Genomic DNA, 128,803 nt, shown 5'->3' with positions numbered 1-128,803 from the left:
TAGTTACTTTAGCTCCTAAAATAACTTTTAAAGGAGAAAAATAACCAAACCATATCTAATTACTTAAGGGAGACCATGAAACCATAAATTGTCCCAATGCCACTTGCATATCATTACTCATAACAACGCCTCCTCTAAGTGAATGCATTGATAAAGATTGTAAGGGACGATTCATAACATGGCATCCCCATGAAAGAACATTACATGCAACTGATGCATCCAAAGCAGCCCAATTTAGCCTGGGGCGGCTACCAAGCAAAAAACCTCTCGCATCAGAGAAGAGAAAATTCCAGGTCAAAGGCTGTCTCAACAAATCATCCATTGTCAAAGGCATTTTTCAGACCAAAAATTTCTTAACAGCAGCCCAACTTGTGAGAATTCCATTAAAAAATCTATCATCTGGTAAGGATGTTTTAAAGAAATGAAAATTTTGAATAAATGCCCACCTTAAGGAGGGTTGCCAAACTCCGTCTATTGTCGGATAGATTGTAGACAACCTATGCATCATTAGCTGACTCCAAATACCTTGCATTGGCAACATGGCTCTACACACAAATTTAGAGAGCAAGGCCTTACATTGCGATTCCGGATCCACCAACCCCAACCCACCATTTTGTATTGGAGCAATCAATATTGCCCAAGCTACTTTAGGCCTTTTATTCTGACTTATTTTTCCTCCCCAAATGTAATTGCGAATAAGACGTTGGACCTGCAAAATACATGACCTAGCAAAAAACGTAGTAGAAGCAATATACCAAATAGTTGCCAGAAGAACTTGATTAGCTACGAGTACACGGCCTGCAAATGATAAATCAACCGAATCCCAAAGCAACAATTTTCTTCTTAACTTTAAAAGTAGAGGAGCAACTAACACATCAGCATTAACGTGAAGTCCCACTTGGCAACCCAAGTAACGAATAGTGGTTCCATCAGGAACCCATTTGAATTCTTGCGAAGGCATCCAAGTAGGCAACGGATTTGGCGATACCCAAAAACCATGATATTTATGCCAATTTATCTTTGCCCTCGAGGCCAAGTAGAATTCCTCCACCGCTACTTGTAAATTGAGATACAATACCCACATATCCTCCACGATCCCAAAAAAAGGAATCAACATAGAACCTATCTATTTTGGACAAATTGAGAGCAACACTTCTTCGATTTGAACGTGAATATAACAAGGAATCATGCATGTGAGAGAAAGCAGGAATATGCCACAAATCAGTAACTTCATATTTGAACATTAGTTTCTCCCACTCACGCAATTCTGAACCCGAGAAAGTAATGGAAGAACCACCTAATCTATCAGTAGGGCTTTCAATCATGTTCCAATCACCACACATACACCAATGTTGGGCTATAGGAAGATCTTGCAATAACATATTCTAGAAACGAATTCTTCCACTAGCTGAATTCGGAGCATAGATATTCAAAAAACCAATTAACTTTCCAGAAATAAGAATAAGCATATATTGAGCTCTACCACCATTCAAAACTCCTTTAGCCTGCACATAAGACTGCCACTGCATTCTGAGTGCAATACAAAGACCACCTTGAGTACCAGAGGGTCCAAAAGCTGGGACCCATTCATAAATCCAACTACCATGTAATAAATTTCGAATCACTGCCAGCCTTCTCGAATTAGGATGATGTTCTTGAAAACATAACATATCGAGCCTACCGATAGAAGATAAAGATAATTCTTGATTCAAGTAACATTTTACTCTATTACAATGACTCACACCTAATCCTTGAAGGTTCCAATATACAATGTTAAAATAATCCATATTAAGAGTGAGCGGGAGAAGACCTTTTATCAGTCAAAACTCCTTGTCTCTCTTTTGAGAAGATGTTACTGCTCTTGTTATTCTTTTTTCCATACGGGAATCTTTGTATAAAACACGGTGATCTTTATGCACCCTATTTTTACTATTCCCAAATGCTTCTATACTATCCTTCGAAGAGGAAAAAACATAAGGCGATTTCCCAACTTCTGTCTGCAAAACAACTGAATATGATCGAGCATCTACCTTTGGACCCTTATGTTCAAAAGAGGTTATCATTTTTTGAACTGACGTTTTAACTTTTGTAATAATTTGTTCTGGCACTAGGACAATTTCAAGAGAGGAGGAGGGAACCAACATTCCCACATCTTTATGCAAAACATCCATACTACATTCATGCAATGCGGAGTGAGGGGAATTGACTGGAATAATATCCATAAATGGAACGGAAACCGACATTCCTATATCTGACTACAAAGCATCCTTAGTACATTCAGGCAATGCAATTTAAGGGGGATTTGAGGAAAGCCTGTGAACACTTTTCCCTTTCCACACATAATTCAAAGATGTATCAAAAACCTTCTCCGGTTGAATTGCTTGAGGCAACAAAGTATTGACAACACTATTACTTTGATTATTCGCAGGAGCAATAGGCTTGACATGGGCAGACGAACAATCTTTTGCCAAATGGCCGATTTTTTTACACGAAAAACATTGGTTGGGCAAACCAAAATAAATCACTTTCTGAATTTTTTGAAACATATTACCTTGCAACTTTGGAAGACGAATCCAATTAGGTAAAACAACATTCTTTTGACAGAGTAGCTTGACAGATGGAGCTCCTCCTTTTTCGACAATGTCCCTAAATGTGGATGGATTAACATGCAACATTCTTCCAATTGCGGCCCCAATTTTCGCAAGAACCTCCCTCCATTCCTTATCTAGGCCTGGGAAGATAGCAGTACACGTAAAGTAGCCTGTTGCATCGGCCTCTAACATTGTCGTATCAAAACCGTGGGTCCATGGGAAAAAAAGAACCCATGCACCTAAGATATCTACTGAGTGAATAGTAATGAAATTATGAACAGAGGAATGGTTTGTAAACTCCAATTGATAGCAACCTCGGCCCATCATATGTATATCACTAATTTTATCGAGTTTGTCCTGTAACGCTGCCTGAAGAAGATGACGAAGATCACCTCTACTCGGTCATTTACCCAAGACCTGGGCAACCACTGAGCATTGCTCCAAGCACTTAACCTCCTTGAGAACAACAAGCTCATCCTCCGGTGCCAACTGAACATCGATAGTACCGTCAATCGTAGGAGAAGCAGGAGCCGATTCGTTGGATTGCTCCCTAGGCGTTGACGACGACGGTGTAGGCGTAAAATCTCTTCTCGTCATATATATGTTATTTTCTTTGAAATGGCCAACATTATTGATGTCTCGCGCATCTGTTTGCCTTTTCGATATCATGTGTTTTTTTATATTGAGACGTAGGATGCCTGATTTGGCCAATAAGGGTTATGTCGTCGGACATTAGGCCTTCCCAAGGATCAATGATGAGTGATGGACTCGACTCATTGCCTTTCAATATAGTTCACTAGATGTGTGTTGCACTTTGTTTGTTTAGAATCTTGTGATTTCAAATACTATGAGGAAATATTGAATATAAGGGGGAGTTCTTCTCTTGTTGGCGGAATTTATCAAGACATATTGTTACCGGCCCGGCCGACAAAGGAGTCCAGAGTGTGAAACGGGGAGTTATTTAATTATTAGGAATGGTTGTAAGTAAGCTATGAGTGTGGACGGACGGACCAAAATCGGTATGCCGTTCCGGATCCGGACCAATCCCGAACAGGTGCGGATGGCACCGTTTTGTACTACAAACCGGAAACCTATTTAAAGGCCTAGATACAATGTAATGAGCAGTGGTTAATTAATAAAGCTTAGTGTTTTTATCTCTCGGTGTTAATTGCCGTTCTGCATTCATTGTTATATCTTACGTGTGTGATTATTAAGGACGATCTTACTAAGTAGCCTAATTAAGTCGGATTAATCGTTGAGTCTAATCTTATTGCCGTAACACCCCTTTGGTGAAGTGTCTTCCGTAGACACCCTGTGTTAGGCCATTGTCCGGCCCTAAGAGTTAACACATATTGTGTTACAACTTACGCTTATACGATTGAGCAATAAGCAATGCTCCCAAAACTACTTGACTCTCCAACATTCAATTATCGTCTAGTTAATGTTATCGACATGCTTACATTTTCTTTATATTTTATCCTTAGCTTGTCACAACAAACTACCCTATTGTTTACTATTTTCTCGTCCCCAACAAATTACAATATTACCACTGCTTACAAATAGGACAATACATAAATCCCTCTTAGTGATCAACTATGATGATATTTTACACATTCAAGGAGTATCACTCTTTCTTTCTTTTCTGAAAAGAGATACGCCTTGGTATTATAAAATCACAAAAAATACAAAGTTGTGTTGGATAAAGGAGTATACCAACCAACTCCATTGTGCTCACATCATAGCCGATTTGATGTGTATATACAAGAACTACACATATTTGTACACCATATCTCCAAGATTTTTATGGTCTACTCCTCCTAAACTGCAACCGAGCATGCAATGTAACCTATACCACCAAAATTTGTAGCAACAGAGTGACCATAAACAAAATTATTAGACATTGTTTCCCAAAATGACAGGAACAATATACATCCATATTATGTGATCTCAATCTTCCCTAAAAATAAGCATCAAATCCCATAACCTTTTAAAATGCATTTGCTTCCTAAAAATGGCATTTGCATTGCATGTAAAACTTTCATACTGACCACGTAATATATGAATAAGTAACAACCAGAATTCAACAATTATAACAAAAATATCCTAAGTGGCATTGCCAAATACTAGTGTGCATCGCGCCTTCCAAATTACCCACATCAAAATAGATGAAATTGTCTTCTAAATAATATCATCCCTAAATTGCAAACTATCACTTATAAAAGGTTGAACCATTTGTATATGTGGATGAACTATGTGAAAGGCTTCCACTATATCCTCCTTTTCATATAACAACAGTTGTCCCTCTAGAATGCCCCACCTAACCGCACCCCAAGTGATCACACAGTTAGCATGTATCAATATCGACAACCTTAATACTCTCTTGCATAAATTTAGGACAAGACCACAATACGTGCTTAATTTATTCCATCATACATCCACACCCAAATCCACATGATTTACTATTTAGTTGTCATAACCAAGCCTGAACCGGTAGTGCATACTATATCAATAACTAACGAAAAAGGACGATCTTCCTAGGGATATGCATACTCCATAACCACTTCCAACATTTAGAGGCATCCATTAAAGAGGTCCCATTCACCAACCACACATTCATAACGGATGGCAGATGCTCTCACATTCTAGACTTGAACCTCTGACTTTTAACACACACAGTACATTGTTGTGAACTTGTATATATTGTAGAGTACATTCAAGAATATTCTAGTCGTTAGTACATTCTAGAATTATTTTGTGGTATATTCTAAACGGGTATATTCTCGAGATATTTCTTGAGTATATTTTAGAGATATTCAATCTCAAAACATGTATAAATACTTGTAACCTCCTTGATCCCTTTCAAGGGATTCAACACCAGTCTTTGACACATCAATCTAGTATTCTCATTTCGCCTCATATTTGTCTCCTTGATATTTATTTCTGTCTTCATGCCCTCGTGTCGTTCACAACATCTAGAGTTCCTAGCCTCATCACATCTAGCTCCAAGTTCATTCGTTGCTTGTAGCCCCATCATCTACGATCCGTCCTAGTTCGCGCTTGGTGTGTCTGTCACAATTTGTTCATCCCTTTCAACTGGGAGCACCACCTGTCTTTGTCATCACCTTTGCTTCTAGAGTTACCATCATCACCATCCTTGCTTCCGAAGTTACCATCATCAACATCCTTGTCTTCTAAGTCATCATTTTTAGCACCTCTTTGACCAACCATTATCGTCATCAACACTACTTGTCATCATTTTTAGGTATCATTTTGCATCGTGGTTTTGGTGAGGAGTGCTTTCGATTGCTCACATTCCTAGTTCCAGTGGGGGTCACAACTGCTCACTTTCATGGTGGGGATCGGATCATTGTTCGCTTGCACTGCATTTTCGTTATAGTTTGTGCCACTTTCTATTGGCGAGGACTGATTTCGATCGCTCACTTTCCTAGTGGAAACCGCGTGGGTTTCTTGCTAGCGCTACCGTTTGTGACGTGTCTTGGGTCAACCTCAACTATTTGCCCTCTCATAATAGAAGAAGTCGAGTCAACCGCTTCACTTGCACTCCTTCACCCGTTGTTGTTCCAGTTCTCGGTGAAGGCTGCATGGTCAATCACGCTCGTTTGTGTTTTCGATGAGGACCGCACATGATCGCTCACGTTCCAGTTTCCGATGAGGGCCACACATGGTCACTCACGTCCGTTCGTGTTCCAATTCTTGGTGAGGGTCGCAAGGTCACTCACGCCCGTTCGTGTTCAGTTCTCGGTGAGGGCCGCATGGTCTCTCATGCCTGTTGCTGTTCGTGTTCCTTGTGAGGGTTGTTGAGAGACAAGCTCAACATCGGCCGGATCGGCTGAAGAAGCCGGGGACTGAATCGGTTGGGACCGATCGGTTAGGCCGACTGCATAAACCGGTACGCAGATCGGTGCGTAGGTAGGGTCGGATCGATGCGTAAACCGGGAGGCCGTTAGGAAAGATATTCCGTGAGGAATATATTTGGGAGTTAGTGTAGGAGCTCTTAATGAGCATTGAAGTACTGTTAGTACTTCGGTCAATCCTTCTAGGACTTGTATAAAAGTGTTCATTGAACACACATATGTATAGAGTTGTGAATAGAGATTGAGTTGCCTTCTTGTTGAATATAGTTCTTTTGTTTTCTCTCTCTCACTCCCTCTGTCTTTCCCGCGTATACTGCGTAAGCTCAAGCTCTCCATTAAACCTGAGTTTTCTTCCTTCTGTTCGGTCTTCATACTTGCTTCCGCACGCTACTTTCTACATGGTATCAGAGCGCAAGGGTTGAGAACCTCTCTGCAGCCAACACAGTTTGACGAAGAAGAACAAGAAGAACGATGGATAGAGGCATGGCGAGCTCGCTTCCAACAGAGAAGCTCGACAGAACCAACTACGAGTCTTGGTCCTACAAGATGCACCAGTACCTGCTCGGGCATGGCTACTGGAGTTATGTCGAAGGAGCTAATGACGTGGCACCCAAATCGACACACAGAGACTTCCCGTCGTGGGAGCAATCCGCGAGCAGGGTATTATACTGCTTCGCGTCGTGTGTGGGGGAACAACTATTGAGCTATGTTCGGGATGCAAAGACGTTGAAGGGTGCGTGGGAAAATCTGAAGAAGATTTTCGCCGCGAGCACCACAGCCAGGAAGCTTCAGCTCTGACAGGAGTTGAGCAACCTACGACAACGCGACTTGTCGGTGGTAGACTACACCTCGAAGATCAAGGATATCTACGACTCCCTCGCCTCCATAGAGGTGAACATCGAGGAGAGTGAGATGGTCCAGATCTGTCTCGGAGGTTTGGCGTGGAAGTTCGGAGCGTTCCGAACGGCTGTGTGTACCCGGGAGAATACGCCGTCCTTTTTCGACTTACAGTCAATGCTCTTGGTAGAGGAGAACCACGCGGGTGCGTCTACAAGCACGCACACCGACAACAGAATGTTGTACACGAAGGGAGATAGGCTTCGTGGACGTGGAGGACGAGGCGAGTCGGTGCGCAATGGAGGCGGCCAACGAGATCAAGGAAGAAGGCACCGAAGTGATGCCGATAGCAACTCCGGACCCTCCGGAAACAGGGGGAGTCGAAGCGATGAGAACCGGCAAGGGAAGGCCATCGCGGAGTGCTAGTACTGTGGCAAGAAAGGCCACAGGGAAAGTGAGTGCTAGAAGAAGCGCGTCGATTCGGAGAGAACCGGTTCCGGAAACGGCTCTGGACATACCGACAAGGGAAATCGACAACGATCGCACTACGTCGAAGACTCTGGGAGAGCCGGAGAAGGGTTTGCCTTCGTGATGAGACACGAAGCAAACTCAATGAAACTGACCACCCCGAGATCGGACGAGGTGTGGTACGTAGACTCTGGCGCGTCAAACCACATGACAAGCCATAAGGAGTGGTTCTCGTACCTTGAAAAACTGATACAACCTGGAGTAGTCGCAACTGGAGACGACACTCCGCATCCGATTGCGAATGTTGGAGAAGTTCCCCTTAGCCATGTCGGGCAGAAAGGGAAACTCATGAACGTGTTGCACGTTCCGACAATTACGAAGAACTTGGTCTCGGTCGGACAGATCGTCGACCAAGGGATGGAGGTTCGGTTTACACACCTCGGGTGCTTCATTGAGGAAGAAGGCCGTGTGATTGCGCAAGGGCGCAGAGACGGGAGGATGTTCATCCTCGACTCCACTGACGGCGGCACCGCAATGTTCGCGAAGGGACAAAAATCCAAGTCGGACATCGACTTGTGGCACAAGCGGATAGGCCACGTCAACTACCAGCGGCTTCAAGATCTGCAATCTTAACAAGTAGTGTTCGGATTGCCCAAATTTAGTGGCCTAAAGGCACAAATTTGTGAAGCATGCCAGCTCAGGAAGCAACACCGACTTCCTTTCCCCAACGAGCGAAACCGGAGCCGGAACAAGCTCGACCTTATACACTCCGATGTATGGGGGCCGGCACAAAACGTTAGTCTTGGTGGGAGCCGATATTTCGTCTCCTTCATCGACGATCACACGGGGCACACGTGGATCTACCTCATTGAGAGGAAGAGCGAAGTCTTCGACTGTTTCCGGGACCTCAAAGGGTTTGTGGAAACGGAAACGGGACGAAAGATCAAGTGCCTGCAGTCAGATGGCGGGAAAGAGTACTTTTCTGGTCAATTCAACAGTTATCTACAACAAATGGGAATTCGGCGCGAATTCAGTTGTAGATACACGCCGGAGCAGAACAACGTGGCCAAGAGGAAGAATCAGTCAGTTGTGGAAGCGGCACTGGCAATGCTGGAGGAGAAGACCTTGCCCAAGTTCTACTGGGCCGAGGCGATAAGGACCGCGGTATACATCCAGAACCGAATCGGAGACAAAGTGTCGGCGCATGAGCTATACTTCGGAACGAAGCCGAACTTGTGACACTTGAGGGTGTTCGGTAGCATTGCGTATGTGCATGTACCGAAGGAGAAAAGGAGGAAGCTGGACGCAAAGGCCGAGAAATGCATCTTGGTAGGTTACTCGGACGCGTAGAAGGGTTATAAGTGCTATAACCCTCGTACCAAACAAGCACGTGTTAGCCGCGACGTTGTGTTTGACGAGTCCGCGTCCTGGTACTAGCCCCCGACTCCGAACCCCGACTCCAATCCGAGTTCTGACGATGAGGTCAGCGAGGCCGAGATGCCTCCGGATGAGCCCGAAATCGAGACCCGCGAAGAGAGTCCGATTTCACTCCGTTTAAGTGAACCGATTGGACGACTAAGTCGGTACGATCAGTCCGATGAAGAGCCGGCGAGTAGTGGAGACTCGGTCGTGCATTCCCCACGCAGGAAGCCGAGGAGACGGCTTACGCGCAAAGAGAAAGGGAAGAAGAAGGTGTCGGATTCCGGCACGGGTAGGAACGAGTCAGACCAACGCGAGTCCGACTCCGAGGGAACCGGTGACGGGTCTTTAAAGGTGAAGTCCACGTCGAACGAGAAGGCCTCGACGTCGGCTAATGTGAGATTACGCCGATCTACCCGCCAGAAGAACCCTGTTTTGCAGTTCGGATACAACGAGTACATGGAGCATCATTATGCGTACATGACCCGTATAGCGGAAGTGCGTGAGCCGGAGAGCTATGCAGAAGCGGCGAAGGACGCGAATTGGCATGCCGCGATGGAGGAAGAGATGCACGCATTGGCGGAGAACGATGTCGTGAAGATTTTCGGCAATAGTGTGAAAATCCCATAAAACGTACAAAATCGAGTATGAATCATGTAATACAATAATTGTGAAGATAACATTTTTAATATCTAAGTACAAAATGATGGAGGTTTCGAATGCACTTTATTACACGAGAAATGGACAACTAAATGTCAAGATATGAGGGTATAAAGTTTGTGAAAAGAAAAGAGAAAATTGTGAGATATCCCACATAGGCACGACAAATACGGCTCTCATCATATATAAGGAGGAGCAAAAGATGTTATCTTTGTGTCTATGTGTGGAGCATAGAGAGTTCAAGGTAACTTGAACTTAGAGTGGAGGTGGCTAGCTACTCGTAAAGGGTTTTGGCCAACCAAAACCGGACCGGCGATGGAGCCGGTGATCCGACGGCATGTGGCGTCGGCATCCAGCGGCGGCACCGGTATCCGGCGGCGGCGGCGGCATCCGGCGGCGGCACCGGTATCCGGCGTCGGCATCCGGCGAACCGACGACTAGATAAAATAAATATATAAAAATATATACATATACAAGGAGGGCAAGTATGGATTCGAACCTTGCACCTCCAAGTTAGGAGTCAAATGGCTTACCATTAAGCCATAATATTTAGTTGAAATTATATTTCTATCATTGTACTTTTACATGTAAATTCTTATCCATGAGTGCTAAAATGAGTGACATGGTTAGCATGCACCACATGTAATACTTAAGCGCCAAATGGCAAACATGCAATTTACGCATGTCTTGTACCCTCACATGCATCATATGCATGAGAGCATCTATAAAAGAGGGAAGGGGGAGGAGAAAAACACGGTTTTTTTTTATGAAAATTAAGAAGAAGAAATTCGTTATCAAATCAATCGTGTAATCTCATCTTCTCTCTTTCCCAATCTTTCTTAAGTACTTTCTCGCCAAACGACTCTAAATCCTTCTGGTCCAGAACCCCGGCGGTTCCGCCTCACGATCCGCGCGTAGTGACGGATCTTCACGACATAATAAAGTGGTGAACCCGACGTGAAAGAGGCGGTAGGAAGGATCAAGTCGAGATTAATACTTGGAGATGGCGTCCTCAAGCAACCAAGCAGGAGAGCTCGAAAGGATGATGCTAATCGTCGAGCAAATGATGAGATCTCGGGACAACGGCGCGAGCGTGAAGAAGGCTATCGATCGTGTCGTAGAGCTCGAGGGCCAATTCGATGGAAGGAACGTTACGAAGTTCCTTGATGCATATAAGAGGGAGATGAATCAAAGGGACGTGTCCGAGGCACGTCAAATCGCAAGCTTCAAGAGAGTTGTCGCCAACAACATCCAAAGACGCGTCATCGAGATTCAAGAAGGAAAGACAACATGGTCCGAGTTCGAGAAAACGATACTAGCGGAGTTCGTGACTGAAGACTCAACGAGGATGACTCGACATGCCCTAATGAAGTGGATAGAGAAGAAGAATAAGAAGATGAGCGTCTCGAGGGTGTATGACGAATTCGACCAGATGTTTAGTCGTCTCCCCAATATGGACCAAGTGTTGCTTGAAGAGGACAAGACTTTGTACTTCTTGAAGGCCGTGGACATAAAGGATAGACGGGAGTTGGGGACTCTTCTCGAAGATGATACCCAAGCAAATGGGCTCGTAGCGGACTGGATCGCGGTGAAGCGGGCATGCAATAGGCTCGACAAGCGTCGCCAATGGGTTGATGACACCGACTTGACGGGACCGACTACCACGGAGAAAGCAAGACCGCCGAAAGTAGCTGAGCCGCCGAGACAAAGTAACGTGGAAGAAAAGAAGATTGATGACGACATCATTGAAGAGCTAGCGAAGAAGTTCGAGAAGGTCACGCTAGCCAACATGAATCGTCGGGGCCCTAAAGGAAAAGAACCCTTTAGATGCGTGTGGTGCGATAGCATGGACCACATGAGAAGGGATTGTGCGAGCCTTCGAGAGGCAATTCGACAAAATATCGTTTACATAGAGGACAACATGATCTGCTCAAGCGAGACTAGAAGACCCCTACGGGTGAATTTCGGAAGAGGAGGAATGAAGAGATCTATGGAGGATGCCGATGCGACTCATGTGGATGCGATGCACTATGCTGCGTCGGCCGGAATAAGAGTCGGGAAAGACAAGACTGAAGCTACTAGAGCGGGAGCAAAGTTTTGGACTTCCGTTCTTGAATATGAGAAGAAGGGAAAAATCACATTGAACGAGGTAGAGCTTGCGGACCGAAGCGTGCAAAGCATAACCGAGTGGTCGGATCCGGTGGACGACAACACCATACTTGCAGAGGTGATGTGCGACAACCACGAGGTGTTCGTCGAAGAAAAGAGAAAGAGAATAGAAGAGCAAGGCCCATCAAAAAGACATGAAACAAGGAACGTGAAAAAGAAGGACGATGCGGAGACGAGTCGACCTTTACAAACGGAGGAACGAGAGTCAAGCCGAAAAGGGGAGCCGAGCATACGAGTTGAAGAAACGGTTCGGCCCATGAAGGTTGGTGTCGAAGACCCCACTCGGAGGACAAGGACTATACCTACTTATAAGCTAAGGTCGGACATAGAGCAGACGACGGACCTAAAGAAGATTCTCGAAGAACGAGTTCTTGATAGCCATGTAACTTTGTCCTTGAGGGAATTGCTTGGCATTACGAAGAAGGAGTTCCATGACACAATAGTGGACCTTGTAAAGAGAAAGAGACAACAATCGGACGAGGAAGAAGAGAAGCCGCAGAAAGCAAAAACGAATGCCATAACGATGGCAAGAGACGAAATCGATGAAGATATGGTGGACAGCCACTACACTCGACCTCATTGGGCACGAGCGACAACGGAGACGCCGGTGAAGATCGGGGAGAAGAAAGAGACCGTCGTAGCCTTGATCGACCACGGCTCGGAGATCAACCTCATCTCAACCGACTTCTACAAAAAGGGAAGATGGCCAATCAATACAAACCACGGATGGAAGATTCGCGCGGCAACAAAGTCTACGGAGGACTTGTACGGAGCTTGTCCCAATGTCAAAGTCACGATCGGGGATGTGGAGATGGATCAACACTTCTTCGTACAAGAATCGGCGTCGCATCCTGTCATCCTAGGGCAACCTTATATCACATCATCTCAGATGGAGACCAAAGTGTTCGATAATGGAGCAGCCTTCGCACGAATAAAGAGTCTTGACAACCAAAGATCGGTCCAATTCCTAACAGTGCGAGCCAATCATGAAAGGAATCGAGATAGTCTCGGAGGCGAATCCTCGGATTTTTAGAGCGGACTATTGAACCATGGGGCACAAATAGTCCGAGCAATCACAAGACCCCACAAGAAAGAAGAGCGCGTGGATTGCAAGCAGAAGCAACATGTGTCACACCTAGTGGCGCATGTAAACTAGTACTACCCGACAAGAAGCACAAGCGCCGGATACAAGAATTCGAGAAGATGCTGAAAGAAGAGAACATAATAGAAGAAGGAGAGTTCGTGACTCATATTATGGAAGAAGCCTCATTTAACGACACCATCGGCGAAATCGAGGACGTCGTGGACTTGAGCTATCTTCACAACCAATGCGTGATTTCGGTTAACTCCGTCAACATGTACGCTATCATCGATGAATACCGTCGTGACATCTCGATGAAGGAAGCTGACATCAACACGAAATATAAAACAGTGGATAAGAAGATCAAGCCAGTTGCGGTTCCGCTACCGGAAGATAGCTGGCAAAAGATGAAGGAAGTCGCTAACGATCCAAGCTTAAGAGATCCGAAGAAGATAGGTCATGACTTCACCAAAGAGACGAAGGGGAAGCTACGAGTTGGAAAGGAGGATTTCCTTCTCCATGAAGAGGAGCGAATGTTTCGCGATATGCTTGAGAGACATGGGAAGGCTTTCGCATTCTTCCCACGAGAAATCGGATGCGCCGACCCAAAGGTTATAGAGCCAATGGTGATCTTCACGGTGCCTCATGTGCCTTGGAATTTGAAACCGATACCGGTTCCGAGAGCACACCTTCCGAAGCTGATCAAGCTCTTAAAGGAGAAGGTGAGTATGGGAATTCTAGAACCGTCGAATGCTCCTTATTCCAATAGGTGGTTCACGGTGCCGAAGAAGAATGGATCATTGCGATTCATCCAAGATCTTCAACCCGTCAACAAGGTGACAATTCGAAATGCCGGAATCGGTCCGAGCGTGGACGAATTTGCCGAAGCGTTTGCGGGCCGGTCCATCTACTCCATTGGCGATCTCTACTCCGAATATGACCAATTCCAGTTGGCGATCGACAGTCGGGACATTACAACCATGAGGACTCCGATCGGGCTTGTGCGGATGTGTACCTTACCCCAAGGCGCAACGAACTCGGTGGCTCATATGGTGAATGCCATGAATAAAGTCTTGAAGGATTGCATTCCGGACATCACGATGCCATTCTTGGATGATATTCCGATAAAAGGATGTTCGGATGAGGAGAAAGATGAATCGAAAGATAAGGAAGGTTGTAGAAAGTTCGTTGCGGATCATATGAAAGATTGCGAGAAGGTGCTTCAAAGGCTCGAAGATGCGAATTTGACATTTTCGGGAGAAAAATCCGCATTCGGGCAACCGGAGATCTTGGTGGTAGGTCACTTGTGTGGAGCATATGGCCGAAAGCCCTCGCCATCCAAAGTGAATGCAATCCAAGACATGAAAGAAGAATGCGAAAACCAAACGGAGGTTCGAAGGTTCCTTGGAGCGTGCGCGTTTTATCATATATGGATTCCTCATTACGCTCATGTCGCTGAACCGTTATATGGACTACTAAAGAAAAGAATAAAGTTCGAATGTTCGAGACGAGCACACAGAGGCGATGCGAAGATTAAAGAAACTGCTTCTTGAAGCTCCGGCACTAAGGAAGGCCGACTATGCTGAAGGGAAACCAATTTACGTGACCGTAGATACGAGCCCAACCGGAATCGGGTGGGTCATCAATCAAGAAGGTGAAGATAATGCGCGATATGCCGTCCGGTTCGGAGCAAAGGTTCTCAGCGAACGGCAACAAAGATATGCCCAAGTCAAGCGGGAACTTTGGGGTATTGTGTCGGCAGTGAAGACGGACAAAGATTACTTGATCGGGTCAGAAGTAATAATAGAGACAGATTGTCTCCCAATTCTCGGAATGGTCTCGGGATGTGCGACCCCAGATCTTGCTATGCTAAGGTGGATCGCCTACATCAAGTCTTTAAACCCAGAGATCCGTCACATCGCAGGGAAGAAGAACGCCATGGCTGACATGCTGTCAAGGGCAAGATTTTCAAATGGAAGTAACATGGTTTCGGAAGATGAAGATGTCGCCCTCGACTTCTTCAAGATGGCTCGATTGTCGGCGGAAGACCAGGACACGCAAACCCTCCACGCCTTCAACGAGAACGAGTACGAAGGAGAATGGTTACTCATCAGCAGATTCCTAAGAACATTGAAGACCGATGCTTCGTTGACAAAGGAGGAGGCCCTACGAATCCGGAAGAAAGCTTATTGGTACTTCTTGAAGGGAGGATTCCTTTGGCGACATCCAAAAAGAAGGACAGGAATACCACGTCGAGTGGTGGTAAAGAAAGAAGAGCAAGAGACGCTGATGACCGAATTCCATGAGAGTGCTTGGGCAGGTCATAGAGGAACATGGGCGACGTTCGAAAAATTGAAGGAGAAGTATTGGTGGCCAAGCATGTACAAAGATGTACTCCATTTCGTGTCCACATGTGAAACTTGCCAAATATATTCAAATATACGTCATCGTGATGAGTTAAAGCCGACATACCCACTCACCATTCACTTCAAATGGATGGTGGATCTGGTCTCGATGCCAATGGGAGTGGGACAAATGAAGTACTTAGCGCTCGCAAGGGAAGACTTGACAAATCAAGTGGAAGGACGAGCCTTGACAAATAAGACGACTTCAGCCGTTTGCAAATTTCTACTTGAAGATGTTGTTTGCCGATATGGATGTGTAGGGAAGATAGTGGCCGACCGAGGGGAGTTGGACGCACACGAAGCGACGGAGCTCTTCGAAAGACTAGGCGTGAAGCTCTCCCTCACGACTGCCTACAATCCAGAAGCAAATGGGAAGATCGAGCGAGGGCATGGACCTATCGTTAAAGCCATCATACGGGCATGCAACGGTCGAGTCGGGAATTGGCCACGACTATTACCCTATGCCTTGTGGGCCGATAGAACGACACATAGCTCGGTGACAGGGTATATGCCGACGGAGCTTATGTATGGACAAAAGCCGATTATGCCCATCGAAAGGACGATCGCCTCATGGGTAGCGATACCGTGGGGGAACGAGATGAGCCGAGAAGAGTTATTAGCAGCGCGGATAAGGCAACTTGAAAGAAGACCTGAAGATTTAGAAAAAGCGCGAAAGATGATGAAGGCAGCCCGAGTAAAGAACAAAGTTCGGTTCGACAACACGCATCGACTTCGTCCCAAGAAGATTGAAGAAGGGGATTGGGTTTTGGTTTACGACAGCACCCTTGACAATCAACATAGTACAACAAGGAAGTTCGCAAGAAGATGGTTCGGGCCGTATGTAGTGACAAGTGCCAACGATAATGCCACATACCACATTGCGGAACTAGACGGATCAAGGTTGGCCGTACCCATTGCGGGAAAAAGAGTAAAGCTTTTCAAGAAAAGACAAGACAAGGATCCTGACCTCGATTACCTCGACGATGAACATAATAGGCCGGATGAAAATGAAGACATGGAGGAATCTAATTGATCATCGTAGCCGAAATCTCACTTCTTCTCTTCTTGGCACGTATCGGAGGACGTGCGGTTTGGTGGGGGTGGATGTCGTGAAGATTTTCGGCAATAGTGTGAAAATCCCATAAAACGTACAAAATCGAGTATGAATCATGTAATACAATAATTGTGAAGATAACATTTTTAATATCTAAGTACAAAATGATGGAGGTTTCGAATGCACTTTATTACACGAGAAATGGACAACTAAATGTCAAGATATGAGGGTATAAAGTTTGTGAAAAGAAAAGAGAAAATTGTGAGATATCCCACATAGGCACGACAAATACGGCTCTCATCATATATAAGGAGGAGCAAAAGATGTTATCTTTGTGTCTATGTGTGGAGCATAGAGAGTTCAAGGTAACTTGAACTTAGAGTGGAGGTGGCTAGCTACTCGTAAAGGGTTTTGGCCAACCAAAACCGGACCGGCGATGGAGCCGGTGATCCGACGGCATGCGGCGTCGGCATGCGGCGGCGGCACCGGTACTCGGCGGCGGCACCGGTACTCGGCGTCGGCATCGGCATCCGGCGACGGTATCCGGCAAACCGACGACTAGATAAAATAAATATATGGGCAAGTATGGATTCGAACCTTGCACCTCCAAGTTAGGAGTCAAATGGCTTACCATTAAGCCATAATATTTAGTTGAAATTATATTTCTATCATTGTACTTTTACATGTAAATTCTCATCCATGAGTGCTAAAATGAGTGACATGGTTAGCATGCACCACATGTAATACTTAAGCGCCAAATGGCAAACATGCAATTTTACGCATGTCTTGTACCCTCACATGCATCATATGCATGAGAGCATCTATAAAAGAGGGAAGGGGGAGGAGAAAAACACGGTTTTTTTTTATGAAAATTAAGAAGAAGAAATTCGTTATCAAATCAATCGTGTAATCTCATCTTCTCTCTTTCCCAATCTTTCTTAAGTACTTTCTCGCCAAACGACTCTAAATCCTTCTGGTCCAGAACCCCGGCGGTTCCGCCTCACGATCCGCGCGTAGTGACGGATCTTCACGACAACGAGACCTGGGACCTGGTTGATGCACTGAGGGGTGTGAAGCCGATCGGGTGTAGGTGGGTGTACAAAGTCAAGTACAACACCGATGGCTCGGTCAACCGGTACAAGGCTCGGCTAGTGGCAAAGGGCTACGCGCAAAAACATGGCATCGACTACGATGAGACGTTTGGGCCGGTCGCGAAAATGACGACCGTCTGTGTTTTGCTTGCAGTAGCTGCGGTGAAGGGGTGGCACTTACATCAGATGGATGTAAAGAATGCATTCCTGCAAGGTGACCTTGAGGAACAGGTGTACATGGTACAACCCCCCGGATTTCACTCTGGAACGAACTCCTCGACAGTATGCCGACTGAAGAAGTCCCTTTACGGACTGAAGCAAGCCCCGCGTGCCTGGAACGCGAAGATCACGCAACAACTGCGTCGGATGGGCTTCGTCACGTCAAAATCGGACTCTTCCCTGTTCATCCGGAAAGGTCGATTCAGACCGGTTAGTATTTTACCATACGTTGATGACTTGGTCATCACCGGCACCGACCTAGGTGAAATCGACTGCGTGAAGCTCCAGCTTGCGGCATCGTTCGACATGAAGGACCTGGGGGACCTTCATTACTTCCTCGGGATCGAAGTGATCCGTACCCTCGAAGGCATATTGATCAGCCAACGTCATTACGTGCTGAGTATGCTCTTCAAATTCGGGATGGCTGACTTTAAGTCCGTCTCGACTCCTCTCGACAGAACCGTCAAGCTTCGTCTCGATACGGGAAAGGTATGCGACCCGACGAGGTTCCGACAAATTGTCGGAAGCCTCATATACTTGACCATCACCCGACCCGACCTCAATTATTCGGTCGGAGTGATCAGTCAGTTCATGGCGCGACCTACCGAGGAGCACCTTCAGTGTGCGCAACGCATACTTTGGTATGTCAACGGCACTAAGGACCGGGGACTGCTATATCGGACCGGTGCAACCGCGCAGTTAGTCGGCTACACCGATGTTGATTGGCCTGGCAACGCTGCCGATCGTCGATCCACGTCTGGATACGCGTTCTCCCTCGGGAGTGCCGCGATCGCGTGGAGCAGTAAGAAGCAGCCGACAGTTGCGCTGTCAAGCACCGAAGCTGAGTACCGAGGAGCGGTTGTCGCGACATGCAAAGCCATATGGTTGAAGCGGCTACTTAAGGACCTGCAAGAGGAGGTGTAAGATCCGACGACGATCTACTGCGACAACCTCAACAGCATCCAGCTCGCGAAAAACCTCGTTTTCCATGCACAGACAAAGCACATTGAGGTGCACTACCATTTCGTCCGTGAGCGTGTCCTTTCTGGTGAAGTTGAACTTCAATACGTTCCGACGGATCGACAGACTGCCGACATCTTCACTAAGCCTCTTGGTCTGGACAAGTTACGGCAATTCTCAGGTGCGCTCGGATTGCGTCACCTCGACGTGCCAAACTTGAGGGGGAGAACAGTACCGAACGACCAAACAAGGCAGCAGGAAAGGAGTGGAGACCGCGACACCGAGTCGGTTGACTCGGTTGTCGAGTTCGACTTCGGATCGGCTGAAGAAGCCGAGGGCGGACCCGCGGAAAAATCCGGAAGCGGACAGAAGGGAAGCAGCTGAAGGAGAGAGCCTAAGCCAACCACGCATTGGGAAGATGACGCCATAGAGGGCGAGAAGACCAAAGACAAGTTGGAGACAACCAACTCGGACGAGAGCGAAAACCGATCGGAGGTAGCCGAGTCGATTCGGATGTTTGATTCAGATACGCTGAATCAACCGAGGCCCAAGAGGAAGAAAAGGCAGCAGGAGAAGCGTCAACACCGCAACAACAGAAGAGCTGATAAGGGTCACATGAGCAGACAAGCCGACCGGAAGGGTCGAAGCGCGCGGAGTCGAACAGGTCGTGGAGCGCGAGCGAGGCGTGAAGCTAGGAGGAACCGGAGCTGTGAGCCCGAAGATCCCGAAGAGCCTCAAGTTGAGCTTGAGGGGGAGTGTTGAGAGACAAGCTCAACATCGGCCGGATCGGCTGAAGAAGCCGGGGACCGGATCGGTTGGGACCGATCGGTTAGGCCGAATGCGTAAACCGGTACGCAGACCGGTGCGTAGGTAGGGCCGAATCGGTGCGTAAACCGGGAGGCCGTTAGGAAAGATATTCCGTGAGGAATATATTTGGGAGTTAGTGTAGGAGCTCTTAATGAGCATTGAAGTATTGTTAGTACTTCGGTCAATCCTTCTAGGACCTGTATAAAAGTGTTCATTGAACACACATATGTATAGAGTTGTGAATAGAGATTGAGTACCTTCTTGTTGAATATAGTTCTTGAGTTTTCTCTCTCTCACTCCCTCTGTCTCTCCCGCGTATACTGCGTAAGCTCAAGCTCTCCATTAAACCTGAGTTTTCTTCCTTCTGTTCGGTCTTCATACTTGCTTCCGCACGCTACTTTCTACAAGGGTCACACATGGTCACTCACGCCTGTTGGTATTTGTGTTCCAGTCTCCGGTGAGGACCGCACATGGTCGCTCACTCCAACTATTGTTCGTGTTCCAGATCCCGGTGAGGATCGACATGGTCACTCATGCTTATTGTTGTTCATGTTCCAGTTCTTGGTGAGGACCACAGATGGTCACTCACGCCCGTTGGTGGTCGTGTTCCAACTCTTGGCGAGAACCAACATGGTCTCTCGTGCCCGTTGGTGTTCCCCGTGAGGACCACACATGGTCCCTCACGCCCGTTGGTATTCGTGTTCCAATTCCCAACGAGGACCACACATGGTTGCTCATGCTCGTTGGTGTTCATGCTCCCCATGAGGACCGCACATGGTCGCTCGTGCCCATTGGTGCTCAATACCTCGTCTTCTGGAAGGATTACTCCTTTGTCTAGGATTTACAAAATGCTTTGGAGATGGTCTAAGATTTTCATCAACAGTATCCCCTTAAGCCAAGGACCGGTTTGGGAAGGTGGCGTAAGAGGGAGGATAATGTCACATTCTAGACTCAAACCTTTGACTTTTAACACATATAACACATTGTGTTGTGTTAACCATATAGAAACTCTTGTGAACTGTCCACATTTGATTGTGAACTTGTATATATTGTAGAGTACATTTGAGAATATTCTAGTCATTAGTATATTCTAGAATTATTCTATGGTATATTCTAAACGGGTATATTCTCGAGTATATTCTCGAGATATTCAATCTTAAAACATGTATAAATACTTGTAACCTCCTTGGTCCCTTTCAAGGGAGTCAACACTAGTCATTGCCATATCAATCTAGTATTTTCGTTTCGCCTCATATTTGTCTCCTTGATCTTTATTTTTGTCTTCATGCCCTCGTGTCGCTCATAACATCTACAGTTCCTAGCCTCGTCACATCTAGCTCCAAGTTCATCCGTTGCTTGTAGCCCCATCATCTGCGCTCCGTCCAAGTCCGCACTTGGTGTATCCGTGACAGATGCTATTTCCTACTTAAGAACTCAAGGAGTATCACTCTTGCATTGGATTCTGGAACTATTGCGCTCGATTTGGATTGAAGCTACATTGATGCAACCAACACCATAACTATGTTTTCCAATTAAAATACGTCATGTTTTAATCAATATGTTCGCCCACTATTTAATGGTTTAGTTTTAAAGAACACTTATGTGTGTATGAATAGATGAATTAGGAGTGAATAGGTAAGATAAACATTGGAAGATTTAGGATTTAGTTTTAAAGAAATTGCATGTGAGTGGATGGACTTCTTGTTCACTTAGACATTTATATGAGAAGAACACTTATGTGTGTATGTATAGATGAATTAGGAGTGAATACGTAAGATAAACATTGGAAGATTTAGTATTTAGTTTTAAAGAATCATGACTTGAGTTCGGAAAACAATTCCACGATTTTTCGCAAACGATAAAGCTAAAAGCAAAAATTCATGTACATCACATGGAATTCTTTCGACCAAACTCCAAATTGAGAAATATATACACTAATTCTTTTAAAAACATAAGCTATTTTCATAGTGGCACTCTTAAACTATATAGTACAACGCCCTCGCTATAGCGTGGCATGGCTAAATGATATGAAAACAGATACATAAGAGATGAGAAGCATGGTCAAACTTTATTGTTGTGCATGTGTTGTGACCCATGATAGAATACATATTTCCACCTTCTTTGTAGCAACACCTGTCAGTATGCACCTTCTCATAAACTCGAGGGATGATGTGGATCATTCACACACACAATGTCTTGAGTACATATTAACAATATTGTGTGAGGTTGAAAAGACAATCCTTAAATACCCATATATGTGAACTATAAAATTGAAGTTTTTTAAACACCTAGTAGTACACATGCATGTCACAAACTAGTGGATAACGTGGATGATTTACATACACAATCTAATCATATATGTATGCATCCACAATATCGCATTAGGTTGAAAAGACAATTGTAAATGCCCTAGCCTTGAATTGTAAAATCAAATTTTTTTTGCTCTATAATATATATATATCAAAGACTTCTTGTTACATTTAATTGATAGTTTAATAATCAAATGTAGTTGCTTGAATGGAACACTCATCAAAATATATATAAATACATACATACATCAAATATTTTTGTTACATTTTCTTGAGTACTTTAATTGGCAAATCTAGAATCTTTGAACGGCGCACTCATCCATGTATATGTATCTATACATATACACATATCCACATGCATATACATATACAATTTGAGGACGTATTACTATCCTCAAAGGTCAATAAATATCTCCAAGAGATATTTATTGACCTTTATTGTATATGTATACACATATCCACATGCATATACATATACAATTTGAGGACGTATTACTATCCTCAAAGGTCAATAAATATCTCCAAAAGAGATAAAAAGGGAATGAGAGAATCCAATATGTATACCACATATGGTAGGGAGAATGAATAATGTGGTGTGTTGTGATAAAGAATTGTATAACAAAGCTTTGAATGCACCATGATGTATACTTTTGTAAAAAACGATCCTAACTAATTGGAAAGCAGACTTTTTTTGGAGGGGGAAAAACGTTTCAATGATTTTTCCCAATTAGAAGAAATATAAGTTTATAACATGTTTATATGGTGGTATAAATTCCTAGTCATGACAATCAAATAAGAAATACTTCATTTACTATCTCTAATGATACTACATGTTATGTGTTTGCTTCAGTTTTTGTTGAGTTTAACAATAACAAAACATGTACAATTGCAATTTGAAAATGTTTTCATTGAGATGGAAAAGCAATGTAAAAATATGTACAATGTTGTTGCTTGGTACGAAGAGTTGGTTTGAAAAAGAAACCATAGGAGTAAGTTGGTTCACTTATCAACAACAAAAAAGAAATTTTAAAATAAACAAACACATAATTCTCGTTGTGCAAATATGAGAGCCAAATTCACTTGAAAACTCTCTCTGCAATATTTTTGTGTGAAAAAGGAGCGTGTGTATATACATTTTGGTTGGCTTCCCAATCTCTCCAATGTCAAAGGACAAGCTTTGGGCCTTGCTTTTGGGAAAGAGCTAACGATCTCCTCAACATATCCTCCATATCCTTTTTGTTGAAAGATGGTGTATTGTTCATACAGTCAGAAGATAATTTGTAGTTAGTGCATACTAGGTCGAGGAGGAAAGAGGTCGGCAATGGGGTGATTTGGGCTTTTGAATTATTTGGGTAGAGAAGGGCACCAGCTGTCAAGCTTTGGTTGGTCATCCCTAATCCATGTGAACCCTTATTGGCTATTGCTCTCATCATTCTCACGTACCCATTTCTTAATATTCTCAACACTTTACATGGTGTTGTGATTAGAAGTTTCAATACCTTTACTTTCTTTCTCACCTTCATCATCCATTGAACTCGCCTCTGAGACTTCAACCCTAACACCTTCGTGTGAGTTTTCTTTTGATTCTTAATCTTGGAATTTTGTAATCTATCTATGTTGCTGTTAGACACCTTTCTCGTGTGAATAATGTTGTTACGTACCTTACCTCTCTTCCCACAACAGTCAATGTTGTTGATGTCAATATCTTTGCCAACACCAACATTGCTCGTCTCTTCTTTGTCTTGGTGAAGGTTAGCCCTTTTCTCTTCCTTTTGTCTCTCATCAAACCCCACTTTAGTCACATTATCACCATTGTTCCTCATGGCCCCTTTGCCTCTTTGGATAATGCTTGTAAGCCCCATGTCGTTACATTGTTCACCTTCGTTGTTATTGACATCAATATCCTTGATGTCTACGAGATAACTGCTAGTAATTTCTTCATTGACTTGAAACTCCTCTTTCTCCATATCATTGAGCATTTTGTAAGTACACTCTTCTTGGCCCATTACACTCAATCCATTATCTTTCTTATCTTTGCCCTTCCTTCTCACTAGTAGGGAGGTCAAATGCCTCACTTTGAGGTTGATTTTCATGCGGCTATCTGTGTTATGTATCCAAGGCTTAATTATCAAGGCTTGGTGTGCTTCCATAGTATTGAATACACTGTAATTAGGACTATACAAATGGAAACTTATGAACAATAAATCTTTGGTCTCTCTAGCCAAGAAGAAGCTTCAAGACATGGAAACTTTGATATAGCTGAACGATTGAACTCAAGAGCAATGATCCTTGCAAAGCAAGCAATGATACATAGTTGTTAAGAAAGAAAAGAGGTTACTCAAGTAGGTAAGTAGTTACCTCTTGAGTATACTAGATCAAAAACCTTAATATTTAGTGAGAAAGAGTTGTCTTGTATGAATCATAGGGAGCATGAATGAACTCAATAAAAATGATGTGTGTGATATGAAGATAAGTAGTTTTTATAGGATTTGGGGTGGCAATAGACATTGGAATGGTGGATATTTCACACACATACCCATGTGATGAATAATATTTTATAAGGTATGATGATAAGGCCAAATGACAAAGACATGTACCCTTGGATCACACACATCGAGAAAACAAGTAAGAAATCCATTGTACGAAACAAAACACTATCCTTCGATTTTCTTACCAATTAGTATATATCACTATGGAAACGTGGAAGCGATCTCAACTCCATGATTGTGCAAAGAATAAAAGTTTATTTTGAGAAAAGAAATGCAATGCCTAGAAAGCACTAAAGTGGTAGGCAAATAACACACGATGGCGTGTCCCATAAGACTTAGATACTAGATCATTATCTTTATGGGTTGAGTGAAAGAAAATGATCCGACAAAACTACATCTGGGTTCCGCACAAGGTTTGTGATGTCACTTGCACACAAATAGGTATTAGTAATTACAAACCACATAATTTTCTGATACTAGATTGTTAAATTGTTATCCTAAAGTAATCTTAATAGAAGAATTGTATATCATTTCGATTTTTACAAAGGGTCATTTGGATTATATCCCTATTATTTTCCATTATATAGAAAAATATCCTTGATCAAATAGTACCTAGAATAAGGAATACTTTTCTTGAACTTAAAACTTAATGAAATTGAAACAAATAAAGTTGACACGTACAAGCTATTAATGTTGGATATGTTAGTTTAATCTAAGTGGGTAACTCTAATTAGATTGTATTATAATCTAATTAGATTTAAAATCTAGTTTGATCATGGACAATTATTTTATTTAAGCTTATAAGAGTTAATTGATAGGACTAATTCTAATATTAATTATATGGATGTCCTAGGAATACGTGGACTCAATAGAGTTGGGTGTTGGGTACTTGTAAAAAATATAAGCAACAAAACATGTGATCAACATAGGACATCATTCAAACACTCGTGATGATTTCTCCCGAATAATAATATAATTGTAAAAAGTTTGCTAAGTAGGTTACATGGTAATCTAATTAGGTTGCATAAAAATCTCAAGTTAAATGTTCACACGCGTCACCATTGCCTTCTCCCATTTATCAAGGTCAAGGATTAAGGGGAACCATCCCTTAGCCTTGCTTTTGTGTGACCATGGGTATTTTTTATATCCTAAAACTTACGAGGGTTATAATTGAGAAGCAATAGGAGGGGTATTTGAGATATTTTCCCATGACAAATGCTCGTTCGGAGAAAAGAAAAGCAATGTTGAGATGAGATTATTTGATGTGGTATGTGAATAACACACTTAGTAGCAAGCCATGTATGGTTTAAAATACATATGGTGGTTCATACTCTTTCATATGTACAACAGTACAAGTCCGGAAGAAGAGAAACCCCATTTAAAAAACCATTTTCGACGGGAAGGTCCATGGATGTTGCTTATGTAGCACACACATGAATGCCATTGTTTTTTCTTTGTGCGTAATTGCAAGCGCCCATTGTTCTTGGTAAAACCACAACCACAAAGTATCCTTAAAACATATAAAAGGAATGTAGGTAAATCAAAAGAGTAAAAAGAAGTGACTGTAGATGAAAAATTGTAATAAAATTAAAGCACTAATAAAGCTAACCCATGGGTTAACAATGAAAAAAGAAAGAAAACAAGTTTTTTAATCAAAGAAAAACATATTTTCGACTCTAAAAAGCAATCGAGTCCTAGGAGCGTCTGACTCTACAAAAAGCGTTCAACTCTAGAGAGCGTTCGAGTCCTAGCAGCCATTTTGTTTTTTTTTTCTTTTTGGTAAAAGCACACAATTACATTAACAATATGTAAAATCCACTTGTTACAACTTCTTAGTCCTCTACCTACCCATGGAGGGAGAGGGCCATCTTGTAAAGCCATGAGAAAACTTGAATATGCACTCGAGAAAATGATCCCCATATGCAACATCCAAAAAATGCCTTTCTTCACATAACATGAAAGCATTACACATAATCCAATTGTGTTGCAGTTCCCAATGTCTTAAAAATTGGAAGAATATCTCTTGCTCGTCACTTGGACCATTTTTCGAACATATTGAGCAAAGGGTTAAAACTTGTCAAATATCCGATAAGTACTTCTAAATTATTTGCACTATAGGACATTTAATGAACCTATGTGTACTATCCTCCAATGGAATGGTGCAAAAGAAGCACATACTTGACCCTAGTCCTCGTTTCTTTAAGGCCAAACCTAATGGTAGCTCACCAATCATGACTATCCATATGAATGAAGACCTTTACAGGAGATGGCATTTTGTATTCTCCTCCATAATATTTCTTGTTCATGTATATTGTACATTGTATTAATGCATACACGTCAAAGCATTCAACGCAAGGTATGTAGTGCAATACATTTTCCATTCTCAAGACATGGTTACCTATGTATACTTTATCATGTAATGTTAATTATAACTTGAAAATTCCTCAACTCTAGGCCTTCTAGATGCAAGGTATTATAATGCATAATTAATCAAGCAATCATATATGGCACATAACTGAACCTCATGGTGCCTTTGTAAAGGTTTCCCTTCCATTCTACAATGCAAGGCATGAGTATGAGACTATGAGTCATGACACACACTCACTTCCATGGTTTTTTAGATGCATAGAAATACATCTTGCTAGAATTTTCAAGTAAAATGCATCTATGACCCATAAAGACTTCTTGGACTTCTTCACATCTTCGTTCTACAATGCTTGAAGATAAGAATCAAGGTCCTACTTAGGAAGCAATGATTATAGTGAAAGCAAGCCTTCCTCAATGCTGCTCTAGTTCGTAGTTTTGTGTTAGTTTCTAGTAAGAATCAAGCTTCTATTGATGAGAAGAGATTGAGCACTTCAAAAGACATGGCCACGGCGAGAGAGCTTCTTTGGTTTCTTGCTTTTTATTTGTTAGTCTTTAAAGTCTGCTATTTGTTATTAAGTTTGACGAGGCCCACTCTTTAATTTTATTATACAAACAAAAATGGTAGCATTAAATGCCCCCCTTAAGTTTAATGATTTTTAAAAGAAACTTATAGCTTGTCATGTCACAAATCATTACAAATCTATTGTGCATGTGCACATGATCTTCCTCAAAATTATTGCTGAAAAATTTCTATTACTACATGATTGTATGTGATCCTCAAAATGTTAAGGACATCCTTGGCACTTGCTTTCAAGTAAGAAGGCTGTAAAAATTTACACTCCCCAACGAAGCTTTTGCAAGGACATGATTCATTGTTTGTGTAAACTGTAAAGTACTCTATGATTTGAGTGTTGTTTATGTTCTTCCTTAAGAAAAGCAAAATTTCAAAAATTCTTCATTATTAGCTATTTTCTCCTCGTATGTCACGACTCTGAAGTGTATCCTATGTTGCATAATGTGCTATTGAGAAACAACCAACATTATATTTAACATACGAAGACCTATGTTGGATGGAATAAACAAAGTACAATTTCTTAACAATGTGTGGGTTTGGTAAAATCACATGCATTTTTAGGAGAATGGAATAAATATAACCACATTCAATGACACGATATGTTGTTATCCAATTGTTTGTGTCGAAGATAAGTTTTAACAAGGTTATTCATCCTTACACAAACAACACAAAATAAGAGCAAATAGTCAAATGCCACTCATGAGTTTGCCATACGCGTTAATGTTCGACTATAATTCACCAATATTCTAGAATTTACCCAAAGCTTGCGAAATTCTTGAAATGCCACTCACAAAAATTGTAAGGTGGCTTATTTTCAATAATAATTGAATCATCACTATGTTATATTGAGCAACTAATCATTACAATCCTAAAAGGTTGACTGTAGTTTGCCATAGTGATTAGAATGTCACTTTGAGCTTGCTAAATTCTTGAAATGTCCCTCTTGGAATAGTAAGACAACCTATTTTCAATCATCTTAATTGAGCAACTAATCATCCAAATTCTTAAAAATTGATAGGCAAGTTTCTCGAGGAATAAGAAGGCAATTTAATTTCAATAATTACTAGACTGTTCTTGTTTGTTGGTTAATCTAATTATTCACATTACAAAGTATTGTTGACCCCAAAAAAAACACAAGACAATTAATTTCTATTATTAAAATAATTCGGTGCATGAAACATAATTGAAGATAAGGTAATTGTTTCCCAATTAAGCATTGTGATAACTTGGATTTAAAAGTTATGAAAATGATTGTGACAATTTGGTTAGTGCAAGAATTGACAACTTGATCACTTGCATTAAAAAATAAACTTAAATTTTCTATAAATTCGGCTCATTTTAAAATGTTCACTTGGAGAACTTTTGCAAACTTCAAATTCTGAGGCATGAATTTTTATTAGAACGATTCCCACATATCCAAATCTCAAGGGAAACCGTTATGATGCCCAACACATGCAAAGCTATGAAAATATTTTCCTAAGGAAAAGTTTTAATTTCACTTACCAATGCAAGCAATGAATAGTCTTTCCTTTAATCATGTACGACACAAACAAGGTGGGGGATTGCCTTTTATATACATTATGATGATTTGCTACAATACCATGTACATGTGACAAAGGGCTAGTGGAAGAGGAGGTGAAATAAAGTACATATTAAGTTGATAGATAGTATAACTTTTGGATATCTATTCTTTATATTTTAGTTTGATATTTTGTCATATCTTCAAAAAATCAGGGTTCAACATGATAACGTTCAAGCTTAAAAGACAATTAAAAGTTAATGTCTAAAGGGTATTCTAACTTTGAATTGCTCTTAATAAGGAGGTCATAGGAGACTTTTCTTCAATCAAAAGTATTTTCAAGAGTCATCTTACACTTGAAATGGCATCTACTAGGCATACAAAATGTTGAAATCATTGCATAGATTTTGAGAAGGAAAATACAAGTTCCACCTTTTCATTGCGAATAATAACTATGACCTTGTTGATAAGACCCAAAAATACCCGTCATAAACTTGCGAAAAAGACAAACTTAATTTCTTTTTATGTGACAAAAACTCTGTCAACAAGTTGACAGTTGATTAGCACAGATAAAATGTGCAAACACAAGCAAGTATATATATGATGGTAAAACCTTTTTCATTGCTGGCATTTGATCCATTATTTTTAAGAAATATAGTTGATTCTTTAATCAGTTCATAAATTTGGCTCTTGTTACAGCACGTATTCTCTAAGTTCCCAATCTGAAAACAATGAGAGAAAATTTCCATTGATTTTCGAACATTAGATTTGTTGAATAATTGGTATTTTAAGGCATAAATGAAAGAATTTCAAGTGTTACAGAGATTCAAAGTTGAAGGGGCTAAGCCAGATTATACGATCTAAATCTTGCAATTGAAATTTGATGTCTGCTGCCTTTCTAAACTTTTTTAAAATTTCATACATTGAAGAAATTAAAAAAATCCTTTTATACCCAACTAATATGTACTGCATTTTTGCGAGAAAAAACAATCATGTGTGTTGAAATTTCAAAGTTTGTATTCACTATCCCTTGAATTCACATAACTACATTATTCCTTATTGGAAAAAATATTGAGAAAAGTGAAGGGTTCAGCTCCCAATCACATTTAAATGTATCCGTAGGATATCTCACAACATAGTTACAGTTCTTTTAAAAGTAAGTATCTTGAAACATTCTCTAAAGTGTAGCTAAATGATTTCTCTCTTAACAGCCAGTCTCAGACCATGAAGAGGAAGCAATTGAAGTGGTCCATATTTTCAAATACTTCGATTATTAAATACTTGGAACATGTATCCCAACTTGGAGGATAGAAACTTGCATAGCTCAACAATACAGTGAATCTGAAAATATGAGCCACATAAGCAAATTCCAAAATGGGAACTAGGTTTGGGGAGGAAGTATTTGGGCAAGCTCATAGAATAAAATAGGACCTCCAGAAAAAATGTCTACACTGTCAATTAGGAGATGACATATCTAGTCAGCACACAAGGAACAAATAACCAGGAGAATAGAAGCTGAAAACAGACGATGATGTTTCATGCCTTCTAAAATATACACAAGGACATATCTGAAGTAAAATGTTTACAATTTGCCTCCCCAAGACATCAAAAAGCAAATTTCTTTCAATCAGCTGGGTCCAAGAAATCCAGAAATGGTTTGCAAGATGGAATGCAGAAAAATATTTGGATGGGCACATCAAGGTAAAGGAAGGGACAGAAGAACATGGGTTCATGTTTTACTCATTCACATTGGTTGGCCTCCACACGAATCGACGAATGATCCAACAAAGATGTAAGTTCGAGTACAATTGCAGCTGCATTAATACTTAATACCGGAAATATCAGTGAGGGTGGCTGGCCATTGCCCAATCCACATCTGGATACCCATGCCAAAGGATCGTGACATCACACTGATGCATGCACAAACACGTCAAAATAGAAATAGGTGTTGGGGTTGGCTGAATATTGGGTAGAAAAGAGAATATATGACCTACATGCCAGAATAGAAGAACATGTCACTTTGGAATGCCTCATATATGAGGACATTACGCTTGAATTACAGGAATTCCTACAAACTTGTACTAGCTTTTAAGAGCTTCTAAAGAAGACAAAACCATTGCCAACAACACTATGAATATTCTTTGCTCATCTACTCAATCTAAGAACCAGATTTGTGGAAGATCCAAACTGTGAATTAGAAACAGTCTTAGTTTTTCATTTAGTTGTTTTTTTATTCTACCATCTAAAATTTTAAAATCTCCCACCTGCACACCTGGGGATAGTGCTTTGCAACAAATAATATTGGTTTCATGGGTCATGATTGCCCCCCCATTGACGTTAATATATAATCATCTTTTCTATTCATTTGCAAAAGACGAAGTATTATGTGTTTTAAACATTCTATGAAATGTTTGTCACAAAATCAGTGGTGATATTTCCTTTTTACATAGCAAAACATGACTCATATCTCTAATCTTCTGAAGTCTTTGCCGCAGGAAGTGGACGCTCCGTCACATTAACAGTATGATTCTGGGTAAACAAATTCAAAAGAATATTTGAGTCACGCATAGGAAAACATAAAAAGCTCATCAACAAGTGCATGATAATATCGTTAAATATGTGGAAAATAGATAATGCACAATCGACCCCACAACAGGGCAGGCAGAGATCATATCAATGGCAGAGTGTTGAAGCATGATTACAACAGAGTAATGATACAACATAAACTATTCTCATGTGCTCCTAAACAAGCACATACAAATCAGTGGCTTTGTATTGAAGAACTAACGTTAGTGGTCTCATCAACGTTACTATAACACATTACATTGTTAACCCTAATGGCTAACCCATCTACTGCACTAACTCGGCCACACTCATTTGTGCACGTTCAGGAGAGTAGTTTTTCACACCAATAAATACACCCCTCCCACACCAAATTGAAATACAAAAAAAAAGCAATATGCAAAGATTGATAATGAAAATATAAGTTAAAACACTGCAATTTCTGCTCGTCCACCAATCAATAGGATATTCTCAGCTCATAGTATTAAGAATGACATAATATATCCATCTTTCTTGATGTAAACAGTAGAAATCCTCTTATAAATAATACATCTTTCTTGACATAATAATACATCCTTCTTTAGGGCATAGAAATCCTCTTGTAAAATGGTGAAGTCTTCTTGATCTTTCTAAACAAACTAAATGGCTGCGCATGTTTACCATACCCTTGCTTTAATATCAAATTGATGCATATCCATCCATGCTATGCAGCCAAACCAATGTATGAATATCATATAATAAGGTTGCAGCCTAATCAGCTATTAACTCACTTAATTTTTTGGTTAAAAGGGTCTCCTGCATCTCTAGGGATCAGCTTCTGGTAACCTTGTGACTATTTCTTTAAGTTTGCAAAACCCCCTTTTGCCCTTTTATGGTCTCTATTCTGCTTTGAGTTATTACCTTCTCTCAGGTGTGTCCTTAGGATGAAGTTTACTTACAGATGTATATGTATCTTCTAATTTTGGTGACGTGTTAGAAGTAGAGAGCTGTGTTCTTGGAGCTTTGTTCAGCAAGTCCTTAACCTGTGTTTTGCTTCGACAAGCAGCTCTCATACTTGCAGAGGCTTCACCGCCTGATCTCCATCTTCTCAACGAGTGGCAGTTCTGTTACCTTTTCTTCTTCCATCATGGCAGGTACATCCACTGACAATTCAATTGAGTTCAAGAAATTTGACAGGTCTGATTTGATTCATGGAAGGTTAAGAATGGAACTCACACTATCTTCAAGGGTGTGCAAAGGCACTAGAAAAAGTTGCAACAACTGGTGTGAATGAGATTGCATGGAAGACTCTCAGCCACACTGCCAGGATCTTTTCTGGAAAACATCTCTACCTCAGTGGTGTACTAAATCAGTTTATAGATGCAGGATTGGAGACCTTCAACGATGAAATGAAGGTTATTCTAGCTCACGGCAGTGCCGAAGCCATGGGACGCACTGGTGGTCACACAATTTAGCAGTTCAAATCTCACATTTGCTGGTGTGACAGAGGAGCAATCCTCAACAAAGTTATTGACAGGAAACCAATGGGGAGTCTTCTAGATATACTAATGTGGCAAGAGGTGCTACAATAGAAAATACTCAACAAAAGGGTCTAGAAGCAAAAATAAGGGGAAATATGTTACTTGTTTTTAATGCTGTTGCAAAGGGCATAAGAAGCCATATTACAGGTTCTGCAGACAAGAGCTGGAAAGGAGGAAGAAGAACCAAAGAGATACATTTGAGAAAGAAGAATGACACCCTAGACAAGGGAAGGAGGTCAATATGACCTCTGAAATCATCATCAGAAAATTGCCCAACGCAGAAGACATCTTATATGTACCAAATGCCACTGATGTTACAATAGCAAACACAACCCTGGTAGATGCTGTGCACACAGTACAAGATTCTCTCATTCAGACCTAGATCATTGATTCAGGTGCCTCGTTCTACTACACTCCTTCAAAGGAGTGATTCCTCTCATTTTGTGTAGGTTACTTTGGGAAAGTCTGTCTGGAAGAATACCACACCAACAAAATCAAGAGATTTGGCACAGATTCATGGAGAATGGCCAAGAGCTGACACAGGAGCAGATTCATTGTGTTTTAGAAAATCAAGAAGAGCTTGCTGACCATGGATCACCTTTATTATTATAAATAGTTTTCCACGGCCTTTACAGGTGGATCATGGAAAATTGAAGGTGGAACAAGGCCCATTGCTTGTGGCAACAAGAGAGGAACACTCTATTGCCTATTGGATGGACTATTTTAAGTAGTTTCATTGTTGGTTCATATTTTTAATTGGTGCCCACGCAATTCACTTAAAAATGACATACTGGAGGAGGTTTGGTTCGGCAGACCTGCCATGACCATCTTGACACATCTTTGGCTATCATTTGTTCACATCCAGCAAGAACTGATGACAAATGGATGCTAAATTCCTCAGGGGTATCTTCCTTTGGGTATGGTGAGATGAGACATAGGGTTTAATGACCACAGTTTAGAAAAGTGGTCAGAAGCCGAGACGTCGTGTTTGATGAAACAAAGCTGCTAAAAGCTATAGATACATCAAAACCAAAGAAAATAACTATATTTCAGCAAGAACAGTGCGTGCTAGTCATTGACCCAAAAATGGCAATTAAGGAGATGGACAATCGTCTATAGACAACCAAATTACTTGCCAAAAGATGGATAGCAAATTGCAGACCCTGAATATGAAGAAAGAATGATATATTAACAAGTTTAAGAGGCCAAAATGGTCTATAACACCAAACAAAAGATTACACGACGAAAAACAACAATCCAAACATGCTGATGTGCCTGCTGAGCAGTGACAAGGTAACTTTCCACTAGATCTGGACAAGAGCTATATATGACGCAACCAAAATAATTTGTAATTCTAGGGAAGACGCATTTGGTATGCAAACTCCATCAGAGCCTTTGCAGGCTGAAACAGGTTAATGACGAAGATTGCAGCACTGTTATACTAGTTTTGTACACTGACGACACGTTAATTGCAGAAAAACATGACATGACTCTAGGAGAAATAAAAGGCAAATTCACAATATTGTATTATGGACTTTTAGACATGCCGAGCATGTTCTTGGCTTGAGGATAAGGTGAGACAAACAAAGAAGTTGTCTCTTACCTCAGGAGAAGTATACTGAGATGGTATTGGATAGATTTCATATGCAATTTCAAAACGTCTTCAGCATCAAGAGAAACTTTCAAAGGCAGATTGTCCTACTATTGATACAACATCAGAAGAGATGAAGACTTATATAACTCAGTTTGCAAATCATTGATTTACGTTATGGTAGCAATAGGTCTAGTCAGAAGATTCATGTCTCGACCACGCATTGTGCCATTGGGCTGCAGTCAAGTTCACACTCTTGTATTTTCACCGCACTAAGGACAAATTCCTACGCTATGACAAATGGGATCTGAATCTCCACGGCTAATGTGATCTGACATGACCAGCAATGTCGATATTTGGAAGTCTTTTAGCAAATACATATTCATTATTCCAAGAGGAACTATTTCATGAGGCTCTCAGCTTTAATGGATAATCACGATTTTTATCAAAGAAACTGAGTGCATCTCAGCTACAGAAGCTTCCAAGGAAGCCTTTCAGTTCAGCTCACCTATGTACCAATTCTGAACTTCCCCAGCAAGTTCCAATCTTACAATGTTACAGTCAAAGTGCCATATGCTTGGCAAAGAACACCATGTTTCATGCATAGAAAAAGTAGTCCGATATCCCTTCATTCATGAGGTGATTGAGGATGGCTTAATCTGGCTAATAAAGATTGATATGAGTCAAGAACTGGCAAACTATCTACAAAGTGTCTCCCCAACACACTTCATCAGCATTGCTTCTTCTATTGGTAGTCATTTGGTTCATGAAGTGAGTGATTGTTGGAGTAAAAAAACCTAGGTGCCTTTAATCTGTATCACCTATTCTGCAATAAAGGTGGAAGCTTTAGCAGGCCCTTATTCTGTGCTACCTGTTTTGCAATGATGTCATATAGATGGCAGCCTAATCAACTGTCAACTCACTTATTTTTCATAATAAAAGAGTCCCTGGCTTTTCAAGGCATCATCCCCTAGCATTGGAGACCCTGTGGAGAGTTAGGTACATTACCCTAACTTGTGTCTCTTTCTCTATCACAATGGCCTGGATCAGATGCTTTGAAATGTTGGAACCCAAAACGAGGTGCAAGCCCACTCAATTATCTAATGGGATCTCCATCTCTTATACCTGAAATAAAAGAGTTCACTATATTGGATAGACCTATTGGCTTGGCAGCAGATCATGCATATCTACGCTTTGAGGTAAAGGATGGATGCACAAGGGATGTATATGCTAAGGAGAGCGGGCTGGCTAAGTATCTATTTACTCGAGAGAAAATTGATGTGTACAGTTGTTGGGTATACAATGGCATGCTAGATTTGGATCCTTTTGCACCCTTGATGAACTTACCCAAGGATTGTCAAAATCATTGCATAAAGCAGCCACAAATGCCTTTCCTCACAGAACGGCCAATCCCCCCAAACTTGGTAGAGTAATACAAAATAGTTGGTATGATGAGGAATGGCGTGATACAAGGAGATGCTTGCAGCGTGAAGTAACTCAGGGCATTTATACACACAAACACGCGAGACCAGCCTTTCAACGCCTCATAAGGAAGAAGAAGAGATTGTATTTGGCTAAATTTGAAGATCATTTGTATTGCTTGTTTTTCTAGGACAAGAAAGTAAAAGAGCATGGAAAATGTTTAATGAGAGGCAACCTACCACACAACTGACCTCACCTCAGGTGTGACATGAATATGCAAAGGTCCTATATGATATCCCAGGGCGACCTCCTCTTTCCCACCAACATTAGGCTCACACCCACATGAATCAACCTTTTTTACTCCACAAAATGTAAGAAATGCCATTGATCGGCTACAATTTGGGAAGGCCCAAGATCATGATGGATTGGTGGGTGAGCACTTTATCTATGTCCATGACACCTTGCTCCCATTGCAAGCACACATCTTTAATAGAGCCATGTGTGAAGGTTTCCCTACATAATGGACTCAACATACCATTGTGCCAATCTTCAAGAGTGGAGACCCCATGATGCCAAGCAACTATAGGACAATCATGATAGGCCATTACTTGGCTAAACTATATGGCTCAATTCTAGAATCAGAATTGAGTATATGGGCAGAGCAGAATGGCTGCCGTTCAGTTGGACAAGCAGGCTTTCGGAAGGGGTTCACAACTTTGGATCACATATTGACCCTCCGGGCCATTATTGAGGAGGGCAGAGCCCATAGTAAGAGGATTTATTGCTGCTTTGTGGATTTCCGAAAAGCCTTTGACATTGTGGCACGTGCTCGGCTTATGCAGCAGCTAGAAGCCCTTGGTGTTTCTACAAATATGCAATGGGGAATCTATGCACTCTATGAATCCGTGTTAGGAAAAGTGTGGTCTTCCAAGGGTTTGTCAGAGTCGGTGGCTAGCACAATTAGAGTGAAGCAAGGATGCCCACTATCACCCACTCTCTTCAGTCTCTATATAGATGAGGTATCACATTACATAGAGAGATTCAGGAGTTCGGGAGCACACCTAGCAGGTATAGCTATACAAATATTACTATATGCTGATGATATTGTGCTGATTTCTGACTCTCCAGAGGGACTACAAAATAGTTTTAAATGCCTTAAAACTATTTTGTATGGACAAAGGTTTGTCAATCAACATGGATAAAACTAAAGTGATGGTGTTTAACACCACTCAAGCATGGGTAACAAGATCAGAACCGGAATTCTTCTTGGGAGGGGAAAAGGTGGAATACACACGCTCCTACACATACCTTGGAGTAACATTTACAGGGCCTCAGTTCTCCTTACAGGAGGCTACTTGTGCCCGACTTTCTCGTGGATAAAAACCCTTGGTGCTCTCGAGAGACAATGTGCACATTTGCAATTCCAAGAGCCACGAACTAAGCTATGGTTATTTGATACACTTGTCACACCAACTCTTCTCTATGGAGTAGAAACATGGGGACCGAGTCTTAACAAGGCAAATAATTAGAAAGATTTTGAGAGACCTTTAGTGTCAATGATTGCCCGCATGATAAGGAGCAAAGCATCAGTGCCCCACGATATAATCCGGGCAGAGATGGGAGCAACACCTATAATCACCGAGGCATTGTTCCAATCAGTAACATTTATCCAACGTCTTTGGGAGCTCCCTAAACGAAGGTACCCAAGGTTGGCACTTATGTCATCAAGACAACTGGCTGAAAATGGAGACATTCATTGTTGGTATGCTGAAATGCAGCAATGGTTCGAGTCACATGGCATGAGGACAGATGTACTACCCCCGTTCCAATATAGCTTGGATTATCCCCATCTAAATATGACCAAAGTGGAAAAGAATAGAGTGATCCGAACTGATATTATTAACTTGGAAAACAAGGTAACATGGATCAGCCCCAAAATATCACTTGGTACGAAGATGGCCCACTATAAGACACACGTCTTACACACATCGGAGGATGGATTCATCATCAGGCCACCTTATATGGACATACATCTATCCTATGTGATGCGCCATGTGAAAGGGCAGCTACGAACTTCATCGCATCAGTTACAAATTGAGGTAAGCAAATATACATGAATACCTCTAGAAGAAAGAATTTGCCAATTGTGTCATTGAGTGGAATCCGAAGAACACTATGTTTGTCACTATAGTGTCTTTTATGAAATCAGAGGGAGATACCATTGCCTCTTTAAACAAGGATTTGGCCTGCTACGCAAGGTAATAGAATATTAGGACCAACAATGCCTAAGACTTTTCTTGCTAGAGCTGAAGAGACATCAAGAAAAGTTATTGAAGAATACATCCACACAAGCTCATCCACAAAGAACAATCACAACTTTCTTTAGCCCCATCACTCCTACTAATGCTACAAGTCAATCAAGAGATACACAAATGAGCTCCCGACCAGGACATAACAAAGGGGTTACAATTGATCGGGTAATAGCAATTTGTCGTGCACGTCGGCCCCGGCCCCATGGACCACGACCTCAACACCCTTGTCATTGACAAATAAAAGCCATTATCTCCCGCCATCACAGGTGCTTCCCTCGCTTCGGAGACCTTTGCATTCCAGATTGACCTATGCTAGAGATCTTTTGAAGACAAAAGTTACAATACATCTAACTTGAGAATCTCACATGTGCCAAAAACTATTCCCTCGTCTCTTTTTATCTTATTTACTTTTATATTTACGTAGTAATATTTATTTATTTTGATTTGTTTGTTCTCAAAGACGAGACAACACTTACGATGTAATCTCTTGGTTGGTCTTATAGGCCATTTTGGCCTCTTAAAAGACGTTAATATATCTTTCTTTCTTTCTTTCGTTCTTTCTTTCGTTCTATGTTGATAAACCCCCTTTGTTTGTTCTCAAAGACGAGACAACACTTACGATGTAATCTCTTGGTTGGTCTTATAGGCCATTTTGGCCTCTTAAAAGACGTTAATATATCTTTCTTTCTTTCTTTCGTTCTATGTTGATAAACCCCCTTTATGCTATTTTTTGGTTTTCACCCTGCTTTCAGCTTTTCTCAAATGTGTTCTTATTTGCAGCAGCATTCCTATCTTATGAAAACTCCTCAATAACACTAGTTCAAAAATATTTACTAAAAGTTTAATGTATCAAGGCTGTTCACAGGACATATAGCTTATATTTCCTCATTGAACTCATATGATATAAAATTCATGTTAATCAGCTTAGTTTAATGGTCTCAATTTCAGCATTTTGCAGGAACTTTACCTTCTCATTATTATAAATCACATGCATACAAACAATGAGAAGTCTTTTGGGTCTCCCAAGCTACCTTTGGCCCTTTTAGAAGATTCATCATTTTTTTCTCTCTATCAGAGCTCTTATCATCCTCTTCAGTTTTCCATATTATTTTCTCTTTATTACTATTCAGGAGCCCATCTCCTCATAGCCCAATTTTCTACATCTAGTAAATGTTAACATAACTTAGTAATTTACCTTCATTCATTCTTTCCTCCTCAGATCATCAAGTGACAAAGATTCCATTGATTCTATAAACCAGTCGTACTCCTCAATTGTCTAATAGGCAACTTCCACTTTTACAATATATTAATATAATGTTCTTTCTGTTGTACTCTGAATTGTCTCATAAACAAAATTCAGCCTCTACTAGATGTTAATATATCTTTCTTTCTTTCTTTCTTTCTTTCTTTCTTTCTTTCTTTCTTTCTTCCATCAATTTTCTTTCTTCTCAATCATTACTTTACCTAGATTATAGATAACTTCATGATTTGTTTGTACTTCCAAATTGTTGCATAGGTTGACTTCAGCCTACAGTAGAAACTAAAAATGTCTTCCTTTATTTTCATTATATCTCAAACCATTACTTAGACATATAGTGCCCTATAATTAATCAACTACGTGAATTGGTTGTACTCTCAAGTTGTCTCACAACAGGTTCCGATTTAACATAACCATCTTTCTCAGATCATTATGTCACCTAGATTGACGCTTCCAAATTGTTCTGGCTAGCCGAAATTGAAAATGGCATTTTTCTATCTATCTATCTCTGGGATCATTGACATGGACTTTCTTTCTCTCTTCACTTAATCTTTCTTTCTGTGTTCCTTTCTAAGCTCATTGATTGACCTATATTTACTTTGACTACAAGAACCGTCATCGAGGATAACAAACCAAATATATATGCACATATATAAAGAAAAACATCAATATGCTCATAAAATTTTCCAAATGACATGTCACTAAAATCCTAAACCCCGAACCATTTTTTTATTCCTTTCTTGACCCAGATTTACCACAAGATCTATCATCAACGATTACAAATTATACATACACGTGTGTAGGAATAAAAAATATCAATTCACTCACAGAATTTTCCAGATGCCATGCCATCCCTCGACCAGTATTGAAGATCAAATTTGCTCCAAACAATATGGTACAGATACCTAAGAACCCTGTTGTAGTCTTGAACGCGAGGTCTCCAAGTTTCGCCATGGCTAGCGATGAAGAAATCTACAATTAAAGGTGAATAGAGAACGATCAGATTGCCAGGGGTAGCAAGAAAAGCCAGTTAAAGAGACATGCGATGTGAAGGAGAAAACAAATTAGGGTTTTACAGAGGTGTATATGATGTCTTTGTTCTGTTCTGAGAAAGAGAGATCACCCAACTCACATTAAAATGAAAATATGTGGTATCTTCTCAAAATGGAGTGTATAATTTATAAGCAAAAGTATGTTGAATGAATCCCTTTCAGTTTCTATCTCAAAATTTTGAAGCATTTTCATGAGAGAAAACCACTGAGAGGAGCATTGCAATGGGCGAGGTTTGGTTTTGGTTTTGGTTCGGTTCGGTTCCTTTGCCTTGAAACCAAACCGTTTATGAACTCTCAAGCCATTTAAACCAAACCCTTTAAGAAAAGGTAAACCAAACCGTTTAGGGAAAAGTTGAAACCAAACCGAACCATTTAATAAAACATTTAAACCTAATCATTAAACTCAAACTAATTAAAAATCTAAATAAATAAAAATACATCAAAACAAATAGGCATTTTAGTTAAATTTATTAAATCATTAATTAAACCAATCAATTAATAAACTATTAAGGTGAAAAAAAAGTTAACCAATAAACCTTTAAACCTATAAATTGATAAACCCAAGTTTTAGAATCGAACCAAACTTAAATCAAACCATTTATTTAAAATCCAAACCATTAATATTTCTTGAAACCAATCAACCATTAAACCATGGCTTAACGGTTCAGTTCGGCTTAGCGCACAATGGTTTTCCCATTGCCCTAGTTTCTTGGTCTGATTGGACGAATGTCCACATAGATGTGGTGACGGGATGTTTGTGGTTTTTCTCTCATGAAGGACCGCATGTGTTGTGGTCACGAATGGATCGGGCTCCAATGAAAGCATATGCTAATCGAACACAAATCAATTGGTTGCACAAGATGTTGGAGTGAGCAACTTTGTTGTCCGAGCACATATATTGAGGTAAAATATATGCATACTTATGTGTTGGGACAGAAGTCTAAGACAATGTGGCACCAAATCCTCAATTGTAGTAAATCGTGGGGATTGAGCTATCATCATGAGCTTACAGTCAAAGCTTTATGTTACCAATTATATGCCAAGAAGGACGAAGAGTTTAGCATCAATTAGTATGAAAGAGATTATAACACAATCAATCCTTAAGACTCAAGAGATTAATATTAGCGTTGTTGCGAAGTAGTTTACACTTGGTAAAGTTTATTGTGTGTATCAAAAAAACCTTTTCTAGTTGTTTCCAAGATCAAACATAATTGTATTAGATTGAACCCCTATCTATAACTTCCCAACCTATCTATGTGTATGCTTGTATCATACTTCATTGATATAGGTTATAGAAGTCAATGGACCCTACTTGTGTTGCCCTATCTTTCTTTCTAGAGGGAACGTGGACAAGGTGGTACCAAGTATGGATTTCATAATTGTGTGTGACATTGAGCAACCCTAGAAGAGAGCATTGGGAAATAAAAAAACTAATTATGGCTTCGTTAAGGGTATATTGTTAAAAGAAATGAAATAACTGCCCATTGATTTGGCCAACTAATTTCTAGCCAACACCCTTGATAGAATGGATTAAAATAATATGTTTGTCAACGAAGTAAGAATATGCATCACAAAGAAGAAATAACTCCTTTCCCAGAAAAAGTGGTTGTTCCATGTTTGTTGTTTGTCTTTTTTGGATTATTTCACATTGTCACATGGTAAGAATTGTCGACTTTTAAAAAATTTGCAAGATATTACACTTTTTAAGTATAGACATGTCAAGAGATTCATATAAACTTTACAATGATTTGACTCTCTTGTTGTAAGATACAACTACTACATTGATTGTTTAGTGTGGGCAAAATTTGTCAAATTGGCTATCTTACAACTACCACATTGGTTGTTAGATTTATTGACGTGGACAAAATTTATCAATTGTTTATCGTACAAATTTGTCGTTGCATTATCAAGTGCCTTATTTTCCTCTTTGTATCCCCAAGGTGCAAACACATAAAAACACAATCCAAATCAAATGGCAGTTGAGCTCGATCTTTTAGAAGTTTTTTAATAAGAGTTGCACGTACTTCAATCAAATTATGTTTGAATCGCCAAATCATCATCTTATCTTAAATTAATGCAATTTGGCTCTAAGTCTGATAGGACCTCTTTCTTAGTTTAGAATAATGGAACTATAGTTGTATGACTAATCTATTTTAAATCGAATGGGAAATATTCGAGCCCTTGGCCAATTTGATATGATTGATAAATCAAATCCAATTACCCAACATTGTTGCTCTATACACTGAAGTCCATAACACAAGACAATCTCTTTTAAACCTTTTCATCTACCTACACATAGTGTTTCACACATGCATTGCTATCATGAAGGGATTCTAATCTCCTCTTCCCATATATCAATCATATCATTTGTTTATCACTCCAAAGATGTTTCGCTTCAAAATTTCTCCCACGTAATAATACCTACTATATGAGTGGACAAAATATTCTTATTGTGCTTCGACGCCAATACTATACAAGAAGGTGCATTCTTATATCACTTGGCACCAGCAATAAGATGAAAATAAAGGAAAATGGAAGACCCAAACAATCAGTTTCACGTGAATCCTTGAGTGATGAAGGCACCTTGCATACTTCAGAAATATGCCATGATATGATACGACAAAATATGGGATTATCTTCAGTTATTGAAAAATCTTATGCTCAGAGTATTACACAGAAATAAGAAGCTTATATTCACAACAAATAAAACATACCTCCTATTTCAACACTGTACATGTATAGCATATAGCATTCAGTCCTTCATGGTTGGAAATATCTGACAAGCCTTCTGCTCAGACTGTTAACATAGATATAGAAACATAACATTGCTTAGGTACAACTCATTTTTGCTTTATTTTCCCAGCCCTCTATAAGATTTCACATGGATGTAACTTTTGTTCTCATTGGTCACTTTGGCCTTCAAAAGACTTCATGTCATTTCATTAGGCAAGGAGATGATATTGCTTGTCTATAGCAGAGCAAGTAGCCAATAATATTAATTGTTCAACAAGATTAGTGATTGAATTCTTATCCATGATTGATTCAAACAAATAATTTGACACAAATTTGCATCGTCTGCTAAATTATAAGAACCTCAATTTAGCATAAACAGAAGCAAGAACAGATTCTGTAGTAAATGCATCTTATCATGCTGCATGAGTCAAAAAATGCAGCACAATGCAAGACACATGTTATATAGCAAAAGAACCATGGAATAAAAAATAAGTAGTTTTTCATCTTCTTCAAACATTAGTATTCCCTTCTCCGAGCTCTACCAGATTTAAGCTGAAAGCATTCACAATACTAAAAAGTTGAAAGCAGAGTTTACTCTGACCAAACATATCTCCAAAATAAACACAAAAACTGACATGGGGTCTGACGTAGAAAATCTGACAGAATATTATCCACAATCAACTAAGAAGTTTTTGAGAGCACTCACCCGTTACATCCTGGAAAAGAATAAATAATTCTTGTGTATTTTGCAAGGAAATTTTGCTATCTTCTTAAGACTTCTCTTGAAGCCATTTTGTAGCAAAGAAATTTTGACTTCTAACTTTATTCAGAGAAGGGAGAGAATCTCATATTTATTGGGAGCCATTTTTAAAAGCTTCTAACAATGGGGCAATGTTTTTTCAAAGCTAATTTTAGCAAAGAAAAGTTCATTCACTTCACTACCTTCTTCAATGGGAGTGCCATTAATCCTAGAACTTTTTTAGCCCAAACACGAAAATGAAAGAAGAAGGAGGCAAAGAAGATGTGTTTTAAGATCAATTTAGTGACTAAACAAAAAACAAGAAAAAGAATTCATTGCCTTCTAGGTTGCCGACTCTTCTTAGAGGAAGGGAAATCGGGAAGATGAAACTGAGCTCTGAATGAATCATCGGGCATCGACAAGACAGTAGATAAAGGGCATGACCTGAACTTTGTTTCCTTCAATGCATTGATCCGAGGAACAATTCGATTATCAAGATGAAAACAAAGACACGTTGGATAGTGTATGATTTCTTTGATATCTCGATTTCCTTCATTGATCAACCAATCGATTTTCTTTGATATGTTCTCCGGAGATCGAGAGAATATGTCTGGATTCTTCCTCACCATCTCTGTTATGTCGAGATCAGAGATACCATAGCTTTTCAGAGTCTCTAACACAGCCCTAGCTCTCTCACACGAAGGTAAGGTGAGAAAACCGATAGCTTTGTGGCATTCCTCATTGGAGAGACCTAATTGACCGAGCAATTCAAACTTCTTGTCCAGATTGTTACACACAGACATGGCTAGAAGAGAAGGATGTTTCAATATGAGTGTATTTATCTCATCCTTCTCCATACCTTTGCTCTCTAGATACACAAGTGTTGGCTCTATGGATGCTGAGACAGTTAATCGAAGCACTTGCGGAAACCTCGATAAGAGAACATTTATCGATGATGAAGAAAGACCTATACTTTGAAGATAAGAGAGCTTCTGGTGAAGGGATTCACCGGCCATTGTTAATATGGTGTGTTTAGCTGTGCCAATTCTCTGACAAGTTTCTCCTTCTAGTTCAAACTCCTCTAGACATTTCAACTTGAATTCTAGATGATCCAGAGGCCTGGAAAGAATACCTGAATTTTGTGCAAGAACTTTACAGGCCATCTCTCCTGTTCCGAAAAAGCTTTTTAAGAGATTTATGACAGACTTTAGCTTCTCGAAAGAAACTGAAACAAGAGCTCGTTTCTTCAGTAAAATGGCGAGATCTGATGGATGTACTCCTGCTTCTTCAAGAATCTCGACTTTGAGAACCAATCTCTCAGGAACAATAACATTTTCATGAGCATCCCCACGAGATTCCATGGTACTTTCATGTCTTTCGTCAGGAGGCCCCTTCACTGTTCCTGAAACAACAGATACTCTCGAAGCTTCAGTTACATCTGTATACAGGTTTTCACCATCGTTACATTCTGTAAAAAGTATTCCCTTTATGTTATATCCTCTTTCACCGATTGTCTCTGTTTTTGCTTCAGGTTCGGACTCAGAATCCTTTGTATCCGGCTGAGGTGAAACCCTATACTTCTGATCTTTTTTCGATTTTGTTCTTCGGCGAACAAGAAGCAACGGATTTGCATATTCATGACTTTTGGACAAAACAGTAGCTTCCTCTGAAAGCTCTCTCGTCGCAACCAGGCTCTCAGAAGCCCTAACGTTTTGAGAATCCACAAAATTTTCCTGCATTTCAGGAGAAGAGTGTCTTACCGTTCTAGAAGAAATTTCTTTGCTTTTAAATCTTCTGCCACATGTTCTTTCTTCTCCATCTTCATCTTCAGCTCCCAATTCAGACGTTTCCACCCGGGATGATGAAGAAGCCGTAGGTTTCTGACCCTCCTTGATTCTTGCTCGTCTGCGAACAATTAGGGATGGATTCCCAGACTCCTTAGCTTTGGAGGAGACCCTGGCATTCTCGACAGAAGAATTCGAGCAAGGATAAGTGGAAGAAGGATTCTGATCACACTGCGTGGCGAAAGCGCAGATCGTTCGGAAGCTGAGGTTCTCCTGGATTCTGACAGTGGAGGGGAGGTCAGAGGTGCTGCGGACGAGGGCGAGAATAGCTCGAGAAAACATTGCGATCTCTTTCAGAGCAGCGCCGAAAGAGAGAGAGAGAGAGAGAGAGAGAGAGAGAGAGAGGAGGAGGAGGAGGAGGAGGTAGAAGGGAGAAGAAGCTACGGAAGCCTCTGATGAGAGGAAGCTATGTGGACCTCGACAGAGGGAAGAAGAAGAAGAAGAAGAAGAAGAAGAAGGCTATGGCGAGCTCGGAGCAGAAGATGGCTATGGCGAGCTCTGAGCAGAAGAAGGTTATGGCGACATGGAGGAGGATAGACCTGAGACTCGAGAGGTCCCCTTGAGGCTTGGGGGTTTCTCTGGGGCCTTGCTCCGGGCCGGACATCCCGACACGCCCTGTGTCCGGTCCGCTCCGATCTGACCGGACACCCCGACTGGCCTCGTGTCCCGCCCAATCTGACCGGACACTTGGACTGGCCTCGTGTCCCGCCCGATCCCGACCGGACACCTAGACAAGCCTCGTGTCCGGCCCGACCGATCCCAACCGGACAGCCCTCGTGCCCGGGCCCAATCTTGACCAGACACCGAGGTGAGCCTCGTGTCCGACTCGATCCTGACCAGACACCTGGACAAGCCTCGTGCCCAAGCCTAATCCTAACTGGACACCCCTGCGGCCTCGGACCCACCATTTGCAAAAGATACTTCATTAACGAGCCTTTACTCAAAAGGGTCTAATGCTTCTCCGTTATATGTCCTCTCCTTCCTTTGTCACTTTTCGACTCCATGCCGCTAGTGGCTTTGTACTGACTCGAACGCCCAACCCTTTGCCCGTGCTATGGATAGTAAATGTTTGTGTCGGAGCCTTGACATCGCTCCTCCTATCTATGATCTCGAGTTCAAGTTTGACACACCTTTCTTTTGCTTATAATACCCATTTTACAATTGTTTTTTGTTTGCCTCGAACTTCACTGTACCAAAGCATACTAAATGCAACGTCAGAAAAAACACCGCATTTTGCGATGTTCAAATCAACGCATTGCCTTCCCACTAGCTCAAATACTTCTCTTTAACATCCCCCAACACAGATACACTGGACCACTCGTAGTAAAGGGTTGTACTAGTGGCAATATTTACCAAGGGTATTACGAAACAAGGTACTACTTAGAAGTTTCCACGCGATGATATTGCTTCGATACATGATCTAAAGCTCCCAAATGACATTGGTGATTTCTAACTCCATATGTTGCCTTTCTTCAACCCATGTACTTCTTTGTGAAATAATGCCTTCATAATTTATTTGCCAAATAAGTAAAGTAGTGTAAAGGCATAGGGAAGTAAGACATCCTACTCTTATGAAAAATGAATTGTTGGGTCTAAAACCTGCAATGCCATAACTACTTACTTTTATGGGCTAATAACTACCTAATGCTCTAGTACTAACCAAGTCACCAGGAACATGAAAGCCTCACAAGGAGTAAAAAGATATCCAACAAAATGAACCGTGTGCAAGTAAGGCATGCATTAAATGATGCGAAACACATTCGAGGAACAATAAAGGATATTTATTAATTAGGGAACCCAAATCAGTTGCCAATCAATAAACACAACACTTACCTCGTGAAGGTAATGCATGGTAAAACTCAAAAAGTTATAATCACATAAAGTCCAAAAATAAGGAAGTGATCATTTGGTGACGAAGAAAACGTGTTTTCTTCTCCTATACATATGTTTCAACAAGAAGGCTCAACAATAAGAAGATAGTCGATGTAAACTTAGGGTTAATTCGGTGAATAAAAAAACGAATGCAAGTCAAGTTGGCCATGATGCTAGTCGAAGCAAGCAAGCGAATGATGCCAACATATAACAAAAATTCACGATTCATCGATTATTTGATAGATCTGGAATGTGATGAGATGCACTCTAATCATCTCATAGGACCGCCCAGACAAAAACCAGCAGACCTAATCACCTTACGATGGTTAGTGGAATTCTCTCTCAGTAAATTGGGTGAATGAGACCATCAACGTTCGTTTCAGAATCGGAGAGTTACATGTCCCACATCTAGTAGTCGCCGGCCCACCGAACATTGCTTCCTAAACTACAAGGAGGGTTTAAGGGTTAGGGTTTAGGGGTTTATGAAGGGACCTAAACACAAACAGAAGAAGAGAAGAGATTAGAGAAGAAGACTTTGGGGGGCAGGGATGGTAAATTGAGGAAACTTGAGGGCTATATATGGTAAATTTCCAAAACTAGGAGCTCTCTCTTGTACCGTATAGCCCCCTGGCCCTGGCCCTGGCCCTGCCCCTGCTTCTCTCTGTGTCTATGCGCCTTCCTTCTTTCCTCTCTGTCTTGCCTTCGCATCATCCACCATGTCTCTGAGGAAATGCAGCGCGTTCCGGGATCCTCTCTTCTCCTTGTTCCAGAGCCACAACAGAGCTATGAAGCTCTCCACACTTCGTGAAACCAGTGAAGCCAAAGAGAAAGTAGACATCTTTGACAGGTCCTATAAAAAAAAACAGGTAACAGACCTATCATTTCTATCCTATATTTTCTTCTTCAGTCTCTCTCCCTCCCTCCCTCTCCCTCTCCCCCTATATGATGCATTATACAATTGATCTCACAAGAGCTACATTGGTATGTGAATTGTCCATGACTGCTATGGTTTCTTTACCATTTATTTGGTTTTGGACATGCACGATGATTTCCTCTGCCACATTCATCATTTTGATTCATGGTTCTTCATTTACTTACCAATCTTCATTCACTTGTTAGTTTGTTATTCATTTAACATAGATCATGAATGATTTAACTTTTCTGATATCAAAACAGATAATGAATAATTGATTTCCCCACTAGATCTAGTTGTGTACACGACTGCTATTTTCTTATGATTTGAGCATCAATGATGAATGATTTTCCCTTCCTAAAAGGCTTCACTTTGCTAATGAATTCGTGGTTTGCTTGTTATTTTCTTTCATACTCCTGACAAGCTTTGTCTTGGCACATGAATTCCTCATTTGCCATTTATTCTCTTTGACTGGAGCATACATGATGGATGATTTGCATCCACCAGAAGCTTTAGCTGGGTATATGAATTCTTTATTTACTTGTTATGTTCATTGATTATTGTATTCTCTATCTAATCATAGATTATTTTCGTTGTTTGTGTTGAACATAATGATGATTGGTTTACCTCCCTAACAAGCTTCAGTTTGGTACATGAATTTGTCATTTACTTATTCGTTGATACGATCGTAGATGACGATTATTTGCCAAAAGCTTCAGTTTGTATATGATTGTTTCATTTACTGTTTATCTTCTTTGATTTGGGAATAAATAATGAATCATTTACCTCCCGAACAAGTTTCAGTTTGGTACATGAGCTCTTCATCAATTGGTTCTTTGCTTTTGAGCAGAGGGACAGAGCAGCTTGGCTTATGAATCCAGAAGATGGCCTTCTCGATGTTGTCACTGAGAACTTGCTTGACCGCCTTGAGGTGAGTGTGCATTTGCAATTAGGGTTTTCATAGTGAATGGTAATCACTTATTTATTAGTTTTACCAGTTTTGCCACTGTTGCACTAAAGCGGAGCAAAATTTTGATCAAAGGTGGGATCTTTTGATAAGAAGTTGTCTGAGATTGCCGCATTCACTTCAGTTCTAATGTTCAATAGTTCAATTCTGCTAGAGGTGATCAGGTGCTACAAAATGAAGTCTCTTGAGCAAGCAAAGGGGAGTTGTTGACTCATCTAAAAAAAGAAATGCAGGATTGAACTGGTAGGCTAAATGCTGATGAAGGCCATTATTACGGTGAAGCTGTAATACCTTGACAAATTGAAAATTGAAAATCCCCCCCCCCCTCTCCACACACTTAGATTATATAGCTGATCTTCATGAGTGCTGTTGTTCAGTTTCTTTACAAGCAAACAGGAATTAAAATAGTAGACATAATGCCGAAGAAAGCAAAAACATTATGATGGTAAAGACATACCTTTAACATATTGGAATTCACATTGAGTCTTGAATATAGAGCTGAGCTTCAACAACTTGATAAGCAAGTAGGAGTTACCTGATAGGCAAAGTGCTGATGGAAAACGTTGTTATGGTAAAGCTGCCATAGAATTTTTAGGACTTTGAATTGGTGTTATCGAACTTTGAAATTTATTGGGAAATTTTTTGTGAGTGGTATTGCCTGATTTTAGGGCAGTATTATTATTTTTAATTATGGAATTTCTTTGTTCCCATTCACCTTTTACTGAGTGATGCTCCGCATATGCTTTTAATTGAGAGGTGGTATTGATAGATCTTCTAGAGGCACACCTTTGTCCACATCATCATTTGAGCCTTTTGTTTCCATTGTAACACCACCCTGATTTTTTATTCATAGTGTCTAGCATTGTATTTAGGCATATTACACATCATTCCTGTTATTGCAGGATTGCAAGCGAACATTCCCCACAGCATTGAACATGGGAGGGGCAGTTTCACATGTAAAGAAACTGCTTAAAGTACGCGGTAAATTAAATTGCCTTTTTCTTATGTCATATAGTTGTTAAATTTATCTAAATCCTTTCGGTCTTAATTTGCAGGGGGAATAAATCAGCTAGTAACGATGGATCTCTCGCATGAAATGATCAAGAAGTCTATGAATGTGAGACCAGAAAATGTCAACTTTGAGAATCTCTATGTTGTTGGTGATGAAGAATTTCTACCTTTCAAGGAAGGGTGTGTTTGGATCTAAATTTGTTTTCCTGTGTTTGAGTTACTTCACAAATTTAAATTTCTATAATATAAGAATATGGTAAAATTTTTAAAATATCCCATAAAATATAATATAAGAATATGACTTTTCTTAACAATGATATGCAGTATTTGAACATTTATATGTCCAATTCATCCTTGTTTTCTCTCTTCTGGGGTTTGACCAGGGTTATTTAGATAAATATAAAAATAAAATAGGAGAACTAAGGGGAATTCAGGGAAATAAAGAACTCAGTGGTATTTTGGAGTTTTTTCCTTAAGAATATTTACCCTCATTAAGATTGATTAGTTCTTGGAGGTCAAATTGGCCTTAAGACATGGATAACTGCAGCTTATAGCTGATTAATAGCAACTGGTATTATCTAATAAAATGTTTTGGATATATGCTGCAGATCTCTTGACCTTATCATTAGTGCCTTGGGTATGCATTGGGTAAATGACCTCCCTGGTGCTATGGTTCAGGTATGGATTCATACATTTTAAAAGTAGGCTGCCTAAAGGTTTGGTAATAAAATACTAAAGATAGTAAAATAGAAAGGAAGAAAACTTTATTAATGTATGTGAAAGAAAGAAAGAGATAATTTTGATCTTGTATTGTACGGGCAGTGCAGGAATGCATTAAAACCAGATGGATTGTTTTTGGCAGCAATGCTGGGAGGGGAAACATTGAAGTAAGCTTTCCTCTTTGGTATTTGTACAAAAGACAATCAAAAAGTTGGAAATAGAGTTGTTGATATTTTTAGATGTCTGATAATTGAGTGTCTATTTTGTTCTTTTGGTACCTCTTGTTTGTATGTTTTTCTTAAATTGTCTATTGTGTTCTAATTTATTAGGTGTCCTTTTAAGTTAATCAGCCCACAATCAGGTTACCTCACCTTATGATAGTGTCCAAGTTAGGTATTGAAGTTGCATCATGGTATCAAAATGTAACGAATTTGAAGCCATGTAAAGTATGCAATGAAGGCATGGTAGAGGATGAATGTCACTTGCTTTTCACATGCTCGGCATATAGTGCAATTCGTTCAAGATATGCTGACATACTAAGAGGGAGTGATAACGTAAGTGCCATACTTAAGACACCACCTAGAAGGTTGAGCTCATATGTGTATGCTTTATTCACGCATAGAGACTTTGTACTTCAATGTATGAATACCCCTTTTTAGGAAGGAGACACATATCAAGAACACATGTATACTCTGGTCCCATAGCTCAAAATTGGCCTCTCTATGGACGATAAAAATTCTAATTCTAAAGCTCAAGTATGAAGGAGGCCAACAACAGGGTTGTAGTTGAATATGAAGTACAAGCCCTTGATAAAAAATAAATGTGGAGTTTTTAGAAAGTATATAGAAGGTTTGAGAGGGGTCACAAAAACCACTAAACTGTCTGATTGAGAAGTGCGAATAACGCGAGAGGAGACACTGCATCTGATGAGATGCATAATGAGGATGACCTGGTTCATGAGAGAAATGTCAAGGAAATGGTGGGCCTGGAGGAGAGGGTCGTCTTGAAGTCAAACCTGAAGTTGAGCATTGCAAGGGGATTTCGCCAAACTTACGAGCATACCTATGATTATGCATTCGAAGTGAAGTAAGGCAAGATATAGAATTGGGTGGCCATATCTGGATCGCAGACAGATATGTTCTGGACATAAATTACGGTTTTAATATATATATATATATATATATATGGCTGGGCACCCTCATGCACTCCTCCCTCCCTCTTCTCCAATAGCACTCATTCCTTATTTTGCAAAATTACAGTGCAATGTGCATATATTTAGCAATTCATTAGTTCTATGTGAGGTCTCAAATATGCCTAATAGCTTGGATAGCTATGGTTCTGGCATAAGCTGGAGGGGTTCAGTATATAAGTCTAGCTATGCTTGAATACTCCTCTGTCTTCTCTTATCACATGATAGAGAAATCCATTGTAATCGATGGTGACAATGATTGGCTATGACCTATATTGCAGAACCCAATTTCATGGCTTAAACTTGTAGCCTCTGGGAGTCTGCTTAGTATGGGAAGTGTATATGGCACAGGTGGGTTGATTTAATTGCAGCTTGGGAGTATTCAGTTGGTAGGAGTATATAATTATCTAATTACATTGAATTAATTCGAACATTTTATTCAGTTCACTTTTTAAACCTATAGCTACTTCATCACAGCATGGATGGATAATTTTCACAACAGATGAATGTAAATTTCAGGTTGTATTCCCGTCAGTTTGGTCTTGATCCTAAAAATAATATCAAGTTTCAAGATTAGTAGATTTTGTTGTTTGTTTGTCCATGTTTTCTGCTAAGTAGATTCAAAGCTCAGACAAATGTAACTGTGATGGTATATGATAGGAATTGCTTTGGTTTTATTGTTTTGTTAAAAAGACTTGCATACCAATTGTAAGTCATAATTTTGCACTACTGATGAATCATATTTTTTTCTTCACTAGGGAACTGAGGATTTCGTGCACTGCTGCACAACTGGAACGTGAAGGTGGCATAAGTGCTCGGGTGTCACCTTTGGTGCAGGTCTTTATCTCTACAAGATTGACATGAATTTAAGTGTTGATCTCATAGGTCACTTTGTCCTTTTGAAAACGTTGATGTAACATTTCTTTCATTGTTTTTCTTGTACTGCTTTTGATAGCCAACTGGCATACATCTTTGTATGTCTGATTTGTTTTATATGCTGGTTTTGGCCTTTAACAGAAGTTAAGAATTTTTTCATCCTTTCTTATCTCTCTCTCTCTCTCTCTCTCACTCACTCTCTCTGTCAATATTGGCCTCTCTATGGACGCTAAAAAAGATCTAATCTAATCTTCTCTCTCTTTCTTTCTGTCTCTGTAATATTTTTGGTCTCATAGGTCATATTTGACCTCCGAAGACGATAATATAATCTATCTATCTATCTGTCAAAATTGGCTTCTTGATGGACACTAAAAAATATCTAATCTAATCTCTCTCTCTCTCTCTCTCTAAAAATATATCTCTCTATTTCTCTTTCATTCTTTTTGATCTGCCCTGAGGACACCTAGATGCAATCGGTGTACTTAGTCCTTTTCTCCAAACCGACAAACATTGGGTACCATGTCTTCTCACCATTACTTATCCATACATATGGTAGTTATGCACGTCATGCTTGTGAAACCATCTCAAGAGTATTACCAATTGTAAAGCTACCTAATGCATGAAGATCCTTAACATGAATCTTTGGGAAGCTAGAGATTATATTTCTTGTTTCAGTATTGATAGTTGGAAGTCACCCATATTCGTAATGATGAATTGCTGGGCATCTAGTAGATATTAATATTTTTCAATATAGATAGCTTTAAGTAACCCATAATTGTAACAATGATTTTCCGCGCAATACTTTTTCTCTTTCTTCCCTTTTCTCTTAAAAGACGTTAATATATCTTTCTTCCTTTCTAAGGGGTCCTATTTAACCTTCGAGGAGACAATATCAAAGTCTATCTGTCTCATGTTTCAGACATGTCTATTTCTAAAAACAACCTGTTACAGGTCCAAGATGCTGGTAACCTGCTTACAGGGGCAGGGTATGCGCTTCCAACTGTAGATACGGATACCTATACAATGCGGTACCCAAGTGGTATGCTTCATCTGTTGTGGTAAATGCTAGAGAAATATGTGAATTCCTAGCTTGGTCCCTATAATAACTTCATTTCTAAAATGATAGCTTTGGAGTTAATTGAGCATTTGCGTAGCATGGGTGAAAATAATGCAGTCTCACAAAGAGTGAAGGTATGCTCGGAATGTGATCATCTAATAATGATCAGAGAAATACCTCAATTTTTCATTGCTTGGTGCCCCTAAGATTTCTATATTTCCCCATATGTGCTTGGTCAAACCGTTGTTGAGCAATTATATGTGTGATTTGAGAAATTATTGTTTTCTCTTTCATTGATTGACTAGGGGCATTTTGGGAAAAACCTGAAAATCTAGGGACATTTGCAGACATAAAGAAAACCCTAATTATTTACATGGTTTCTCCCCCCTACTTAACAGTCTTTGAGAAGAGAAACAGCTTTGGCAGCGGCAGGGATTTATGATGCAATGTTTGGGGATAGTGAAGGCATTTCTGCCACCTTCCAGGTTTGTTTTCTCGATTAGAGAATTTAAATAATATCAAAACAGGAAAATCCCTCAACGTTAATCCAACAAATCTCCTGGCCTTGTTGAATTAACGCTGATAAGATACAGTCTTATTAATCTCATGTGCTAGAGTTGTGAATGTTGGAGGACATGATTAATCGTAGTTATGGATGGGATTGTTGTTAGGATCAGATTCTCAAACAAAAATGATTATTGAACATAAATTCATGTATGGTCATGGAGTTTTACTAATGCATAGAGGCACGTAGAATATACCTTGGGTTCTGATGTAGATGATTGACAAGATCCCTGGCTAGAAGAGAGAAGAATAATGCATAAAGGCTAGATAGCTGCTGAAGAGAAATGAATGATGCATAAAGGCTAGATCGCCGTTTCTTACATTCAAATCCTTTAGTCTATGTTCATACCATAGCCATTCATGTTGTGGAAAGCCAAGAAACGTAGTCTAGACCTACTCTTAGATCCGAATTATCTCCAATCATTAACGAGCCTAGATTAACCTTCATTAACCCCTTCACTTATGAATATACTCTAAACTCCTAATTACCTTCACTCAGTGCTCACTAATGGGCCTATTACTAACAAAATGGATCCTACTCTAGCCTTCATTAACTGCTAATCACTGATTTCTACAAACTAATGGATTTCAACCTTCATTAATGCGTGATTACCTCCATGCTCTAATAGATCTATTCTAGCCTTCATTATCTCATAATTACCTTGTTATGTGTCATAAAACAGTTTGTACACTTTTGCAATTTTTAGGTAATCTACATGGCTGGATGGCGGCCACATCCATCACAACAAGGTGCAAAGAAGAGAGGCTCAGCAACCGTTTCGTTTGACGATATCCACAAAGTGTTTGGCAACCCAAGCACATAGTGCCTATTTTACCCACTCAAGGTTGAATCACGTATAGGTGATATGTATCAAATAAAGTATACGATTTGTACCAGGGTTTTTTTTGCGACATAAAGGTTTCACTATTCAGATGATAACCAGGATTTCTTTAATAATAGAACAATCCAAGTTAAGATTGTGCACAATGAGGAATGATCAAATGTTACTGTGGTTTACTATTTAATTGACCGCTTGATTTAAGAGTTCAAAATTTTATAGAGCCTAAGTGTTGTTTTCATTTGTGAACAAGCGATGTTGAATGCTTTCAAATAACAGATGGTCAGAAGAGAAACTATATTGCTGCATACAAACTATGATGCTATACATGAAGAGAAGAAAAAGGTGCTTCATAACAAGGGTTAAATCAAATAAACTTGATTAATGTGAAGTAGATCTCTTCATCCATATCATGACCTACTTGTGATCCATACAAACAAACTGTATCCTTGTTAATGAGCCTCACTTGTAAACACTTACTGAAGTGAAATTTGATGAGTTGAGATGCAAAAGCAAACGTTTTTGTGTGTATAGTGCATTTGAATGATTGCCTCACAAAATTTAAAATGAGTTGGACGATTATTACTGAGAGAGTAAAGAACTCCAAACTATAACGCTCTTACAATTTTTTATATGGCTTGTATCATATTATTGTGAGAAGCGTAAAGGATAATGAAGTATAAATATCACTGTCTTGTGCAGTTAGTAGAGTAAATGTGTACATATTAGATAGAAAGAATAGTTGTATAGTGTAATTAGCTAGAAAGAAACTTTGGAAGAATAATGAATGGTGGATCTACATTCATGGTAAAATAGACATTCATTTAGTGCGAAAATGACTTGTATCATGTTTGAAACATTGATGGCGGTGTTCTACAATCATCAAAGGTGGGAAAAAGAAATCCATATTCCTACGGTAATATATTAGTGAGCAAGTTCAATTATAGGTTGTTTCAACCTTGCATGTTTAACGACAAAGCATATTTACAATGTTTTTTAACATTTTCCAAAGTGGGCACACAAATGTGTGAGATGAGAGACCTGTTGCTGAGTGCATACGTGTCTGGAATGTCAAATAAAGACAAAATTAACCGTTCATATAGGATAATTTGAATTTGGCGACTTCATTCCATGGGGTGAACATGGTGTAAAATATATCCACAAATTCATGTTTTTGCAAAAAAGCTCGAGAATCATGCAAGCCCAGAAGTAGAACTGACATGCAGGTTCCCCCCTGTGAGGAGAAGCCCAATGAATTAACCCTAAAAAGTAACATTGATTACTCCTATACCTTAAACCTATGATTATATATTGCCTTAATACATATATCATCATTACCTTATTTATACACAGAATTCATATTTATTTTAGAATTTTTTAAAAGGCACCACCTACTAAAAGGTGAAAAGAGCATATATATGTATATATATAAAGGAAATTGGTAAATTCACAGTTTTTTCTGTATTTTCATAGTTTTTTGGGGGGGATGGAATCTGGCTATCATTTGTAATCATATTCCTGAACTCAAAAAAAAAACTGTGAAAGTATAGAAAAAACTGTGAATTTACCAATTCCCAAGCTCACAAACTCAACACAAGCTATTGGATTGAAAGAAAAGAAAAGTGGAACATCACAAGCTCATTATCCCAATTCCCAAACGTCCACCCAATGACTCGGCATGTCCATGTTCAAAAGTAGTGCAACTCTCTAATGTAAGCAACATTCTATGTGGTAAAAATGGAAGAGGGACATAAAATTTTCATTGACACACATTCAAACAAACAATGTGAACCATGGCAGTATTCTAACGTGACATGCTTGGAGGCGTGTCTAGCGTACTTGACTCATGTGCTAGATCTGCGGCATGTCATGGTCTTGTGTGGGTTGTAGGGGTTGTCCCACCGAGTGTGAGATGTGTGATTAGAGGGACGCCTCTCATTGTGTGTATTGTGTGGCCGACCGCTCTCCTCCATGTCATTTTGGCATGGGGCCTCTATGTCAAAAGAAGATATTAATATATCTTTCTTTGTTCTTTCTAGATGCTAGTGTCTAAGGACAACGACTAGGCATAAAAATAGTATAATTTGTGATCATAACAATTTCAAGAGGGTACACCGATGTACAAAAAAGAAGATAAGTGTACACCTCAACATCTCTAAAGAGACCTATGACACCATAACACTATACTATACATCTTATATAACATGCTTGCGTATTGGCAATAGGGAGTGTGTATAAGTGCATTTGTGGATAGATTTGCCATCCTCACCTTTGACTTGATTTAGCTACTGCAATAATTTGCATCTGGTTTATTGATACTTGATTCGATATATTCTGGTAAGGGCTCTAATTTCATGATGGGAGATCACACACACACACACACACACACACACACACACACATTTATATTCCTTTGGATAAATATACATGTTTCTTGTTTTATAATGTTTTAAGGCTTCCAAAGTTTTGACTTTGGCAAAAGTATCACTATGTAAAGGGGGTAACATTTGTTTCAACAAAATATTCAAATTAGGTGAGGATATCTCAAGTTCTTATTATTTAAATGATATATCCTCAATCTTAAACTCTAGACCTTGTTTAGGTGATAAGCATCCTTCCATAAATATTTGTATGAAGTACCCCATAGAAGCATTAATCTTCCATTTTCATCATGATAAGTCCCAACTCCCTTCCAAAGATAAGATTTGTTTAAGACAACACAAAAAATTCATCAAACTAGGGAGCACATGGGTATTGACCTTAGGGTCTTTGTACCGGTCTAGTATCTCATGAATCATGCCTTGTGGTGATGTTTGGACAACATGCCAGGTTGTTTATGGCACCAAGCTAGCTTCTAATTTATGAATACCCACTTCCGTTTTCCACCTCACTTGGAGTCTTATCTCCTTGCCACTTTCAAGTGCCACAAAAAGAAGGAAAAACTATATTTGAGAGCAATTAAATGTTGATTGTGAGGTGGCATGTGGTAAGATGCACCGCACCCCTTATTATAGGTGATTTGGTCAATACTATTTAGTATTATAATCAAGCTTATCTTTAGAGAATTGCAACCTTAATATAGTTAAAGGAAGAACACAAACGTGTTTCTCTTGTCCATACCCTTCTCTTATGTTAGCTAGAAAAATGTAGCCTTGTTGTACACATTACATGATTTAACATAAGACAACGTAATAAGGCTACTACAAAATGTAAATTTACTAAAGCATGATGTGTACAACTAGCACAAGGACTCTAAGATCAATACCCTAGAAAAATGTAATGCGTACAATGAGGCAACATTTTAGTGCTACTACAAAACGTAAAATTTCATTACTAAGACAAAAGATAAGTGTCTTTGGTTCTAAGTCCCCTCTAGTTGGATCAGCCGTCGAAAGACAAGTCTCTTTGATTCTAAGACCCTTCTAGTTTTGATCTATGTAGTTGAATCAGCCGTCCAAAGCCAAGTATCCTTAATTCTAAGACCCTTCTTGTTTGATATAGTTGAATTAGCCATCCAAAGCCAAGTGTCCTTTGATTCTAAGACCCTTCTAGTTTGATCTATAGTTGAATCAGCCATCGAAAGTTAAGTGTCTGTAATTCTAAGACCGGTCTAGTTTGATGTAGTTGAATCAGCCCTCTCAATATAGTTATCCATTTGGTGGTTGTACATGTGCTGTGTTGTGTCATGTGATTCCCTCTTCTACACCAAACTGCAAATTAAAGAATTGTGGAAAACTGGTATTGTACACCCTTTTTTAGTGCATTAATAAAATAGCTTCACGACACTACAAACCGCACGTTTTCATGGTGAATCTAAGGAAAGGCCAAAAAGAGACCAAGATCATGAGGTTATAGGCATCTATTGAAGGATACCCTTTTTCTCGTGCATCAATAATGACCTCACTACACTACCACAAAATGCATGTGTTCATGGTCAACAAACCCAAGCAAGGCCAAAACATCAAGATCATGAGGTTACAGCCATCTCCATCCAATAATACCCCAATCATAAGACATGTCAACCAGCTCTTATGATTCTTACCAAATCTCATTCATTACATATATTAGAGAAGTTGTACATAAACCCACTACAAAAAAAAAAAGGTACCTCTGCAATTACAAGATTCTTTCAGTGGGTCCATTTACAAACAAGTCATAAAGCATGAAAGCTGATCAATTAAGTATATAGCAATTGTTCATCATTTCAAGCAATTCTAATCTTTGATTAGGTTCTTTATACTGGTTTTTAGTGTAGTCTTGATACACATTTCTCATAAGCACATTGTCGAAGCAAAACCTTCTAAATAGGCAAGTATATAATAATCTCCATAAGATTGGGCATATTGTTCTGTGAACATGAAGAGGATGTTCAAAGAGCACTTTCACTACTGTTAAACACCTTTCTTGTGGGCAGGGAGGAACATCTAACCCGGGTTTGAATCTTTCCTATCTATGGTGGAGTCAGAATGACGGAAATGAATGGCTAACATTCTCATACTGAGGCAAACAATGCTGCATTTGGAGCTCCTTCAGCCTCTCGAGGTCGAAGTTCCTCTTCTTCATGAGCTTCTTTTGTTTTGATGTAAGGAGTGTTCGCATCAAGTCTCGATATGATGGGTCTCGATTCGTAATAACGAAGAAGAAGAAACCCACCAAGAGACTACTCGATGTAACAAAGAATGTGATGGGTTCCATAACATCCCACGAGAGATCCCAAAACGTGAGGCGGAAGAAGAGTGCCGATTGTGCAGTGAAACCACCTAACGCCATCCATAGCGTATTCCTTACTTGCTTCTGAGCGATCCTATCTATCTCGGCTTTCTCCTTTTCAAGCCGCACAAGCTCTTGCTTCCTCGGATCATCTTCATCATCATGAGTCAATTGTAATGGGATGGCCTTTGATAGTATCTCTGCAACCTACACAATATAAAGGTTCAACAAAAGCCCAAATTGAGATTCCAATTTTTTTAGAAACAAGAACGAGAAAACAAATTGAAAACGTTGCATATCCAGCCAGAAGTTAGTGCATTTAGACCTTTCATTATCTAGACAAACTAACGGTGAAAAAAGGAACCATTTCCCTGTCCATGGTCATCTACTTTTCTGGGGATGGTTTACTAGAGCACCATACCATACATAATGACTATCTCGATGTATGCATGACTAAAATGCATACATCAAACTACTTATGATATGTAGTCAGGAAATATATATATGCATCATGTATGCCCCTATGTTAAGTACACGTATGCACAATTATCGCAGAGCACAATATTCAGCATTCTAAAAACAAAACTACCCAGCTAGATTTAGGGTTTAAGTTTTCTCCTATGGCTCCTCCCACATGTACAACTAAATAGTTAATGACCTTGATGAGAGTGGTCTTGAAATTGGTTGGACAAATATAAACATAACATTCTGACAAACTCAAGTATACATGAATATAATGAAAACATCATGTGTGTGCCATAAACCAACCGGTGGCCACTACCCTAAGAAGAATGAAATAGGAATTAAACAGCTACATAAATGCCTATGTATACATACCCTTTGAGGTTCAAGGAAGATTCGTTTTCGGAAAATAAGTATAACTCCAGCATCATCGAGCTTCTTGATCACTTCTTCAGCTTCCCTATCCGTGATTGCAGCCCCTGTTTCTTTACAGAGGTTTATGGCATCATGAAGAGCAATATAATCCCCTCCTTTTCGGTTTTGAGTTCCGATATTAACCAGTTTCTTCTTGAAATCATCTACTTTGATATGTTTGAGTAGAAGGCGAGTTTCATCATTAGATAGAGGAAATCCTCCCCCCCTTTTTTCATTCTTACAACTATCATTAGTATTACCATCAGCTGCTTCTCTTGTGTTCTTGACATTATCATTAGTATTATCATCTCCTCCTTTGTGATCTTTGGTATTATGAGAAAGAGGAGAGACATTAACACAAAAATGCTTCTGATTAAGGTTATATATGGAACCTATTCTTCCCGAAAATGCATTGTGGTGAAGATTATGATGATAATATGGATTAGATTTTGATCCCACAATACCTTTGTTGGCTGCAACAGCCTTGGTTGCATGGTTTATTAACCCAACTAGAGCCTTCCTTGATGCCATTTTTTGCATCCCAAACTTCCCCAAAAAGGAAACCCTAATATTTTATTAGGGTTCTTTTCTCTTCCTCTTTTTGAATCCAAAATGGGTTCCCTAATATTTTATTAGGGCTCCTATTTATCTTCTTCTTCTTCTTCTTCTTCTTCTTCTTCTGCTGGATCTAAAAATGGAAATCCTGAAAGTTTTCTTCTTCTGATATTTGACTCCAATATGGACACGTTAATATATTTTTTCTTGTCTTGTTCCTTTTTCCGAATCAAATCTTGTGAAGGGTCTTCCTTGTTCTTCTGACTGCAAACTGGAAACCCTAAAATAAAAATTCAAAACAGGGGGAATTTAGCTGAAATCCGAAGTTAATAGGTCTGCTAGTACATTGAAAGACTGACATTTCACAGACATAGTAAAATGAGGTGACTGTTTCATTAACATCAAAATTTGCTCGTGGAAAGATATGTAGCAGCAACATTTATTGACCTTCTTACCACACAAACAAAACATTGCAGAAATATGTAAATTTATGTCTTCATATCCACAGTGGATTAAGAAGAGAACGTGGGAACTAAAGAACGAATGAAAGGAAGAAACACACACAGAGACTGCCCTAGATTTCGAAAATTACCAGATGGTGAGAGAGAGAGAGAGAGAGAGAGTTTTGTGTACATACATGTAGAGAAATGGAAGAAGCTCTTCTTCCTTGTTTCTTCTCCCCTCGGAGAAATGGGGGCAAATGAACAGAAATGAGAACCTTCCTTCCGAACAATCAATATAGAAGAAAGCTTCTTCTTCCTTTCTATCTTCTTACTCCTTCTCTTTTCTCGGAGAATCAGAGGTAAAGGGACACACACAAAAAATAATAAAAATGAGAAACTGTTTGGAACAAGCTCAGAAAAAGAGCAAAAACAGGCAAGAAATTGAAACTAAGAAAGGAAAGGAAACAAGGGAGACTGTTCTTAAAACGCGAGAATTATACTGACTGCTTTCAGAGATTTTCTGGAAAGGGGGGGGGGGGTTCAAATTTCTGGTGTATTTAAGCTGATTTGCATACAGAGATTTGATGAGTGGAGGGGAAGAGAAATGCTTCAAATTCTACCTTATCAAGAGATGCTAATAATGCAGGAGGAGGAGGAGGAGGAGGAGATTAGGATCAATGAAAGCCACAGGGATTAGGATAAGGTAAATAAAAAAAACTGCCCACCAATGCAGGGATCAATGCCAAAGAAACAAATAATTTTTTTTTTGAAGGAAATGCAGGTGAAGAAGCAGAGGAGGAAACAGAGGAGGATGCAGAAGCAGGAAGATGAAAGGAAAGATGAAGATGAAATTGGGAGGTTTGAAGGACTCTCCTTTTGTATTCCAGACAAGAATACATACATACATGTATACGTATACGTATACGTATAAATGTATATCATGTACATACATACATGTAGGCATACAGACATATGCTGTATTTTGTAGAAGGAAATTTGTATAAAAGAAATGTGTGGAGAAAAGGGAGAGAGACAGAGACAGAGATAGAAAGAGAGACAGAGACAGAGACAGAAGAGAGAGGAGAGAGGAGAGAGAGAGAGAGAAGAGATATGGATGGATGTGTGTGAAGACATGGATCCAAGTCATGCTGCTGCTCATTGCCTTCTTTCTTCTTTATGATCATCATCATATACATCATTTGATGCATGTGATGGAATGAAGTGTGGGGTCATCCCCATCCATCCAATCATTGTAATACAAGCCATGCATGGCATGTGTGTGTACCATACATACATACATACATACATACATACATACATACATACATACATACATACATACATACATGCATGCATATACAATGCCTTTTCAGATTCAGGGGAGGCTCTTTCCCTTGGTCACCCATCCATCTCATTTGTTGTTGGTAGCCATTGCCATTGCCATTGCCATTCCTTCTTCTTCTCCTTCTTCGACCACCACTCCAGTAGCATAGGTAGTATATATGAGGTCGTACGAGCCCAAAGAAAACCAATGACAATTTCGACCACACGATGCTACTTCATTCCATTCATCATATGCCCTCTCCCGTCTCTCTATCCCAATTTTGGCCTTAGAAGATGTTAATATTTCTCTCTCTCTTTCTTTCTTTCTCTCTCTTTCTTTCTTCACTCGCTCGCTCGCTCGCGCTTTTGTCCGCCCTGCCCAAAACTGTCCCCTTCACAAACCCCGACCTTGGCTTCATACACTCTTTGCATCTCCCAAATCATAGTCGATCTCCTGTGGACGTTTAAAAGATATCTATCCCCTTCCCATCGGACCCATCGAGAAAACGTCTTGTAGAACAACCCCACCTATCGTCCCTTCATACACGTATCCATCACCTTGCGTACAAACTCTTTCTTGCCTAATGTTTGCAAGTTCGTATCTAAAAGCTCCCCCCTCCTCCTCTCCCCCTGCTCGCCAATCTCGCAACAAAAAGAGAAAAAAGGGTTCAGGCTGTGGGAGCCACTTACGAACTCCACACATGTTATGACGAAATGCGTTCTCCTTTGCTCCCATACATCATATTTGACGTACCACAACAATAATAAAATCTCTCTCTCTCTCAATCACACAATTATATTAATTGCCTGTAAACCCCACTATCACAACTTCTCTACCTATGCCAAGTAGAGGGACATCCTCTAAAGCCATTAAAAAATCTCTCTCTCACTCTTTGTCACACACACTTAAGATGTAATCTATTGTTTGGTATTATAAGCTATTTAAGCCTCTTAAAAGACGTTAATATATCTTTCTTACTCTTTCTCTATCTCTCTCAAAACCATGCATGTGACTCGTGAGCACTTTGTTTAGAAAAATAATTCCTAAGGAGTGAATCCTATCTATCTATCACAACCAACGATAAGCAATGCATTATATATTTTATGCTACTACGGGGCTTTACATCTTTGAAACTAGTTGCATTAGCTTATTTTCACATCATTCTTATCAGAATTTGTCGTGTAATTCCATTTCATGTCCTAATAACGTGTCATTTTGTACTGGTTGGCTCGCATATGCAAGCATTATAGCACATATTAAGAGAAAATAAATAAAAGGTTTTAATGTTCATGCAACATAGTTAGTGCCTTCGCTTTATCCTCTTAATATTATAACACATATCACGATGAAGCGTGTGACTTCCAACTACTTGTATAACTTTTTTAACATCATCCACAAAAGGCCACTATTTAACATTACATTTTTTGTGAGCACGATTTTAGAAATTTCAGAATGCGTCTAAGTCTAAAGCCCTAGGTTTAGATCATGTAAACGTACGGTTAATGTGGTCCAAAATCCTTTCCTACATAAACTATGATGTTTGCGGCTTCTCGTCAATGTTGTTTAGGTTGGACAAAAAATCAACTAAACTAGAAAGTTTGGAGCTTAGTATTTCAAAGGAAGCAAGCAAGCCGAACAAAATATATTAGAAGGTTCAAATGTACGCACTTGGGTCAATGTCCACAAAAAGTGTTCAATTTTTCTCTCAACAACATCCAAGGACAAACTCACTTTCAACAATAAGGACAATCATGTCAAGACCAATATTTTGGAATACAACCACATTTGGAACCCTCCAAATGATTTTCCACGTAAATAGTTGACAATTATACTAAAGTTGCACCCTTTTTTTATTATTCATACACTAGGTGTTTGCATTTGGCTTATTCTCGAATCCTCAATTGCTCTTATAGATTGCTTGATGCCATGCACGAATGTAACTTACAAGATGTTCACAATAGGTTTGACGGGGATAAGCATATCCTTCTGTGTAAATCAACATATTGAACAAGATACTATATACGTTGATGAAAGCATTTTGTAAAAATAGTTGTTTATTTTAGTACACATGTCGTAGAATTATATGATCACATCAATAATATCATATTTTATTTGGACTCCTTCATATTTGCTTTGTGCGAACAAGGTCGTATTTTCAAACATGTTAGGTATAATTTGCATTGTATAATCATTTTTCTAGTATCGTCATTTGCATAAACCTTTATACCATGAAAGGAACACTCCTCCCCTCCTACCCACCCAAAATATACGTTAAATTCTATGGTGCATGTAAAAACTGCCCCCCCCTCAAATCTTTACGGGATAACATAAATACCCCACCCGTGATAACAATAAAGTCACACCCCAAATAGTGGTCCACAATACCACAACTACCCCTTGATAGATTTCCATGGCACTAAAGTTGTGTTGCTCAAACCCTAGGAAAAGACTATGAGGAGAACTTTTTGAGCTAATATCACCTAACCTTATTAGAATTGAAGAAATTACAGTAATTTTATTAGATATGATGAAACCTAACATTTAGTTAGCTTGGAGTATAAAGTAAACTTAATTAGGGAACTCAAATAGATGCGGTTTGCATCAATGTTTAAATGATTATCTCCAAAAGTTGTGTTGCATGATTGAAATGAATTAATCAAGGTCTAGGTTTATAAAGAGTAATACCATCGTCTTTCTATTGTTTGTTGGGGGGTATTTCTTATATGATGGACAATATTGGACACAATAGTCATATATTTGGCCCGTATAGAGAGGAGGGGTATTTATGTCAATTTCCCTTTTGTCAATATTATTCTCCGAGCTAAATCAAAGCCTTTCCAAGGTTTACACTTCACTTGCATTATGCTTGCATTTATACACGAGTCAACACATTTTCATGGTTGAGCTTGAAAATCGAACCTACCATTACATGGTTGAACTTATAAGCTCATGGAAATTGATTGTAACTTCGGTTGAAATTAGATCAATAGAGAGAGAGAGAGGGAGAGAGATCCACAATATTTAACTGGCTAAACTGTGATGTAACTCCCTAAACCAACATATGAAACAACAAAAATATTTAACCTTTGGCATTATTCTACCTAAGATGGTGGAGCATTTATTTGCAATATAGGATGTGTACCAATTAAGGACATCCAACGTCTACACGACATATGCATGTTTCCTTCATAATGTGCGCAATAATCACACTCGATCATGATAGGCTATGTTGGTTTGAAATATACCTAGCAAACCATAACTCACCTTAAACTCTTTAGATATTTAGTTAAAGAGTTCTTATCAAGCACCATCCCTTCATGTTTCTTTAACCTAGAAAGTACTCTCTTGGCGATCCATGACTTTATTGACTAGGTGGGACTCAGATCCCAATCAAGAAACAAACTTCATATTACACCAAAAGTTACGCAACCAAAAATGTGTAGAGGTACAAGTAAGACATGTTCCTATGCAAAGAACATCTTGAGGAGACTACTTTTTCTCTTTGGGGGCCTTTCAACCATATCTCATGTTTTGCACCATTGTTGTCTTCCCTTTGAGCTATTTGGTTCTGCACTTTATTTCTTTGTTGTTTCATGACTTCATGCAACCATTTCTATGATGACTTGACTGCATGGTAAACATATGCATCCATGGGTTAGATTTGCATTTATGTTTTGGAAAACCTTACTGTGTCTATTGAGCTGCTCTGTCCACAAAAAAATCAATCGATAAGTATGGAGATGTATATCATCGCCCTCCTTTATAACCTACATTTCCAACTATAGATGACATACTCTCTTTACCGAATACTAAAATAATATATCGTCTAGCCAATAGATTGTGTCCATGGCATTACCAACTGCCTTCCTTTGACTTTACACCCACTTTGAACGGTGGGATCCTAAAAAGGTAGGTGGTCGTTCTTCAATGATATGCCTACAAATTTCTTTGTATGGTTTGAGGGTTGAACTTTTTTTAACATTTTTCGACTCCTACACTTCAACCATGTTTTGGTATGATATCAGCCATTTTCATCATTATCCCTTAATCTCAAACCATGGTTGAACTTAAAGCTCCATGGAACTTGGGATGTGATCAATGCAGGTTTAATACTAAACATGTAAACTTCAAATGATCTTGTGCATTGGACGGAGGAAAGCAGTTTAAGCAGCACATACTCGATATATTTGATTAAGCTTATATGGCTTAACATTCGAATGCAATATATGCAAACATTGGAAAATTTTACAAATGAACAAGCACTTATAATGTTATACAAGATGGATATCATATTCAATTCATTTAAAATGTATAAACATCAATTATGTAAAGTCATCTCAATCGAGTAATGATACGCTATATTGGTTTTAAATGTCTCCGCGATATTAATCCACCATGAACACTTTACAAATATATTCTCCCTTGCAAACTTATGGAGAATGCACATCGTATAACCGAATCCTTTTTTCAATTGTAAATAATTTCTTCTCTTTATGAAACTATTACGATGACAATGATATAGAATTTCACCAATGGATGGTGTCCATGGAATCCCAAACCATCAAGTGATTTTATATGCAATTTGACTTTTGTAAACTTCCTCTATTCTACACCATTGGAAGAGGATGCCATCAAACAATTACATAACTAACTAGTTGTCGGATATTCAAATCTAGCTGATTATAACTTCACCTCTTGTATGGCTTGAGTTACAACCACAATTTTGTTCTCGTTTCATCAAGAATAATTTGGCTTGTCACACATACTGCAATTACGATTGCTTTTAATGTTATTTTATTTTGGCATCGCACACAACAATAATGTTTGTTTTTGCACTAAGTGGTGCCACTCTTTTACAAGTGAGAAGAGAGTAATGGTTTCAAACATTTCTGCCCTCGTTTTAGAATATGTAATTTTTACATAAGGACTCCAAAATAGATTGTTTTGTATGTGTCTATTTTGAGCATTAAATGAACACTCAATGGTCATTTCATACAAAGAAAATAAGAGGGAAGATATACCAGATGGTTGGTTTTCTAGAAAGAACCTTACAAGAGATAACAAGCCATATTTACCTCTTGTAGTTACTTTTCATATATACATTGGGGGAGGGGGGTGTAAATATGGTTTCTTCCCATGGACCAAAAATATATCATCCGTTCTGATTGAAAGATAGCAATTGGGAAATTTTCCTCAGTACCCCGCAAAAGTGAACATTATTAGACTCACCGAAGTAAAAGGAGGAAACTAGTCTTTCATGACATGTTGGTAATTTCCCCTGGTGATTTTTAAGCTAATGCTTTTAAATGTGTACATGCGAGTATAAGAAACTCAAAAAGTATGCTCACTTATTTTCCAAGAAACATGTTTGGCCCCAATGTTAAGGTTAGGAATAATGTGTATATATAAAGATATCCGGTAGGTACTTGTGTATTCCTAGTGAACGTAATTTCATGGTGAACATAATTTACGATAAAAAGATGCACTAAATGCCTAGTAATCATAATTAAGATTTTACCCACACTCTAATATTTTATCAATTTCTAAGTAAAAGTCAGCAATTAGTGAAATAACCTTTTGAAAAGAAGCCTTATCAATAAAAATAAGCTTTCTAACTAACTCTCCCAATAGGAACTAGTTTTGAGAACATAATTTGGGGTCCTAAAAGAAACATTCAAATGTTTGTGTTAAGCGTTAAATATATCATTACAAAGATAACACATGTATTTTGATGATACGATATGTGACAACCATATTTACATGCCTTCTCCAAAAGGTTAATATGTATACATTTCATATGTACGAGGGACAACATCATACTCGAGAGTCCTAGGATCTCTAGCCATGACCTCACCCTTTCTTATTGGTTCCATTAAGTTATTTTATTTTTTTCCAAAATGAAGCTACTTTCCCATTAGTTAGGAAGGATTATTACATAGAGAGTCTACAAGGAGACTTATACACACATCGGGGAGTCTTCCTCCGATCAAGTAAAAGAAGATGAGCCTACTTACAATGCATTGCGGCCTAACTTAATGTAAGAAGCTACCTATATCCAAGGCGATGCCCTTCAATGTTGCCTAGTACGAGTTGGCTCTTGGGGCCTACAACAAAGAGAGGGGGGCAGGTGAGTAGGAAATAGCCAACATGGGGGTTGGTTCCATTAAGTTATGAAGCTCCACAAGCATGTATACATAGATGTCTATTCTCTTGGGTGAAAGTTTGGGTTACTATGGCTCTAGTTCATTTTAGTTCATTGTCGCCACGTGCCTATCTCATATTTCGCAAATGTCAATATGTTCCTAACACTTTTTTGGACACATCAAATATCATATAAAAAAATAAATGATGCTTGTTAGTGTGAACTTTGAAGATTGACAAGGCACCTTTTATTTTTACCAGAAAAGCTTTCCCCCTCATTAATTTGGAAATTGTTGACCAAGTGCCCCCCTTGATAGTTTGAGGCTTTATTAACCCAGTGGGATTTAAAACCTAAACACCAAAAAAACCTTCATAGTACAATAGAAGTTACCACCAATAACATGCTCACCACACAAATTTGGCTATCAAGATTTAGATATTTGCAATGTAGCGTCACAATGGCCTTGAACAAATTTTTTTATCAAAGACATTTGCAATGCAATGTCTTGTCATAATGGGTACACAATACTTTTGGCAAATATGGGGAGGCTAATGCACATGCCACAATAATTGTATTCTTAAACTTGTCCAATACAGTAAGCTTCAAGTAGTGTATCAAAGAGACTGAACCATGCATCTTCTCTCACCTCCCCCATCGGAACCCTGTCAACTGCCTCAGCTATCAACCTCCGCATTTTCATTGCTCCCTTGAGGGGAGGGAATGGGTCCTCCCGGGCTCCTCCTGAAGCAACCATGCGTCTCCAATCATCAATAGAGTGGAGCCCTGTCTCTGCCAGCTTTCCCCATGCTAGGCCTTTAAGTTGCCCTAACATCATGTCGTCACTTGTTCGCACTTGAGGGTTTCAAAATAATGGTTTTCTAGTCCACACGATTAGTGTCTCCGGTTGTGCTTGACCAAATGATGTCGTACGTGACACCATGCCCACAAGATGGAGTTTGTGACCCTGTCCTCTAGTTGACAAGCCATCTTTGATGAGGCTGGAATGGTTAAGTTGTTGAAGGACGCGGGCGGATCGGGAAGAGATAGAGTTTTTGGAGAGAGTCAGAGTAGGGGCTCTTGGCACCCAATCCGAGTGGTAGCGCACATTGATAACATCTGGAAGGTGGAACCCCATTGGAAGTTATGGGTATATGGTTGCCGTCCCCTAACCGAACTAGAATGGGACCCAGGGGATTTCAAGTGGAAACATGACGGCAAACTCCGTCATTTCTTCGAATACATCACTAAATTGGACAAGACTTTACAACTGGAGCTAGTCGGCCCCCAACGTAGTGGCTGGCGAACATTGGGCATCCCTGATGAGGTGCTCATTACCTTTTAGAAGGGTCTTTGGCGTCTCCACATGCCTGAAAAGATCAAGCTCTTTTGGTGCCAGATCGGTCATAATGTGGTTCCCACTAGCAAATGGTTAGGTAAACGTGGCAGCCCGTTAGGCTGCCCACTTTGCTCTTCACCTATTGAGACTCTGACACATTGTTTATGGGATTGCCCTCAAGCTCAAATGGTATGGGATAGAGTAAACATGGCGGCCCGTTAGGCCGCCCACTTTGCTTTTCACCTATTGAGACTCTGAGACATTGTTTGTGGGATTGCCCTCAAGCTCAAAAGGTATGGGATAGAGTAAACGTGGCGGCCCATTAGGCTGCCCACTTTGCTCTTCAACTATTGAGACTCTGAGACATTGTTTGTGGGACTCGCCTCCTTGCGGCATATGATGTGGAAGGAACAATATTGTGGAGTGTTGCGGCATGGATTGATCACTCGGTTGATAGGTAGACAAACGCCTTCAATGCGGATAGTTGGTGCTATGTATGCACGAGAGGCAAAATCGTCAAGATCCATTTTGAGAGAGGCTTGCAGTCTACATCCCTTAGGTTCTCGGAAGATGGATATCATATTCAATTCATTTAAAATGTATAAACATCAATTATGTAAAGTCATCTCAATCGAGTAATGATACGCTATATTGGTTTTAAATGTCTCCGCGATATTAATCCACCATGAACACTTTACAAATATATTCTCCCTTGCAAACTTATGGAGAATGCACATCGTATAACCGAATCCTTTTTTCAATTGTAAATAATTTCTTCTCTTTATGAAACTATTACGATGACAATGATATAGAATTTCACCAATGGATGGTGTCCATGGAATCCCAAACCATCAAGTGATTTTATATGCAATTTGACTTTTGTAAACTTCCTCTATTCTACACCATTGGAAGAGGATGCCATCAAACAATTACATAACTAACTAGTTGTCGGATATTCAAATCTAGCTGATTATAACTTCACCTCTTGTATGGCTTGAGTTACAACCACAATTTTGTTCTCGTTTCATCAAGAATAATTTGGCTTGTCACACATACTGCAATTACGATTGCTTTTAATGTTATTTTATTTTGGCATCGCACACAACAATAATGTTTGTTTTTGCACTAAGTGGTGCCACTCTTTTACAAGTGAGAAGAGAGTAATGGTTTCAAACATTTCTGCCCTCGTTTTAGAATATGTAATTTTTACATAAGGACTCCAAAATAGATTGTTTTGTATGTGTCTATTTTGAGCATTAAATGAACACTCAATGGTCATTTCATACAAAGAAAATAAGAGGGAAGATATACCAGATGGTTGGTTTTCTAGAAAGAACCTTACAAGAGATAACAAGCCATATTTACCTCTTGTAGTTACTTTTCATATATACATTGGGGGAGGGGGGTGTAAATATGGTTTCTTCCCATGGACCAAAAATATATCATCCGTTCTGATTGAAAGATAGCAATTGGGAAATTTTCCTCAGTACCCCGCAAAAGTGAACATTATTAGACTCACCGAAGTAAAAGGAGGAAACTAGTCTTTCATGACATGTTGGTAATTTCCCCTGGTGATTTTTAAGCTAATGCTTTTAAATGTGTACATGCGAGTATAAGAAACTCAAAAAGTATGCTCACTTATTTTCCAAGAAACATGTTTGGCCCCAATGTTAAGGTTAGGAATAATGTGTATATATAAAGATATCCGGTAGGTACTTGTGTATTCCTAGTGAACGTAATTTCATGGTGAACATAATTTACGATAAAAAGATGCACTAAATGCCTAGTAATCATAATTAAGATTTTACCCACACTCTAATATTTTATCAATTTCTAAGTAAAAGTCAGCAATTAGTGAAATAACCTTTTGAAAAGAAGCCTTATCAATAAAAATAAGCTTTCTAACTAACTCTCCCAATAGGAACTAGTTTTGAGAACATAATTTGGGGTCCTAAAAGAAACATTCAAATGTTTGTGTTAAGCGTTAAATATATCATTACAAAGATAACACATGTATTTTGATGATACGATATGTGACAACCATATTTACATGCCTTCTCCAAAAGGTTAATATGTATACATTTCATATGTACGAGGGACAACATCATACTCGAGAGTCCTAGGATCTCTAGCCATGACCTCACCCTTTCTTATTGGTTCCATTAAGTTATTTTATTTTTTTCCAAAATGAAGCTACTTTCCCATTAGTTAGGAAGGATTATTACATAGAGAGTCTACAAGGAGACTTATACACACATCGGGGAGTCTTCCTCCGATCAAGTAAAAGAAGATGAGCCTACTTACAATGCATTGCGGCCTAACTTAATGTAAGAAGCTACCTATATCCAAGGCGATGCCCTTCAATGTTGCCTAGTACGAGTTGGCTCTTGGGGCCTACAACAAAGAGAGGGGGGCAGGTGAGTAGGAAATAGCCAACATGGGGGTTGGTTCCATTAAGTTATGAAGCTCCACAAGCATGTATACATAGATGTCTATTCTCTTGGGTGAAAGTTTGGGTTACTATGGCTCTAGTTCATTTTAGTTCATTGTCGCCACGTGCCTATCTCATATTTCGCAAATGTCAATATGTTCCTAACACTTTTTTGGACACATCAAATATCATATAAAAAAATAAATGATGCTTGTTAGTGTGAACTTTGAAGATTGACAAGGCACCTTTTATTTTTACCAGAAAAGCTTTCCCCCTCATTAATTTGGAAATTGTTGACCAAGTGCCCCCCTTGATAGTTTGAGGCTTTATTAACCCAGTGGGATTTAAAACCTAAACACCAAAAAAACCTTCATAGTACAATAGAAGTTACCACCAATAACATGCTCACCACACAAATTTGGCTATCAAGATTTAGATATTTGCAATGTAGCGTCACAATGGCCTTGAACAAATTTTTTTATCAAAGACATTTGCAATGCAATGTCTTGTCATAATGGGTACACAATACTTTTGGCAAATATGGGGAGGCTAATGCACATGCCACAATAATTGTATTCTTAAACTTGTCCAATACAGTAAGCTTCAAGTAGTGTATCAAAGAGACTGAACCATGCATCTTCTCTCACCTCCCCCATCGGAACCCTGTCAACTGCCTCAGCTATCAACCTCCGCATTTTCATTGCTCCCTTGAGGGGAGGGAATGGGTCCTCCCGGGCTCCTCCTGAAGCAACCATGCGTCTCCAATCATCAATAGAGTGGAGCCCTGTCTCTGCCAGCTTTCCCCATGCTAGGCCTTTAAGTTGCCCTAACATCATGTCGTCACTTGTTCGCACTTGAGGGTTTCAAAATAATGGTTTTCTAGTCCACACGATTAGTGTCTCCGGTTGTGCTTGACCAAATGATGTCGTACGTGACACCATGCCCACAAGATGGAGTTTGTGACCCTGTCCTCTAGTTGACAAGCCATCTTTGATGAGGCTGGAATGGTTAAGTTGTTGAAGGACGCGGGCGGATCGGGAAGAGATAGAGTTTTTGGAGAGAGTCAGAGTAGGGGCTCTTGGCACCCAATCCGAGTGGTAGCGCACATTGATAACATCTGGAAGGTGGAACCCCATTGGAAGTTATGGGTATATGGTTGCCGTCCCCTAACCGAACTAGAATGGGACCCAGGGGATTTCAAGTGGAAACATGACGGCAAACTCCGTCATTTCTTCGAATACATCACTAAATTGGACAAGACTTTACAACTGGAGCTAGTCGGCCCCCAACGTAGTGGCTGGCGAACATTGGGCATCCCTGATGAGGTGCTCATTACCTTTTAGAAGGGTCTTTGGCGTCTCCACATGCCTGAAAAGATCAAGCTCTTTTGGTGCCAGATCGGTCATAATGTGGTTCCCACTAGCAAATGGTTAGGTAAACGTGGCAGCCCGTTAGGCTGCCCACTTTGCTCTTCACCTATTGAGACTCTGACACATTGTTTATGGGATTGCCCTCAAGCTCAAATGGTATGGGATAGAGTAAACATGGCGGCCCGTTAGGCCGCCCACTTTGCTTTTCACCTATTGAGACTCTGAGACATTGTTTGTGGGATTGCCCTCAAGCTCAAAAGGTATGGGATAGAGTAAACGTGGCGGCCCATTAGGCTGCCCACTTTGCTCTTCAACTATTGAGACTCTGAGACATTGTTTGTGGGACTCGCCTCCTTGCGGCATATGATGTGGAAGGAACAATATTGTGGAGTGTTGCGGCATGGATTGATCACTCGGTTGATAGGTAGACAAACGCCTTCAATGCGGATAGTTGGTGCTATGTATGCACGAGAGGCAAAATCGTCAAGATCCATTTTGAGAGAGGCTTGCAGTCTACATCCCTTAGGTTCTCGGAAATTTGGATGTTGATCGCAGGCTTCACCTTGTGGTCTGTATGGAAAGCGCGTTGCCTTAAGGTCTTCCAAGGTCTGGTACGACCCCCAAAGGAAGTGATCATGGACATATGGTTTGCACTTATCAGCTGCCTACGAGGGCAATTGGACGAGATTTGCAGCCATTCCAATGACGTGGTCACTACCCATTTGCGCTTTTGGCAGAAATGGCGGAACACGCCTATGGTGACGCAAGGAGGAAGTGGCTCGAGGTGGAACTACCACCCCCCATGCTAGTTGTTTCCTACTCACCTACCACCCTCCCTTCGTTGTAGGCCCCAACATTGAAGGGCACCGCTTTTAGCTATAGGTATCTAAGTAGTCAGTTCGAAAGGCTATGTAAGTAGTCTCCTTTTCTTGAACTTGATCAGAGGGATTCCCTGATTTGTGTATAAGCCTCCTTGTACAGTCTCTTTGTAATAATCCTTCCTAACTAATGGGAAAGTAGCTTCATTTTGGACAAAAGAAGAAGCTTCAAGTGGCGTATACAACTTCGTCCAATAATCCCTAGAAATGAGATGATGGATTGGCAATCATTCAAGTCATAACACATGCAGACAAACATCAATTGGCAGGTTGGCTACCATCATAAAAGCGCAAGTTAGAATGATTTTTTAGAACTTTTGAAAATCTTCTAAAACGCATCATGGAAAGAACTTTAAAAAGCATACGTGAGAGAATGAAAACCTACTACCATGGAGGGATTGGTCCAATTCAATTCTACACATGTTGGTTTTGTCACTCTTCATCATATAAAACACACGAGTATGACCATCACGAAATGGACATTTCATATTCATGTAGGCCAAACACAACAACAACAAAAACTACTATTTTCTAAACCTTATGTAGAAATGCAAGCATCATCATTTTGCATAACAATCTCGGACATCCTAAGATTAAAAAAAATTGCACATTCAAAAAAATCCCAATAGTCCAAAGTAATGAAAACATTCATACCACAATCTCCTAAATGCCCTTGAATTCCCCATGTAAATATGGGGGTGTATGTAGCTTGCCTACATCATCTTTGAAAACCCTAAGAGAAAGGCTTTAAATCCAAAAATATCCTAATAGGCAAAAATTCCCATAGCCTAATCACCAAGTCTATAAGAACCACATTCTTTGTATGCCCAATTTCAAAACATGAGCATCACCATGTAGCTTGAGCACATTAAATGAGGAAATTTTTGAACATCCAAAAAATCATTGATAATAAACATATTAATTAGCTCCAAGTAGATTCTGGAAATTTCTTCACTAAAAAATCAATAATTTGCTTCCATATACCGTGTTATTGTCCAAACACCTTATTCATGAGCATACTAGAATGGTGATGGCCTGAAGCTTCTATCCTTGAGGACTTTTATTCTCCCTATTAAAGACATAAATATTTTGGGCCTAGCTTATAACTCTTTCTTCTTTTTGCATTATACAAGTTACCATGAATAACTCTAATCCGGTTAAAAAGAACACACTGATAAGGAAGTTCCAAACCGCCATTATCCTCCTGTACAACTGCCGCTGACTTCTACTAGAATACTGTGTAAAGCTAAGTATCAAAACTCGATTTGATAATATTGTTGGCTATTACTGAAGATCGACATATTTTGCTACCATACAAACTGCAAAAAAGCTCAAGCTTTTGATTCTACATTCATATCTCCCCATCGAACATTGTATTTCGCTGCCAGATAATATGCTCCGACAGGTCCTCGGCTCCCATACGGATAGAGTTCTGGGGCTACTTTTCTTGTCTCGAGTTCCTTTAATAGTGGTGTAAAGAGACCCCACGCAGCATCAAGCTCATCACTACGAATAAAAAGGCGGCGTTCACCTTCTATGGCATCTAGCAAGAGCCGTTCATAGGCATCAGGTATCTCTCTTGAGTACCTAGAAATCTCACCCAAGTGAAGGAAATGTAAGAACTTCATTGAATTATATTTCAATTGGCATGTTGTGGCGGTCCCCACCCACTACAAAATGACACTAGAAAGAAATTAAGAAGAATATCTGCGCACAGAAGCACTAACCTGTCGGCATAATGCAAATTGAGATTACTTCGATCCAATCTCATGCCGAGCCCTGGTATCTTATTGTTGATTTTCAGATATATGGCTTCATCAGGCTGAACACGTATTACGAGCTCATTCGTGGCCTGATCCAAGTCTGTCCCAAAGCTTCTCTTATACAGATTCCCAGGCACATGCCGGAATTGAACCCTGATCTCCATCCTGGTAACAGAGAAATTCATGTTATACATATGAGCATATATAAGCACGCCGCATTGCATAAATGTAATCCCATTAATGTTATAATTTGTATATGTATATTCGACGATTACTTTTTGTTATAGGGTTACCTTCGATTGTGTAAAGCTTTTCCAGCTTTCATGAGGAAAGGTACACCATCCCACCGAGCATTATCGATGAACAAAGCTGCAGCTGCAAAGGTCGGCGTGATGCTATTTGAAGGAACAGTCTTATCATCCGTATAGCCTGGGTACTTAACTCCACCCCTTATGTGACTTTTGTACTGCCCAATCACAGCATCATCCAAGTGCAAAGCTCTCATCGATCGAAGTACCTTGACCTGTAATGGGTTTAAGCATCATGGTTAAACCTTAACAAGGAAGATATTTGAGCCACAACCTTTTACAACACTGATTTAGATCATTTTGGAAAAGTCCAATTAGTTGGAACAAGGATTTTCAGAGATTGCTCCAAAGCATTTTCAGTCTAATAGAATTTCAAATCATAATCAAAGAGGTTATAATTAGAATATGCTACCCAAGATCTTTCTAATGATCTATTTCATATGGCATATTCTAAAACTATTTAGTGCATATTAAACTTCAGTTTATTTCGTAAAAGTCAGAAAATTTTCCCAAAGTTTCTAGTATAGAACCGTAACATGCATGATCAAACTGATAGAAAATAAAAAGATTTTCAAGAAATGGAAAGAAACTAAAGAAATTTGTTATACCTTTTCATTTCTTATATCTTCTGCATCCAGACTCACAGGCGGCTCCATTGCAAAAAGAGCCACCATCTGTAGTAAGTGATTCTGCATGATATCCCGTATAATTCCATAGTTATCGAAATAACTGCAAGAGATCCATGTGTCCATTAGTATAAATAAGATCACCACTTTATAGGATTCTAACACATAAAAAGGGTTTGTCCTGCGTGGTTATAGGTCAAGACTACAATGCCCCCCTCTCCATGTTCAGTTAAAAACTTAAATGCAAATTGAAATTAAGAGAGAAAGTTGAGAATTCAACGCCCACCTCTTCTTGTTCAGTTAAGGACTTAATTCAAATGCATAACAAATTGGCTTCCCCATTGTAAGAAGAAACAAGAAAAAAAAAGCTTATACAGATTTATATTCTGGTGCACACATGCAAGGGTTGAATTTTTAGATCTAATTGTAAGGATTGAAATTAAATGTGACGATCAGTACCCCCCACGACCCTCGGTTCCAAAATCTTCAGAGAAAAGGAACTGAACATTTCGTATGTATTGCCGTGACCATAGGGGCTCAAACACAAGGTTGGAGAATCTTAAAACAGAGAGGTTTTCAACTAGCTCCTTCCCCAAATAGTGGTCAATCCTGCACACATATCGTTGTTATTAGATTTGCTTTATTCCCATACATTTGTCATATACATTTATTGAATCGATGCAGAATTCACCACAAAAACAAAAAAAAAGGTCAAATTTTTTTAAGTTCCATACAAAGTTCACTATTCAATAAAAAACACACATGTTGTAGTTTCTCGCTTTTGCATTACAAATACGGGGTTTTAAGTTAAATGCATGGGTATATAAGTAGCAAAAAGAGTTGAATGGAAACCTATAAATTTGTTCTTCAGCAAGGAATTGTTTCAGGCCCTTGGTTAGCTCTGCAGAGGATTTGGAATCTCTGCCAAAAGGCTTTTCCACAATAACTCGACTCCAGCCTTTCTCTGAGGATGAAGAATGGCTGACACATCTTGCAACATCAATAAATATATCGGGTGGAATGGATAGATAGAATAGCCTATTGGCAATCCTGCCTCCCTGTACAGATCTCCAAATTTTACATGAATTTCAACCCTCTAATATCTCATACATAGAATATGCTTATATACACGTGAAAAAATGATAAAAAACAATTCCTCTCATCATTATTAACTTATGGTCTTTTGCATCAAGCTATCAAAATACAAGTATGAGATTATTTTGGTGAAATCAGTAAGTACCTCATGAACCTTCAATTTTGCATCAAGTTTCTTGAAATCTTCTTCAGAGCTGTATTGTCCAGTTTGATAGAAACAATGCCTCAAGAATCTCTCCATTTTATCATCACAATTTTCCCTGGCAATGATTCCAATCTCCAAAAAATGAATATTACCTGCTTTTCATAAAAATAGAAAGGATAAAGAAAAGAAGACATACCGCTGATCTATCCTACAAGTTAAAGTGCCACTAATCATATCACGAAGCTCTTCATCTGTCATCTTGCTTCGAGCATAACCGAAAATTGTGAAATTCTGGAGAGTTTCAATAGATCATTTTTTATGATGTTAGATTATGTGCATTCTTTTAGACCATATATATACATTACTAACGCACATAAGCTGAATTGACCAAATAATAATTATTCATTCATTATCTAGACATGATATACTCAACCAATACAACGGAGACTTATGTATTAAATGGGTCAGTCCACTTTTGCACATTTAGAATGCACCCATCTGTCTAGGACACCTCCATGGAAACAAAAAAAACACAGAAGAACAAACATGTCAACACATACAAGCTGAATTAGACACATGTTTATAAACTCATTATAATATGGCATGAAATATCATTTACCAAAAGCAACATAAGAACACTTGTTTTTATTGGCATTTACTAAAACAAAGCATACACACATCCATGCAACACTAAGTAACAAGGGAAAGTCGAAACAAATGATGCCTATAAGCATGGATAATCACAGGGGTGTAAATTCATTGTATAGGCATGACTAAGAATTAGGGTTTAACAATAAAAAACAAAGATTTGAAACCTTTGGAAGGCACCCTTCATAGTAGAGAGCAAATAATGCAGGGAATATTTTCTTCTTGGCAAGGTCACCAGATGCCCCAACAATGGTGATGCTGACAGTGGATTCATCTTCTGGACCAGATAAATTGGGTAAATTTCTCTCCAATAAGGCCTCGTCAGTGTGAAATATTGGACCATTGGTTTCTTTTAAAACAGGTGATAATGGGTTTTGATTAATTTCCTGGTTAGCAATACCTGTGTTAAAATCAATAAATAATAAATAAACACCCAAAAGGAACTCCACATAACTATATTTCTCAAAGACTACACGCATGCATATTGAGAAACAACAAATGGTTATCCAAAGGATCAGATCCAACACGCACATACACAAAAAACAAATAGGTAATGGGTTCTTAGTTGGAAGACCTAATACATACTTTTGATCGTGCATATTGCAAAACAACCAATGGGCAACGGGTTCTTAGTGGCAATATCAACTACCTCTGCTAAAAAAAATTACTCAGAAAAAAGAACTGTGGTTCTCAGAGGATCCTATAACATGTATACAAACTGAAAAACAGCAAACAGGTAACAGGTTCTTAGTGGCATTACTTAATACCCATGTTTAAACAAAATCATCCCATAAAATTAAACCCAATTTCAAAGGATCGCACAACATGAACATTGAAAAGCACCAAACAGGTCAAAGCTTCATCATGTCTGGCAACGCCGATATTACAAAGTATGACTAAGAAAACCAAAATTTTCAAAATGTCACTGTACATGCACGTTGAAGAACAATAAATGGGTAATAGGTTTCTAAGTGGCATTACCTATGATAGGTATCCCGCCCAAAAGTAACTTAAAATTCACCCACCATGTATGTTGAGAAACAACAAAAGTATGAATAAATGACAACAAGGATCAGCAAATAAAGTCAATAAAGTGGGATTCTTAATGTCGAAGGATCAAATAGCAAACCAATAAAATGGATGAATATAAGGCATGCACAAACAGAAAGAGTTATGTCATTATGCTAATTTTAAAGCATGCAATCCATGAGAACAGGAAGAAACTTTGTAATTGACATGGATGAATAAAAAGCACATGCCAAGATCAAGGACAGTGTGGCTATGCATGTAATGAGAGAAAGCAAGGAAATCATTTTTTGTTTTCAGGGCACAATACTGAGTGTAGAAGAAAACTTTCAATTTGAAATCCTGGGATTCATTAATTCTTTGTATTTGAAATTTTTCTTGATTTTTTATTTCACTAAAATCCATTTTTATATTTTTCATGGTTGTTACAAATAAAAATACTTAATTTGTTTATTGCTAATTAAAAACGCATGTAAAAAGGTTTTATTGTTGATGAAAATCATGTTAAAACCTAGGGATTGATTGATAATCTCTCCAAAAAGCCTGCAAAGACCTCCATGCAATATTCTTCTGAGAAAACATGGAGATTTGGATGCAATTAACACACCATCTTGAGATGCCAAAAAAGAACTCGAACTCGACTCCACGGAAGACGAACGCGGAGAAGAAGGACGTTTCATGGATCTCCATTGGACCTTGCTTAGGATCAATAAATCAGATTTGGGCGATTTGTTTCTTTTGAATATGCGTGTTCCGAAGAGTGAAGACCACTGGAGGTGGGCGATAGCGCCACATTGATGAATCTTCATCGTAGGTTCAGAAGGAGAAGTGGAAGAAGATCCACCATAGCTCTGTGGAATGAGGACCTCCATGAGCAATGAATGGCTGGCTCACTCTCTAACTCTCACACTCACTGTCCCCTCTCTGTTTTGCGAGTGATCGATCTCTCGATTGAATAAGGAGGAGGGGGGGGGGGGGGGGTATGAGATTGTTCATAAGAAGGGGGTTGTGTATTTGCTGCCTGTCACAAAATACATATGTACATACGAGAGAGCATTACATACATACATACATACATGGTTTGCTGTACATATAATCGATCGCCTTAAGAACTCTTACTTACCCTTTGCGGCTCACAAGAGAGAGACAGACAGAGGTCTCCTTCATGAATCATACATACACAAGGCACCGCATAACTCTCTCTAGCTCTCTTTTATGTATGTATGTAATGTAATGTAATGTATGTATGTATGTATGTATGTATGTATGTATGTATGTATGTATGTATGTATGCATGCATGCATGTATAATACATATATGTCTATCATCTATGTATGTATTTGTGTCGTGTATGTGTGTATGTACATATGTATGTATGTATGTATAATGTATGTATGTATTTGTGTCGTGTATGTATGTATGTACGTATGTATCTATGTATCTATGTCGTGTATGTATGTATGTATATGTGTCTTGTGCATTCTTTCTCGCTCACTTCTTCTCCGCCGTCGCACACATTTCTATCTATCTATCAATCTATCTATTTACCTGCTCTATTTGTCCTTTTCAACCAACCCTATGCCAAACAGGTCACCTTCGCCTCTTTCGCATGCATCCATTAGCGTCTTGCCCTCGCGTCTCTTTGTGGAATGCAAAGATAGTTAGTTCTTGGTTTACCGACACAATTGACACTCACATCAGAGGTTTCTCTCGTCAATGGTTGTGAGGCTGGAAAGAAGTTCAACTCAATGATCAAACATCACGGAAATAAGAAACTCATAGCCTTTTCTATGTTTTTATGAGGTTTAGGCGTATATTGTGCTGAATTCCAAAATGCATGTTTCCAACGCGTAGGGTGCGTGGCATATTTGTAAATCGAGACGTTCTCGAGAACCATGAAAGTAGCATGCCACGACTCGAGGATCCATGTTATATCACATACATGTGCATGGACAAAGAGATCATGTGGACTTGCAAACACTTGTCATATGCTTCACGTGCCATGCTTTTTGACATAATTAACATTGGTATTGGTACAAAGGGCGCAAGTCTATGCAACGAGAAAATAGGGCAAGAGATGAAAAGCTAGAATGTAAGTCATTGTAGCCATTCCAATGCAAGAAGCCTTAAAACGTTGTGAAATACTATAAATGTCATTTTTGTGCCTTTTTGGACTATTGATTCACTTCTTCATCGCTTGATTTATTCTCTATCAGTGTCCTTATCATGTTTGTCCATGGGTAAAGTTTTCAACCTTGGCATCCTTAATCCCTCGTATATTTTAATATTTGATTCAAGTATGGTGTTCGACCCTTTGCATATGAGTCTATTTGCTAACTTCATTTGCTTCATTGTTAAGTCTTTTTCATTAGAGGTTTAATATTAGAGTAAGGAGCTCATAAATGGTGATTAATACCATGTTGGTGTCTTATGGATGGTTGACACTCATCCCTTCTCATGTGCACCGACCTAGTCCTCGTTTAACAACATTTATGTGAACGAGGAACCCCACCTAAGAATGTGATACATCAACTGCAAATGCCTATAAATTAAGACTGAAAATGGGTGTCAAAAGTTGGAAAACACGCAAGAGTCTAACACACAATTTGAAAATGCTTGTAAATTAAGGCGAAAAAGGTTTTAGATTGTAGGAAATCACTAAGGAATCTCATGCATGGACTGGAATTGCCTATAAACTAAAACTAGAAAAGGATGTAGAATGGTAGCATGAACATGCATGTAGCCGAAAGTGGCTTGCATGTGATGTCATGATATTTGTGATTAATCAATGCATACATATAGTATTTGGAAACATATTACACTGGTATTAAGAAAACATCTTTAATTACTTTACATACACGTTACTTACCCCCTTTTTTAAGTTCAAGGTATCAACTTAAATCAAATTTCAATCTAGAGTAAACCTCCACACCTTATAAAAAAACACACATAAAATAGACATTTGCCCTATTTGGCATGAAACTTCAATCGTTGCAATTTTGCTTGTTGAGTGTCACTTGTTATATTGTCCAAACAACTTCTTAGATTATACACGATCTTTATCCAAATATTGGTATTTGTCAAAGCAAGCCTTTATTGTTACATTTTGGAATACCATCAAACACCTTCCCTTCAAAATACAACAAATCATGATACTAGTTACCAATGCCATATTTTAGTTTTACCAATCACTATTTTTGGATTTAGAATACCTATATTTGAGAGGTTTCATAATGATTTATCACAACTCTTTCTCATTGGTTATCCCTCTTCCATAGTTTGCTATATAATTTGCAATGACAAGTCTTCTTACTTGTGCCATCAGTTTTGATTTAGGTGGATGTTACAATGGGTGAAGGAAAGGCATGCCAATGCAATATTTGTTTACAATTGCTCTATAAAAGTTATTTATGAAACATAAAATATTGACGGTAAACGTTTGTTTACTCTAAAAGTGGATTGGTAGTTGTTATGTTGATTTAAATGTCATGCTTCTTGGACATATTGAATCCTAATACAAGTTAAAAGTTGTCGCAATAATGAGGAAGAAAGGAATGCATAGACACGAGACAAAGACAAAATGGGAGGCATAACAAACCAAGGGAAACTATTACTATTCTTAGTTTGCTTATTTGGATAAATAATTTGATATTCACGTCTTCTTGAGTAGTAAAATATGACGTGGCCATCTTTGGTTTAGATTATGCCCACTTGCTTTTGTCTTTATTAAAAATACTCCTACATTCTAATGTTGCGCACACACTTTACGTGGTATGTATGGATCATTCACAACTCCAAGTTGCTCTACCTCAAATGTCCTATTCGCAATGTTGTTAGATGGATCTGAGGATCAACCTTGATGAATGAATGGAGGATTAGTGCCGGTGAACGTGTGCAGGCCCACCAAATCTATAACATTTACAAAATGGAGCAAAATAAAAAGTTTTGGGTCAATTATTTGCCATGACATTGTATGTTATTACAATTGAGACGTAAAGAATAAGACATATTGATGCGAGGGAACTACTGATTGAACACGTACTTAATGACGCCTCTCATAAAACATTTATCAAGCATACGAGAAATAGACACACCATTTATAGGTGTGAAAAGTTGTTGTACTCAACAAAGTTTATGGAAGATCCAATAATATGTGATTTAGGAGCTACGTGGAAAGCGAGCACGAGCAAAAACATCAATACTAACAATAAAAGACACTGAAAAGAGAGGTGTGTTAAAGCGTTTTATTTCTCGGATGCATTCAACATTGGAGTGATCTAGAGAAGAACACCAAAAAGTTATGTTAGATGCATTGATGATTTGAATACACATAAAATTGCAAGCATGGATATATCTTAACATTAGTTTATGCTTTATTTTGATGTCTCTTGGCAAGTATTTATCCTATGAGATAAAAAGCTAGTCGAGCACCAATAACGTCGACTGGTAAGTACAAGTATTGTAAGGGGTGTTTGTGCATAATGCATGCATCAAGTGTAGGATAAGTCTTTTTTTATATGAGTAGTTAGACAACAATAGTGAATATTTTTTAGGGACACCCATTCTTTGCTTCGACTATTTATTACACGGGCATAAATGACGAGAGCATGTTATAGGTGTATGAACTTAATTACCTTCCAAACAAGTTGAAGTTTGTGTTAGTGACATGTGCATGTACGCTGTCCTCACTTGTTTGTTGTCGAGTTCCTTCACTTGATTCATCAATTGGAATTTACTTGACATTCTATCATTTGTTTTTCGACTAACGTATCGAACATCGTTTTATCTTTTTGTTTTAACTTTGGAAAGTAGTCGTATATGTATGTATGCAATCCTTTTGTGGCCTTATTATGTCCTTCACCATTCCAAGCAACTGACAAAAAAATTCACTTGACATCATCTACCTTTTCAAGTGTCAACGTCATTTTATATATTCTAAGATTTTGGCTATGTTATCGTCCTGGTATAGTCGTTATTGATATGTGTTTTGGGGAAGAAAATGGCCAATTATTTATGGGAAGATTTCTATTCGAATCCAATATATATGAGCTCAACATTGGACCCGCTGACTGTGATAGAAACATGCCCCAATAAGATTTCATGGTTCTCTGGTTTGGTTTGGTTTGATTGCCTTGAAACCAAACCAAAACAAATCGAACATTTATAGAAAACAAAAACCACATCAAACTCCCAAAGTCACTTAAAAATGGTTTGGGTTAATAAGTGGCTTGGGAGTTCATAAACAGTTTGATGTGGTTTTTGTTTTCTATAAATGGTTCAGTTCAGTTTGGTTTGATTGCCTTGAAACCGAACCATTTATAGAAAACGAAAACCACATCAAACCGTTTATGAACTCCCAAGCCACTTAACCCAAACCATTTAAGGAAAATGGTAAACCAAAAAAGTTGAAACCAAACCGGAACCATTTAATCACAAATTTAACCAAACCAATAAAGTCAAAATACTAAAACAAATTAAATAAATAAAAGTATATTAAAGTAAAAAAACTATTAAATTAAATAAGCATTTAAGCTAAATATATTAAATCAATAAAAAAAACGTTAATTAAACCATAAAGGAAATAAAAAAGAAGGTAACAAAAAAAAAAAACTAATAAACTTATTAAATTGACCAAACCACTTAAAACCTATAAACCGAGCAACTATCCGGGTTCGGAGTAAATGAAACGCAAAAAGCAAAAAGCAAAAAGCAAAAAGCAGTGAGCACTACAGAGCAAGAAAGCAAAAAGCAAAACACCAAAGCAACCGCGAAAAAGCTGCATACACGCAGAGAAAGCTTCATTGGCGATGGCGAAGCTCTACGCATCCCCCACGCTCTCGCTCTTTCCTTGACCTGACCCACCATCCCTAACTCTCATCACCCCCGCTGCGCCTTCACCGATCCTCGCCGCAGCAGAAGAATCCTTTCCCATATCCATCGATGTGGCGTCCCACATTTCCTCCAAAAGCCAGGGTTTCAGAAACACGGAGAATTGCTCTTATTCATACCTAGTGAATGAATTCTTAGTAATAGAAGTTATCTAAAGAGACAAGGACAAAGACAGAAATCGACAGAAAGGAAGAGTGCAACGACAAAGAAATCGATGGATTCTTGAAGAATAAAGCCGCCGTCTGTTTCAGGTGATGGTTCAACTTTCAGATCATCCACCGATCTTCCATGGACAGCAAGATATATGTAGATATCTCAGTGGTAGTAGCAGACAACCAGGTAAAGCTTTCACACACATACACACGCGCGCGCGCGCTGTTTAGTATGTGCTTCTGTTGCTCATCGCCTAGCTTGAATTCATTTTCATTTTGATACTAGTATCGGAATCATAGAAAAAACTAACATGCACGTATAACAAAAAGCCCTCTGTAATTTGTGTTTATTGAAGATATGGTGATACTACCAAAAAATTCGAAGATTAGAAAATCGCTTTTTTTCTGATACTGTTTGTTGATTATATTGTTAGGTATCTTGGTGTTTCTCTTGCATTTAGAGCTTATTCTAATGCAGTTTTTCTCAAAAACTCAGTTTGGAATTTGAGAGTCACATGCTCAGTATGCCAAGATTGGGCATTAAGGCTTCGTTTTTCATGTTTTTTACTACGACAAGAACTTCAGAGAAAACATGCAACATTTTTGTTGTATAGATTGTCGTTTTTCCTGTCGTTTCTAGTGAGAAAACCACAAGTTATTGGTTAGTTCTAAAATTATCGAAAGCTTGAGTATTAAGGATTCTTTTCATTTGTTTTTTATTATGGTAAGAAATGTACTGAAAACACGGAACATTTCTCTGTTATACTTTTCACTTGCATTTAGCTTGCCATTCCAAAAATGCTTCATTTTGGATACCATTTCTAGTGAATCTAGAAGGTTTGTGACAAATGTCTGTCACATGTTCAATGTACTGTGGTGGGTATTAGACAAATGAGGCATAGTTTTTCCATTGCATTTAGTTTACCTTGATGCTACAAATGTCTAAGATTGTATGGCACTCTTTTGTCTACCTGTTATGTTAAAATTTGTGGCATCACCAAAGTGGAGGGCTCAGCTATAATCCTGATTTCTAACCTCTTTATGAAACATTAAAAAGTATGTGTGCACTGTATTACAAAAATAGGACTTGAAAAGAATAATTAAAACAGCCAATTCAAGTAGCAACATGTCAAGAAATCGAGTCACTTTATACACACACACACACACATGTACAGAGAAAGATGGCGCTGATTTCGTAAAAAGTGTAAAACGGCATGCCAGACTAGGAAGCCATGTCTTGCATCTACAATATTCCTGTTGAACAGAATACACTTGAGAAAACTCACAATGGTAAGAAAAACTGATCAGATTTATAAAAATCATGTTGCAGATTGCAAGGCATTGACCACGGTAGAGAAATCATATTCCAGTGATTGAAAAGCCAAAAAATTAGGTGGTTGGAAATGGATTCTCTCTGTCTGAACTTGTTGCTTCCCGGAGGTACAATAGAAATGTATTCTCAATTATTTTGCTTAAATGTTTTAAAATATAGAAGTTTATTCTTGCTATAGTTCAGTTCTATTTTTCTTCTTTCATACATTATAATCATGGACTAATTTAACTTTAGAGTTAAATTTTCCTTCACCATTGCTGAATATTCTGCTGAACTGTATCCTTTTTTGGCATAAGAAGGTCATGAATGCTATATGATTAATAACATCTACACATCCTGGTTTGAATTTCTCATGTTTTATAGCCTTGGACTTTCCTTTAGTACACATGTATTTTACGCATTCCTTTCCTTTGGTAGTGTTACATAGGAACTACTGCAAAAGGGACCCTGTCTATGCTCATTAAATGGTTGGCATTGATACTACAGCCGATAGATATTTGTGAGTTTGAGATCGTGATCGTAGATGGAATCTAAACATAGATAGACTAAGAGCTTCTGTTCTTAATGCATTATACAGTGCAATTAAAATGATTTAGTGTGAAGGATGGGCATTTATACTGTGTTGTATATTTGTGAAGCTCAGCTTTGGAGGCCTTAGTGCAATCAAAACATTTTAATGTGAAGGATAGACATTTGTGCCATGTTGAAGAATTGTTTGTATACTTGTGAAGCGCAATATGGGAGTTTAACCCAAAGGAATTACAGGCAAACTGAATTTGATAGAGTAGAAAAACAAGATCAATCATATTGATCAAATACCTTATAACAACTCCTGGACTGTTCGAGCTTTTTTTAAATTTATTCTGAAAATGGAAATAATAAATTTAGACCACCCTTTATAGCTAAAGCTACAAGATCATAATAGCATTTTTACAGTCTTTAAAGAACATATTTTGGAGATACTACATTGTTTGTGCAGAAAAAACAAAATCTTAGATCTAAAAAGATCCTTGGCATCATTACACAGACATTAAACATGTAAGTGAACAACAATCAAACACATATATTACTAAATAGAAATGTCACAACACACTCTATCTTCAGGATTCTCAAATATATATCACCACATGAAATTTGCAATGGAACCTCTCGAGGCCCAAGTCAAAAAGTTCTATATGTGATGAACTACTTTGGTACCAAAAGTTCTGGTTATTACTGAGTAAATAATAAACAGCACCATTCTTTATTCAGGATTACAATGACACACTTTGTGTGTTTCAAATGTATCACTGCATGGAATTTTCAGTAGAATATTAGAACGTTTGTTATTTTTTCTGCATGAGATGGATTATGTTGTTACCAAACATCTTGTATGCTGACATACTTTTTATATTAGAAATATGTCACATGGAATTTATGATAAAGGATTTGAGCTAAATGATGTGAATTAAGAATGCCACGTTACAAGAAGTTTTAGTTATTGTTAATTATAAAGGTCATACCATCAACTTCAAGTTACAAAGTGATGGTAAATTTTACAAAGCAAACAAGTATTTTGAATACACAGAATTCATTTTGAAATAGCGACTTCAAAGTTCAATAAAGTTTCGGAACTAAATTTGGAATACGAGGGAGACTGCATTGAACCCATCCTGCAATGTGCTATAGACATTGTTGGCATGAAATTTCTTTTTAGGGTTAAAGTACCTAGATTTGTTTTAATATTTCAGATGAAATACCTTGTCTATGTTTTATGTTTATGCAGACCTGGTTTGCACTCTTTTTGTTGAATTAGAATCATGTTACTGTGTATTTGAAGTTTGTTTGAATTCACACATATTCAGGTCCAACAATTCACTCTGTGGATGAGAAATACGATCATGGAATGATTTTGGGTGCTAAGAGTGGTATCCCTGGACCCATATGATACAGATGACAACCTAGCTTTCGAACTTGCATTCAACATCAACTGCATTTTTTATTATCAGTGGTGGCCTCCATTCATTTGTGCTGGACTTCTCTGTCTCTGAACTGCATTTGCAATGCGGAAAAGATGATGCAAACTGTGGTTCAGTTTAGAGAATTCGTATGTAGCTTGTAACCACCTCAAATGACTCCATATCATTGAGGAGAGTCTTCTTTGATTTGATTTGTGGTTTTTTCTCATGATGATGCAACTGTTACTTCCTTGAAATTGTTATATGATTGATTAGTTTCAAGGCCCAGCACTCCAAGAACCAGAATGCTGCACCAATAATTGTTGCTATGAGGTTAAAGGTATTGTTATTATAACATGATTGATAGGCCAACACACCCAATGCACAACTCAAGATAGTTTGATGATTGTGAAGCAAAGCAGCATATTATAATAAACCAAAAGATAGTTTGATGAGAAAGCCAAAGACTTCGAATGTCATGCTCATCGTAAATAATCTTGTTTTGTTTTTCCAAACTTTGAAATTTGGTCTTGACAATATTACAAGACAATAGATGACCTTTGATTTAGCAGATGTTAATATGCTGAACCCTGGTGAATATTTTTGTTTCTGATCTTGGGAACATTACTCTTTCTAAGTCCGTGAAGAATTACAGATATTGCATAATGTTGATTCAAATGCATTTGGGAACATCACTCTTGATTATTTAAGTTGGAATTCAAATGCATATGGCTAGTGTGATCAATCAAAAGATATTGCATAATGTTGATTCTTCCATAAAATCTCTGAAAAGGGAATTCGTACTCATATTGTCTTTTATCTCTGTTGAAGCAGGAACATGATCTATACCTGACATTATAGCAGCACTTTGTGAAGATAAAATCTTGTGCTGAGATGAAGTTCCTGCAGTCCAATGGTATTGGGAAGGTTCATAATTTTGTTAATTACAGGACGATCGAAAGGGTGAAAGACTAATCAAACCATCTCTTATGAAGTATCCTTCCATGACATTATAACGGGATTATTTTTTATGTACCTTGGCAAGGTGGAGTCCATATGACTTGACATTGTAAGGAAACAGACTGTTGTTAGTTCCTCCTACGTTTCCGTCAAGATCATCACAAACCAATCGTTAAGAAAAGATAATGGCCTGGATGAAAGATTTTCCTCTCCTCGTAACCACCCAAAATTGATCCCTAATACATGCATTTCGACATAAGTTATATAGCTTCGTGTTTATTTAGTCCTCATCCTTGCTTTAGTCCTAATGCCAAAAGATGAGAAAAAGCAGGCACCTAATGTTTGCACCTATGGGTAGTTGAATCTTCACCCTCCGTCTCTAATAATCTCATGATATGATCTGTCAAACGCGGCTCAAAAACCTACAAATTTATCGACAAATTGGTGCCCTGCAATGTTAACAATTGTCTTTGATTGTTTCTTTGGCAAGCACAACACTTCAGGATTATAGTAGATTTCTCTAAGTGAATGCATGGAAATATATTTGTTATAATTACCAAAATAAACAACCACGAATTCCCATTATGCTTTTTTAGCACCCATGCAAACACTTCGAAGAGATAGTGGATGATCTAAGCATACAAGTATTTAACCTAATTTTTTTTGTTTCTAAGCAATTGTGGACCAACATGGAAGAGGCAACAAAATTAAGTGCACCGGGTTTTTTTGAGTGTACAGGAAATTTCCAATTTGAAGAGGTGGAAAAAGTGGTTGGTTTTGTCATATTATTTCAAGAGGATCTGAAAATTAGTGGTAGGTAGTTAGTGGTATCATAAATGTTTAGAGGTGGGATATGTATGGTGATTTTTAATTGGATAATAATTAGATCAATTTAGAGTATGCAACAACATCATTACCAAAGATACCTTTAAGCTTCTAAGGGACTTAGGGATGTATGGGGTGAAGAGCACTAAATTAGAGCACTACTAATCATAGCTACATGTATGAGTGGTTAGTAAAAAACCTAAATGAACACACATAAGAGTACACTTAATATGACGGCTAATCAGAGTCCATAAACAATCACAATAATCCCTAGTGTAAATTGTGGGCTCTAAATCTAATCAACCATCTTATATAACTATTAATGTGTGCTCTTATTTTGGGTCATTAAATTTCTATCAAAATAAGCGTTTGATTTGGAGAGTTAATGCAAGTTGGAACTATCATAAGTCTTCATTAGATTGTTGTTGTGATTCGTGAATGCTCTTTTGGCTCCAACTAACATCATATCATAATGGTGTGATGATAAGGGTTATAAGAAGAGCTCAAAATGACCACTTAAAATAATGATGACACTGGTTTGGTGTTAAATCGAGCTAATTGTAAAGTATGGGTATTTTGGTAGAGAAACAAAAGCAAATTTAGGGTAGTTTCAGAAAGCATAGGGGCATGCTTGGTGATTTTCATAAAAGAGAGCCAAAAGTCCCACTCGAACCTTGTTTGTACCTTTCATAAATATAAGTTAATGTGATACTTGTAGATTGATTTTGTTACGGTCCTCTTAGATCAGATATTTCCAATGAGACCAAAAGTGGATCATTTGTGTAGTACATGAGTTGTGGGTGGAGATAAAAATAGTGAACATCAATGTTCAAGGATCTTATTGAAGAGCATGACTATGAGAGGAACATGTGTGGGGAGGGAGGGGGTGGACAAACAATTGTGTGGAAAGCGAACTTGAAAGGTCTCCAAGAGACCATCAAAGAGTTTTGAGCCACCACAACCATTAAAGACTTTCGAGCCAAGTGAATGGACGATGTGTTGGAGAGTAAACTTGGAATTTGACCGAAGGACTCAGTCAGAGCATCAAAGACAACGCCTGAAATACTAGTTAGTGTATGTAATTGGGGTGTTCAACCTTGTATGTTTTCAGGGGGGTCTCAGACACCATGCCATGTGTCATTTGATGATGCCCGAAAGACAGAGATACAATAAAATCTATCCATCTTTGTCAAAGAAATGGAATAATGAAATCCTTCCGATTATATATGTGTTGGGGGCTTCTACATATTTACAACTTGATTATAACACACACATACACACATACATATATGATATATGTACATATGTATATCATATATGTATACATATATAAAGAAAAACGCTCTTTTGGCGAGAGTTCGAGGAGCGGAAAATAAAAAAAATAAAGAAAATCACAAAAACAAAATGAAATACGAGGAAAATACATAAAAGAAAATAAAAATGGTCCGGCCTCGGCCTTTTGCTGTGAAAGGCTTCCCTTCCTCCTCCTCCTCCTCCTCCTTCTTCTTCTTCTTCTTCTTCTTCTTCGTCTGTTTTTTTTCTCAGAGATTTAGAAGACGACGACGACGAACATCGTCCTCCGTTTTTTAGGTTTTCTTCTCTCCCTCCCTCTCACTGTCACCCCCCCCCAAACGCACACAGAGCTTTCGGGAAGAAGCCCGACTGTGCTCCTGCTCCTGTACTCCCTCTGTGTGTGTGTGGAACCGTTGCTTCCCAGCAGGCAAGGCCCCGCTCCCCTTTTTCCTGGAACGGAGATCGTTTCGGAAACGTTCGCGTTTGCCTCTCTGTCAGAGGAACCGTTCTCTCTCCCCCTCTCCCGGAAGGGGAGGAATTTTTGGAGCTCCGATTGTCCTCGCTCTCAGGTTTTCTGTGAGGGAAGCGCTAGATTTTTCATCTGCTTGCGAAAGGGAGCTCAGATCAGCTGCTCGGAAAGGCCTCCCGTTTCTTTCTGGGGAGCGTTTCCTTCCAGAGTCTGGGGAAATTTCGGACCTCGGAATTCCAAGTTTTTAAGAAACGAAGAAAGAGTCTCACGGTGTGTGGAACCTGAACTGCGATTTGTCAGCTCAAAAACGTTTCTGTATCCCTGAAGGCTGTTTGGGAAGAATTTCATCAGACAGGAAATTTCAAAGCGTTCTGAAGGCGGAGTTTGGAAGGAAGGGAGATTCAGTGTGCCCGGGACAGAGTCACACTCAGATTTTTGTAAACGTCTCTTTAGCTCCGAGGGTCATCTAAAGAAACACAGTGTGTGAGACATCAAATTTCGCGTTTACAACACCATTGGCAGTTTTTGTTTTCTGTTGTGAAAAAAAAAATCCCTACGACACTGCAGACCGTTGATTCATTCTGCAGGTTCTTTAGCTTCTTCTCAGACATTTCTAATGTGAATTTCTTAATCTCTGTAATTTCGTCAGTGCAAATTGCATGGAAATTGGAAACTCATCAAAGTGCTGATGATTGATCATTCAGTCATTTAGCCTCTTCTCACATATTTACATCATGTTTCTAAAGCTGTGTAGTGGAAAGGTTCGAGATGATAAGTGCAAAAGCTTGAAAACAAAAAAGTAAATCTTGAAAGTGCTGCTCTTGTCTTCGTCTAACTTCCAATTCATGATTTTCGTTGCTTTATTTTTAAGTTCTGCGGGAACAGTAATTGCAAATGGGAACTGAAAATATCCAATATGATGTTTTTTGCCTTTGTAGAGAGACTTGGAAATCGTTTGTGAAAATGTATAGAAACCAAAATTTGCTTCATCTAAATTTTTTATGTGAACTTTTCATTGTTCATTACTTAAACTATATAGAGGGAGACTAACTATTGGTAGGAATTAGCTTATTTTAGATTTTTATTTTCTCAAGTTTTGTAGAAGTAAACATTGAAATAATGCTAGTAAATGAAATCGAAATAAATTTCTTTGAAATGTGGTTTTTAAGCTTTTCAGAGAAAGGATTACAAGTAATGAGTACAAAAGGCTCATGAAAATGGAAATTCTTCAAAGCCGTGATATGCATGATGCCTTGATTCTGCAGGATTTTCGCGTCTTAGAAGTTCTGCACAGAACGATTTGGAAATGATGATTGCAAGTTGCTTAGATATTGGAAAATAGTCAAAGTATTGATTCCTCTACCATTCCATAGCGAATAGCTTCGACATTGCAAAGGAAACTTCTGGACAACAGATTTGAAGCTCAAAAACCTCAGGAAAGGAAACTTTTTGACAAAGAATTTTTAGGTCAAAGGCCTCATCTTGAAATGATACAGACCTTTTCCTAAGACTTCAGGTTGCTAGCTTCTTACTGCTTTCAATTTAAATTTAGCCTTTTAACTGTGATTTTTAAGCTCAGTATAACTTCAGGAAAAGCTGACTGCAAAGTCATAGAAACACAAATTATTAAAGCTTTTGATTCTGCTATGAGTTATGTTTTTCAGCTGTGTAATGGAAATCTTCAACTAGAAGTGTGCAAATGGGAATTCAATAACATGTTGGATGTTTCTAGTGTAGCTTTGCAACTAGTTTAGGACAGAAATAATACTTTTGACATCAGATTTGAAGCCTTAGGATCACAGAAAGGAAACTTTCAGACATAGGATTTCTTCAGTTCAAGGATCTTGCCTTGCAATGTTATAGATGATTTCTTTATTCTACAGTTTTAAGCTTATTATTGTGTGTGATTTTGGATTTGTATTCTGGTTCTTTAAGTGTTGTAAATAAAAGTCTGCTTGCAAATTCTAATAAACTGAAGTCAGATTCTTCTAGCTTTTGATTCAGGCTTTAGACTGTGATATTGTGGTGTTTAAGCAAATATTTAGAAATAATGCATGCAAACAAATGGTTGGACTTGGAGTTATTGTATTGAGGTGGTCAGACATAGAAATGATGAGTGCAAAAGGCTTTGAAATTGGAAAATCTTCGATATATTGATCTGCTACTGTATCTTTGTAAATAGGTTTAGATAATTGGTTTTTGAATTCAAGAACTACTGGCAAAGAACTATTCAGACATCAAATTTCAAGTTCAAGGACCTTAGAAAAGGAAAGTTTCAGAGATTGCATAACAAGATTAAGGACTTCGTCTTGAGACAACACAGACAATGCCTTGATCCCGCAGGTTTTTTGCTTTTTCTCATGCTTTTAATTGCCGGTTTTGTTAAGTAATGGAAAGTAAGGGCAAATGCAAAATGTCTGGGAAAGAGAAAGTATTCAAAAGTATTGATATGATTATGCTGCTCTCACATTTCAGGCCTGCAAGGGGATGGCCACACCAGTCAATCGACAAGATGAATCTGGCTCTCTGTTCCGGCTAATAACTTCTGCTCCTAGTAGGTCCTTTGTCTCTACATAATTTCTGGCTAAGGCTCAAGTTCTCAGCTTTATTCTGCTATAAGTTAGTAATATATGCAGAATATCTGCATACAGATATAATATAATAAATTGTGCATAGTGAATGTGGGTCCATAATTTAGATTGCTTACAGGCTTGATTTTCCAGAATTTTCCTGAAAAGAGATGTCATACTTTCAGAATAAATACGAAGCGCTTGTATATATATTATATGCCTTGTTGAGGCTTGATTTATCCATACTCTCTGAAACAAAGGGCCCTAATTTAGAAAATGTGCAGAATGGATGTAGTATGCTTTATGTGAGCTTGTTCGTAACAAATGTAGTCGCATGATTGTTTATGTAGTAGATGTGTATGTTGAAGTTGATTCTGTGTACTGTTGTTGACTCTGTATATGTGTACAAAGCTCCAAAACAAAATCCTGCACAAGCTCAATTTATCTTTCCATGCAGAGAACAGGGAACTTACTGGAGCTGTAGATTTGCTTAGCTACTATGGCTTGAGGGAACAATATGACAAGTTTTGCCAAAAGCCTTTACCTGCATCAATAGGAGAGAGTCATTATCTAAAGGATGTTGTTGGTGACATTGAAATCCGGAAAGGTGATGATATGGAACTGGGACAACTTCTAGGGCCTGAGAATGAAAACTTTAATGTGCATCTACGGCAATTTGATGTTGATATACTGCAGCAAGCTTTTAGTTTGAAGGAATCAGGCCCTACATCATTACCTGAGGTAAGATATAAATTCAATGATGTTGATAAATTATTCTGCTGTCGGGAGTTCCAGCATGTTTATATCATCTTCTCTATTTACGCTGTTTTGTATGACTCTTGACTTCTACGAACGAATTCCTTGACAATGAGAACTGTCAACCACCTGCATTGCTCGAACATTACACATGCTTTTTGGCTGGTTCACTTGTTCCATTTTGTGGTCTGGATAACCATGACATTTGTTTTCGTACCATTCACTGGAAGGCCACACGGATACCAAAAGTGATTTATTGTATTCAAAGAAATTTGCAGTGTCCTCAAGTTGTGTGCTAAGAGCACAATATCCACATATTTGAGAAGTAGAATGGTAACTTGTAAGAGCACAAATGACTCGTCCATTTTTGTCTTCTCTGACATCATTCTAATGCTTTTAATTGATCACATGGACCAATAAAACCTGGTGATAGGGGACAGCCTTGTTGGACTCCTTCATTATGGCCCTAGATTTCTGTAGAAAAACCCTTGCCTTTTTTAATTTACATCTAATCTCATGATATAAAGATGGCACTTTGCTCTTCTAAATATGTTTTGGTACTTCAATACTTTCCAGACTAAGCAAAAGTGTGACTCTAGGAACTGTGCCAAAGCCTTAAAGTGCACCAAGTAAATGTACCATTTTTGCCCCTTAAATCTATTCTCTTCTATGAATTTTCATGTAACTAGGTGGGTGACTATAGTCCTATGTATAGAACTAAAACTAACCTGCTTGATCATTGACAAGTTAACTAGATGAAAACATAAACTAATATCTATCTCAATGTCAATCACCTTAATCTCCTTTGTATCTCTGATGAAGAGCTGTTTTGTATATATGAATAACTTACTTTCTTTATTTTAGTTTACTCCTCCCAAAGCAATATGTTTGCTGTACCATTTTGCCGCATTGTTTTGTGTGTTTATGCTATTATTATCATCCCTCACGTCTAGGAAAATGCAACTCTTAAACTCACTGAAAATTCCTCTAAAGGCTATGGATCCGAAAGCTACAAGGAATAATCCAAATTTTGTTAAGTAAAAAATCCAATAAAACTGTTTTTACTGACATTCTACACAAATGAACAACTTTATGAAAGAGTATTTGTTACAAACATGATGTTTGGAAATGATGTGTTTCTTGACCTAACAAACTGGTTTCTTTAATATTTGTGATTGTTTCCACTCAAGCAAATACTCTTTATATAGGTGGAGCGTGGTGTTCCAACTATTAGTGGTAAGTTGAAAGAGGAGTCCAAGGACAAGGATAGAAAACATAAAAAACATAAGAAGCACAAGGATCGACATAAGGATAGGGATAAAGACAAGGACAAAGATCGGCATAAGGACAGAGATAAAGAGAGAGACAAGAATAGAGAGAAAGACCGGACTAAAAAGAAGGAGAATGGGGAGGATCATTCAAAAAAACATCATAAGAAGGTGAATTTCGTTTCTGGTCTAATAGTATGTTACTGCATTTTAAGAACGTATTGTCATACTGAATATTTACAGAAAAGAAAGCATGAAGGGGATGAAGAAGGTGAAGGACACAAGCATAGGAAGAAGAAGGTATACAAATATATAAATTGAAGTTGTGTAGCTATTCCTTGAGTATCCTCTTTTATTTTCCTGTGAGGCAAAAACTCTTTCTTTCCCCGTGTACAGCATAAGCATTCTTCGAAGACGGAAGTGCCGGAGCAGCTGATAAAGAGATAAATTTTCATTTTCATTTTATTTTTTCTTTTATCCAACATTGTACAATCAAGAGGGGGCTTGTAATCATCGATTTTGAAGCCACATGAAGGTCAGTCTTTGGAAAACAGAGTTTATTTGTTGAGTTTCTTCGGGTTTTGTAAATTTTTTTTGCCTAAAATAAAACATTTAACTTTTTTGGTCCATCCTTACAGTATGCTTTTCACTGTCAGACAAGTTTGTTTTTCCTCCTTTACATGTGTCTTTTCTGTTTCTTTTAACAAAAACAAAAATGCTCACACAATGAAGGTCATAAAAAAATACATAGGTTAGATTTGTTGTTTTAAAGAAACAGTTATTGATTTATTGACACCATTGTCATTTTAGGTTGGGCATATTATTGAGCAGCTATATCTTGCTGGGCATATGATGGACGAACAACTGCACACATCCAGCCTTCATTGGTTTTGGCCCCATCTGTTTTGTGCATTTTTTTTATGTGGACATTAATAGAAATTGGGGACCCACACTTTCTTGCAAAAAAACATTGAGTTTTAAAATTTTAAAATAATAATGAGACTGACTTTATGATAGCCGTTGTTTAGTTGTTGTCTTGCAGCTTCTGTGCTAATATGAAGAGACGCTTAAGGGCCGACGCCTTTTTACTTTCCATGTAAGTGAAACGTATCAAATCTTGATGTATACACCATGCATATGGCAATAGATCACATAGTTGCATCAAGAGGGATAGATTATTCAATATATGAATTGATCTTTAGAAACTCTTGGTTGTTGAGAGCCGAGGAGAGTAATCCTCGGTGGTACGGTTGATATGCAAGGACACATTGTGCCGAGTGAGTGAAGGCTCTATTACAAACTTCACCTGCTATGGTTTTGTTCCGTGAGAGCAAACCAAATACATTTCTTCAAGGATAAGTAAAGAAAGGTTTTAGATTAGGTTGTGTAGCTATGCTATTGCACCAAATCATGATAGTTCTTTCACTGGCATATAATGTAATAGGTGATTATTCGATTCAACTTACGCAATATCCCCCAGTTGTGGTGTCTCATAAGAATGTTTTAACTTAGATTGGTATTGTAACTCATTAAACCTTCATTAGCTTGCTAATCCAGTAGTGAATAGTCTGTGGAAAGTTACAGTTTGATGTAATTGAATGTCTAAGCCGAAATATCTAATATGATCACTGACAATGTAAAGTTCAGACTGAGTTATTTACAATGCTAATTTGGTTGAACTTGATAGTTGATATGGAGCTGAAAATTTACTATTGCCTCTTCATTTAGTCTGTGAAAAGTTTACGGTTTGTAATTGAATGCCTAAGCTGAGATATTTAATATGTTCATTAACAATGTAAAGTTCCAATTGTTAGCAATCACAAATTACTATTGGCTGATATTGAGCTGAAATATTTACTATGGCCAGAAAATGTTTACAGTTTATAATTTAATTGAACTTGATGGCTGCTATCATATGGCCAGACAATGTGAAGAAGTTTGGTCTGTGAATGATATACGTGGACTTGATGGCCAATTCATACCTGCAGACAATGTAAAATTCTCACCATGAGCATAGTATGAACCATACGTGCATTCGCATTCTAGAATGTTTCAATCATTTGAGTGATAAAGACCATACTTGTGTATTCAAGAATGTTGTGGTAACATACGCATTCGTATGAAAAAATTGTTTTCCAATGCATTCGAGTATATTTATGTACTATGTTTCGCAGACGTGATGCAATCCAACAAACTAGTTTACCATGATATGCTATAAAATTTAGTGTTGTCTGTATTTGAATGTCTACTTGTATGTTATGGATAAGTCTTGATTTTTTCTTTTAAGTTTGTGTTTTGTGTCTAACATCCATCTCCTTTTCTTTATGTTTGTGTTTAATATTTGTCTATATTTTCTATATATATGTGTGTGTGTGATCTCTTTTGTTACTATCCTTGGTTCAATCTCATATAAGAACATAACTTCTCAGCTACTTTTAGCATCTACTTGATTTTATCTTGTTTGTATCTAATGTCTCCTTTTCTTTTAAGTTTGTGTTTTGTGTCTAATATCATCTCCTTTTCTCATGTTTTCTGTATATATATATATATATAAGTCATCGCTTTTGTTACTATTCTTGGTTCAATGTCACATAAGAACGTAACTTCTCAGCTACTTTGAGCATCTACCAGTCATAAGAACAAAAGTTTCTTTTCTGGATCTCATGTCTACTTTTCTTATGTTTCTACATAGGAAACCCAATTAGAGAGCATATGTAGAGAGCATATGTAGAGAGCATATGTACATGCGTGATCTCTTTCTGTTACCAACCTTGGTTCACAACTTCTCAGCTACTACCCTTCTGCTATGTTTGGTTCATTATACTGACATGTTTGTGCAAAGCAAAAAGACAATCAGCTATTCTTTGGAAAAAAATACTCAGCTGATTTTCTTCATTGACATTTTGCCTGTTGCACCAAAACAATCAATACAAAAATAGTTTTTGAGTGAGATTGAAAGACACAGAGACCTTATGCAACAAAACCTTGATGCTCATTTCATGATACTTAATACTACTACCCATTCTTGAGGGCCACCTAGCAATCAAACTATACTTACAAAAACACTTTTGAGTGGCACGGAAAGTCATATACAACCTTACGCAACAAAACCTGTTCATTCAATTCATGATACTCATAACCATAGTACGTAAAATTCGTGTTCGTCTAGTATAACATTCGTTTTCCTACGTATGGTTCATACTATGCTCATACTATGCTCATAACCATTTCCTATTCTTAACGGCTATACCTAGCAATCAAACTATTATTACAAAAACATTATTGAGTGACACCAAAATCTTTTCACTCATTACATGATACTGAATGCAATTTCCCATTCCTATAATAGGCATCCTTAACATGGATCTTCCTCAACCATCTCGACACGGGATTCAATAAGAAGAGAAGGAAATAAAATTACACTGTTCCACAACATAATTTTTAAAATCTCTCGCTAACATGTGGATGAACACTCAGATATCTAAATCATCATCTGGATCTTCATCGGAATCTGGCCTTTCATCATCAGAATCCCTTAGATAATTAATCTCTCCCATTTCAGATGGAACCTTTTTTGTATAATCCTTGCTAGCTGTAATGCTATCCACCATAGAGGATATTCTGCCATTGTATATGAATGATTCTCTACCATTTCCTGGAAGCAAAATGTGTTTTGACAGCAAAAAGATCAAAAAAGTGTATTCCTGACAACCCCACTTGTATTTTATCAAAGCTCAATAGTAACAAAATAGTGAACACCCACCTTGATGCTCAAATGGCAAGATTACTCTAGCTCTATCACTTCGCTCTTTATCTGAGAGTTGCAACTTGAATTGCACCTGTTCCTAATGTTATGAGATTTACGACACTTACTAGGTCAAGGAAGCAAAGAAACCAGAAACCATTTTTCTTTTTTATACGTTTCACAAACATATTTAATGAAATCAATAGGATGAATAATTTTAAATAATGGTCAAATTTTCTTAGCATATTGTACATCCCTAAATGGTAATTTATTATGATTTTGCACACATTTAGAAGATCATATGACACAAGTTATCCCACCAAGAGATGTGCACAACTAGATTTGAAGAGTAAACACATTCGTTTTCTATCATATTTTTGTTCCCTAAAGGAATCAACTGTGATTTGGATGCATTGCTTTCCCCATTATATGCTGAAAGGGAATCTTCCTGGATATGAAACGATGCAAAGACATATTTCGCAGGTTGTTTTTCATTAATTTACATCATCAGGTAGGAAAGAACAGATAGATTTGAGGCCTCTACTACTAAGCTACTCCATTTAGTATAAACAAGGATTGTCTCATATGTAGAAAAAGATATTGTTCTATCTCACATTCTTAAACTAAAAAAATACCACATTTTGCATACCTGCAGTGGAAGTGACGTTGTCACAGATTCAGATGCTGGTTTCCTAGAATGAATAGTCACTTTAAATTTCTCTACATAAAAATCCTCAACCTGTTGAACATGACAAAGAAATAAGATACTGCTTCAATTGGGAAAGGCTGAATTTCATGATGTACTTTCTCTAGAATACCAGTTCTCTAATCCTTCCATTTCGACGCTTTTGTCGAACTCTTAATATATGCATATTGTCCATATTTTGATTGCCATTCCATGAAACTGTATTATCATGCCGTTCTATGGAAGCAATGATAGTTGCTATATACTCTAATGATAACACTATTCTTGTATCATGAAGCCCAGAATGTAACAACCATATAATCGAAGAAACTCCTCCTACATAGGACTTCACCAAAATGAGGAATTGATGTTTTGAATATCAATTGCAAGGACAATCAAATTACAGATCATATTGATGTTTGGAAAAACGATAGTGGATACTAGTATTGTACAAACCATATGATCGAAGTTTGTTGAGAAACTGAGCAACATGAGATGTAGAATTATGCCAGAGAAGTGAACTGACCTGTAATAAGCACACAACCAGTACAGTTTAAATGACGTCCAGTTACAAGTTCATCTTCTCAATTCCAAGCAATATTCAATAAATGGTTCATGGAAGGTCTGCAGTGAGGGATTTTTGAGAAATATCAATTGTATCAGTGTTACTGAACAGAAAACATGTGTGGAAAATACCAGAACTAGAGTATGAAAACATAGGCTGGTGTAGAAAATGCTAGAGCCAGTAGTTTAAGGCCTGTCAAAAACTACTTAAAATTATCGACAAAACCCGGCAACAATTTTTAACAAAAAGCCACATTATCGTGAAGACACATCGATCACAAACTTTAAGACAACATCAAATTCATCTACTTAATGAACCAACGAACATTTATTTTATATCTGAAAAGATTCCAGAACTATTCAAAATAAAGATCAGCAGCTACAGCAGACCTGTAGCCAAAATCATCATCCTCATGTAACAAATACGGTCAAGAGAAGCTAGGTCAGTCGTTCAAGGAAGAAAATACGGATTATGGACACAAGTTCATTTTTTTAATAGCATTACCGAGAGAACCTCACCTTCTAGAGCAGACAATAGATAACTGGAAATGGAACTAGCTAGTAGCAGTGAGTTAGAAAGTTGCGACATCTCAAAAACAAAATTTAAAAGCTACAAACGGATTTAACAAATTTGTTAGAACTGAAACCAGGTTGAACAAGATATAAGGTTATATACCGAATCTATCACAACTGAGAAGTGTGCATCGTTTGTGCTCCCAGGTGTTGCTGCACATCAAAATATACTATAGCAAATATAGTCAAATGGATTGAATAATCACCTCCACACGGCATTTATGGAAATTTTATCAATAACGAACAATATACTGACCATGGCCTAAACTGGTGATCACTGACAGCAAATTACTTAGATCATCAATATTGTGGCAATTCTGACAGAGTGAGCCATTCTCAAGCATATCCGGTGTTTGTAGGTTACTTGAAAACTTTCTCCATCCAAGTGGGTCACTAAAACAATCGACGAAGTGTAACCTGACGATATAAAGAAAGCATGAATAGTATGAAATAACAAGTAAACCCAAACAATAAAAAAAATGCATATAAACATAAAATCTATTTTTGCACTATTCATCGCTAAAATACTGAAGTTAAAAAGTGCAGAATCATCAACTTTATCATGCATTGGCTAGAAACAATTTATGTCATTCCCCATTGTAAGTCTCCACTCATAACCAATAAATTAAGTATCTAAGACATCTAAAGATGTGATGACCAAACCTCACAATGATCATGGCAAGAGAAACTCAAAGAAAAACGAACAAGGATTTGTTTTGTCTCACAACGTTCCACGTATATTCTTAGATTATGCCAAGTTTTGCCATACTTTCCCTTCAAGGGAATATGTTAGAAGGTTTTTTTAAATCTATGGTCACACAATACTCAATTCTGAATAGAAGTCTGACAAGATAGTTTGGTGTAGAGTGACTTGGACTAAAATCAGCTTGACCAATGGCTTTGTTTCCATGTTCATTTGCCCATTTATTGCTCTTCTTTTCAATGATTGTACCAAAGAATTATGTGAAAGGATCATATCATAACAGTTCAGTTATTGGGAACTTCATTCTTGTTACCTCCTTTGCAAATGGGTTTCATCCAATTTCCTATGCAGTCACTAGGGAAAGTTCCTATTCATGCTCGAGTTAGCATTATACAGTTACATTCTCAAGTGAAAGGCTGGGCCCATTTGATGAGCATGGATGTTATCTTAGTGGTGTCATGTTTTTCTGCTAGCTGGGGATCAGGATCCATGTAGCATCCAATACACCTAGAATCTTGAACTTTCAAAAAAAGGAATCTCCATATATCAATATGGGCAACCATCAGATGTTTTTTGAATCAATTCAGTAGCATTGTATTTACATTATTTTCTCTCAGGACATGAGATTACATTACAGATCATATAATATAGTTAGACAAGCAAGACTCATTTAGAACTATAAAGATATGTATACATAAAGAACTTGGAAATGTGACAAATGATTAAATATCTGGCTAAACCTGGCAAAAAAAGTCTATAGTAAGGAATGACAAACCAGGAAACCTGTTGCTGTCCTAAAGATTCAAGAAGAGAGAGATAGCTTTCTGGACTTCGATCAGTCACAACAAACACCAGGCGTCTGCAGAGAGAGAAACAAAAACAAGAAAAAACATAGTCAAGCTATTTTCACAATTGCATTAGAGAAACAACGAATTGAATCTCTTTAACCCTAGCAAAAGCAACAATAAACAAACTGAAGCTCTTTCAGAGATTGTTCATAACAAAAGAAAAGCAAGGAAATAACAAAATCAAAATTCTTTCTTGCTGACAAGTGTTCTTTCTCTGAAGGAAGAAAATTCATTTTATATGGAGCAGAAATATGCATACAAACATAGAGAGAGAGAGAGAGATGATGATGATGATCTATTATCTTGAAAATGACCAATGAACCTCCAAGGTTTGACAAAGTACTCTTGTCAGAACTAATGGGGGATTATAAGAGCAGAACTGAGTAAAATAATAAATAGAACTCACTGAATAAATCTAACTAGCAGCTAGACGAAGCGAAATAGAAAATGGAATGTACCATCTAATTGTATCTAGTTGTTAAATTCACCAAGAGTAAGATGGAGCTCTGCTAGAGCAGTCTTGCAATTATGCAAAAAAATAACCAAATTCGTGAGTGAAGAGATTATCCTCTGAAGAGCTTTCAAAATGTGGTGCACTCAAGTGACAACTCATGAAAAAACTCACTAATTTCGGGCACACTGTGTCAAAAGTGTGTCTGCCTAGAGCTGCTTGAGAGCGCATATATCACACATTCTACTTTTCTCCTCGATATTCTGCCAGCCACCCATTTCTATTTTCAATGTGCAGGAACGTGCATGCATCAGAGTGCTGGCACTCCTCACCCTATAAGATATAGGTGTTTGAATGCAGGTCTCGACCTCACCATCTCATTGCTTGTAATGTTCACAATATCAAGGATCATTGAAACTTTCGCCTATGTTTCAGTGTCTTCCACTTAATTTACAAGCCCTGTAGTGTGACCAAGTAAAAATTTGTCTTGACTTCCTCAATGTGAACATTCAAGCACTCTTCTACATTCCACTGTACAAATCAATTCTGAATCTCAAAAACCTGGAAAAGAAGCTTGCTCTTGTGGTTTATCTCTCTTCTTGAGTATTCTATTTTCTTTTTCTATCTATCTTGTGTCTCTCCTCTCCTCTTCTGAAACACACACACACACACAACACACATCTCTAATCTATTCCGATGCACAGAATCACCATGGATTCTTAACATGGTATCAGATCGCTTTGGTAGCTCGATCTAGCCCACTACCGTGTGTTGTGTCTACGCCGACGATTCAAAGAAATCTGGCTCATTGCTATCGTAGTGCCGCTACATAGCTCATATTCAAGAGAGAAGAAGACGGAACAAATCTACATCGAACACCATGAATACTCAAATGGGGAGCGCTCTCCCTAGCGAGAAGTTGGACCGAAACAATACCTTGTCGGTCAAGGTCAAAGGAGCACAAGAAAATCGACTCGACACAAAGGACACTGACTACTCAACATGGGAGCAAGCGACGAGTCGAGTAATGTATTGCTTGGCAACATGTGTTCATGACCACATGCTCGGCTACATTCGAGAAGCCACAACACCAAAGGAAGCATGGGAGAATCTAAGGAAGATTTTCGCAGCCAACACAACCACAAGAAAGCTTCAACTCCGCCAAGAGTTGAACAATGTCCAATAAAGGAACATGTCCATCACAAGCTACACCTTGAAGATCAAGGAGCTTTGTGATTCGCTCGGCTCAATAAGCGTCAATGTGGATGATGACGAGATGGTGCAAATATGCCTCGGTGGTCTCACACCACGGTTTGGCACGATGAGAACCGCCGTTCTAGCAAGGGAGAATCCTCCCTCTTTCTTGGATATGAGCAAAGGCCTCCTAGATGTGATCCACTTGGATGTGTGGGGACCAACGCAGACGGCCACATTCGGAGGATGTCGGTACTATGTTTCCTTCGTCAACGACTTCTGTAGATACACATGGATCTTTCCCATGAGGATGAAGAGCGAAGTGTTTACACACTTCCAATAATTCAAAAGCGAAGTCGAAAGGACAACTAGCCGCCATGTCTTCGGTCAGACATAGGAAAGGAATACTTCTTCGATGCTTTCACGGCATACCTTCGACAAGAAGGAATTCGACGAGAATTCACTTGCAGACACACCGGCCGAATGGTTAAGGCGTATGCCTGTTAAGTACATGGGGTTTCCCCGCGAGAGTTCGAATATCTCAGCTGACGACATGCATTACACTTACCTAATAAACATATTCCTCACACATTGTGCCTCGATCGCAGTAATGAGTGGCTTAGTTACGTTCTTGCTTAAAAGATTGGGTATTCTCACCAACATTTTAATCTTAAAACGTAAGAATCGGCACATCCTCGAAGTAGCATGGGCCATGCTCAACGAGAAGCATATGCCCAACTCTTATTGGGCAGAAGCTGCAAATACCGTCGTCTACCTCATGAACCGGTGCACATCTGGAGTGCACGAGGTCACTCCTCACGAGAAGTATTATGGAAAGAAGCTGGATCTATCCTATGTTAGGATATTTTGCTCACGTGCACATCCCCAATGAGAAGTGGCAAAAGCTAGATTCCAAGTCGGAGAAATGCATCCTCGTAGGATACTCATTGGAGCAAAAGGGGTACAAATGCTTCAACCCCTCTACTTGGCAGGTTCAAGTGAGTCAGGACGTCGTTTTCGACGAATCGACATCCTAGTACAAACTAGAGACGACTCCGACTCCAACCCCAGTCGACTCGAACTTGGCCAACCAAGAGATAGAAGACGAAGATCAACTGAGTCATATGTTCGAAGAAAGTCCGATCACGACTAGGCTCAATGGGCCACAAGAGTCATCAAGTGACCAAAGCACATCTTGGCCTAGTCCGAAGATGGACAAAGGCAAGGGGAAAATGCTAGAATATGAAGACGATCAATTCAACGGCAATGAATCGACTCACTCATTCGCCAATGAGTTTGGTGGCTTCGATGTACCTATCATTAGGACACCTAGTGTAAAGAAAGCCATTGCCACGGCAAACGAAAAAACTCCGTCGCTCCACCCGTGAGAAGAATCCTATTAGCCAATTCAGCTACAACGACTATAAGGCATACCACTATGCCTTTATGATAAAGGTGGCAACAACTCGTGAACCGTAAAAAATTTCCAAGGCAGCCATGGATCCACAATGGGTCGAAGCAATGAACGAGGAGATGGGGGCACTATGCAAGAACGAGACATAGGATCTCGTTCCCCATTCACCACACAAAAAGGCGATCGACTGCAGATAGATTTACAATGTGAAGTATAATGCCGACGGCTCCGTCAACCGCTACAAAGCTCGACTTGTAGCAAAAGGCTATGCGTCGACTATGAAGAAACCTTTGCCCCAGTGGCAAAGATGACGACTGTTTGAACCATGATTGCACTAGCAACGGCGAGAGGATGGCACCTCCATCAAATGGACGTCAAGAACACCTTTCTTCAAGGTGACTTAGAAGCGGAGGTGTACACCCAGCTTCGAATCGAGCACCCATCCCAAAGCAATCTACCAACTAAAGAAGCCACTCTACGAACTTAAGCAAGCACCACATGCTTGGCATTCGAAGATAACACAGTATCTTCATCGAATCAGTTTCCGAATGTCGAAATCCGACGACTCCCTCTACATAAGAAGCAATTTTGGAAGTCTGATTGCATCCTATATGTAGATGATCTAGTCATTGGAGGTGAAAATCTAGTCGACATCAACAAGGCCAAGTTCCTCCTCTCCGACAAATTCGAGACGACGGACATGAAGGAGCTCCATTACTTCCTTGGCATCGAGGTAATTCGGACTCCAGCCGGCATTATGATCTCCCAACGGCACTACATCCTCAACTTGTTATACAAGTTCAGGATGACTGAGTACAAATCTATGGCAACCCCTCTCGATCGAAACCTCAAACTGGATACCGACTCCGGCACCACAAAGTGTGAGCTGACTCAGTATCGACAACTGATCGGGAGCCTCTTGTATATCACAATCTCTCGACCCGACCTCAGGTACATTGTCCGTCTCCTTAGCCAGTTCATGCAAAAGTCACTTGACACTCACTTGGATCGCGTTAAGCAAGTGTTACAATACGTGAGCAGCACAATGGATTGTGGCATCCTCTACAAGATAGCAATGCCAATTGGACTCGAAAGGTACACAAATGCCGACTGGGCTGGGTATAGAGACGATCAAAGATCGACCTCCTAATTTGTTTTCTCCCTCAACAACAGAGCCATCTCCTGGAGTAGCAAGAAGCAACCAGTCGTCGCTCTTTCGAGCACAAAGGCCGAATACAAGGGCGCAGCGGTGGCTGCATGTGAAGTTGTATGGCTCAAGAGGATATTGAAGGATCTAGGCGTTCCCATCAAAGATTTGACTCCCCTTTACTGCGACAACATGAGCAGTATTTATCTGGCTCGAAACCCGGTGTTCCACGAGCGCATGAAGCATATCGAAGTGCACTATCATTAGAGATGTCGAACTTCAATATATCAACACAAATCTTCAAACAACCGACATCTTCACCAAAGCCCAAGGAGCCAACAAGCTTCGGCAATTCATGTCAAACCTTGGACTAATAATCCCTGACTTGCCTCGCTTAAGGGGGAGGACAAACCAGACATCGTCCAAACCGGATACCAACCGAAGCGGACTTCAACCGAAAGGAGCCGACCCAAGTTGAGCTTGAGGGGTCGTGTTGAGAATCAAGCTCAACCTAGTCTAGTGTGTGAACACACCCTTGAGAGTGTATGAACACTCAAAGGTTAAAAGTCACAAGTGACACCACTACTCTCTACACATTAACTATGTGTCATAGAATCATATTCTAAGACACATAACTAATGAGTTTCCCCATTCCCCATGACTGATGAGCTTTTGTAGTTAATGAAGAGAGAGGGTGACTATATAAACCACTCTCCTACTTTGTAATGTGTTGGTTAATCTCCTTTGTAATATACACCTTCTTGGGTATTCTATTTTCTTTTTCTATCTATCTTGTGTCTCTCTCCTCTCATCTTCTCAAGCACACACACACACACAACACACGTCTCTAATCTATTCCGTTGCACAGAATCACCATCGATTCTTTACATGTTTCAATCCTCATTCCTCCATCTCTATTCCCTTCCGTGGACCATCCCAAGAAGGACATGTTCTCCATCCCATGTGACACTAGATTTAGGTTTGGATCTTCATTAATAGGTTGTCAGGATTTTCAAATCAACAAACCGAAGCTTTTTGAGAGCTCGTTTAGAGCACAGAAAAAGCAAATGAGAATTGAATTTCTTTCAGAGCTCAGATATAGGAAAGAAGAGCCAAATTTAATAAACAAAAACTGACGCTCTTCCATAGCTTGACTAGATTAAATCAGAGCAATAAATAAACAAATCAAAACCCTTTCATAGTTTTTCTACGATATATAAGCACAAATTAATTAAATAAATGAAGCTCTGTTAGGGAGAGCAAGAAATTAAACAAAAATGGAAGCTTTTTCATATCAAGTCTATAGTAAAGAACATCTGAATAAATAAGTTGACGTTTTTTCAGAGCTGGATTATAACAGAAACAGGAGTGAAAAACAAACTAATTGAATTGCATTCATAGCTTGGTTACAGTAGAAAAAATCAGCAAATAAAATAAAAGCTCTCTCAGGCTACATAATAGGAAAAATAATTCCAAGCTCAATTAGACAATTGAAAGAAGAGAATGGTTATGATATACTCAAGTTTCCTCAAATGCACCTGGTTAAGCCCCTTCCCTCCATGTGTAGAGGAAAGGAGACGAATTGTCCATATAATTGCTCGAGGGGATTCAACAAGGGCATTTGGGGGATTTAACACAGACCCACTTACTCTACAGAAGAAAAAACGATAAATTTTTCCAACTCGCTTACTCACAAAGAATGAGTACGGCTACAGTGAAGCACAAAATCAAGAACAGAATATCAAAATGAATAAAGAGAAGCAAAAGAAATAGAAGTTCTGATATATATATATATATAGAGAGAGAGAGAGAGAAGGAGAGATCGAAGGAGAAGAACTTACTTTGCCTGAGCTTTTCCTGCAGAAATGTGAGAGCAAAGGGTTCGAAGGAAGTGAAGAAGAAGGGAAGAAGAGGCGTAGGAGGAAGGCATTTGGTGTTGAATCATGAGGGCAGGAGCGAATTCTCCTTCCAGGGCTCCATCTCTGAGGATCCTGGCAGCAGCTTCTGCCATGGCCGATATGGATGATTGGAAGGGAGAGGCTCTTCCTTGATTTGGAAGCAGCAGGGGATCGATCACACCACCGATTGCTTCTGTTGGGCGATTTTCTAATTCACTCTTTTCCCCCCAGAAAACCTACAAAAAAAAAAAAAGCAAAAACAAAGCAATGGCTCCTCCAAAAATCCATTCTCTGTCGCCTGCTTTTTGTTGACTGCACTTCTCTAGAAACATTTTTCCCACAGAAAACCTAAAACAAAGCAATGGCTCCTCCAAAAATCCATTCTCTGTCACCTGCTTTTTGTTGACTGCACTTCTCTACAAACATGAACATACATATGTACATGGATGGGTTTAGAGGCTTCGGGTTTAGCGGTTTAGCGGTTTAGGGTTTCACACGCGGGGATCCTCCAAAAATCCATTCTTTGTCACCTGCCATTTTGTTGATTGCACTTCTTTAGAAACATAAACATACATATGTACATGGATGGGTTTTAGAGGCTTCGGGTTTAGCGGTTTAGCGGTTTAGGTTTCACACATTGGCATCCTCCAAAAATCCATTTTCTGTCACTGCCTTTTTGTTGACTGCACTTCTCTAGAAACATAAACATACATACATGGATGGGTTTAGCAGTTTAGCAGTTTCACACATGGGGATCCTCGCCTAATATGTGCAGCATACATATGGCGCGTCGAACTAAAGGTTGGTTTAGAAGGTTTAGGGTTTTCCACGGGTCTAAGGGCTTGGAGGTTTAGAAGGTTTTGGGTTTTTGGCGAGGGATCCACACTTGATAATTAATACATACATGGATCGAGAACTAATGAGGAGCAAAAGGTGTTACGAGATTCGTTTATTGTTTGTTAAGTAGAAGAAAATGGATTGTCATTATTTATTAAAGAAGGTTTACTTCTTCTTCTTCTTTTTCCAAAAACATCTACTTCCATTAGTTAATAATGTACAAAGGAATCATTTACAACTCATATCTTACAAGACATCTTGCATGTCAAAGGAAAACAATGTGTAGATGAAACAACATAAAAAAACAACTCCAAAACACCACATCATTCTATGTGTATAGCATTACTCGAACACATATTCTCTACGTGAGCCTCGTACAAAACAGAATTCAGCATAGATGTCCTCTATTCGCTCCTCATGGCAGCACCCATCTAGATGTTAGGAACACTTGGAGGGAACAGCGACCGCGGTGGTTGATAATTCCACTTCACTTTACCATCCATTATCTGCAGCATCGACGAACCGCTCCATTTCCGAAGGAATCGAGCTCTAGCTAAAGAAGGTTTACTTTTCAAAACCCACATCCGAGTGTGAAAACGAAGCATAGGACATAGAGAGACAAACAATCGGGTGTTATACCCTAACACACATTATTACCTCTATCCTATAAACATATATACCCTTTGGCTTGTTGAAATGGTTTGTCCAAGTTTCTCTATATATGTATATACCCTTGGCTTGCTGAAATGGTCGATCCATGTTTCGCCTTGACCATAGGGTGTGGCCTTGGCAAGGTACCATTATTATTATTATTTCCCTGGAAAATATCATTTCATTAGTTATAAACAATTATTACAATAAAGTTGACCTACCGTCAAGCTACCATTGATATGTTGCATTCTTCCTTAGGTTCCATTATTATGAATGGGGTGGTGCATTCTTCCTACCGTCTCTGAAACCATTTGGTTTAGGTTTGATTTTTTTATAAATGGTTCGATTTAGATGGTTTCGATTTTGACGGTTTCGGTTTGGATGGTTTCGTGGTTCGATTCAGTTCGGTTTAAGTTTCAACTTTTTCTTAAGAGTTCGGTTTGAACCAGTTTGGCTTTGGGACCTCCGAACCGTTGCCGATTGTTAGTAGCTACTTCCTTTTTATATAGCTACATAGCTCAACACATGAGCCTCCCCGTCCACTGCATGTCATCAACCGATAGTTCCTTGTGGATTTGTCCTAGTTCCCAAAGGTAATCAATCCATTAGCCCCTCACTATCCTACCCTTCACCCATTGAACTTTGGCTTTAGAATTGTTTTGTAAGGCTATGTGCCGATATAACAAATGTTGATATGTGTATGGATCCTTTGCCTCGGGATCGAGGTCATCTCCCATGTTGGACCATGATTTTTGTTCGCATAGAGGTCATGACCATATCCCTCCTTTTCAAACTCTCCTATTTGTGGTGGTACCTTGTTTAATTAGGAACCACAACTTCCCTCTCTCTTCATTCTCCCATAGGTCACTTTACATGGATCACATAGGTCGCAAGGGAGTCGACTGCATGAAAACACGCTTGGACACTGTTGGAAAACTTCCGATTACAAGACATAAGAAGCCCATTGGAAGAAGAACAAGACACAAAGTAATGAGAGTCGTCGTCACAAAGTGTTGGAGGCTGTAATTGAGACTCTAAAAGCACAATCATGCAAACGTGAAGATGAGGCATCTCTTGGGGCTTAGGAGAATGAATCTTGCTTTCTCTCTTTCTATTGTGGTGTACTGTAACGATAAAGGTTGTCTTCATTTTCATTTATCAAGCAAGAGAACAAGCTATAGACATGTATTTTCTTTTGGTATCCAGGCCACATTACACATTAGCCTCTTTGAAAACAATGATCAAGTACTTCTCTCTAAATGCTTCCAAACCACATGGGTTGTTGCATAGTTACCTACTTGCCTTGGCAAACAACACAATGCCCAACTCAAACTGCCGTTCCTAGACCCAATCTATTCTTTACCGACGAGACATTATCGTCGAGATGCAAACACGAGGCATTTTGTTTGTTTAGAGGGGTAGGCAAAAATGTCAAGCTTTCCCCCCCTCCCTACCCTCCGGCTAGCAAGGAAGGCCAACGACAGCGGACTCGAGAAGCTCTCTCGACCGATGGAGCATCGAATCGATCAAGCAAGTAGTTGACAAGCATCCATGTGAGAGCGGTAACTCCATCCATGTCTATATGATGACAGAGGGCCTACCTCTACGAGGAGCGATGGGAATTGAGATGGCTATCCTGTGCTTGAACGCCATGCTAATGCGCATGCCATGTTTGTGCCCATGCCCGTGCCCGTGCTCATGTCATGCCCATGCCCGTGTGCCGGTGCCGGTGCCGTGGCCCTGCCCATGGCCATGCCCTGCCCATGGCCATGCCCTGCCCATGGCCATGCCCTACCCATGGCCATGGCCACGTCTCGCCCAAAATGTTTTGTCCGCCCCCGTCCGTCCGTCCGTCCAAGCGTGAACGCAAGACAAGCAAGACGCAGTGAGACAGACAGAGAGAGAGAGAGCAGCAGCCCTGTCCAAAACCCTAATTCTTCTTCTTCTTTCTTCTTCTTCTTCGCGCTCTCTCTGCTTCAGCCTTTGTCTGTCTGTTTCTGTCTGTCGTTCAACAGGTATGGGCCCATGGATCCTCCTCGCTCGCTCGCTGCATTCATTGACATATTATCATGGCTTTCTCTGCTTCAATCTCAATCCTTTTCTTCATCTCTCACCGCATTTCATTGCACCTCCGCTTTTTAATTTAATTTAATTTAATTCTGCTCCATCTCAGTCTTTTCTTTACTTCTTTTTACTCAACTCCCTCTCACAATAGTCCCTGCTTCATCAGGACCATTTGTTTACCCCGCCCCGTCTTCACTCTTTGTATGTTTTCTCTGCTCTCAATCTGTGTGTTTTTCTTTCTTTATCACAGATTTCCCCACTTTTACTCGCCTTTTCTGTGGATGGATACTATATCTATCGTCTTTGTCTCATCTGAATGGTTTCTGTGACGATTCTTACCAAATCTTCCATCGGCTTAATCTGAAGCATTTCGTTGTTTCTTACTGAATTCGATTTTTTTCTTCTTCTTAGCGTAGATGCTTTTCTTTTATCACACTTTCCGTGCAATTCTCCGCTTCCATTGATCATTTACATATGCCATTCTAACTGAATTCTTAGCATTTCTCTTTGTTGTTTTATTTATTTCTTACTTTATTCCTTTGCATGAGTTATCTTCTTACATTGATCATTTCTGCCATTCTAACTGAATTCGTAGCATTTTTCTCTATCCTTTACTGAATGTCTTGACTTCCTCTGGCGAATCTGTTTTATCTTTTTCCACTGCGTAATGCAGGTTAAGTAGAGATGGTGCGAATCAGTGTATTGAATGATGCTCTGAAGAACATGTATAATGCTGAGAAACGTGGGAAGAGGCAAGTGCTGATCAAACCTTCTTCCAAAGTGATCATCAAATTTCTCACGGTTATGCAGAAGTTTGGTATGTATACATTCCATATTCTCCCTCTAATTTTTCTCTGAGTAACCTTATTCACGTCTTTTTCTCACAGTCTTGAAAAAGTATAAAATTCTCATTTCTCTAGAAATCTATGGGATTCTCGTTTCCTTTAAGAGTGCAGAGACCTTTTCCTCTCAAAATTATTGGATGAATTTTTTGATATTTCTTAATAAACATTTAATTTCGCCATTTTTCTTAAATATCATGAAAACTTGCATTTTTCTCAGATAGCATGGACCTTGCTTTTCTTTCTTAGAAAAAAGCATGGGAACCTCATCTTTTCTCTGAGGGCGATTGTATATTCTGATTATATGTAATGTTGGCCATATGATATTATCCTTCCAAAATTTGCCATCAAGCACATTGAGTCTACTTATTCTCTGTTTTCCTTGCTTCTGTTTGGAAGCTCAAGGCCAGCATTTTGACGTTTTTCTTAGAAAGCATGAAAATTTGGGTTTTGCTTAGAGACATAAGAATCTCATTTAACTTGAGCTTCATTGTCATTGATTTATCGTGTACACAATCTTACATAAAGCTCAGGATCAAAGTATTTGTGATATTCCTTCCGACAAGAGGCTTAGTATGTTTATAATCCTTGCAACAGGTGCATTATCATCTTTTCATGGTAATGACACAATTGAATTGAAACATTACCATACAACACGCAGGCTATATAGGGGAGTTTGAGCTTGTGGATGACCACAGAGCTGGAAAGATTGTTGTGGAATTGAATGGAAGGTTGAACAAGTGTGGAGTTATCAGTCCCCGCTATGATGTCGGTGTCGGAGAACTGGAAGCATGGACTGCTCGTCTCCTCCCATCCAGACAGGTATTTGTTGTCTCTTTTCACTCTTTTCTTTATACACTTGATTATGGAATGTTTCCTTTCAGTAATTGTTGATTGGACAAAAGTCTGCTGTGTATGAATCAATAAGAGATATTGTTTGCTGCTGATCTTCTTATTGTTATGTGTATAGTTTGAGCAGTTTTTCCCCCTTTATAATTTTTACTAAATTTCTCTTCAGTAATATCTGGATCTGAAGCAATTCTTTACCATGCATGAATTATTACTAGAAGAAACGTGATGCAAAATATATTGGGATGTAACAGATTCTTCCTTTAATTTTATGTATATTGTTGGATTGGTTATTGTTTTGTTCCCGTTATAAATAAATACTAACATTTGCATTGTCCAACTTTATTTACACACATGCTTAAATCCATTATTTTCCTTTGACAATGTTTTTCTGTGCTCTTTTGGATCTGCAATATCCAATTGTGCTACTTGCAGTGGTATGCCATCTATGTGGGCAGTAAGAATTGTTCTAAAAGCATGTTTTTTGCGCCATTATGGTGTTTGCACAGTCCTGCCTTTTAATTTGCGTAACAGATGTACATAGTCATGGTTATACATAGGTAAAAAGATTCAAACATCATGGCTACATTTGCTCGTGTTTTCTGAATGTGTTTCTTGATTTTCAGTTTGGTCATATTGTCTTGACTACATCTGCTGGAATCATGGACCATGATGAAGCTCGGAGAAAGAATGTAGGTGGAAAAGTTCTCGGATTTTTCTATTGAGGAGCTAGAGATAATTAGCAGTGTAAACAACGGTATGAAAACAAATGTTTAAAGATAAAGACATGCCTCTGAATTTTTTTGAGGGGAGAGTTTGGAGCACCAGAAGTTTTGATTTTCTTAACAAGCTTTTTTCGATAATGTTGTGTTATAAAGTTTAAACGTGTTTTAAGTATGACATGTGTTTACTCAAATGACTTGTCATTTTGAGATCAATATATCTTATAATTGGACTGGAGAGGTATTTCATTATTTGGCAAGTTGTGGAGACTTGATGTTATCAGAGTGTACCTTCTTTTGATGATTTTTTGGTGATGCGGTGGGGAGGCCTGTAATTGTGTGTGGTAACAGGTAGCAGAAGAATTTGCATAGGTCTTTTTCTTGTTGAAATTTTGGTTAATTACCCTTTGAAAGGAAACTACATTATGCTCAGTTTTTTAATTTGACTCGTATTCAATATGAAGAGGACATGTCATTATTAATTGAATTGGCTGTTCTAGGATATCGGTACATTTACGCATAATGAATGTAGGTTTTCCTATCAAACATTTATATACAAGGGCAATTTCGGACAGTATGTCTGTTCTGAAAAACAATTTAACAAAAGTAGCAAACCAAAGAATCAATGTCTATTTTCTATTGTCAACATTGTAGTTGGTTGTTGATAGAAGTATTAAGATGTTTGCATTGAAGTGGCTTTGGTTGTGCTTTGTTATTTGGACATAAGATGTGGACGTCTCAACTTATGATTTGTGAAGTGTCGTACAGATAGAAGTAGATGTAAAATTTGGTTAAGTTCATGAGTATCCTGGAGGGTATGTTCATTTAGTTGTTCCTCCTAGAACTCATACTGATTGATATTTGAATCATGTTTAATATTTTGATGCTGCCTGTGTCTCTGAAATGTAAGTATGGTTGGGTATAGTGTCATGGTACCAGAATTCTCTACATTGTTGCTGCCTGTGCAGGAAATCTTTGCTACTTTCTAGTTGCACAAATAGACTGATCTAAGTTCATTATAGAGAAAAATTAGGCGCACAATAATAATAATGGAGATTTAGAGACATGTAGGTTAAGTTGGGTATAACAGATCATCTTGTGTTTCAACAGCTTGAAAGCTAGCAAATATTTGTCGACACATTTGTCTTCTTATAGCTCCTTTCCCTTTAACCAGTGTCATAACTCTTCTTCCACTTACATTCTCTCCCCACCATTTGCCATCTGTCAAAATGCTTAGCATGGGAAAACATGGCTAAATACAATTTAATAGCAATAGCTTCACAGTATCCATTTAACATTTTTTGCTGAATCAGTAAAGGAAGTGTAGAAACCAAAGAGACTTGGACCAAGACCAACTAATATCCAATTTGCATCAAATGCTGCATCCCCATCATAAATAATGGCACATATTTTGTGCTTAGGAGGGTCCAATAAGTTATTCACTGTATCTGGACCAATTGCACGATCATAAATGCAACTATTCATTGTATGGACTGGTCTCAGATCATAAATACAATCCATTCTTTGGACCAATCATAATGTTATATTCATGGAATAGGGCAATATGATACTTCCTAAGCAATGTAGGTGGGTTATCCCCCACAAACACAAACCTTCACACAGATAATTCCCCACCCTGAATTTCAATTGCATTGAAGTTATTAAGAAGCTTCATGTAGGCCGCTACACCAATTTGGTCAAAATGAAGGTTTTGCCTAATAACTTCCTTTCCCCTCTCAAAATCCTTGTGAATTTTACAAGAACCAAGCAAGGTCATCACTGGAAGGAGTTTGTCTTGAAAAGGTGAATCCTTCAGAACTTGTTCAGCTTCAGCTAGTTGACCAGCTCTCCCAAGTGCATCAATCATGCAATTATAGTGATCCTCGATAAGCTTGAATCCTTGAGTAGATTTCATTATACAAAAAAGTTCTTTAGTCTCTGCTATGAGACCATCATGGCTCAAAGCAGACAGGAGGCAAGTGAAAGTTATTTCATCAGGAGTTATATGCTCTTTTAACATGTGTCTGAAAAGCTCAAGGGTGACTTCGCCAAGCCCATGTTGTGCACAGGTTGAAAGCATAGAATTCCATGAAAGCACATTTCTATCGACCATTTCATGGAAAAGCATCAAGGCATGAGCCGCCTCACCACAACAACCATACATTTTCTCAAGGTTTGTATTCACAACCATATCCGGCGCATTCATTTTTGATTCAGAAATGATTCGTGCATGTATTTGCTTCCCGATTCCTAGCATTGCTTGACTAGCACATGCACTTGTGAGGGTGAGAAATGTGATTTGATCAGGCATTATTCCATTCTGTAACATCTGATTAAACAGCGCAAAGGAAAGATCATCCTCTATGAATGCGGAGATTATACTGTTCCAAGTAACACAGTCGGGCTTGCTAACTTGACTGAAGGTTTGCCAAGTCTCATCTAGATCATTGCATTTATGATACATATCAATGAGGGCATTCCATAGATAAAGGCTCTGTCTACCTCCTGAGAGGTTAGCATGAATCCTTTTACCTTCAGCTACGGCTTCTTCATTTGCACATGCATTGAGTATCAAAACAAAACTCGTCTCATCAGGTAGAATCCCTTCACATAACATTTTCTTGAAGAGATGGAGCACTTCTCTACAATTGTATTGTGCATATGCTGACATCAAAATATTCCAAGAAACAATATTAGGTTCTGGCATGTTGAAGAATGCATCACGGATTGCTGATGGATCCTCACATCTGCTATACATGTTCAATATGGAGTTTTGGATGGTTATTTCCGATAGAATGTCTGAGTCGAGCATGGTACAGGCATGCAACTTTCTCCCTATTGATAGGAGTCCTTTTAGGCTGGCAAAGGCAGTGAAAACCATGAGAAAAGTGAGGTTGTTGGGCATTACTCCTTCAGAAATCATTTGTCGATAAAGAGAAAGTGCATCCTCACCATGCCCATTGTGTAGACAGGCACCAAGCATAGTGTTCCAAGTTACTATGTCACAGTTCAAATTCTTACTGAACACTGTCTGAGCATCCTTAAGACTCTTGCATCTACCGTATACATTGATGATCACATTTTCTAACGTTTGATCTTGATCTAAGCCTGCATCCATGATGCAAAAATGTGCTCTTCGAGCTTCATGGAGGTTGCTTAGATTTGCACATGCGTCGAGTATGCTCATGAATGTGGCTTTGCTAGGTGTAAATCCTCCACAACACATCTCCTTGAAAAACATCAATGATTCAGCATTTCTTCTATCAGTTATTGAGATTATTATGTTCCAGGAAATAAGGTCTTTCTCTGGCATTGCGAGAAAGATTTGGTATGCATCTATGGGGATCCCACATTTACTGTAAAAGTTAAGAAGTGCATTGGTTACAACAATCAGGAAATCAAACCCAAAGGCCAATATAAGGGCATGAAGATGCATACCCTCAATTAGAAGACCCTCATTGGCACATAACCCAAGTAAGCTTACGAGGGTAACATCATTGGGTGCTATCTTCTTTTTATGCTGCATTTGAGAGAGAAGATCAAATGCCTCTTTTGTTTGCTTGTTGTCCGCACAAACCGATATCATAGTCGTCCATGAGATTATGTTTGGATCGACTATTAGATCAAATATCTTTCTTGAAATGTTTGGCCGGCCAAATCGACCATACATTGAAACAAGGCATGTTTGCACACTTATATCTAATGAGATCTCATTTCTTATCACTATAATAGCATGCATCCGGGTTCCATGATCAAAATCCTTCTGAGCATTTATTATAGCAAGAAACGTGACCTTAACTGGAAACATGCCTTCACATACCATTTGTTCAAAGAATTGAATGGCCTTATCACTCTCTTTAGTCTTCACAAATGATGAAATAATAGCATTCCATGTCACCACATTCCTCGTCTCCATAGAATTAAATATGGTACATGCATAGCTTGCATCATTGAGCTTTCCATACATGTGGATGAGAGAAGTGCAGACCATGAGATCATTCTCAAATCCATTTGAAATGGCATGTATGTGCATTTGTTTTGCTTCCTTCTTATTCCTATGCTTTAAATCGTGTTTAGAGAATGCAGAGAAGATATGAAGGAAACAGGGGGCGTCAATATTCACCATGGTTTCTGATTCCTGAAGACCTTGTTGGAAGGTTTGAAGCCCTTCTTTGAGGTTTCCATTTCTGAGAGAAGAGCAAAGGAGTGAGGTGAGAAGGGTTTTCCTTGGTATGAGCTTCAAATCAGGCATCAACAAGTGGGAGCACTTCTGCAATTATGTATAATGCATAGAAGTTGTCATATATATATATATATATATATATATAACTCTAGTTACAAAAGGAAGGCATCAACCTCTCTGAAGCATTTCATTTACAACTGAAGAAGCCTCCTCCTCCCAGAGGCCAAATCAAAGACCCGATTCGCCTCCTCGGGTTTATTAAGGAAACCTTGATACTCTAGTTTTGGTGGAGGACTTGTGCACCTTCACACCAATCCCATTGTTGGGCCGAGTAGTTTGTTTGACAATCGTTTGTCTACCATCCCAATTGGTGACCATATCAATGCCTCTTGGAAAACAACAAAAGTACACCGCCATGACAATCCATATGTTGCCACAATTGACCCGATACTTTGTTCGTTGGTTAGTGAGCAATGACACCTATTGTACACAATGCCAAGCCAAACCCATTATTCTGGGGGTTGATACATTTTCTACTCAACATTGAATCGCTTCCATCATAACCTTCACAACATCCCCCCATGGACGTGTCTAACCCCATAATCATTGTCCCATTTCGTCAATTAGGGCCAATACGTAGTATGCTATTCGGTTGGAGCTCCAAGTAACCTTAGGGAAGATATTAAATATCTCTTACTAATCCATATACCAAATTAAGGTTAAAAAGGTGAATAGATTGGATAGAAGAACATGATCCTCTCGACTAGCCTTGAGCTATGATATGGACATAACATACCTAAGGTCCCTCCGGATGGGAAGAGCACGAACCGAATCAAATGGAGTCCGACTAAGGAGCCAAATGATAGCCGACTTGTCTGAATTGAAATTTGGATATTGCACAAGGAGTCGAATAAGTCCATAGTTAACTCGGTCTAGGCCGAAAAATCGATTGACTCATAATCGATCGATAACCGATTATAGCTGAATTGGCCAAATCCGACTATGCTATATTTGTAAATAGCCTAGATGTGCCCATTATGGTTATATTTGTAAATACTCATATATGTATATGAGTATAAATATAGTTAGGGTAAATAGTTATGTAGATCATGCGACAATCATTATAACTGAGAGTAAGAGAGAGTGACTTCTCTGTAACCGTTGGTCTGACGAAGAACTAAAGGTCGTTGCCTTGCAGTTTCTTATTGTATACCCTACTCATATAATAATTCCTTTGGAGTTTGTGGACTCCCATGGTTTTTCTCTCTCAAGGTTTTCTACGTTAAAATCTTGTGTCTCTATACTTTGTTCTTGTCTCCTGTTTCTCAGTTGTCTTGGCTCTTGTGTCTCTCATTTCTGTACGTGTTGACTGGTTGTAACCGACTACATATTTATAACACCATTGACATCCCATATCGATAGAATATATTAGGATGATTTGCATTTTGGAAGAGGTAACATGATCGTTGCGATTGAAACCTAGCTTGATCAGTTGGTGTCTCTATCCGATCATGATGATGCATGCACTATCTTCCCCTCAATCCAATCTTATTAGTTCCTTTCTAACATTACTAAGCATACCCTTGCGTTAAAATATTAGTGGCCTACCTAGTACAACTTCAAACGATAGGTTGCGAATTGATGCAAGTGATGATGCGTAAAGATGAGGAGGTCAATCCATGTGAGCAGGTGAACTCGTGATTAAGTGATTTAACCTTAGTGTGCCTATGATGATAAAACTATCATGATGACATACATTTTGGCTTACAAGGATTCGAACCCACAACTTCTTGGTCTATGTGTCAAACCATTAACCATTATAGTAACTTATACAATATAATAATTATATTATTAGTTATATAGACTATTCTAGAACATTAGAGTCTAGAGCATTCTAAAATATCCCATGATGATCTTAAACATAGAATAAACCATACATACCATACGTGCATTCACATTTGAGAATGATCCAATCAAACGTGTATGGTAAATCATCTCAAAGTTTAAAGAAAAAAGAAAAGAATGGAATTTCAAAAAATAACTATGGTCTATATTATATATTGATTGAATCATATGTCCTCTCAATTCCAATAGTGGACTCTAATCCATTGTGGACCACCAACATAAGTATGGTTGCAATATTTGTATTGCATCACATGCATACTTTTGGGATGTTTCTTAAGAATCAAGATATCATACTCGTACAAAAGAAAAAACACCACCATGACTAACTTACTACAAAGTATAGAACCTTTCTATCTAGGGATCTAAAGAATACTACGACACCAAACTTAATGCCGCCCTACACACCAATTCAAATGACGAATATGATGATATGTGACCTTCCAGTCTTCATTCTCTCTCTCTCTCTCTCTCTCTCTCTCTCTCTCTACCTTCTAACATTATCTTTTTCTATTTTCTCTCTTTCCCACTCTCAAGTCATGACAAAAACATTATCTTTTTCTATAGTGATGAAAGAACAAGGAGAAATCGTAATTACAAACTCTCTTTCGGCAAAAAATAAGGCATCATCGAAAAGGAGAAAGAAAGAAAGAAATATTAACGTCTTCTAAGGCCAAGTGTTGTTTTGAGCATTAGAGAAAAATGATGAGCTATGTTGGTGCCTCATTGTTGACAAAAAAACAACTAAAACAAACACAGAAAAATGTTAGTAATTGCTTTGATATCCCTGACTAATTATTAGACCAAATTAAAGAAAAAAGAAGTGAATAGATTAGATAGAAGAGCCCAATCCTCCCGATAACCCTCGAGCTATGATGAAGACATATTAGTACCTTGGAAAAGGTACTAATATTATTGTTGTGACAACATCAATGGTGTCTCAGGACTTTAGCCTTCATATGTAATGTCCCTTATGAGGGTAGCTAGACCTCATATTTATACATCTTCATAGGCTCCTTTAATAGATGCACTTTTTCTAAAAGACTCTTCATCCACTAGTTCTAAAGATCCCGATGGTGCATGCACCTATCATTATCTCTATCCAATCACATTAATCCCTTTCCAACATTAATGAACATACCCATCACTTACTATTTTGTGATATTAGTGACCTACCCTCACCTATGTTATGCATACATAGCAGAAGAAACAACGACTGCCATCATCCCCACAATGGTTGTACATCATGTTTCCCCAACCCCCAATGCACCTACACAACAAAGCATATTTGATGCTTTATTGAACCCACCTCCCTATCATCAATGAGCTCACATTGCCCCTTCCCACACCCTTAGACCCTCACCCCCACCTCCATTTTTCTTAATGAAACACAGAAACTCACCACTAACACTTGTCTTATTCAACCTTTGTGTAGGGGGTCAAAACAATAAACTAGAACAATCGTATTTACCTTGGCTTATAATCTCCCATTGGTTTTTGTTGTGTAAGCAACTACTACAATCATGTAGAGGGTCAAAACAACCAACAAGAACCATCGTATTGACCTCGGCTTATATAGTTAAGCACCATCATGTGGAGTTTTTAAACAACTCTAAACACAACATTAACCAACATGTTGAGGGTAACATGCCCAACATCAACTATTGTGCATGTCATGAAAACATACTCATTCAAACCCACAACTTCTTGGTGTATGTGTTAAACCTTTAACCATTATGATGTATAATCATAACAATTATATTATTAGTTATTACAAGATATTTAGAGTATTTTGGAACATTCTAGAGTATTCCATGATTATCTAAGTATCATAAATATTCTAGAACATTCTAGAATACCCCATAAGGACCTATAAATAGATATCTATTTATTCATCACAACTCATTCGGTTCAATACTAGTCTTCACCCCTTAGCCTACTCTTTGTAACCCTTGTTCTCTTATAATATAAACTCCTTCCCATTCTCTCTCTCTCTCTCTCTCTCTCTCTCTCTCTCTCTCTCTCTCTCTTCTGCTCTCAACTCACGATAGTTTGAACCAAATCTTCTTTCTTCTTCTCCAACTTCTCCTTCTTATCTTTCTTATTCAAGAAATCTAGCAAATTTCTCTCATAACTATGGAGACTGTCAACAAGCAAGAATATATGCGTGTACTGTCTGAGCTCGACATGCTAACAACTAAGTTCGTGGCATTGGAGCAAGAAAATCAAAGACAGCTTGGGCACCTACAACAAGTAAGTGATGAGAAAGTACAACAATATGAAGAGTTATCTCAACGAGTGAATCAATTGGAGACTACTCTACTGCAACGACAAGCGGTGGAAGTTCAAACCCCATCGACAGAACCAAAGATTAGTCTTACGACCAAGTTTGATGGTACAAGGTCTCAGTTTCCTGGATTTTTAAATCAGGTATGACTTGTGATTAAATTACATCTTAGTTGTTACCCAACTGATGTTGCTCGTGTGGGACTGGTTGGTACCTTGTTAATCGGTACTGCATTAGCATGGTTTGCACTCACCATTATTAGAAGATTTTGAAGGATTTATAAAGGAATTTGAACCTAACTTTGGAAACACTAATAGTAAACAATAAACAATAAACAAAATTCAAAGATTACGACAAGGAGATCGCCCTACTTCCGCTTACGCTGTAGATTTTTGCCTCTTGGCATGTGATATTCCATGGGATGAGGTGGCACTAATGGACCAATTTCATCAAGGTCTGTGCAACGACGTGAACAATTCACTTATTACCTTCGCCGATGATCCGAAATCTCTTACTGAAGCAATAAGGCAGGATGTGCGCTATGCAATCTTATTTGAGCGACGTTTTGAACGCCAACAAATGTTACCCTTAGATCAGAAAAAACCTATTATGCTTCGGTGGTTGCAACTCCACCATAAGTGTCAAAGCCCAGTTTGATGGAAGGCCCCACACCGATGGAAATCGAGACAACATGACGCCTAAGACCATTATCTGATGCTAAAAAGAAATGATGACGATATTGGTGGCCACGACTTTGCCATTTTGTTACAGATTATGTTTGTAGTTGTGACACATGTTGCCGAATCATAAAAAAAACCTCGACATCATCCATGTGGCTTATTGTACAACCAATGGCTATTCCTGAGAGCCCATGGAAATCTATTTCATTGGACTTCATTATGGATCTACCAGCTTCCAAGGATTTTGATTCTATTCTCATGGTAGTAGAGTGTTTTACGAAGATGACACATTTTCTTCCATGCACGAAGGCCATTACTAGCCAAGAGACAACCAATTTACTCATGCAGGAGGTGTTTCACCATCATGGTCTTCCAGATGATATTATTAGTGATCGGGGTCCCTAGTTCATCTCTAAATTTTGGAGGCACATGTTCAAACTCTTACATATTTCTCGCAAACACTCTTTCGGAGACCATCCAGAAACTAACGAGCAGAGTGACCGCACCAACCAAACAGTGGAGCAATAACTTTGTTGTTTTGTCAACTATCAACAAGATGATTGGGTTGATCTATTACATTTGGCAGAATTTGCTTATAACAACTCATAACATTCTTCTACTGGATATTCCCCATTTTTTGCGAACATTGGGTACCATCCTTATTGGACGATGCTTGAACATCCCGAACTCTTGACAAAACCGGCTAGTGAAGATTGGCTCACCCGACTCCAAGCAATTCAGTATATCCTTTTGCATCATTATGTGATGCTCAAAACACTCAAAAGAAGGTTGTCGACCGTCATCGATGTGATTCATCGACTACGTTTCAAGTGGGAGATCAAGTATGGCTCTTACAATGTAGCTTTAAAACCACCAAACCTTGTTGCAAATTCGATTATCAATGTTTGTGTGGGTGTGCCCATATGCGATCTCTGGTAAGATCAATGATGTATCATTTCGCCTTGATCTTCCTTCTCATATGTGTCTTCACCCAATCTTCCATGTTTCACTTTTGGAGCCCTACACAACAAGCTCTATTCCGGGTCGTCTTACATCTCCCCCACCTCTAGTCGAAGTTTTCGATGACTCTGAATATGAAGTTGCTGCCATTCTCGACTCTAAGATCATCCGCAACAAACAATATTATTTGGTTGATTGGTTAGGTTATACACCTAATAATCGAACATGGGAGCTTGGTGAGAATCTTGTTAATGTCTCTGACATGGTTGCTGCATTTCACAACAAATATCCCCATAAGCCAAATTCTAAATCTTGTCTTCTAACTCGTGGAACTCGTCGTTGAAAATGGGGGATAATGTCATGAAGACATACATTTTGGCTTACACGGATTTGATCCCACAACTTCTTAGTCTAATATGTGTTAAACCTTTAACCATTATAATAACATATATGACGTATAATCATAATAATCATATTACTAGTTATTACAAAATATTTAGACTATTCTCGAACATTCTAGAGTATTCCATGATTATCGTAA

The 128,803-nt window shown here is 38.8% G+C and overlaps 9 protein-coding genes, 2 long non-coding RNA genes and 1 pseudogene across 16 annotated transcripts; 5 read left to right on the top strand and 7 right to left on the bottom strand.

Moving 5' to 3' along the window:
- Nucleotides 1–31,225: 31,225 nt before the first annotated feature.
- On the bottom strand, nt 31,226–40,752 carry LOC147855760 (uncharacterized). Of its 2 annotated transcripts, XR_015530763.1 has the most exons (3): nt 40,636–40,752; nt 40,388–40,531; nt 31,226–31,423 (listed from the first exon to the last, which is right to left on the bottom strand). It is a non-coding gene; the product is annotated as an uncharacterized LOC147855760 (long non-coding RNA). The 2 variants fall into 2 exon arrangements; XR_015530764.1 differs by lacking the exon at nt 40,636–40,752 and having other exon boundaries at nt 40,388–40,629.
- Nucleotides 37,160–38,610, top strand: LOC147855761 (uncharacterized; annotated as a pseudogene).
- A 3,217-nt stretch (nt 40,753–43,969) lies between the features above and the next one.
- LOC147855759 (uncharacterized) lies at nt 43,970–46,267 on the bottom strand. The gene has a single exon (XM_087329929.1). It carries the CDS (start codon nt 46,207–46,209, stop codon nt 44,416–44,418), a length of 1,794 nt encoding a protein of 597 aa, XP_087186055.1. The 5' UTR covers nt 46,210–46,267; the 3' UTR covers nt 43,970–44,415.
- Nucleotides 46,268–48,452: 2,185 nt separating this feature from the next.
- On the top strand, nt 48,453–56,126 carry LOC147855758 (S-adenosyl-L-methionine-dependent methyltransferases superfamily protein). Its single transcript, XM_087330730.1, has 11 exons — nt 48,453–48,665; nt 49,563–49,643; nt 50,582–50,660; nt 50,735–50,870; nt 51,299–51,368; nt 51,513–51,577; nt 53,358–53,436; nt 54,427–54,514; nt 54,602–54,666; nt 54,931–55,017; nt 55,804–56,126. Exons 1-11 carry the CDS (start codon nt 48,516–48,518, stop codon nt 55,918–55,920), a joined length of 1,017 nt encoding a protein of 338 aa, XP_087186856.1. The 5' UTR covers nt 48,453–48,515; the 3' UTR covers nt 55,921–56,126.
- A 3,901-nt stretch (nt 56,127–60,027) lies between these two features.
- LOC147855757 (calcium uniporter protein 1, mitochondrial-like) lies at nt 60,028–62,843 on the bottom strand. The gene is made up of 3 exons (XM_087330440.1): nt 62,714–62,843; nt 61,483–62,356; nt 60,028–60,852 (listed from the first exon to the last, which is right to left on the bottom strand). The coding sequence occupies exons 2-3, from the start codon at nt 62,059–62,061 to the stop codon at nt 60,397–60,399; spliced, it is 1,035 nt and encodes a 344-aa protein (XP_087186566.1). The 5' UTR covers nt 62,062–62,356; nt 62,714–62,843; the 3' UTR covers nt 60,028–60,396.
- A 14,090-nt stretch (nt 62,844–76,933) lies between these two features.
- LOC147855756 (glucose-6-phosphate 1-dehydrogenase, chloroplastic-like) lies at nt 76,934–82,545 on the bottom strand. Of its 2 annotated transcripts, none has more exons than XM_087330171.1 (10): nt 82,123–82,545; nt 80,753–80,985; nt 80,134–80,228; nt 79,938–80,052; nt 79,550–79,755; nt 79,157–79,306; nt 78,680–78,800; nt 78,057–78,286; nt 77,728–77,928; nt 76,934–77,587 (listed from the first exon to the last, which is right to left on the bottom strand). In XM_087330171.1, exons 1-10 carry the CDS (start codon nt 82,481–82,483, stop codon nt 77,332–77,334), a joined length of 1,968 nt encoding a protein of 655 aa, XP_087186297.1. In that variant the 5' UTR covers nt 82,484–82,545; the 3' UTR covers nt 76,934–77,331. The 2 variants fall into 2 exon arrangements, with proteins under 2 accessions (XP_087186297.1, XP_087186298.1); XM_087330172.1 differs by having other exon boundaries at nt 82,219–82,545.
- An 8,410-nt stretch (nt 82,546–90,955) lies between these two features.
- On the top strand, nt 90,956–92,093 carry LOC147855755 (uncharacterized). The gene is made up of 2 exons (XR_015530870.1): nt 90,956–91,262; nt 91,757–92,093. It is a non-coding gene; the product is annotated as an uncharacterized LOC147855755 (long non-coding RNA).
- A 2,303-nt stretch (nt 92,094–94,396) lies between these two features.
- Nucleotides 94,397–100,747, top strand: LOC147855754 (uncharacterized). Of its 2 annotated transcripts, XM_087330253.1 has the most exons (9): nt 94,397–95,056; nt 95,735–95,985; nt 96,652–96,812; nt 96,945–97,023; nt 97,497–97,780; nt 99,004–99,234; nt 99,307–99,363; nt 99,460–99,598; nt 99,874–100,747. In XM_087330253.1, exons 4-8 carry the CDS (start codon nt 96,957–96,959, stop codon nt 99,508–99,510), a joined length of 690 nt encoding a protein of 229 aa, XP_087186379.1. In that variant the 5' UTR covers nt 94,397–95,056; nt 95,735–95,985; nt 96,652–96,812; nt 96,945–96,956; the 3' UTR covers nt 99,511–99,598; nt 99,874–100,747. The 2 variants fall into 2 exon arrangements, with proteins under 2 accessions (XP_087186379.1, XP_087186380.1); XM_087330254.1 differs by lacking the exon at nt 95,735–95,985.
- A 1,707-nt stretch (nt 100,748–102,454) lies between these two features.
- LOC147855753 (elongator complex protein) lies at nt 102,455–112,509 on the bottom strand. 3 transcript variants are annotated; one of them, XM_087330697.1, is made up of 9 exons: nt 112,229–112,475; nt 106,109–106,192; nt 104,887–105,047; nt 104,734–104,783; nt 103,950–104,019; nt 103,627–103,829; nt 103,458–103,547; nt 102,827–102,902; nt 102,455–102,718 (listed from the first exon to the last, which is right to left on the bottom strand). In XM_087330697.1, exons 1-9 carry the CDS (start codon nt 112,396–112,398, stop codon nt 102,537–102,539), a joined length of 1,086 nt encoding a protein of 361 aa, XP_087186823.1. In that variant the 5' UTR covers nt 112,399–112,475; the 3' UTR covers nt 102,455–102,536. The 3 variants fall into 3 exon arrangements, with proteins under 3 accessions (XP_087186823.1, XP_087186822.1, XP_087186824.1); XM_087330696.1 differs by having other exon boundaries at nt 102,827–102,908; nt 112,229–112,445; XM_087330698.1 differs by lacking the exon at nt 102,455–102,718 and having other exon boundaries at nt 102,873–103,388; nt 103,433–103,547; nt 112,229–112,509.
- A 4,001-nt stretch (nt 112,510–116,510) lies between these two features.
- LOC147855752 (small ribosomal subunit protein uS8z/uS8w-like) lies at nt 116,511–118,488 on the top strand. The gene is made up of 3 exons (XM_087330813.1): nt 116,511–116,654; nt 117,341–117,501; nt 118,155–118,488. The coding sequence occupies exons 1-3, from the start codon at nt 116,522–116,524 to the stop codon at nt 118,251–118,253; spliced, it is 393 nt and encodes a 130-aa protein (XP_087186939.1). The 5' UTR covers nt 116,511–116,521; the 3' UTR covers nt 118,254–118,488.
- Nucleotides 118,489–119,536: 1,048 nt separating this feature from the next.
- LOC147855751 (pentatricopeptide repeat-containing protein At3g02330, mitochondrial-like) lies at nt 119,537–121,797 on the bottom strand. The gene is made up of 2 exons (XM_087330794.1): nt 121,689–121,797; nt 119,537–121,606 (listed from the first exon to the last, which is right to left on the bottom strand). Exon 2 carries the CDS (start codon nt 121,561–121,563, stop codon nt 119,866–119,868), a length of 1,698 nt encoding a protein of 565 aa, XP_087186920.1. The 5' UTR covers nt 121,564–121,606; nt 121,689–121,797; the 3' UTR covers nt 119,537–119,865.
- On the bottom strand, nt 121,587–122,502 carry LOC147855750 (pentatricopeptide repeat-containing protein CRR2, chloroplastic-like). Its single transcript, XM_087330107.1, has 2 exons — nt 121,689–122,502; nt 121,587–121,606 (listed from the first exon to the last, which is right to left on the bottom strand). Exons 1-2 carry the CDS (start codon nt 122,500–122,502, stop codon nt 121,587–121,589), a joined length of 834 nt encoding a protein of 277 aa, XP_087186233.1.
- Between the last annotated feature and the right edge of the window lie 6,301 nt (nt 122,503–128,803).

The sequence above is a fragment of the Azolla caroliniana genome, unplaced genomic scaffold, assembly GCF_043228905.1.
Source record: "Azolla caroliniana isolate FFs.n. ecotype wild unplaced genomic scaffold, voAzoCaro1.0.p SCAF_14, whole genome shotgun sequence".
NCBI classification, from domain to species: domain Eukaryota; kingdom Viridiplantae; phylum Streptophyta; class Polypodiopsida; order Salviniales; family Salviniaceae; genus Azolla; species Azolla caroliniana.
Note: the sequence above shows the minus strand (reverse complement) of the source record. Positions and strands in the feature narration are given on the sequence as shown.

Bases quoted from the DNA above. Each gene is read 5' to 3' on its own strand.
- LOC147855759 (XM_087329929.1), bottom strand. From the start codon at position 46,209: ATGTTTTCTCGAGCTATTCTCGCCCTCGTCCGCAGCACCTCTGACCTC.
- LOC147855756 (XM_087330171.1), bottom strand. From the start codon at position 82,483: ATGGAGGTCCTCATTCCACAGAGCTATGGTGGATCTTCTTCCACTTCT. The intron at 78,801-79,156 runs GTACTGATCGTC...GATCTCTTGCAG, and splicing joins GGAACCGAGGGTCGTGGGGG to TTATTTCGATAACTATGGAA. The intron at 77,929-78,056 runs GTAACCCTATAA...CTCTGTTACCAG, and splicing joins AAAGCTTTACACAATCGAAG to GATGGAGATCAGGGTTCAAT.
- LOC147855757 (XM_087330440.1), bottom strand. From the start codon at position 62,061: ATGCAAAAAATGGCATCAAGGAAGGCTCTAGTTGGGTTAATAAACCAT. The intron at 60,853-61,482 runs GTATGTATACAT...TATATTGTGTAG, and splicing joins TCTTCCTTGAACCTCAAAGG to GTTGCAGAGATACTATCAAA.
- LOC147855751 (XM_087330794.1), bottom strand. From the start codon at position 121,563: ATGCCAGAGAAAGACCTTATTTCCTGGAACATAATAATCTCAATAACT.
- LOC147855758 (XM_087330730.1), top strand. From the start codon at position 48,516: ATGTCTCTGAGGAAATGCAGCGCGTTCCGGGATCCTCTCTTCTCCTTG. The intron at 50,871-51,298 runs GTGTGTTTGGAT...TATATGCTGCAG, and splicing joins TTTCTACCTTTCAAGGAAGG to ATCTCTTGACCTTATCATTA. The intron at 53,437-54,426 runs GTCTTTATCTCT...AACCTGTTACAG, and splicing joins GGGTGTCACCTTTGGTGCAG to GTCCAAGATGCTGGTAACCT.
- LOC147855753 (XM_087330696.1), bottom strand. From the start codon at position 112,398: ATGGCAGAAGCTGCTGCCAGGATCCTCAGAGATGGAGCCCTGGAAGGA. The intron at 106,193-112,228 runs GTAAGTTCTTCT...CTCTCTCTGCAG, and splicing joins GCAGGAAAAGCTCAGGCAAA to ACGCCTGGTGTTTGTTGTGA. The intron at 102,909-103,457 runs GTATGCAAAATG...TCATAACATTAG, and splicing joins CAACGTCACTTCCACTGCAG to GAACAGGTGCAATTCAAGTT.
- LOC147855752 (XM_087330813.1), top strand. From the start codon at position 116,522: ATGGTGCGAATCAGTGTATTGAATGATGCTCTGAAGAACATGTATAAT. The intron at 116,655-117,340 runs GTATGTATACAT...TACAACACGCAG, and splicing joins CACGGTTATGCAGAAGTTTG to GCTATATAGGGGAGTTTGAG. The intron at 117,502-118,154 runs GTATTTGTTGTC...CTTGATTTTCAG, and splicing joins GTCTCCTCCCATCCAGACAG to TTTGGTCATATTGTCTTGAC.
- LOC147855750 (XM_087330107.1), bottom strand. From the start codon at position 122,502: ATGCCTGATTTGAAGCTCATACCAAGGAAAACCCTTCTCACCTCACTC. The intron at 121,607-121,688 runs GTATGCATCTTC...TAACTTTTACAG, and splicing joins TGAGGGTCTTCTAATTGAGG to TAAATGTGGGATCCCCATAG.
- LOC147855754 (XM_087330254.1), top strand. From the start codon at position 96,957: ATGGCCACACCAGTCAATCGACAAGATGAATCTGGCTCTCTGTTCCGG. The intron at 97,024-97,496 runs GTAGGTCCTTTG...CTTTCCATGCAG, and splicing joins GCTAATAACTTCTGCTCCTA to AGAACAGGGAACTTACTGGA. The intron at 99,364-99,459 runs GTATACAAATAT...CCCCGTGTACAG, and splicing joins ACAAGCATAGGAAGAAGAAG to CATAAGCATTCTTCGAAGAC.